General features: G+C 50.5%; 2 protein-coding genes across 2 annotated transcripts; one reads left to right on the top strand and one right to left on the bottom strand.

Moving 5' to 3' along the window:
* Positions 1-25,927: 25,927 nt before the first annotated feature.
* ca6 (carbonic anhydrase VI) lies at positions 25,928-76,622 on the top strand. Its single transcript, XM_072477924.1, has 9 exons — positions 25,928-26,131; positions 26,375-26,557; positions 39,924-40,072; positions 42,873-42,968; positions 57,410-57,476; positions 61,551-61,708; positions 66,145-66,268; positions 66,372-66,464; positions 74,491-76,622. The coding sequence occupies exons 1-9, from the start codon at positions 26,044-26,046 to the stop codon at positions 75,105-75,107; spliced, it is 1,575 nt and encodes a 524-aa protein (XP_072334025.1). The 5' UTR covers positions 25,928-26,043; the 3' UTR covers positions 75,108-76,622.
* A 905-nt stretch (positions 76,623-77,527) lies between these two features.
* Positions 77,528-135,518, bottom strand: slc2a5 (solute carrier family 2 member 5). Its single transcript, XM_072477925.1, is given in 15 exon segments — positions 77,528-78,268; positions 78,751-79,010; positions 81,174-81,301; positions 87,853-87,928; positions 92,336-92,437; positions 92,531-92,641; positions 94,173-94,382; positions 104,392-104,453; positions 104,456-104,491; positions 104,583-104,735; positions 107,523-107,647; positions 109,307-109,467; positions 118,765-118,863; positions 134,608-134,753; positions 135,383-135,518. Coding segments are annotated over 13 exon segments (1,533 nt in total). The 5' UTR covers positions 134,653-134,753; positions 135,383-135,518; the 3' UTR covers positions 77,528-78,268; positions 78,751-78,785.
* Between the last annotated feature and the right edge of the window lie 8,661 nt (positions 135,519-144,179).

Below are 144,179 nucleotides of genomic sequence, written 5' to 3'. Positions count from 1 at the left end.
GTAGGGTGCAGTCAGTCAAGGTGACGGTGCTCCCAAGGTTTTTGTTCCTGTTCCAGTGCCTCCCCATTCTTATCCCGAAGGCCTTCTTTAGGCGGGTCAACAGGAGCATAACGGGGTTTGTGTGGGCGCGAGGGACTCCGAAGGTGAGAAGGGTGTACCTGGAGTGGAGTAGGGATGGGGGGGGGCTGGCGCTGCCCAACCTCTGTGGGTACTACTGGGCCGCCAATGCGGCGATGGTGCGCAAGTGGGTGATGGAGGGGGCGGCATGGAAGAGGCTGGAGATGGCGTCTTGTGAGGGTACGAGTCTGGAGGCGCTGGCAACGGAGCCGCTGCCACTCCCTCCAATGAGGTATACCACGAGCCCGGTGGTGGTGGCTGCCCTCAGAATTTGGGGGCAATGGAGGAGGCACAGGGGGGAAGTGGGGGCCTCGGTGTGGACCCCGATACGGGGGAACCACCGGTTTGTCCCAGGGAGAATAGATGGAGGGTTTTCGGGGTGGCACAGGGCAGGGATAAGAAGGTTGGGGGACCTGTTTGTGGATGGGAAGTTCGCGAGCCTGGGTGAGCTGGAGGAGAAGTACGGGCTCCCCCCGGGAAACGCCTTTAGGTATCTACAGGTAAGGGCGTTTGCCAGGCGGCAAGTGGTGGAATTCCCGCTGCTGCCGCCACGCACGGTACAGGACAGGGTGCTCTCGGGGGTGTGGGTTGGAGAGGAGAAGATCTCGGCAACATGCCAGGTGATGCAGGAGGAGGAGGAGGCCTCGGTGGAGGAGCTGAAAGGTAAGTGGGAGGAGGAGTTGGGGGAGGAGATCGAGGAGGGGATGTGGGCAGATGCCCTAGGGAGGGTGAACTCTTCCTCTTCGTGCGCGAGGCTCAGCCTCATACAGTTTAAGGTGCTGCACAGGGCACACATGACCGGGACAAGGATGAGTCGGTTTTTTGGGGGTGAGGACAGGTGTGTTCGGTGCTCAGGTGCAAACCACACCCATATGTTCTGGGCATGCCCAGCTCTGGAGGAATTTTGGAAGGGCGTAGCGAGGACGGTGTCGAGGGTGGTAGGATCCAGGGTCAAACCGGGCTTGGGGCTCGCAATATTTGGGGTTGCAGAGGAGCCGGGAGTGCAGGAGGCGAAAGAGGCTGGTATTCTGGACTTTGCGTCGCTGGTAGCCCGGCGAATGATTCTTCTTCAGTGGAAGGATGCGAGGCCCCCAAGCGTGGAATCCTGGATCGACGATATGGCGGGGCTTATTAAATTGGAGAGGGTGAAATTTGCCTTAAGGGGATCGGTGCAAGGATTCTTCAGGCGGTGGCAACCATTCTTGGACTTCCTGGCAGAACGGTAGACAATGGTCAGCAGCAGCAACCCGGGGGGGGGGGGGGGGAAGGGGGTTCTATTATATTTTTGTTTGTCTATACTGGGGGATCTGAGGGGGGGTATATATTTGCTATGTTTGCTCTGTGTTTCGGCGGGTGTTAATTTATTATTTATGTATAGGGGGGGGGGGGGGCACTGGGTTGTTTTGTTTTGTATTTAATTCTATTGGGTTCCTTTTACATTTTGTTGTTGATATTTTGTGAAAACATTAATAAAAATTATTTTTAAAAAAAAAGGAAATCTGAAGCACACAGGGACTTAGGAGTCATTGTTGCTTCAAGATTCTCTTAAGGTTAACGTGCAGGTTCAGTCGGCAGTTAGGAAGGCAAATGCAATGTTAGCATTCATGTCAAGAGGGCTAGAATACAAGACCAGGGATGTATTTCTGAGGCTGTATAAGGTTCTGGTCAGACCCCATTTGGAGTATTGTGAGCAGTTTTGGGCCCCGTATCTGAGGAAGGATGTGCTGGCCTTGGAAAGTGTCCAGAGGAGGTTCACGGGAATGATCCTTGGAATGCAGAGCTTGTTGTATGAGGAATAGTTCAGGACTCTGGGTCTGTACTCGTTGGAGTTTAGAAGGATGTGGAGGGGTCTTACTGAAACTTACAGGATTCTGCGAGGCCTGGATAGAGTGGACGTGGAGAGGATGTTTCCACTTGTAGGAAAAACTAGAACCAGAGGACACCATCTCAAACTAAAGAGACGATCCTTTAAAACAGAGATGAGGAGGAATTTCTTCAGCCAGAGAGTGGTGAATCTGTGGAACTCTTTGCTGCAGAAGGCTGTGGAGGCCAAGTCACTGAGTGTCTTTAAGACAGAGATAGATAGGTTCTTGATTAATAAGGGGATCAGGGGTTATGGGGAGAAGGCAGGAGAATGGGGATGAGAAAAATATCAGCCATGATTGAATGACGGAGCAGACTCGATGGGCCGAGTGGCCTAATGCTGATCCTATGTCTTATGGTTATACACCGACACTCTGAAAGAGCACACCACCTAGGCCCACTATCTCCCTCCCCGCCCTATCCCCGTAACCCCCACCTTAACCTTCACATCCCTGGACACTATGGGGCAATTATCGCATGGCCAATCCACCTAACCTGCACATCTTTGGACTGTGGGAGGAAACTCATGCAGACACGGGGAGAAAGTGCAAACTCCACACGGACAGTCACCCAAGGCTGGGATTGAACCTTTGTCCCTGGCGCAGTGAGGCAGCAGTGCTAACCACTGTGCCACCGTGCTGCCTACTTGACCATTCTACTTGGCTATTTTTAAAAAATAAATTCCGACTACCCAATTTTTTTTCCAATTAAGGGGCAATTTAGCGTGGCCACTCCACCTACCCTGCACATCTTTGGGTTGTGGGGGCGAAACCCACGCAGACACGGGGAGAATGTGCAAACTGCACTCGGACAGTGACCCAGGGCCAGGTCTATTTGGACATTTCATCACTCTAATCGATAGAAATTGCACTTTAATTAACTGTCAGTAACAAACTCAGTGGCAGACATTTAGATTTATTTTTTTTAAAACAAGAGAACAAAGTACGCTTGATCACTAAATGCACTGACACTGCTTCCTCTGCATTCTGGAAACTAAAACATATCTAGCACCAGCCACACCTTGTGAGGCTTTATTGCAAAGTGTTGTTTCCGTATTTGTTTATGTTTAATTGTTGAGCAAATTTGGATGGAGAAGCAGCCTTCATTGACTTACATAAACAGCTGCCCAGATGTCAGTCCACGTGCCCATACCTCAGAGGCAGACGGTTGTGGGGGTTCAAGCCCTCCTACAAGGATGCAGATGGATCCAGTGCTGTGTTGTACCGAGGCAGTGTCATGTTCCTGGAGGTGCCCCTTCTTCGTTTGATACATCAGACTGTGAGACAGTTCAGGAAGACCCGGAACAAAGATGCCACTACGACACTACTTGGGGAAGAGCAAGGGAGGGAATTACGTTACAGCTGTGCAGAGCTCCTTTGAGCTCCGTTTATTGAAGCACATAAGATCCTGAGGGGACCTGACAAGGTGGATGCTCAAAAGATGTCCCCCCTTGTGGGAGAGACTAGAACACAGGGACACAGTTTAAAAATAAGGGGGCTCCCATTTAAGATGCTGGCGAGGAGAATTCTTTTCTCTCTGAGGGCTGTCAGTCTTTGGAACACTCGGCCCCAGAGAGCGGAGGAGGAAGGATCACTGAATATTTTTAAGGCAGAGGTAGATATATTCTTGACTAATAAGGAAGTCAAAGGTCATTGGGGGTAGAGGGGATTGTGGATTTGAGGCCACAATCAGATCAACCATGAGCTTATTGGATGGCAGGGCAGGCTCGAGGGGCCGAGTGGCCTACTCCTGTTCCTAGTTCATATGTTCATATTAGACAAATCCGATGTATTATATCCAGTTCCAGGCACTGTACCTCAAGGGGGTGCCACACAGACTCACTAGAAATATACTGCAGCTGAGAAAGTCAAATTATGAGGAAATACTGCATTGACTGGGTTTGCCTTCTTTGTAATATTGAAAATTAAAGAATGACCAAATGTTGGTGTTTAAGCTGATATATAGGAAGGAACTGTTTCCTCAGGTGGGGGGAATCCAGAATAAGGACAGAACATTACCTTAAAATGAGAGCTTTGCCATCTAAGGGTGACATTAGAAAATACTTCTTCACATGAAGGGTAGTAGGAATTTGGCAATCTCTTCCCTAATTGAATGGGAAGAACAGGCTCGAGGTGAAGGGGCTGAATGGCCTTTTCCTGTGGCTATATTCCAAGGAGCTCAGTCCTCAACCAAAACCATCAAACACAGAAACAATGAAAACACTGAGCAGGTCAGGCAGCACCTGTAGGGAAAACAGACCGAGTTGACATTTTGGAATCCAACATTTTAAGTTCTTCCAGTGTTTTTGTTTCAGATTTGCTTGTTGTTGTTATTCTTGCATGGGCATCACTGGCAAGGCCAGAATCTGTTGTTCATCCCAAGTGTCCCTGAGCTGAGTGGCAGCTAAGAGTGAATGTGGAGTCACATGTGGGACAGGCAAGGTAAAGGGCATGAGTGAACCAGATGGGTTTTTACAACAATGGTTTCATGGTCATCATTACACTTTTACATCCAGAGTTTTATTGAATTCAAATTTCCCCATCTGCCGTGGTGGGATTCGATCCTGGGACACCACAGCATTACCCTGGGTCTCTGGGTTATTAGTCCAGTGATGATACCACTTCGCCACCCCCTCCCCCCAGCATCTACACTTTTATTTGTTACTTTTCGGCCATACTGTACAATCAAAAACAGACAACTCATTTTGTCGCTAGGATTATGTGAAATGGGGTATCGCATTTTTCTACAAAGTGGCAAATAACTCATTGAGCATGAAGTGATTTGAGAGGTCAAGCGGATATGATAAATTACTCAATAAAGCAAGTTCTTTCAGATAGATGTGTCCTTTTGAACTGCAGGAGCAACAATCAATATTAGGCCTACTGATTAAAATTATGGATTGTAAATCAAATGAATCAATATCTGATGTAATGCACTACAAACTTCATAGACATGGCCTTATAAAGCTAATAATGCCAAAATGCAGATTGCGTCTCGATTAAAGGCATGGAAATCAACACGGAGGCAATTTAACCCAATTCTTTCTGTTACCGTGGCATTTTATTTGAGTTAAGGGCGCACGGTGCACAGTGGTTAGCACTGCTGCCACACAGCTCCAGGGTCCCAGGTTCGATTCCCAGCTTGGGTCACTGTCTGTGCGGAGTCTGCACGTTCTCCCCGTGTGTGCGTGGGTTTCCTCCGGGTGCTCTGGTTTCCACCCGCCGTCCAAAGGTGTGCAGGTTAGGTGGATTGGCCATGATTAATTCCCCATTAGCGTTCAAAGGCTCGGTCCAGTTACTGGGTTTATGGCGATAGGGTGGAGGCTTGGGCTTAAGTAGGGTGCTCTTTCCAAGAGCCGGTTCAGACTTGATGGGCGAATTGCCTCCCTTCTGTACTGTAAATTCTGTGTAAATCTTGTCATTTGGGGAATTAGTGTATTTAAAAGAATTGCCGATTGCTTTCCCCATACATTCCCGATTCCTTCACGGTCCACTGGATCAAAATCCTGGAATTACTTTCCAAACAGCAGCGGGTGAAACATGTTTTTACAAAACATGGACTGCAGTGGTTTAAGAAGACAGTTCACCGTCACCTTTTCAAGGACAATTTAATGGGCAATAAATGCTGGCTGAGCCAGTGATGCTTGCATCCCATGAACCAATATAATATATATATATGTATATATATATATAAACCAATGGAATATTGGTGTCAAAGCATTGTATATAGGAAACCACAAAAATATTTTTTGATTTAACTTTATTTTTATTAAATAATACCCATCTGCAGTGGTGCAAATTGCTCCCAGCAAGTGAATAATAGAATAGTTTTGATACAGGTAAATATACCTTCCATAGTCTTGAAAAGAACAATGCACCCTTTTAATCTTTCTCTTCCTCCCAAGATCCAAACACCTTCTCTATCTGAGAGGGAGAGTCAGAAAGCTTTTAGAGTCTGTCAAAAGGCACTTTTCAATTAGCCATGGCAGATAATTCATTTCTACAATCTTTCACCGACAACTATGTGGAAATGTGTAACTTTATTTGATGTTTTCTGTGACACTGTGGCTTGATTTAAGAATTCAGATGAAATGTTGGTTGCATCTCCAGCCAATTGCTCTTTGGGAAACAGGCAAATTGTGTTGTTGTGACACATCTTTTGCATCATTTCAAAACTTGAACTCAAAACAATAATCCCTCCCATCCCCAAAATATGCCCATTGATTGATCCCCTCTTCAAATATTACACTTACACCGGAGTCAGGAAAGAATTAATAAAGCCAGAGTGTGTTTTCCTCAGGTATCTTACTGTGCAGTGGCGCTTTGCTTCATTAAGTGAAAATTAATGTTTGCACAAAGCGGCTGGACAATAACAAGCCACAAGGTGCTCTTCACTGAATTAAGCTGTTAAGAGGTAACTGTGAGCCAAGGCGAAAATAATAACATGCTGCTGAATCATTACCAGAATAAGGCATTGGAACATAACTGTTTTTGAAAAAAATGTACAGGGGTTGATTTTGAGCTCGCGTTAGCCGTCAATGCGAATGGCAACTCTGATGAGATCGCGATTTCTGATTTTCCATGCCCCTCACTGTCGGCGTGATGTGAAATCCACCATGGAAGGCCAGGAATCTCACTTTAATACGTTAGAATATCTGTTAAGAACCTCGCTGATGTTGAAAATGAAATGAAATGAAAATCGCTTATTGTCACAAGTAGGCTTCAAATGAAGTTACTGTGAAAAGCCCCTAGTCGCCACATTCCGGCACCTGTTCGGGGAGGCTGTTACGGGAATCGAACCGTGCTGCTGGCCTGCCTTGGTCTGCTTTCAAAGCCAGCGATTTAGCCCTGTGCTAAACAGCCTCTACCTGCGAGTGTGTCTCAAAACACTGAAAGATAACTTGAAACATTAGTCTTAGTGGTGTATTTTTTTTTTGAATATGTGAAGAACAATGTACAACCCAGTGAGGGAACCAGACCAGTCGCTGTGTCGACAATTAATAAAGAATATTTATTAAAGTAAAAGAAAAACAACACATGACAAAAGACTAATATTTACTCTGACATTTAAGTATATGAATAACTAAACACGCCATGCTATCTGAAATTACCTCTTGTCCCCAAAATATACCCATGTACCCTGACCTTACTAAACCCACCCATTTCCCAAGCAACATCCAATAACTCTGTAGGTCAAATCCAATTAATAGTTACCACACAATACAGCTTCGGTGACCAAGTCTGGAATTGTCTCTTCCTGCTTCAGTGAAGGCACAAATCTGCGTCTTTTAGAGGAGAATATCTGCAATCCGCCATGGCTCCAACTGTGAGATGGAACAGGCCTCCATGGCTCAGAACGCAGATGGAACTGGCCTGTTGGATGGAGAACTAGCTTCCCTCCGAAATGAGGGTGCTAGCAGTTACACCGATCGGTCTCTTTGACATTCCCATTTGTGGATTTTGCTGTCTACTCCGCTCAAATTCCTTGCTTTTCAAAGTTATCATTTGTATAGCTGATCTCTGGGAAATTATGTTTCTGATATGGCCATTTGTGTTCAGAAAGAATTCATGCTGCCTAATATTTAAGTTGGAATTGGAGTTTTTAACTTTTTAATAGTTTGCACTTATTGCTTAACAGACTGCACCAATATATAAAGGGGATACAGGTGGCACTGTTTTGTTGTTGGAGAAGTGATTACTGAACACAATAAATTTGAGATCAAGACTTGCCTCCTAGTTCTTATTACAAAGTTACCATTGAGCTTAACAATTCGCATTACAATTTCTCTAGACTCCTGCTAATCTTGTTACTTTTCTGTTATTTCATTTTCATCTCAAGTTCCCTGTTAATGTTGTTAGCTTTCCGCATTCATGACACATCCCCTCTTTTTAAAAATGAAACATTTTAATTTGAAAGATGCTTTCATTACTCAATCATTTCTTAGCTGTTCTACCTTATCAACCATTACAAAGATTTAAGAGCTTGCAGTAACAATAAAACTATACCCCAGAGAATTTACATCCAATATTCCTAAAAATCTATTTTATACTCGTGATCAGTATAAAGTCTGCAATGACTTTTTCTCTCCCAGCAACATGAATTATTTTTAAATGAAACGTTTGTAGCAACAGGCTCTATTGGAATAACCTGGTGTTACGGTCTTGAAGTTTTTCCAGAAACAGAAGGGGGTAATGATCCATACATATAATTGTTTCTGTGAATTACTGGCAATATAAATATCAAAATACCAAGCTTAAAGCCTCATCTTCAATGGTGGAATACTTCTGTTAGTGACTGTTTAATTTCCTTGAAAAATAGCCCACAGGTTTCTCAATACCAAGTTCATCTTCCTGTAGCAACACGGCCCCCGCACCAATTCCAAACTCCCACAGCCAGTTTAAATTGCTTACCGCAGTTTGGTGATGCTAACACTGTTTTTGTGTTAACACAGATTTTAAATATTTGAATGCTGTTTTGCAGTTCTCCATCCAATTAAAATCATAGAGTTCATCATAGAATTTACAGTGCAGAAGGAGGCCATTCGGCCCATCAAGTCTGCACCGGCCCTTGGAAAGAGCACCCCACCCATGCCCACAACTCCACCCCATCCCTGTAATCCAGTAACCCCACCCAATCTTTTTTTGGACACTAAGGGCAATTTAGCATGGCTATTCCACCTAACCTGCACATCTTTGGACTTGTTTTTCTTTAAAAGCTCTGTGAGTGGTGCAACCACACTGCTAAAGTTCAGCATGAAGTTGCGATAGAATCCATTCCTTCCCACAAACCTTACAATCTATTTCTTGTGGTGTGTTTCGGAAAATCTCAAATGGCCTGGAATGTTGCACCTCGTGGGGCCATTGGACCATGTCCCACGATATGGGACATATCGGATATGAAATTTGGGCTTCAGCGAATTCGCTTTTTGCTAGATTCATGACAGGATTGGCTCCTTTAAAGTGGTCAAATAGTTCTTTTAAGTGGCGCAGATTTTCTTCCCAGCTTTGACAGAACACCACAAAATCATTTTTTAAAAATAAATATTTTATTGAGGTATTTATGGATTTTAGAACAACAGAAGAAACAGTGTACATACAAATATAGACATAGTGCAAAAGCCGTCTTCCTCCATCACAGATCCCACTTTTCTAGCCTCCTACTCTACACTAAACTACCCCCCCCCCCCCCCCCCCCCCCCCATCTGCTGACGGTTAATTTTCCCTGAAGAAGTCGACGAACGGTTGCCACCTCCGGACGAACCCTAACAGTGACCCTCTCGAGGCGAACTTAATCTTCTCCAGACAGAGAAAGCTAGCCAGGTCAGATAGCCAGGTCTCCGACTTCGGGGGCTTTGAGTCCCTCCAAGCTAATAGTATCCGTCTCCGGGCTACCAGGGAAACAAAGGCCAGAACGTCTGCCTCTTTCTTCTCCTGGATTCCTTGATCCTCCGACATCCCGGAAATCGCCACCTCTGGACTCGGCGTCACCCTTGTTTTCAACACTTTGGACATGACATCCGCAAACCCCTGCCAGAATCCCCTAAGCTTCGGACATGCCCAGAACATGTGGACATGGTTCGCTGGTCCTCCCGCACACCTTGCGACCTGTCTTCTATCCCAAAGAACCTGCTCTCCGGGCCCCTGTCATGTGAGTCCGGTGAATGACCTTAAATTGTATCAGGCTGAGCCTGGCACATGTTGTGGATGTGTTGACTCGGCTCAACGCATCCGCCCAGAGACCATCCTCTAACTCTCCACCTAACTCCTCTTCCCTTTTGTGCTTCAGCTCCTCGGTCTGTGTTTCCTCTGACCCCATAAGCTCCTTATAAATGGCCCAAACCCTCCCTTCTCCCACCCACACTCTGGAAACTACCCTGTCCTGTAGCCCCCTTGGTGGTAGGAGCGGGAAGGTTAAGACCTGCCTGCGTAGGAAGTCCCGCGCCTGTAGGTACCTAAAGTCATTCCCTCCCGTTAGTTCAAACTTCACCTCCAGTTCCCTCAAGCTGGGAAAGCTCCCCGCCATAAACATATCGCCCATCCTCTCGATCCCTGCTCTCTGCCACCTCCGGAATTCTCCATCTAACCTCCCCGGGCCAAACCAGTGATTATTGCAAATTGGGGATCAGCCCGATGCTCCCTCTGCTTCCACATGTCTCCTCCATTGCCCCCAGACTCTCAGGGCCATGACCACCACAGGGCTGGTGGAATAGCATGCCGGCGGGAATGGCAGAGGCGCCGTTACCAACGTCCCCAAACTAGTGCCCTTACAAGATGCCGCCTCTACTCGCTCACACTGACCCCCCCACCTTGTTGACCCATTTAAAAAAGGACCGAGGAATAAAGATGGGGAGACACTGAAACACAAACAGAAATCTCGGGAGAACCGTCTGTGGTAGTAGAGGTATTACGGTACCTGGTATGCTGGAGCACCATTGGTGGAAACTGTATGCTTTCTATTGGTTAAGATGTATGGTAGCTCCGCCCTGCTAGGCGGGGTATAAGAGCCCGTGCCGCCCCAGCTGGCTTCATTCTGTACCTGAGCTGCTGGGGGAAACATCTAGCTTATTAAAGCCTTCAGTTGGACTACAACCTCCCTTTAGTGGTCATTGATCGTGCATCAATTTAATAAGCTAGTTTTTTAAAAAAAGGATGGAGCTCCGAATCAAGCCGGAGTGTCTGCAACTCAGCCCCCACACGGCGAACTCAGCGGCAATCTTCAAGCACTGGCTGGCGTGCTTTAAAGGGTATCTCGGGACGGCCGAAAACACACCCAAGGGAGAACAGAGAATGCAAGTCCTGCACTCAAGGGTGAGACCGGAGATTTACACCCTCATCGAGGAAGCGGAAGACTTTGATGCAGCAATAGAGCTGCTAAAAGGACATTATAGTCGCCCGGTAAACCAAGTCTACCCCCGGCACCTGGTAGCAACAAGGCACCAAACCCCTGGGGAATCGCTGGAAGAATTCTACCGTGCACTCCTGGTGTTGGGGAGAAACTGCAGCTGCCTGCAAGTTTCGGCAAGCGAACTCACTGAACTCTTGGTCCGGGACGCTTTCGTGGCAGGTATGCTATCCTCACAAATCCGCCAGCGACTGCTAGAAAAAGACACTCTGGGTCTCAAGGAGGCACGGGCCCTTGCAGGCTCCCTGGATGTGGCCTCCTGAAACACCCGCGCTTACGTTCCCGACCGCGCGGCAGCCCCCTGTGCAGCGTGGAACCCCTCCACAGCCGACCCCGAGACATCACCCATCCCCCCACAAGCCTGTGCTGCAAGGCGGTCTGGCAACCCCGGGGGGCCCCGCTGCTACCTTTGCGGGCAGGCCAAGCACCCCCGCCAGCGCTGCCCGGCCCGCGCATCCACCTGCAAGGGATGCGGTAAAAAGGGCCATTTCGAGGGGGTATGCCAAGCCCGTGTGGTTGCCATAGTCCTCCGGCGGCGAATGCGGACCGCCAACACAAACCTCTCCACGGGCCCCGTGTGGCCAGCGGTCGCCGCCATCTTCCTACTCCAGGGCCACGTGCGGCACCCGGGTGCCGCCATCTTGTCCCGTGGACGCCGCGTTAGAGGGATGGGCTCTATTTTGTGCACCCCCAACCATGTGCGACCAATGGGAGCCGCCATCTTGGATGGACCCCCAGGACCCCAGCTTGGCTGACCACAAACTGCCCGAAGAGAACACTCAACTGCTGCGATTAGCCTTGGTGACTCTGGATCAGTCTCGGCCTTGAACACTCTCAACTGCTCCAACGACTGTATTTATCAACGGGCACGAGATGTCCTGCCTAATCGACTCTGGGAGCACGGAGAGCTTCATACACCCTGACACGGTAAGGCGCTGTTCTCTCCTCGTCCACCCTGTTAATCAAAAAATCTCCCTGGCCTCCGGTTCCCACTCAGTGGAGATAAAGGGGTTTTGTGTAGCAAACCTCACAGTCCAGGGAAGGGAGTTCAAAAATTTCCGTCTCTACGTCCTTCCCCACCTCTACGCGGCTACACTCCTAGTTTTAGACTTCCAGTATAACCTCCAAAATCTAACCTTCAAATTTGGCGGTCCTATTCCCCCCCTCACGGTCTGCGGCCTCGCGACCTTTAAGGTCGACCCGTCTTCACTGTTTGCGAATCTCACCCCGGATTGCAAACCCGTCGCCACCAGGAGCAGACGGTACAGTGCCAGGACCGGATCTTTATTAGGTCAGAGGTCCAAAGGCTACTAAGGGAAGGAGTCATTGAAGCCAGTAACAGCCCCTGGAGAGCTCGAGTAGTGGTGGTAAAGACCGGGGAGAAGCATAGGATGGTCATCGACTACAGTCAGACCATCAACAGGTTTATGCAGCTGGACGCGTACCCTCTCCCCCGCATATCCGACCTGGTAAACAGGATCGCGCATTACAAGGTCTTCTCCACGGTGGATCTTAAGTCCGCCTACCACCAGCTCCCCATCCGCACTAGTGACCGCAAATACACTGCCTTTGAGGCAGATGGGCGGCTCTACCACTTCTTAAGGGTTCCCTTCAGTGTCACCAACAGAGTCTCGGCCTTCCAGTGCGAGATGGACCGAATGGTTGACCGGTACAGTTTACGGGCAACATTCCCGTATCTCGATAATGTCGCCATCTGCGGCCACGACCAGCAGGACCACGACATCAACCTCCGAAAATTCCTCCAGACCGCAGAAATCCTTAACCTTACATAGAACAAGGATAAATGCGTGTTTAGCACCAACCGCCTAGCCATCCTCGGCTACGTAGTGCAAAATTGAGATATAGGCCCTGACCCTGAATGCACGCGCCCCCTTATGGAGTTCCCCCTCCCTCACTGTTCCAAGGCCCTGAAGCGCTGCCTAGGGTTTTTCAGTTACTACCCCCAGTGGGTCCCCAACTATGCGGACAAGGCCCGTCCCCTGATCCAATCCACAGCTTTTCCCCTGTCGATAGAGGCCCGCCAGGCCTTCAGCCGCATCAAAGCAGACATTGCAAAGGCCACGATGCACGCCATCGACGAGTCCCTCCCCTTCCAGCTCGAGAGCGACGCGTCTGACGTAGCTCTGGCGGCCACCCTCAGCCAAGTGGGCAGACCCGTGGCCTTCTTCTCACGTACCCTCCATGCTTCCGAAATCCGCCACTCCTCAGTCGAAAAGGAGGCCCAGGCCATAGTAGAAGCTGTGCGATATTGGAGGCATTACCTGGCCGGCAGGAGATTCACTCTCCTCACTGACCAACGGTCGGTTGCTTTCATGTTCGATAATGCACAGCGGGGCAAGATAAAAAACGATAAGATCTTGCGGTGGAGGATCGAACGCTCCACCTACAACTACGAGATCTTGTATCGTCCCGGGAAGTGAAACGAGCCTCCGGACGCCCTGTCCCGCGGCACATGTGCCACCGCACAAGTGGACCGCCTCCGAGCCCTCCACGAGGACCTCTGCCACCCGGGGGTCACTCGCTTTTTCCATTTTATCAAGACCCGCAACCTGCTCTACTCCATCGAGGAGGTCAGGACAGCCACCAGGGACTGCCAAATCTGCGCGGAGTGCAAACCGCACTTCTACCAGCCAGAGAAAGCGCATCTGATAAAGGCTTCCCGTCCCTTTGAACGCCTCAGCATGGACTTCAAAGGCCCCCCTCCCCTCCACCGACCGCAACACGTACTTCCTGAACACGATTGACGAGTACTCCCGGTGCCCAGTCGCCATCCCCTGCCCCGACATGACCGCAACCACCGTCATCAAGGCCCTCCATAGCATCTTTATGCTGTTCGGGTTCCCCGCTTCCATACACAGTGATAGGGGGTCCTCCTTTATGAGCGACGAACTGCGTCAATTCCTGCTCAGCAAGGGCATCGGCTCGAGCAGGACGACCAGTTACAACCCCCGGGGTAACGGACAGGTAGAGAGGGAGAACAGAACGGTCTGGAAGACCGTCCTACTGGCCCTACGGTCCAGGAACCTCCCAGTATCCCGCTGGCAAGAAGTCCTCCCGGATGCCCCCACTCCATCCGGTCACTACTCTGTACCACCACCAACCAGACACCTCACGAACGTCTCCTTGTCTTCCCCAGGAAGTCCTCCTCTGGGATCTCGCTCCCAAACCTGGCTGGCAGCACCCGGACCCATCCTGCTATGAAAACAAGTGCGGGCGCACAAGTCAGACCCGTTGGTCGAGAGGGTCCATCTTCTCCACGCTAACCCCCAGTACACCTACGTGGCGTACCCCGACGTCCGACAAGACACGGTCTCCCTACGGGACTGGCGCCCGCTGGAACTCCACGCACATTCCAGCCACCAGTCCCACCCTCCCCTCCACCAGGGCACCTTACAGGAGGATCGGTCCTTCCGCCGGCCCCGTCTAGGCCCCCCCCACCCACCGACGCACCCCGCAGGCGCTCCCTTCCCAGGTCAACCGTTGTCCCCACCAGCGCCGTCTAGGGTTGTCGAAGCTGCCACAGAGATCGAGGCCACGCCCCTGGAGTCACAGACGCCCGAACCTCCACCGGAGTCACCACCGAAGCTCCAACGATCACAGAGGACGACCAGGGCCCCCAATTGACTGATTGCTTCATTTTAAATTGTAAACTATAAATTTAAATCATCAACTGTAAATAGTTATTAGAATTGTAAATAGTTACAAAACTCTGTACGGAGGTATTACGGTACCTCCATAACTAATTCTACCACATTGCCATGTTTGTAGTATCAGGCCACCACCCCTGCCGGACTCATTTTTAACAGGGGGTGAATGTTGGAGGAGAGAGTTGAAGTGGACAAGAGATATGCGGCGGCCCCTACAAAGGAACAGGGACAATTTGATGGGCTGACAACGGGGAAGGCAGTGGCCCAGTTCAGAAAGGCAAGGGGGTGCAATACGAGTATGGGGAGAAGGTGAGCCAGCTGAGGATGCAGGCTGCGTGCAGGGAAATTTTAAAAGTAAGAACAGAGGGGGAGAGGCAGCATCAGAACCAGGAGAGATAAATGATGCATTCCGTAAATACTACGAGAAGTTATATATGGTGGTGCCAGGTGGAATGGGAGGGGGCCTGGGAAGATTCCCAGATGGCTTAGAGTTCCCGAGGTGGGAGGAAGAGAGAAAGCAAGCATTGGAAGAACTACTGGACCAGAGGGAGGTGATGGATAGTGTTAGGGGAATGAAGTCCGGGGCCTGAGTTCGACAAGGCGTTTGTCACAGAATTGGTTCCGCACTTGTTTGAGACGTTTCATGAAGCTGTGGAGTAGGGACAGTTACCAGAGACATTGACGCAGGCGCTGATTACATTAATCCTGAAAAATGGGAAGGATCCATTGGAGTGTGCACATGACGTGAGCACGGCTGAGCGGGTTCTTTGGAGGGGTGATTGACGTGTGTGAAGAGTGTGGGCGGGGGCTGGCGAACCACTTGCACATGTTCTGGGGAGAGTGAGAAGCTGGCACGGTACTGGGATGCGATGTTTGGGATATTATCTAAAATGATAGGGATGGAGGTCAGGCCAGACCAATGGTGGCGATCTTTAGAGTATCGGAGGTGCCGGTGTTGATGGAGAAAATAAAGGCCGACGTTGTGGCTTTCGTTTCTCTAATTGCTTGGCGGAGGGTTTTGTTAAATCGGAAGGCAAACATGCCACCGGGAGTGGCAGCCTGGTTGGGGGGGTCTGTGTGACGTTCTGAGCGGGATTCTCCAATAATGGGGCTATGTCCCCACGCCAGCGTGAAAAGCGGCACCAACCACTCCAGCGTCAATGGTCCCCGATAATGGGGAATGCTCCCCTTCCTAGGGGGCTAGGTCAGCACCGGAGTGGTCCCCGCAACTCCAGCCGGCGTGGAACGGCCGGCGCGAGTTCGTGCACGTGCGCTGCTGCCGGCGTATTTCCGCGCATGCCCCCGGGCAATATGGCGACGCCCGACAGTGGCCCGACGTGGAGGAACATAGGCCCCCATGGAACCCGCCCGTTCGCCGATGGGTAGGCTCCGATCGTGGTCGGATCCGCCCGCCCCCTCTCCAGGACGGCCCCCGCAGACACACCTTCCACATCCCGTCGTTCGGGACCTGAGTAACCCACGCCGGCGGGACCCGGCGGAACCCGGCGGCCACTCAGCCTGTTGGGCCCCGGAGAATAGCCGCGGGCGGGGGGAGGGCGCTTTCAACGGTCTCAGACTGGCGCGACGGGAATCCCGTGGCTGCCCGAGAATCGACGGGGGTGAATCGGGAAGCCGGGGCGGCAGGGCGGGATTCTTGCGTCCCCCCTGGTGCGGGGTCGGAGAATCCCGGCCTCTATGTTTTGGAAAAGATCAAATTTGAGTTGGGGGGATAGGAGGAGGTATTCGAGGCACGGTGGGCATTGTTCATGACAATATTTGAAGATTTGTTTGTCGCGGGGCGGGGGGGGGGGGGGGGGGGGGAAGGGATAAAACAGGATAAAATTGTACAAACCGCAGGTTGTTGGTTGTGTTGTTGTTATTTGTTACTGTTCTTATTTATACATGTTTGGAATAAAATACATTTAAAAAAAGAAGTCGCCGCCCCCGGATTCTGCAAGGTCCGCGGGGTAGTTAATCATTCCCTGAGACCCGTGCGGGTTATAACAGAGTCCATATGGTTCTTCTTCAGAACTGGAAAGTATTATGGGTATTGGAAGTACGGGGCAGCCATTCCTGTTGACAGTTAATTGGTTAATTTGTTAAATCGACTCCAGTTTACCTGACTGCTTTTCAGATCAGTATGGTTAAATAGCTACAGGCCAACTTTGGTAATGATCTTAAATCAACAGAAAACGTTTCTTTGTCACAACCTACAATAGGCCTTAAAACCAAAAGATGTAGGAGGAGAAGTAGGCCATTCGGCCCGTCAGATCTGCTCCACCATTCACTGAGATTATGACTGATCTGATGTGATAATCCTCGACTCCAATTTCTCACCTTATCCACATAACCTTTGATTCCCTCACCGATTGGAAATCTTTCTAATTAGCCTTGAACATACTTAACGGCCCAGCCTCCACAGCTCTCTGTGGTAAAGAATTCCACAGATTCACTACCCTCTGAGAGAAGTAATTGCTCCTCATCTCTGTCTTAAATGGGCGACTCCTTCACTCTGAGATTCTGCCCTCAGGTCCCAGACTCTCCCCCAAGGGGAAACAACCCCTTAGTATCTACCTCGTCAACACCCTGAAAATCCTGTACCTCTCATTCTTCTAAACATCAATGAGTACAGACCCAACCTACTCAACCTCTCCATACATGGACTTCCTAACATCCCAGCGTTGTCCTATTCCCACCTTCCCCAGGAATTCTGCAGCTTTTTCCTTTGTTCAGGGTGAGTAAATCATAGAATTTACAGTGCAGAAAGAGGCCATTCGGCCCATCGAGTCTGCACCGGCTCTTGGAAAGAGCACCCTACCCAGGGTCAACACCTCCACCCTATCCCCATTACCCAGTAACCCCACCCAACACTAAGGGAAACCTTGGACACTAAGGGCAATTTTGGACACTAAGGGCAATTTATCATGGCCAATCCACCTAACCTGCACATCTTTGGACTGTGGGAGGAAACCGGAGCACCCGGAGGAAACCCACGCACACACGGGGAGGATGTGCAGACTCCGCACAGACAGTGACCCAAGCCGGAATCGAACCTGGGACCCTGGAGCTGTGAAGCAATTGTGCTAACCACAGTGCTACCGTGCGGCCCTGTAGCTTTATCACTCAATTTGGAGAGAGCTTGATACAACAAATTCTCAAATGTCCTTACTTAAAGCTATGAACAGACAGTGAACTCCCCGTCAGTTTTACATGAGGGAAACAAGAATATCATCTGAACGAAGAACAATACAGGACAGGAACAGGCCCTTCAGCCCTCCAAACCTGTACCGGTCATGATACCAACCTTGGCCTAAACCCTCAACACTTCTGTCATGATATTCATGTGAACATCACAGCACATACATACACACATAATGATGGACAGATCAACGGACCAATCAACACACACAACACAACAGCCAATCACGGACAAGAGCATACACAGTACAAAGCAGGGAACACGACACTTCCTGGGCACTCGAGCAGGAGAGAACTCAGGGCACAGACCTCATTGCCAGCCACTCAGAGGTTCACCATGTGCTGTATACCAGAGTTTACTATGTTTATACTTCAATTAAATAAAACTGTGTTGTACCATACGCAACCGTGTTGGTTCGTCTGTGTGTCAGAGTACCCAACACTTCATGATACCAGGAGTGAATTGACACCTACCCACAAATCTGCCATCCTGTGCCACGGACACCGTCAACACACCGCAGCCGCTGCAAGTCGCTGGGAACCTCGGCGTAAATTGGAAGCTAGCATTGGAAGCTAGCAATTGAAAGGGCAGCACGGTAGCCTTGTGGATAGCACAATTGCTTCACAGCTCCAGGGTCCGAGGTTCGATTCCCGGCTTGGGTCACTGTCTGTGCGGAGTCTGCACGTTCTCCCCGTGTGTGCGTGGGTTTCCTCCGGGTGCTCCGGTTTCCTCCCACAGTCCAAAGATGTGCGGGTTAGGTGGATTGGCCATACTAAATTGCCCATAGTGTCCAAAATTGCCCTTAGTGTTGGGTGGGGTTACTGGGTTATGGGGATAGGGTGGCGGTGTTGACCTTGGGTAGGGTGCTCTTTCCAAGAGCCGGTGCAGACTCGATGGGCCGAATGGCCTCCTTCTGCACTGTAAATTCTATGATAATCTATGATAACCTATTCAAGCAGCGCTTCCAGCTCTTCCTGGAAGCCAACAAAAGAGGGGGCGCCTCGGACACCAGAAAGATCGCCCTCCTCCTCACCACCGCAGGGCAGCATGCCATCCATATCTACAACTCCCTGGTGTTCGCGGAAGGCGAGGACAAATCCAAATACGAGACGGTCCTTCTCAAGCTCGACCAACACTTCAACGTCGAGGTCAACGAGAGCTTCGAGAGGTATGTCTTCCAGCAGCACCTGCAAGGTAAGGATGAGCTCTTTCAGTCATTCCTTACGCATCTCCGCATCCTCGCGCAGTCCTGCGGTTACGACACCACCTCAGACTCCATGATTCGGGACCAGATCGTTTTTGGGGTCGCCTCGGGCACCCTAAGCCAGCAGCTTTAAAAAATAAAAGGCCTCACCTTAGCCTCCGCAATCGAAGCCTGTGTCCTGCACGAAAACGCGACTAGCCGCTATGCACAATTTCTGGCGACCGAATCGGCGCGGCGGCGGTCCTACGCGGCCCGATCAGCGAGCCAGGTGCCCCACGAGGCCGAACGGGTCCAGGCGATCGAGTTCCTCCCGGCCCGCGGCCCGGATGACGGCGGCCATTTCGCGCGCTTTTCGGGGCCTCCCGCACTTGTGCGCGCCAAAACCTACGGCAACACTGAGGGACGTGATGCGCAGGCGCGCCCGACGCAAGACTGAACTGCGCATGCGCAGTGGCGCAACGAACGCCATGACGTCATGACGTGTGGCAACTGTGGAGCTGCACATTTTAAGCGGCAATGATCCGCAAGAACCTGACAATGCCTACACTGTGGCAAGGTGGGCCACTACGCTGCTTACTGTCGAGCAGCTCAACCTGTCGATCTTCCACATCTCCGACAACCTCGCAGGGACGTGCGGACCATTCAGCCTCCCCATTACGAATCTTGCCCAGACGACATCCAGACCGGTGACACAGACGACCGAGACGCCTTCCGTGTTGCGGTCATTGATGGGAACCGAGTTAACACGATCAATCCGGGCAATGAATGGTGTGCCACCCTGACAGTCAACCGATCGCCAATAACTTTCCGCCTGGACACTGGCGCCTCCGCCAACCTCATAGCATGGTCAGCCTTCTACGCCATGAAGGTCGGACCACCAATTCGGCCGACCCGGTGCAGGATGGTTGACTACAATGGGAACGTTATCCCGGCTATGGGATCCTGCCAGCTCCAGGTGACACACAACACACACACGGCCACACTCTCATTCGAGATAGTCGGCTCATCGAAGGATTCCCTGCTAGGCGCACAGGCGTGCAAGGCTTTCCACCTCGTGCAACGAGTCCACTCTCTCTCTCCGGACGGAACGTCTGACTTCCCGGATGCAGAGTTTAACGCACAGCTCCAATTGCTCCTCGCCCACAACCATGAGGCATTCGAGGGCATGGGAACACTGTCATACACCTATAGAATTCGGCTCAAACCAGACGCCACCCCGGTCATTCACGCACCTCGCAGGGTCCCTGCGCCACTCAAAGACCGCCTCAAGCAGCAGCTGCAGGATCTCCAGGACCAAGGGGTCCTATCCAGGGTCACGGAGCCCACACTGTGGGTCAGCTCCATGGTGTGTGTCAAGATGCCCTCCGGCGAGCTCCGGATCTGTATTGACCCAAAAGACCTCAATATCAATATCATGAGGGAACATTACCCCATACCCAAACGGGAAGAGATCACGAGTGAAATGGCCCAGGCGAAAATATTTACCAAACTGGATGCCTCTAAAGGCTTTTGGCAGATCCAACTAGATCCGTCCAGCCGAAAGCTGTGAACTTTCAACACCCCTTTCGGCAGGTTCTGCTACAACCGAATGCCATTTGGCATCATCTTGGCATCCGAGGTCTTTCATAGGATCATGGAGCAGATGATGGAGGGCATCAAAGGGGTGCGCGTCTACGTGGATGACGTCATCATCTGGTCCACCACACTACAGGAGCACATCTATCATCTCCAACGCGTCTTTGCACGCATACGTGAAAACGGCCTGCGCCTCAACCGAGCCAAGTGTTCTTTCGGCCAAACCGAGCTGAAGTTCCTGGGGGACCACATTTCCCGGTCAGGGGTCCGTCCGGATGCAGACAAGGTGAGCGCCATCACAGCCATGCCGCAGCCGGCAGACAAGAAAGCAGTGCTACGCTTCCTAGGCATGGTCAACTTCCTGGGGAAGTTCATTCCCAACCTTGCCTCCCACACGACAGCTCTGCGCCACCTCGTCAAAAAGTCCACGGAGTTCCAGTGGCTGCACACGCACCAGCAGGAATGGGAGGAGCTCAAACTCAAGCTCACCACTGCACTGGTACTGGCGTTTCTCGACACGTCTCGTGCCACTAAAATCTCGACTGATGCCAGCCAGTCCGGCATTGGGGCAGTGCTCCTGCAGCGGGATGACACTGCGTCATGGGCCCCGGTCGCCTATGCCTCGCGGGCCATGACCCCCACAGAGCAGCGCTACGCGCAGTTCGAAAAGGAGTGCCTGCGCTTGCTAACCGGTTTAGGCAAGTTCCATGATTATGTGTATGGTGTTCCCCGGTTCACTGTTGAAACTGACCACTGACCCCTGGTCAGCATCATAAACAAGGACCTGAACGAGATGACCCCTCGCCTCCAGCGCATCCTACTTAAACTCAGGAGGTATGACTTCCAACTGGTCTACACCCCAGGGAAGGACCTTATCATTGCGGATGCCCTATCGAGAGCAGTGAGCACGCCGCCAGATTCAGAGGGGTTTGTCTGTCAGTGGGCAGGATCTGGGTCCCCGCCCCCGATGGTCAATATAAATGCTGTTATCAGTGGTGTCCCACTTCAAAAATAATACAAAATGTGAGAATACTCCCTGACTGCCAGGAGATATTGCCAAACATAAGCCACAGAAACCAAAGAACGACAATCATCCTTGCCAGCAGCAAATCCCGCTACCCCTCCCCCCCACCCCTCACATTCCCAGAATCGCTGGCATCAGGGTTCTCCAAATGGGTCTCCCTTTAGACCCCTCCCCTTCTCAGCGGAACCAGTGACCACCCCACAGGTGAGCGACATCCCACTAGGGTGTGCCAAAGATCCCCCTTTCACCCCCCCCCATCACACCCTCATTCATGACCCCCCCCCCCCCCCCCCCCACCCCCCACCCCCCTCCCCACCCGCCCTTCACATTCCCTCTTCTTTCAGGCCCGGCCCCATTCAGGTCTTGCCCAGCACCCTGCCAATGCCGAGCTGGCACTGCCCCTGGCGCAATGGCAATGCCAATCTGGCTCCTGCCAGGTTGGCACTGCCAAGGTGCCAGGGGCATTGTCATGCCATGTTCCTGATCACGCCGGTTGTGGAGACCAGTAGTGATTCCTCCTGTGCTGGCCGGGAGTGGGGGATACCAGGAGCAGGGTGAATCCAGCTTCAAACCATCCCAGCACGTTCAAATGAAGATTATAACCTGGTTGACATTCAGCGAGGTGTCAGTTGCAGCGGACTGGGCACGCACCCTGTTCAGGGGACTAGATTCTCCGCTTTTGGGACTAAGCCCCCACGCCGCCGGGAAAACTGTGGTCTTTTATGCCAAGAAAACTGGCGTCAAAAGGCCACAGATTCCCCGTCTTGCAGGGAGCCGTCGTGGAGCTCGCAGCTCCAGCTGCCGATACGGCCCCCCGCACAGCCGTGTCAGAGGCCGCGCACACGGTGGCGGCTTCCAGCGGCCGTGCCGTGCTCCACGGCGGACTCAGGGCCGGCAAAATAGTGCCCCCAATCGGCCGCTCACCCGACCCGGACCGCCTGCACACATTACCCCCCAGCCCCGAATGAAGCCCCCCCCCCCCCCGCCCGCCGATCGGCCCTCCCCCGACTGTGGCGGCCGATGGATAATCGGCGCAGCGTACTCCATGAGTACGCCGATTTTCAGGGGGAGGGGGAGAATTTTAAAACCGGCGCTGCTCCCGATTTCGGCTCCAAAACGGATTCTCCGCCCCGTCCCGAACGCGATTTCAGCGTCGGGGAGGGAATCCAGCCCAGGGTGCGTCCTGCTATTGGTCTGAGAGAGCGGGACTTGTGCTGCCAATGAATCGCCCCATAACATCCCACCCATAGGGCGCGATTCTCCACTCCCCGCGCCGGTTGGGAGAATCGCCTGGCGCGCCATTTTCCCCCGCGACGCCGATCCAATGCCCTCCCACGATTCACCCAAGCGGCGAGAATGGCCCCGTCGAGTTCTGCGCGGCGCAGGCCGGGGATACCCAAAATGGTGATTCTCCGCTACATCCACTATTCTCCGGCCCAGATGGGCCGAGCGGCCTGCCCAAAATGACGGCTTCCTACCGGCACCATCCACACTTGGTCGCTGCCGGCGGGAACAGCGCGGGAACGCTGGGGTGGCGGCCTGTGGGGGGCGAGGGGGGTTCTTTCACCGGGGTGGGACTTAAAAGGGGCCTGGCCCGCGATCGGTGCCCACCGATCGGCGGGCCAGCCTCTCTGAAGGAGGACCTCCTTTCCTCCGCGCCCCGCAAGATCCATCTGACATCTTCTTGCGGGGCGGCCTCGGGGAGGACGGCAACCACGCATGCGCGGGTGACGCCAGTTACGCGGCGGATGACGCGGCGCCGCTTTTATGCGGCGCCAATGCCCGGCGCGCGCTGGCGACGCTGCTTTCGCGACCCCCCCCCCCCCCACGAGTTTCTCGCGGCCCCGATCCTAGCCCATTTTCGGGCCCTGAATCGGTCGAGATCGGGGCCGTTTTGCGCCGTCGTGAACCTCAACGGCGTTCACGCCGGCGTGGGCACTTAGTCGCGGGAGCGGAGAATCGCGGTTAATGTCTCCCAAAACCCCGCAAACAGGAACCTAAGTGAACGGAAAATTTATATTTAGTGTCAGCATTAATTTGAAACATTTCCTATGAGAGAAAACAACAGAGTACCAATAACTATTCAACTAGACTGAGGTGTGTTGCATTCAAACACCCATTACATTCTGACAGGACATTATTGCCATTTAAAATTATTCACCATTCAAATTCTCCACTAGCACCTAATGCCCTTCATGAAGTTCATTTTCCCCGAGGTGGAATGTTACCCTTACTAATCATTACCTCAACAGACAGTCTGCTTCAGCCCTGGGGCGAATAGTCTTCATACCAGTGAAAACCAGTATTGATTTTGTTTAACAAAGCAGATAAAAGCATGGACAGCAAGAATAGATTGAGTTACAATAGATCACAGCTGTGTTGCTGTAGCTGTTATGCTAAAATGAATGTCCTCTAATCAAACCTGCAGTGTCCTTCCAATGAACCTTTCATACATCAAAACCTAAAGCCAATGATGCAATGACAATGTGAAATGTAAGATCTTCACAAAAGAAAGACTTGCATTTATGTACCGTCTTTCATGACCTCAAGGTGCCTCAAAGCACTTTACATCTAATGAAGTACATCATAGAATCCCTACAGTGCAGAAGGAGGCCATTTGGCCCATTAAGTCCGCACCTAACCTCCGAAAGAGCCCCCTACCCAAACCCACGCCCTATCCCTGTAACCCCACCTATTCATTTTGGACATCACGGGCAATTTAGCATGGCCAATCCACCTAACCTGGACATCTTTGGACTGTGGAAGGAAGCCGGAGCTCCCACAGGAAACCCATGCAGACATGGTGGGAATGAGCAAACTCCGCATAGTCAACCTTATTCGGAATTGAACCTGGGACCCTGGTGCTGTGAGGCAGCAGTGCTAACCACCTTGCGTGCGGAACTTGGCTATCAATTTCTGCTCGGCGATTCTGCGTTGTCGCGCGTCCTGAAGGCCGCCTTGGAGAACACTTACCCGGAGATCAGAGGCTGAATGCCCTTGACTGCTGAAGTGTTCCCCGACTGGAAGGGAACATTCCTGCCTGAAGATTTTTGCGCGATGTCCGTTCATCCGTTGTCGCAGCTAAGTTCCGCATGCATGAGTACGGCCTCAACCAGGACCTTGGATTCATGTCGTACTGCATTCACCCCCCACCATCTGGCCTGGGCTTCCGAAATCCTACCAACTGCCCTGGCTTGAGACAATTCACACCTCTTTAACCTGCGATTATTCCTCTCTCTGGACCTGTAAAGACTTAATTTCCTGCAAAGACTCGCATTCAGAGTATCATTTTGCATCATTGACTTTGTCTATATATGTGTTTCTGGAACCCAGCTCTTCACTCACCTGATGAAGGAGCTGTGCTCCGAAAGCTAGTGATTCCAAACAAACCTGTTGGACTTTAACCTGATATTCTGCAGTTAGAGGTGCCTTGTTGCCCAAATCCAAAAACCCCTTTGGCAGAATCCGCTGAATTTTTGCCTTTCTTTTAAAGCTGCCCCTCATTCCCCCTCACCCTCTCCCCCACCCCACTGTGGGTGATGCAAAATGTGAGGTCAAATCAGCAGCTGTGCATCTCGGGCTAGACCATCAAAGAAGGTAATTGGAGCTCCATTATCTACCAGACAAAGTGGGAATTCCAAACTTCCATTTAAAAGAAACAGACCTTCGATGGTCCTTTTGCCACTAGGAAATCTCCAGGGGAGCCAACTCAGACAGCAGCCAAATGAAATGGAAACATGAAGGGCGCTATTCTCCCCGCCGCACGCCGGGTGGGAGAACCGCCGGGGCGCCGCGCGAATCGCGCCACGCCGCCCCGACCCCCGCACGCGATTCTCCCATCCCCGGAAACCAGCAGCGCGCGATTCGCACCGGGCATGTACGGAGAACCAGCGAGCAGCGATTTTCCGGCCGGCTGGGACGAGCGGCCGCTACGACACAAAAGGTTCCCGCCGGCGCCGTCCACCCCTGGTCGCTGCCGGTGGGAACTCTGCGGGAACACTGGGGGGGGCGGCCTGTGGGGGGGGGGGGCTCCTTCACCGGGGTGGCCTCCGATGGGGTCTGGCCCGCGATTGGGGCCCACCGATCGGCGGGCCGGCCTCTCCCCCCGCCTACCTCCTTCTGTGCGCGGCCCCAGAATGCGACGGCGTTCACGACGGCGCGAATGCTTGGCCTCAATATCGGAGAATCGCCCCCGAAATCTAATCTGTGATTGGTTAATTTATAACATATTTATTTTCCTTTAATGCTGCTGTGGTGAGTGACCCAGTTTGGAAGTGCAGATTTAACGTTCGTGATTGCTGCTTGCACATCTCACACAAGCAGGACAAATGCAGAACTTGTAATTTCAACAAATGATTTGCCACACCAGACAACACATGGTGGAGCATCGATATTGCACTCTGCTCCATTTCGGACTGGTGACCTCCCTACTGTCACAGTCTGTGTGCCGGATTGCGATAGACTGGCTTGAGATCATCACTGTTCCACTAGCATGGATTGGAAAACATTTGCTTTGGGAATGCGAATCCTGTTTTGCACGCAGTCAGGTATTGCTAACAAAGAGCATTGGACCTATCAAGGTAAACAAGATGTTCGCCGTATCTACGATATAATTTCGCACAAACTTTAGCTCCGTGAATGTTGTCCGCTTTTTTTCATCGAGAGTACATGCATTAGAAGGAGGAATGATAACTTGCTTAAATATGAAACTGCAAAAAAACTCGTATGAGTGCAAAAAATTAGGAGTGCAAGTGGGAAATTTGAGAACGAATGGTTTTAATGTGCTTGCTGAGGTTTTGTGTCCTCTCCCTATTGTTTGCTAGAAGGAGACTTGAATGAAGTTCACTGGAGTTTGAAATATCCAGCCTGCTCTGGCTCACACCAATCTCCTATCGATATTCAGAGCAAAAAAGTGAAGTTTAATGCGACTCTACCCCATATAGAGTTACGTGGATACGACGGACCACATGAAGGGCCGTTCCTAATGATCAATAATGGCCATTCAGGTGGAGTACTCTTTTATGCTACGTTTTAACAATAAAATTACTCTTTGTTTAATTTTAAAAAAATCTACAATACTAGTAGGGGCAAGGGGTCAAATTTGGAAGATGTGGGGAGCGATTCTCCCAAATGGAGCCCAAGTGTTCGCGCTGTCGTGAATGCCGTCGCGTTTCACAACGGCGCGAAACGGCCACGGGGACGACCGATTCTGGTCCCCACAGGGGGCCAGCATGGCACTGGAGTGGATCAAGCCGCTCCAGCCTCCCTTCCCGGCGCCAAATGGGCGTCACGCCAACCCGCGCATGCGCAGTTGGGCCGTACCAACCTGCGCAGGCCCGGGGTTTTCTTACGCGCGCCGGCCCCGACTCAACATGGCGTCGATGTTCAGGGGCCGGCCGCGCAGGAAAGTAGGCCTGCGGGGGGAGGGGGGGGGGGGGGGGGGGAGGCCGGGCAGCCGATCGGCGGGCCCCGATCGCGGGCCAGATCCCATCGGAGGCCCCCCACAGGCCGCTCCCCCACCCTTCGCGCAGAGTTCCCGCCGGCAGCGAGCAGGGGTGAACGGCGGTGGCGGGACTCTGTCGTATCCGCGCGGCCGCTCGGCCCATCTGGGCTGGGCCGCCGATTCCAGCGGCCCACGGCCGGCGCCGTGTCAAACGCGCCGGCGCAAATGGCTCCGATTCTCTGCACCTCGGAGAATCGCGCACCGGCGTTGGGGCGGGTTGTGGCGATTCTCCGGCCTGGCGCGGGGCTCGGAGAATCGCCCCCGTGGTAGATCAAAGTGTAGAAATAAGGTAAAAGAAAACGGTATTATTACGGGGAATGAACAACAGACCGTGACAGGGAGGGATAGGGAGTACAAATCCAACAGTAAATCAGCAGATGTGACTAGAGGTTATAGCAAGAATAACATTCTCAAACTAAACGCTCTGTATCTGAATGCACAAAGTATTCAAAACAAAACTGAGAGCGCACATTGAAATAAGTCAGTACGATTTGATAGCCAGTAGAGAGACAGCAGAAACATGGATTGGGACCTGAATATCAATACGTACAGGACAGTTAGGAAGTGAGGAATAGGTGGAGGGTTCCTCTGTTAGTTAATGAAGGCATTAGCACAGTAGAGAGGGGTAACCTAAGTTCAGGAAACCAAGATGTGGAAACGGTTTGGGTAGTGAGGAGTAATGACAAAAGCAAGAAGCCACTTTTGGGAGCCGTGTACAGGCTCCCTAATAGGAACCTCATAATAGGGTGCAGCATAAAGGAAGAAATAATTGGAGCTTGTCAGTAAGGCAGGCCAATAATAGATATTAATTGGGCAGCTCGGTGGCGCAGTGGTTAGCTGCCTCACGGCGCCGAGGTCCCAGGTTCAATCCCGGCTCTGGGTCACTGTCCGTGTGGAGTTTGCACATTCTGCCCGTGTCTGCGTGGGTTTTGCCCGCACAACCCAAAGATGTGCAGGGTAGGTGGATTGGCCACGCTAAATTGCCCCTTAATTGGAAAAAATGAATTGGGTACTCTAAATTTATTTATTTTTTAAATAAAAAAAAAAAGATTTTAATTTACATATAGACTGGAAAATTCAGAAGGGCAAAGGTATCCGAGATGAAGGGGTCAGAGAATGTTTTCGGGATAGTTTCTTAGAAGAGTGTGTTCTGGAGCCAACCAGGCTATGTTAGGCCTGGCATTGTGCATCGAGATTGGATTAATCAATGATCTCATAGTGAAGCGCCTCTAGATAACAGCGGACATAATACGATGGAATTTCACATTCGGTTTCAGGGTCTGAGACCATGGCCGGTGATTTCTGGCGTTCCCTGCTGGCCGGATCTTCCAGCCCCACCAGAGTTGACATCCGCCGCAGATTCCCTGGCAAAGTGCCGTAGACTTTGGCGGAACCGGAAGATCCCGCCTGTGGCCAACGATGAGCCGCCTCTGCTGTGGGAAAACCCACTGCGGCTGGATAATATATGTTTCTAAACTTAAATAAAGAAGATTATGAGGGCATGAAAAGCATAGCTGGTGAAAGTGAATTGGCAAATTAGGCTAAGGGATTGGTCAATAGAGATGCAGTGGCAAACATTTACGGCGACATTTCAGAGTCCACAGAACAGATACATTTCACGGAGCAAGGAAAAAGTCTAAGGAATGGACACGTTGTTTGTGATTAACTAGAACGACTAAAGATAGTATCAAACTTAAAGGAAAAGCGTATCATTGTGCAGAGTCAGCTGGAAGCTCAGAAGATTGGACAGAATACAAGGAACAAGGGCAGCAGGGTGGCGCAGTGGTTAGCACTGCTGCCTCACGGCGCCAAGGTCCCAGGTTCGATCCCGGCTCTGGGCCACTGTCTGTGTGGCTTTGTGGTCCCTAGATGACATTCTATGTCAGGCCCCATTACCATTTACTAACCCCTGATCTGGCAGCTGGTGCCTTACTCAAAGGAGCTTTTCTGATATTAACACAGCACTTTACATCCCATTAACTCTGATGTGCTTCCGAGAATGCATACCTGTTCTGTCTGAGCTTATTTGTGTTGGATGTTGTTTTTTCTATTGCATATTATGGATTGCATGCTTTTCCTGAAGCTCATACAAGCAGGTGGCAGCACTCGGCTATTACACTGTAAGGTCTCCTCAATGAGGGTCTTCTCACTGTGGTGATATACATCACTGTAAGTACACAAAGGGCTAATGTACATACACTACACCAAGCTAGACACTAGAGGGAACACCAGAGACATGACACACAGACAGTCAATCAATAGGTCAGTAAGATAGGACACAACCAATGGGCAGTTACGATACACACAGGAGGGCATTACACCAACCCATATAAAAGGACACAGCACACATGCTCAGTCTCTTTCCAGTGGAGACACTCAGTGAGTACAGACACAGGGTTGATTGAACATCACACCCACCACGTGGATTGTAGCAGACTGGTTAGTCAGTCTGAGTAGCTATAGCAGGATTAACAGTAGTGTCAAATCCAAGTAGGAGAATTGTTAATAGTTTAATAAACGTGTTGAAGCTATCTCCAAGTCTGAACCTTCCTTTGTCAGAGTGCACATCGAGGAAGCAGCTTATGCTACGTCAAGAGCGTAACAAAACACTCACAGCCATCGTTATTCTGTACATGAGCGCCAGAGAGCTGAGCAGTTAATTAAGTGTTTACAGATCCAGAGATAGGGGGTTACCTATCTAAGCATTGTCTTGCATCTTTGAATTTGTCTATATATATGTTTCTGGAATCTACCTCTTCATTCACCTGAGGAAGGAGCAGAGCTCCGAAAGCTAGTGTTTGAAACAAGCCTGTTGGACTTTAACCTGGTGTTGTAAGACTCCTTACTATGATATTACTGTACAGATTTGCCAGAATGGGGATGAGGAACATAGGAAATAGGAGAAGCCAGTTGGCTCCTTGAGCCTGCTCTGCCGTTCAACCTGATCATGATTGATCTTTGAAGGGCAGCATGGTGGTACAGTGGCTAGCACTGCTGCGTCGTGGTGCTGAGAACCCGGTTCAATCCCGAGTCCAGGTCACTGTCCGTGTGGAGTTTGCACACTCTCCCCGTGTTTGCGTGGGTATCACCCCTACAACATAAAGGTGTGTAGGGCAGGTGAATTGGCCACGCTGAATTGCCCCTTAATTGGAAAAATTAAAAATGAATGATTGATCTTCTACCCTAACACACTATCCCTATTTCCCTTGATGTCATTGCTATCTGGAACTCTATCTATTTTTGTCCTGAACATACTAAATTACTGAGCTTCCACTGCTGCCTGGGGTAGAGAATTCATCACCTTCTGAATGAAGATATTCCTCCGCATCTTAGTGTCCTATCTCAGATTCTGAAATGGTACTACTGGCTCTAGACACTGGCAGAAGGTACCCTTGGTTCTAGTCGTTGGCAGAAGGTACCCCTGGTTCTAAACACTGGCAGAAGGTACCCTTGGTTCTAAATGCTGACAGATGGTACCCCTGGTTCTAGACACTGGCAGAAGGCAGCCCTCGTTCTCGATGCTGGCAGAAGGTACCCCTGATTCTAGCTGCTGGCAGAAGGTACCCCTGATTCTAGCTGCTGGCAGAAGGTAACCCTGGTTCTAGATGCTGGCAGGAGGTACCCCTGGTTCTAGATGCTGTCAGAAGGTACCCCTGGTTCTAGACGCTGGCAGAAGGTCCCTCTAGTTCTAGATGCTTGCAGAAGGTACCCCTGGTTTTAAATGCTGGCATAAGCTTCCATCCTGCATCAACATAATTGAGCTCGAAGAATTTTTTATTTTTCGATGAGATCACCTCTCGTCGTTTGAAACTCTGTGGAGATGGAACTCACTTTGATGGTATTGAGAAACTAATGGGTGTGATCGAGTGGTCACGTTGCGCCTGAAAATCAGCGTTTCCATTGTGGGCGGGATCACTTTTTGGCAAATCTGCATATTAGAACTCTAATATGCAGATTTGCCTCGCTTTAATATGCAATATCCCGAGGCACCTGAGGAGTTGGGATCTAGCCGCTTCGTCTCGGAGACCTCAGGCGACGCCATTCAGTACTGGTCTCCACAAATGGGGACCAGTGGGGGTCTCCCAGGGGATCAGAAGCCCCCGGGTGCTTGCCTTCTGGGCAGGGTGGCATCCTGACATTGCTGGTGCCACCTGGGTACCCTGACACTGGTGCCCTGGCAGTGCTGGTCTGGCATCATGGAAGGACCACCTGGGTGCTAGGTTGGCACTGCCAGGGCACCAGGTTGGCACTGCCAATGTGCCACGCTGCCATTTTTGGCACAGTGGCGATCAGGCCAAGGGTGCCCTGCACGGGTGTTGGGGGTGTGTTGGTGGGCCTGGGAAACCCCTCATAATGAGTTGGGGCTGGGTGGGGGGGGGGGGGGGGGTGCAGGGGTCACATTGGGGGCTCCAGAGATCGGAGCTCCTCAGTATAGAAAACGAGGCTATGTGCGACCTCGGCCGCGTGTTCCTAGCTGAGGCCCTATATCTAATCGGGGACGCGTTATATAGTGTGTTTCTCAGCGCTTAAACAGGATTACCATGGGACTTTGTTCCAATTTAGTTAAATTGCACCCAATGTTTCTGCTCCCATTCTGATCCAGCAGAGGGCAGCAGAGCAGAGCAGCTGATTGGCTGTTGCAGGGAAATTTTGCATCAGTGCATTGCGGTCACCGTATCTTGAAAAAAAAAGACAATCACTGTAAGGATCCCAGCCGAGTAAAGATCAAGAGGGAGACCGAGGGCAGGTAGAAGTAGAAAGAAGTTGAACCGTGATGTCACAGCCTGTAGGTAAGTGATTGGCTGGTGACTGGTAAGTCGTTTTTCTTTTCCCTGAGGTGTTATCGTGCGGGGCGCAGTGGTTGCTGAGTGAGTGCTTGCTGAGAAGGGGAGTAAATTTTTTTTTAAACTTACTGTTGGGAGTTTCCAGCTGAATCCGGTCGGAGTGAGGACAGAGTGACTGCTGGGTAAGTAGTAAAGATTTAAATTGTTTGCACAGACCCATAACAGTTGATTGCTGTTCTCGTGTGGGGCGCAGTGGTTGCTGGTTAAGTGTTTTATTTTTACCTGTATTTAAGTTGGGCATTTTCTGAACCCTAGACACTACACTTGTAATGTCCCCCACCCTTCCATCTCCTTTAACCTAAGGGGTAGAGTGAATAACAGGTAAGCTCTTTCTTTCTTTTTCTTTTTTTATCTAGAGGGGATGGCAGGGAAGGCAGTGCAATGTTCCTCCTGCAGAATGTGTAAAGTGAGGGACGCCGTCAGTGTCCCTGCTGATTTCAATTGTGGGACGTGCACCCATCTCCAGCTCCTCAGAAACCGCGTTAGGGAACTGGAGCTGGAGCTGGAGCTGGATGAACTTCGGATCATTCGGGAGGCAGATGTGGTCATAGATAGTAGCTTCAGGGATGTAGTTACTCTGAAGAATCAAGATAGATGGGTGCCGGCGAGAGGGGCTGGGAGGAAGCAGTCAGTGCAGGGATCCCCTGTGGTCGTTCCCTTCAGTAACAAGTATACTGTTTTGGATACTGTTGAGGGGGACGACCTACCAGGGGTTAGCCACGGTGAACGGATCTCCAGCACTAAGTCCGTCCCTGTGGTTCAGAAGGGAAGGGGGGAGAGCAGGAGAGCAATAGTTATTGGGGGTCGATAGTTAGAGGGACAGACAGACGGTTCTGTGACAGCGAAAGAGACTCACGGATGGTATGTTGCCTCCCGGGTGCCAGGGTCCGAGACTTCTCGGACCATGTTTTCAGAATCCTTAAAGGGGAGGGGGAGCAGTCACAAGTCGTGGTACACATCGGTACCAACGACATAGGTAAGAGAAGGGACGGGGATTTAAAACAGGAATTTAGAGAGCTAGGGTGGAAGCTGAGAGCCAGGACAAACCAAGTTGTCATCTCTGGTTTGTTGCCGGTGCCACGTGCTAGTGAGGTGAGGAACAGGGAGAAAGTGCAGATAAACACGTGGCTGCAGGGATGGTGTAGGAGGGAGGGTTTCAGGTACGTGGATAATTGGAGCACATTCTGGGGAAGGTGGGACCTGTACAGACAGGACGGTTTGCACCTGAACCAGAGGGGCACCAATATCCTGGGAGGGAAATTTGCTACGGCTCTTCGGGGGTGGTTTAAACTAATTTGTCAGGGGGCTGGGGAAACAAGCTGTAGTCCAGAAGCCAGTGTCGAGAGTAGTGAGGTACTGAGGAGGGTATCAAGGTCGCAGGAGTGTACTGGCAGACAGAAAGGTGGGTTGAAGTGTGTCTACTTCAATGCAAGGGGCATCCGGAATAAGGTAGGTGAACTTAGAGCGTGGATTGGTATTTGGGACTACGATGTTGTGGCCATTACGGAGACACGGTTAGAACAGGGACAGGAATGGTTGTTGGACGTTCCGGGGTATAGACGTTTCAGTAAGAGTAGGGAAGCTGGTAAAAGAGGTGGAGGAGCAGCAGTGTTAATCAAGGATAGTTTAACGGCTGCAGAAAGGCAGTTTGAAGGGGATCTGCCTACTGAGGTAATATGGGCCGAAGTTAGAAATAGGAAAGGAGCAGTCACATTGTTAGGAGTTTTCTATAGGCCCCAAAATAGTAATAGAGATGTGGAGGAAGAAATTGCAAAACAGATTATGGATAAGTGTGGAGGTCAGAGGGTAGTTATCATGGGTGACTTTAACTTTCCAAATATTGATTGGAACCTCTATAGGTCGAACTGTTCGGATGGGGCAGTTTTTGTACAGTGTGTGCAGGAGGGTTTCCTGACACAATATGTGTATAGGCCGACAAGAGGGGGGGCCACATTGGATTTGGTACTGGGTAATGAACAGGGCCAAGTGTTAGATTTGTTTGTGGGAGAGCACTTTGGAGATAGTGACCACAATTCGGTGTCTTTCACTAATGCAATGGAGAGGGATAGGGCCATACGGCAGGGCAACGTTTATAATTGGGGGAGGGGTAATTATGATGCGATTAGGCAAGAATTAGGGAGCATAAGATGGGAACAGAAACTGTCAGGGAAAGGCACAAATCAAAAGTGGAGCTTGTTCAAGGAACAAATACTGCATGCCCTTGATAGGCATGTCCCTGTCAGGCATGGAGGAAATGGCCGTGTGAGGGAACCATGGTTCACAAAAGAGGTTGAATGTCTTGTCAAGAGGAAAAAGGAAGAGTATGTAAGAATGAGAAAACAAGGTTCAGTAGGGTCGCTAGAGGGTTACACGGTAGCAAGGAATGAGCTGAAAAAAGGGCTTAGGAGAGCTAGGAGGGGGCATGAGAAGTCCTTGGCGGGTCGGATCAAGGAAAACCCCAAGGTTTTTTACTCTTATGTGAGAAATAAAAGAATGACCAAGGTGAGGGTAGGGCTGGTGAAGGACAGTAGTGGGAACTTGTGCATGGAGTCAGAAGAAATAGGAGAGGCGTTGAATGAATACTTTTCTTCAGTGTTCACAAAGGAGAGGGGCCATGTTTTTGAGGATGAGAGTGTGATTCAGGCGGGTAGGCTGGAGGAAGTAGATGTTCTGAGGAAGAATGTATTAGCAATTTTGAAAAACCTGAGGGTCGACAAGTCCCCTGGGCCAGATGGGATATACCCAAGGATTCTTTGGGAGGCAAGGGATGAGATTGCAGAGCCTTTGGCTTTGATCTTTGGATCCTCGCTGTCCACGGGGATAGTACCAGAGGACTGGAGAGTGGCAAATGTTGTTCCTCTGTTCAAGAAAGGGAATAGGAATGACCTTGGTAATTATAGGCCAGTTAGTCTTACTTCGGTGGTCGGGAAGATAATGGAAAAGGTCCTGAAGGATCGGATTTATGACCATTTGGAAAGATGCAGATTAATCCGGGATAGTCAACACGGATTCGTGAAGGGTAGGTCTTGCCTCACAAATTTGATTGAATTCTTTGAGGAGGTAACTAAGTGTGTAGATGAAGGTAGAGCAGTTGATGTCGTATACACGGATTTTAGCAAGGCGTTTGATAAGGTTCCCCATGGTTGGCTCACGGAGACAGTAAGGAGGTGTGGGATAGAGGGAAATTTGGCCAATTGAATAAGTAACTGGCTATCACATAGAAGATAGAGGGTGGTGGTGGATGGAAAATTTTCAGACTGGAGACCAGTTACCAGCGGTGTACCACAGGGATCAGTGCTGGGTCCTCTGCTATTTGTGATTTTTATCAATGACTTGGAGGAGGGGGCTGAAGGGTGGGTCAGTAAATTTGCTGATGACACCAAGATTGGTGGAGTAATGGATGAGGTGGAGGGCTGTTATATTGTTTGAAGTCCTGCGCTGTCTACAAGAGACATTGATAGGATACAGAGCTGGGCCGAAAAATGGCAGATGGAGTTTAACCCTGATAAGTGCGAGATGATTCATTTTGGTAGAAAAAATTTGAATGCGGATTACAGGGTCAACAGCAGAGTTCTGAGGAATGTGGAGGAACAGAGAGATCTTGGGGTTCATGTCCACAGAGCTCTGAAGGTTGCCACTCAAGTGGATAGAGCCGTGAAGAAGGCCTATAGTGTGTTAGCGTTTATTAACAGGGGGCTTGAGTTTAAGAGCCGTGGGGTTATGCTGCAACTATACATGACCCTGGTGAGACCACATTTAGAGTATTGTGTGCAGTTCTGGTCACCTCATTATCGGAAGGATGTGGAAGCATTGGAAAGGGTGCAAAGAAGGTTTACCAGGATGCTGCCTGGTTTATAGGATAGGTCTCATGAGGAAAGGTTGAGGGAGCTAGGTCTTTTCTCTTTGGAGCGGAGGAGGATGAGAGGCGACTTAATAGAGGTTTATAAGATAATGAGGGGGATAGATAGAGTGGACATTCAGAGACTATTTTCTCGGGTGGATGTAGCTGTAACAGGGGGGCATAACTATAAGGTTCAGGGTGGGAGATATAGCAGGGATGTCCGAGTTAGGTTCTTTACTCAGAGAGTGGTTAGGGTGTGGAATGGACTGCCTGCTGTGATAGTGGAGTCGGACACTTTAGGAACTTTCAAGCGGTTATTGGATAGGCACATGGAGCACACCAGAATGACAGGGAGTGGGATAGCTTGATCTTGGTTTCGGACAAAGCTCGGCACAACATCGAGGGCCAAAGGGCCTGTTCTGTGCTGTACTGTTCTATGTTCTATGTTCTATTCCAGGGCACTATAATGCCCATCATCTGTCTTAACTGTGATTCCTTAAATTAGCATAGTTTGTGTGAGCTTATGTTTCAAATTTTACACAGACAATGTTACACAGCAATATGGACTTAGAGGCTGCACAAAGCAGCAATTAGTTTTTTTATTGATCCATTGCCTCTTTGTTACATTATATCGAGTGAACAGTCCAATGCGGTTGGTCCAATTAGGAACACGAGGAAGGGCTATTACGCAGGAAGAATAATAGGACAGCAACTTACATTTATAAAATACCGTTGATGTAATAAAACATCCTTGGGTGCTTCACAAGAGCATTATAAAACAAAGTTAGACAAAATACAATCAGAATGAATAACAGTGGCTGGGAATGTCTGCCGGTGGGGAGGAAAGCTGGTAGGGGGGGGGGGGGGGAGGGGGGGGGGGGGTAGAGAATCCAACGGGAGCCCTCAAGCGGCTTTTACACCGGCAGGATTTCCCATTATAATTGTCTGCGCCCCCACTCCCGCCAATGACATAATGGGGTTCCCGGTATGAAAGGTCAGGAACTCCAGTACCAGACATTTACATCTAATTAGCAGACTTCCTCGTTCTATTATCCCCCCCACATTAGATAACCTATAACCTCCGCCCCCCCCCCCCCCCGCCAATGACATCACATCGGTTGGGGTTGGAGGGGGGGGGTACCCGACAGATGTGCTGTTAGGTAATTTGGAAATTTTGAGTTCTCCCTCTGTGTACCCGAACAGGCGCCGGAATGTGGCGACTAGGGGATTTTCACAGTAACTTCATTGCAGTGTTAATGTAAGCCTACTTGTGACAATAAAGATTACTTTATTTTACTTTACCATGGCACTGACCCCCTGGCAGTGCCCCCACAGTGTGACGTCTTGGTACCCGCCTCCTGAATATTTTTTAACCGAGCGTCGAAACGGGAAAAGCGGGCAATGGAGCCGGTGGGGGGGCACAACGCTTTCCCCACCTGAGTTGATACTTGGTTAGAAGATGATAAAATTCCGTCCGGTATCACAATTACCTTCATTGTTTCAAACAAAGAACCTGAATTCCCGACTCATTGACAGAATGAGGCAGGGTGAAGCATTGCAGAATTTCTTTAGGCAGCGCAGGACTTCAAACAATATACCCCACTGTGTCAAATCAATGATTTGTAGATTACTCACAGCTTGACGAAAAGATTCAGGTAGGGCCAAGGCAAAGTACCATTTTCTCAATCTTTCTGTTAATGCACGTTTGGGAGTCAATAATAAGGAGTATTTATTGAGCACTTAGTGGACTGGAGAGGAAGGTCACAAATTGTTGTCACTGATAGCGAAGCATGTTAAAAAAAAAAAGCATGTCCCTGTGCATTCAGCTCCTGTAAGTGAATCACGCATTGCTGTGCACAGACGAGAAAGAGCCTAATAACCTACCCTTGACAGTCAATGGTATCGTTATCGCTGAATCCCCACCATCAATCTTCTCAGAGGTTCAGCATTTACCAGAAAATCAACTGCACCAGTCACATGAATGCAGCTACTAGAGCAGGTCAGAGGATGGGTATTCTGTGGTGGGTGACGTAACTCCTGAACCCTGAAGCCCACAAGGCACATCGGGAGCGTGATGGAATACTTCCCCCTGGTTTGGTTGCAGTTGCAACAACACTTAGTCAACACAATACTATTCAAGACAAAATAGTCTACTTGATTGGAATCGCATCCATTAACCCAAACATCCACTCCCTCCAGCCTTAGTGTACGGTACTTGCGGTGTATACTAACCAGGGCTGGCACGGGCACGAACAATGGTTAGCACTGCTGCCTCACACCATGAGGGACCCGGGACTGTCTGTGTGACGTTTGCACGTTCTCCCCGTGTGTGCGCGAGTTTCCTCCGGGTGCTCGGGTTTCCTCCCACAGTCCAAAGATGTGCAGGTTAGGTGGATTGGCTGTGCTAAATTGCCCCTTAGTGTCCAAAGATGTGTAGGTTTGGTGATGTTAGGACTGTGTAGGGTGCTCAGTAGGGTGCTCTTTCTGAGGGTTGGTGCAGACTCGATGGGCCAAACGGTCCCCTTCTGCACTGCAGGAATTCCGTGCCACAGGATGCACTGCAACAGTAACTGGCCAAGATCAACTGTCTCCAGGTATCCCTGCAAGCTACACACCGTACAGATTTGGATATATATTTCCATTCTTCCATCATCACTGGTTAAATTCCTAGAACTTCCTCCCTATTAGCACCTTCACCACATGTACCGCCAGAAGAAAATTCATCACTTATTTCTCAAGAATAACTAAGTTGGACTAAATTGGCCATAGCTTTCACAGAGCTAGCACAGGGGCGATAGGCTGAGTGGCCTTTCAGTGCAATAAAATTCAGTGAGCCTGCAATGGGGATGGGCAGTAAATCAATACAGCAAACATATAATTCCATGAAGTGTATTGAAGTAATGTCCAGAAATGTCAACATCCTCAGAATCAGTAATATAAAAAGAAGAACTGATGAGGGTGACTGTGTGGGGTTTGCACGTCCTCCCCGTGTCTCCATGGGTTTCCTCCGGGTGCTCCGGTTTCCTCCCGCAGTCCAAAGATGTGCATGTTAGGTGGGGTTAAGAAATTACAGGGATAGGATGGGTGCTCTTTCAGAGGGTCGGTGCAAACTTGATGGGTCAAATGACCTCTTTCTGCTCTGTAGGGCTTCTATGATTCTATGAGGAAGATTCACTCCCTGGCCTTGGATGAATAAGCTGACCTCAGTCTTGCTAGAGTGCTGCAATTAGAACATAGAATTTACAGTACAGAAGGAGGCCATTTGGCCCATCGAGTCTGCACCGACCCTTGGAAAGACTGCCCCACTTAAGCCCACACCCCCACCTTATCCCCGTAATCCCTCCTATCCATTTATGGACACTACGGGCAATTTATCATGGCCAATCCACCTGACCTGCACATCTTTGGACTGTGGGAGGAAACCCACGCAGACACGAGGAAATGTGCAGACTCCGCACAGATAGTGACCCAAGCCGGGAATCGAACCTGGGACCCTGGAGCTGTGAAGCCACAGTGCTAACCATTGTGCTACCGTGCTGCCCAGTGTCCTTAGCATTGCTTTGGAATTAATCAGCTCGGGTTCTTACACCTGATTGCTCTCCAGTAACCCCTCTGATAAATGGTTCTGTAAACATTGGATGAAAGCAGGGTGGGTTTTGACTGTGATATCTCTCCATCCACAGGGATAACTTGCACTGCCACTTCCCCGCTCTGCTCCCCAATTGGAACCTTCTGCCCTCTCCACCCTATTTTGTGGAACCCGCCCCCAAATCTCTTGCTGCTTTTTTTCATATGCAATGCTTTTTCAATCTGCTCTTGATCCTCCTCCCGAACTCATTGCCTGACATCTGGTTCCTCTCTGTCTCGAGCCATCAAACATGATTTTTGTCAAAGGCACCATATAAATAATTGCCATCATTGAAGGCACACTATTTGCGAAGGTAGTTCTGTGGTGACTTTGTTAGACATTTTAAATTAATTCAGAATATTCATGAAGATACTAATTCGCTGTCAGTGACTGGGCTCAATACGCTTCGTGGAAATATATGTTTGCGTGACAAAGAATTATCTGTTAGTCTGTCGAGATGGTTCTGGATTTTGGAATTGTGTGCTGCTATGTGTTACATACATGTAAGGAAGATTCACTTTTTAAACCAGTAACCTTGCGCATTTCATTCTCATAGTTGCGATAAATTTGCCACCCTCCATGTTTATCAGCAAAGGACTGTTACATCGTCATACAGCGGTTCAGATGCATTTCCACTGGGGTGGCCTTGACCTGGAGAGCAGTGGCTCAGAGCACACAATTGATGGCATACGATATGTGGCAGAGGTACAGTGAATGCCTTTAGCTTATGTCCACCTTTCCTACATTGCAACGGTACTACTCTTTGGGAGTACTTCATTGGCGGTAGAGTGTTTCAGGCCCCCTTGAGGTTGTGAATGGTGCTGAATAAATGCAAATCTTTCTTCTGCTTTTAGAATAATAATAATCGCTTATTGCCACAAGTAGTCTTCAATGAAGTTACTGTGAAAAGCCCCTAGTCGCCACATTCCGGCACCTGTTCGGGGAGGCCGGTACGGGAATTGAACCCGCGCTGCTGGCGTTGTTCTGCATTCCACGCCAGCTATTTAGCCCACTGTGCTAAACCAGTCCCAGGTTCACCGGGAATGTGCAGTTGAAACAAACGCCTTGCAATTTCACGAGTACTCTTCCTGTCAGCCAATCACTCAATAACATTGACAGTATAATCTGGTTATTATATAATTGTATAATTCAAAAACACAAACTCGTTAATATATAAACTGTTGAATAATACATATAATACAAACTGATTTTAAGTTTGCCAATTGAAACCTGTTTTGTCCTTACCATAAAAGGGATGGTACTTTTCCTGTCTACAACCTCAACAAAATGATGGAGCTAAGTGGTCTAGTGAGCTATTATATTGTCCGTTCATTACTGCACCCACCTTTGAACCTAAGCCATGCTTCAGGATGAAATTCTTTCTGTTCCATTCGAAGAGCACCAAGTGAGAGTTTGACCAGACCCCCTAGTTTTTATGGGCACGGGACTATCCACAAGTTGGCACTTGGAGAGAGCTCATTGAGAGAAGCCAGGAGATGGCTATTGTGGGAATTGGGACAATGTCATAATGGTTGGATGGTGGGAACTGTTACGAAGTTGGGCTTGTGGACTTTGAATGTGCAATTCCTTCTGTTGGCGATGTAATTGACACAACAGCGTCCACATGTCCGTCCTTTCCTGGTCAAAGCCACTGGAAAGGCATGAAGGACAGGAACCTGGGTTGAAATCTTCCTCTCTCTAGCCCAGGTGCCTTTATCCGGAATCTCCTTTGCTGGAGTGACTTAGTGCTAAACTTTGCCCACTTGGCTTTCAGGGAGCATAATGCACGCACTGTAAGTTCAATATAATGGAGTGCCTTTGAAATAAATGACTCATGTCATTTGATTAAATGCCTCAGCCTTGACATTTGATCAGCATACTATTGCATCACATTGTCCTACCAAAACTCCTTTTTATATACCCACTAATCAATAATCATTCTGAAACGTTGACTGCTCGCACTGCCTAATAAAAGATTTTATCTTAGTGATTATGCCAGGGAGTTTGAGTAGAAACTTGAACCATAAAATCAGTTTGGAAAACTAGTCCAATTCTGACCAAAGTTACAGTCCAATTGTAATTGCGTTGAAGTGGAGCCCCAAAGTTTTTTTTTAACCGTGTTACCCATATCACAACCAATGCTAAATCCTTTTCACTCATCATCGCTACATTGGGTCCCGGTCCAGCAATGTCTCGATTTTAAAATTCTGTGCTCAGTTCCTCCATGGGCTTACCCTTCCCCGTCTCTGTAATCTCCTCTAGCCTAACAACCCTCCCACAACTCTGCATTCCGGTGGGCCCCGATCACAGGCCAGGCCCCATCGGAGGCCCCCTCCCCCCGGTGAAGGATCGCTTTTCCCCGCCCCACAGGCCGCCCCCCCCCCCCCCTCCCCCCCGGCCCTTCGCGCAGAGTTCCTGCCGGCAGCGACCAGGGCCTCTGCTTTTCCCGTGCGGCCGCTCGGCCCATCAGGGCCGGAGAATTGCCAGCCCCGCCGATTCCAGCGGCCCGCAGTCGGCGCGGCGCCAAACCCGCCGGCGCAAATGCCGCTGATTCTCTGCACCTCGGAGAATCGCGCGCCGGCGTCGGGGCGCGGTTGCGGCGATTCTCCGGCCTGGCGCGGGGCTGGGAGAATTCCGCCCTTAGTGTCAACATAATGATTTGCACTCCGAATCGCTCCACTCGTTTCCCGAAGGCTACACTGTGCAGTTGTGTGGTATAATACCACGGACAACGCTACTTCTACTGGATCTCATCTCCTTGACTATTCCTCATGTGTGAATGTCAGGAATTTAAGCATTGCAGTGGCAGCAGGTGGAAAACGGTATGATGCCTTCATAGCGAGGGGATTCGAGGACAGGAGCAGGGATGTCTTGCTGCAATTATACAGGGACTTGGTGGGGCCACCCCTGGAATATTGTGTGCAGTTTTGGTCTCCTTATCTGAGGAAGAATGTTCTTGCTCGAGAAGGAATGCAGCGAAGGTTTACCAGGATGATTCCTGGTCTGGCAGCAGGGACGTATGAGGAGAGGTTGAGTCGGTTAGGAATTCGTTACCACAGCCTGTTTTCAAGAAGCAATTAGATATAGAACTTGGGGCGAAGGGATCAAAGGATTTGGGAGGGAAGGCAGAAACAGGCTATTGAGTTGGATGATCAGCCATGATCATAATGAATGGCGGGACAGGCCCAGAGGGCTGAATGGCCTCTGCCTGCTCCTATTTTCTATGTTTCTATTACCTAACCAACCCTGTACTCACCCAGTGTTCACATCCATTTCTAGTCCGGGCTTAGAATAGGCCGCCTGGCTCCCCCATGTGTCTTCGGGTCAGCATAGACCTCGATGGAAGTTATGAGTCATTATGACAGAAGAGGAGGCCATTCAGCCAATCAAGTCGATACTGGCTAATGACTCAGTACCAGCTTCATGTAGTATGGTTCACACTCTGCCACCAGTAGGTTTTGTACAACAATGGACTGACACAATTGTTTCATATTTTGTTTTTCAGCTGCATATCGTTCATTATAATTCTGACAAGTACAGCAACTTCTCGGAAGCCTCTGATAAAGCAGATGGATTGGCTGTGCTTGCATTTTTTTATGAGGTACGGTTCAAGGTTTCTGTGAACGAGACTTTGCAGAGATACAAACCCTACACTGGTAAGGCAATGAAAGTTAGGCGCTGACATTTTAGTACAGGCATAGCAACAGGCATAACCAGATGATCACCATTTAGGTCCCCGTCATGATAAGGTGCCTCAGTTTGGTAAATGGAAAGTGCTATGTATTTGCATTAATTCTTATTAGCTCCAGTTAAGCAGGGGCTGTGTAGCACAGGGCTAAATCGCTGGCTTTGAAAGCAAACCAAGGCAAGCCAGCAGCATGGTTCGATTCCCGTAACAGGCGCCTGAATGTGGCGACTAGGGGGTTTTCACAGTAACTTCATTTGAAGCCTACTTGTGACAATAAGCGATTGTCATTTCATTCCTTGTATTAATGTATTCACCAGAAGTGACTAAACAGAGAGAGAAGAACAGCCACGCTAGAGATAACGCACTGTAATTAAAGCTCCGGGGAGAGATTCTCCGTTCCTGAGACTAAGTTTTGATGTCGGTGCAATTTGTGGACTTCTACGGCAGCAAAATTGGCGATGTACGTGGACCAATGCACCGACTGTTCAGGGGCTAGCACTGGCACCACGTGGAACATGATCGATTCCAATGAAAAATGTGTCGGATTCGCTGGGGTCGGGATTGTCACTCGAAAGGCTGACAAGCTGTAGCTGTATATTAGCTGCCCGCTCCCTAACACGCTCATCTCAGCCAACAAGACGGCACTGGTTGCGCGCCCATCCTGTTGATGGGTCAGCTGGGGCCAGAGGGTTCCTAAGGGGTTGGCCCTCACTGGGCATGATCCAGACATGGACCAGTCACAATGGCACTTGTGAGGGGGGGTTCTCTCAGGCCATTAGAGGCCCCCAGGTAGTCGGGGACAGGGCAGGGTGGCACCCTGGCACTCCCTCGGGCACCTCTGCACCTCAGCGCTGCCAGGATGTCAGTCTGCCTGTCCCAGGGTGGCCACGTGCCAGGCTGGCACTGCCAGCGATCAGACCCGGGGCGGGCCTTACCAGGTCGAGGGGGGTGTTCCCGGGGTCCCTCCCGATGTTGGGGATGGGGCAGGGGAGGGTCAGAAACAGGAGGGGGCTGAAAAGGGGGCGGGGGAAAAGATTGGGGTAGCCAGACTAAACAAAATGGCTTCCTGATTTGCGAGGCGCCTTTCCTGCTGAGCCCGGGAACAGGAAATGATTCAAGTACGGCCTCGCTGGAGAGAAACTCACCAAGGCCAAAACAAACGGCAAAGTGCCGGTAAATAGCGGGGTGCTCATTGGTACTGCAGCTGCCTAGAAATACCCCGCTAAACGCGCCGAAAAGTGGACATAGATTTATTTCCGTTGAACCATGCCCGCTGTCTTTGCCAGGAATAACAGCAACCGTACTCCTTAAATTCACTCTTTCAGGGACATATCTTTTTAAAAAACACAAATTCTTCTAGAATGTTTTTAGTCCTCGAAGATTAATCATTTGCTGTGATTAAAGTATTTATGACATGTTTAGAATCTTATCAGTGACACTGACTGAGGGTGCGACTTGGGTCGCGACTGGGTAAAGACAAAGGAGATTTGTCTGGCAATATCTAAATTCTACTCGTCATGATTTGGCACCTCATCACAGTGAAATACCTTGATGTGCCTCAGGTTTGGAAGTGCACTGGGCAGCCAGGGCTACCATGCCGCACCAACAACTTCCAAAAACAGCCAAGCTGTTTTTTTTGCCTGGTATTGGTTGAGAAAAGAACATGGAATCACTTTGTGAAGATGCATCTCACTATTGGAAGATGTCAAAGGATGGAAAAATGCGGCTTCCTTCTCGTTCTCTCGCTGGAGAGTCACTACTCAGTGTGTGTGGAACATTGTCCTGCGTGTGGAAGAGAGTGGAGTCAAATCAAACCAACGGTGTATTTCAGAACGGAATTAATGATGATAAAAGGGAAACAGCTGTAAGAAAACATATAAATTAGAGTGTTAGAAAGCTAGCACTATGAAGGTAATATTGCCATACACTACATGTTGCTTACAGTAGTAAGAATCATATTAATTCATGGATATTACTTTTGAAGTGCGCGGGGACATTAGAAAGAGCTGTAATTAATTACAAAAGAGGTTGGTATTATAATTTACATATCTACATTTAAAAACAGCTCAAAGTGCTTCATGGCATAAGATAAAGATATGGTGGGCGGGATTCTCCGTAGTCCGACGGCAAAATCGGGATTGGCGATTGGGCAGAGAATGGCTCCCGACGCAGGATTTGGGGCAAGCGGCAGTTTGACGCTGGTTCGCGATGCTCCGACCCCGCCAAATCAACACCATTGGGACACACGCCGTGCGCAGTCGCAAGGCCGTTGGCGTATCATCAGCCGGCCCACCCGATGGGCCGAGTTCCCGACGGCACGGGCTACGTGTGGTCTCAGCAGTCGCGAACCTGACGTGCCGGCTGCGGCCGGTGTCCAGCGTTGCCACACTCGGCCGGGATCTCTGCCGCTGGCTGGGGAGCTTCTGCTGGGGGCTGGGGGGAGTGGTGGGGGCAGGCCGGGGGGGTGGGCTGTGGGGTCGGGGTGGGCGGGGTAAGGTTCCAGAATGGCTGGAGCCATGTTTTCCAGCGCACCCGTGCAGCTCGTCAGCCCTGCGCATGCGCTGCCCGGGACCCGGCGATTCTGCGGCCATTTTCCACGCGATCCGCAAGTGTTCCACGCTGCACCGGTGCTAGCCCATCACTGGCACTGGAATAGGTTTGCGCAGATTTTCCCGTCGTGAATTCTCCGTTGGCGCCAGCACTAGCCTCAGGAACGGAGAGTTCCGCCCGGTATATGTGTTATTGTAAATCACAGTTAAATGATGATCGGGTCAGAATGTACCATGTGAGCCCCAATTCCAAACTAAGGCTGACACGGTGAATGAGAATTGCACCGCACCACTATCCGGCTGACCATTTCTGGAGCTTGAGGATCATAAGACCATAAGACATAGGAGCAGAATTAAGCCTCTCGGCCCATCGAGTCTGCTCCGCCATTCAATCATGGCTGATAGTTTTCTCATCCCCATTCTCCTGCCTTCTCCCCATAACCCCTGATCCCCTTTATTAATCAAGAACCTATCTATCTCTGTCTTAAAGACGCTCAGTGACTTGGCCTCCACAGCCTTCTGCGGCAAAGAGTTTCACAGATTCACCACCCTCTGGCTGAAGAAATTCCTCCTCATCTCTGTTTTAAAGGATTTGATTTGATTTGATTTGATTTATTATTGCCACGTGTATTAATATACAGTGAAAATTATTGTTTCTTGCATGCTGCACAAAAAATGCATATCGGACATAGAAAGAAAAAAAGAAGAAAATCTCTTATTGTCACAAGTAGACTTCAATTAAGTTACTGTGAAAAGCCCCTAGTCGCCACATTCCAGCACCTGTTCGGGGAGTCTGGTATGGGAATTGAACCGCGCTGCTGGCCTGCCTTGGTCTACTTTCAAAGCCAGCGATATAGCCCTGTGCTAAACAGCCCCCTAAGACATAGCGAAGGAAGGAGAGACTGCAGAATATAATGTTACAGTTATAGCAAGGTGTAGAGAAAAGATCAACTTAATACGAGGTAGGTCCATTCAAAAGTCTGATGGCAGTAGGGAACAAGCTGTTCTTGAGTCGGTTTGGTACGTGACCTCAAACTTTGGTAACTTTTTCCTGACGGAAGAAGGTGGAAGAGAGTATGTCCGGGGTGCGTGGGATCCTTAATCATGCTGCTGCCTTTCCGAGGCAGCGGGAATTATAGATAGAGTCAATGGATGGGAGGCTAGTTTGCGTGATGGACTGGGCTACATTTAAGACCTTTTATAGTTTCCTGTGGTCTTGGGCAGAGCAGGCTCCATACCAAGCTGTGATACAACCAGAAAGAATGCTTTCTGTGGTGCATCTGTAGAAGTTGGTAGGGGTCGTAGCTGACATGCCAAATTTCCTTAGTCTTCTGGGAAAGTAGAGTCTTTGGTGGGCTTTCTTAACTATAGTGTCGGCATGGGGGGACCAGGACAGGCTGTTGGTGATCTGTACACCTAAAAACTTGAAGCTCTCGACCCTTTCTACTTCGTTCCCAGTGATGTAGACAGGGGCATGTTCTCCACTACGCTTCCTGAAGTCGATGACAATCTCCTTCGTTTTGTTGACATTGAGGGAGAAATTATTGTTGATTTCTCTTTAGCCTGAGATTGTGTCCTCTGCTTCCAGTTTTTCCTACAAGTTGAAACATCCTCTCCACGTCCACTCTATCCAGGCCTCGCGGTATCCTGTAAGTTTCAATAAGATCCCCCCCCCTCACCCTTCTAAACTCCAACGAGTACAGATCCAGAGTCCCCAACAGTTCCTCATACGACAAGCTCTTCATTCCAGGGATCATTCTTGTGAACCTCCTCTGGACCCTTTCCAAGGCCAGCACATCCTTCCTTAGATACGGGGCCCAAAACTGCTCACAATATTCCAAACGGGGTCTGACCAGATCCTTATACAGCCTCAAAAGTACATCCCTGGTCTTGTATTCTAGCCCTCTTGACATGAATGCTAACATTGCATTTGCCTTATTAACTGCCGACTGAACCTGCACATTAACCTTAAGAGAATCGTGAACAAGGACTCCCAAGTCCCTTTATGCTTCTGATTTCCTAAGCATTTCCCCATTTAGAAAATAGTCTCTGCCTAAATTCCTCCTTCCAAAGTGCATAACAGGAGTGTAAGGGAGCGAAATGTTTATTGACGAGAAACAAAAACTCTTTGTACACTGGTCCCAGAAGGGACACCCCGTGCGGCCAGCCCACACGCGACCTGGTGTTTTCATGTCGTGATTAGCTCCCCCGCTGATGAGGGAGCACCGCCACTCAAGCTCGTATTCCACGAGACCCCCGGGAAGCCTAACCGGCGGAGGGGGGCAGGTTGATTATTCCCTATTCAGAGGACAAGCTGCAAAGAGGGGGAACCAAGGACGTTGTGGAGGAGGAGCAATGCATGTGAGGGGCCCAGGGAAACACTCAAAACACATCCAGACTGGGATGAGTGTGGGATGAGAGCTGGCCCATTTATCACCAATTGAATTTTGTGGCGATGCACGTGTTCTTTCTGCATTTTGTGTCGTTCAAGGCCCAAGGCTGCATGTGTGCAATTTAGAAGATACATCGAGTGGGGTCAGTGACCCCTGCGCTGAATTTCAATCATGGCACTTTGGTCCCTATTGCATTCTGTGTTCATATTCTGAATTGGCAAAATCAGCCTGTTAATTAAATACATCTTAATCTGAATTAGCAGCAAATTAACTCGAAGCACCATCTGAATGAAGCAAGAGGAATATGTTTGGCTTAGTGAGCTTTGTGTCTTGCAACTGGAGTGGATCTATCACGGAACAATAAAAACCCATGGCCGGCAGAAAGGATTGAAAAGGAAGCTGTTATTGATTCATTACCACTGCTAGAGCTGTCAATGAGACATATGTTTTCACTATTTCGCTTTTAAGGAGACTTACAATCTGCCCATATCAATTACAGCAGAACATTCATTATCCAAAGAGCTCCTCGTCTCGATAGATAATAAAAACTGGCAGATAATCAGGAGTGCCCAGATCTTCTTTCATCAGGAATTGTAAGCAAACCTCCTCCAAAGAGGACAATCTGATTGCGCTGCCTGTATCCTATCTTGCACCAAGTCCTGTTCACCCACCAGGGTGGCACGGTAGCACAGTGGTTTGCACTGTTGTTTCACAGCTCCAGGGCCCCAGGTTCGATTCCCGGCTGGGTCACTGTCCGTGTGGAGTCTATACATTCTCCCTGTTTCCTCCCACAGTCCAAAGATGTGCAGGTTAGGTGGATTGGTCATGCTAATTTGCCCTTAGCGTCTGCCCTCCCTTGGTAACCTCCTCTAGCCTTGCAACCCTCTTGAGAATACTGGATTCCTCCAAGTCTGTCACCTTTGCTGTCACTTGCTAGGTTTTCAGCTGCGGAGATCCTTAGTGATGCGATTCCGCCTCTCTACTTCTATCCCTCTCTCTTTAAGACGTGTTTTAAATCCTTCTTCTTTAACCAAGCTTTTGATCAGCTGTCTCAATGTCTCTTTATCTGGCCTGCTTCCAAATTCCTTTCGGTAATGTTCATGGAATAGTTTATTAGACAGGAGGCGCTATATATATGCAAGCTGTTCTTTTCAGGGAATCATAGACTCAAAGAATCCCTACAGTGCAGAAGAAGGCCATTCAGCCCATTGAATCTGCACCAACCCTCCAAAAGAGAATCCTACCTCAGCCCACGCCCCCGCTCTATCCCAGTAACTCCACCTAACATTTGGACACGAAGGGGCAAGTTATCACGGCCAATCCACCAACCTGCACATCTTTGGACTGGGGGAGGAAACCGGAGCACCCGGAGGAAACCCACATAGACATGGGGAGAATGTGCAAACTCCATGATGCACTATCAATTACGACGAGACGAGAGTAGAGAGTAATCAAAGCTTTATTAAGCAGAGATGTGTGGCCTCCTGCAGCTGCTGCCGAAATGGCTGCAGCTCGGTGAGCACACACATTTATACTCCACCTACTGGGCGGAGCCAGCAGGCAGGGATCTACCCCTGTACCTGTAGTAGAGGAGCCTTACCGTATTACCTCTTATATACGTATTATACAAACAGTGGTGACTACCGCGCTCCACACAGACAGTCACCCGAGGGCGGAATCAAACCCAGTCCCTGGCGCTGTGAGGCAGCAGTACTAACCACTGTGCCACCTTTTATTTACATTTAAAAATAAATGTTTCTTTTTATAAACATTTATATTTATAAATTTAAATTTATAAACTTAAAAGTTTATAAGTTTATTTAAAAACTTATATTTAAATATAAATTAAGTTTAATATTTAAAAGTTACTTGCACTGGTAGCCTCGTGCAAATAACCAAGAATGGAGCCAATGGGAGAACAGGTGATCAAGTTTCAGTGTATAAACATTCTGGAATCACATGACATAGACCAAACTCCAAGAATGAGTAAGCAGGTTGCTGACTTAGTGAAGAAACGGTTCAAATGAATCTGGAATCAATGAGGCGCTAATAGATTATTCATTACATCACTGGGACACATCCAGACATCTCCTTAAATACCCTTCCAACTCTTTGGGCGTCATTCTCCGACCCCCCGCCGGGTCGGAGAATGGCCGTTGGCCGCCGTGAATCCCGCCCCCGCCGAAGCCTCCGAAGGGAGAAAAGTCGGCGGGGCGTTAATGGCGCCGCTGCCGCGGAGAATGTCACGGGTCTGCGCAAGGCAGCCGATTTTCGGCCTGCCGATATTCTCCCTTCCGGATGGGCCGAAGTCCCGTCGACGTGATGACCGTTCCCGTCGACGTGAATCAAACCTCCTTTTCATCGGCGTGACCCGGTGCTCCAGGCTCACGCCGACCAGCGAGGAGGTGAGTGACGGCCTGGGGGGTTGGCTCTGGGCAGGAAATGGCGTGGCCGCAGACTGATTGCGTGAGGAGAGGTGTGTCTCGGCTTGTGTGTGTGTGTGAGCGGCGGGGGGGGGGGGGTGGTTAGAGTAGGCTGGGCTCCGGGGGAGTGCCGGGAGGGGGTCCGTGCTGGGGTGGAGGTTGGGTGTTGGGGGGGGTCCGTGCCGGGGTGGAGGTTGGGGGTTGGGGGGGTCCGTGCCGGGGTGGAGGTTGGGGGGGGGGTCAGTGCTGGGGTGGAGGTTGGAGTTTGGGGGGGGTCCGTGCCGGGGTGGAGGTTGGAGGGGGGGTCCGTGCTGGGGTGGAGGTTGGGGGTTGGGGGGGTCCGTGCCGGGGTGGAGGTTGGAGGTTGGGGGGGGTCCGTGCTGGGGTGGAGGTTGGGGAGGGGGTCCGTGCCGGGGTGGAGGTTGGGGGTTGGGGGGGGTCCGTGCCGGGGTGGAGGTTGGGGGTTGGGGGGGGTCCGTGCCGGGGTGGAGGTTGGGGGGGGGTCCGTGCCGGGGTGGAGGTTGGGGGGGGTCCGTGCTGGGGTGGAGGTTGGGGAGGGGGTACGTGCCGGGGTGGAGGTTGGGGGTTGGGGGGGTCCGTGCCGGGGTGGAGGTTGGGGAGGGGGTCCGTGCCGGGGTGGAGGTTGGGGGTTGGGGGGGTCCGTGCTGGGGTGGAGGTTGGGGAGGGGGTCCGTGCCGGGGTGGAGGTTGGGTGTTGGGGGGGGTCCGTGCCGGGGTGGAGGTTGGGGGGGGGGTCCGTGCCGGGGTGGAGGTTGGGGGGGGGGGGTCCGTGCTGGGGTGGAGGTTGGGGAGGGTGTCCGTGCCGGGGTGGAGGTTGGGGGTTGGGAGGGGTCCGTGCCGGGGTGGGGGATGGGGGAGGGGTCCATGCCGGGGTGGAGGTTGGGGGGGGGGTCCGTGCCGGGGTGGAGGTTGGGGGGGGGGGGTCCGTGCCGGGGTGGGTGATGGGAGGGCAAATGAGTTGGTCCACCTGGCCAGGTGCCAGCCTCCAACAGTTGGACCCATGCGGTCCATGCCACCTGGCTGGGGGGAGGAGGGGATATGGGCAATGATGACATGTCGTCGTTCCCCTCCCCCCCACCAGGCCGTCATGTTTTCAGACCATCCAGCGATGTTGACCGCCGTGGTGGCAGCCGCTCATGTCTATGTTGCCCTGGATGAGGAGGAGGAGGAGGAGGAGGAGGAGGAGGAGCGTGCCAGATAGGCGGCGCAGGCTGCCGCAGAGGGGCAGGCGGCAGCCACACAGGCTGGAGGGACACCTGACCGACAGGACGAGGAGGGGGAGGAGGACGTCGCAGCCCCACGGCAACGGAGGCACCCGAGGGCGCCCCATGTGTACCGGCCCCGGCAGTCATACCAGGACCTCACGGACCGGGAATGCAGGAGGAGACTCCGGATGAGCCGGGAAACCGTGGCACACATCTGCCACCTGCTGGCACACCTGTCACCGCGTGGCACTGGCGGGGGACACCCTCTCCCCGTGTCCGTCAAGGTTACGGTGGCCCTGAACCTTTATGCAACGGGGTCATTCCAGGCACCGAGTGGGGACCTGTCCGGCATATCGCAGACATCGGTGCATCGGTGCATCCGGGCAGTGACAGATGCCCTTTATGCCATGGCGCACCGCTACATCCGCTTCCCCGTGGACCGGGCCAGCCAAGATGCCCGGGCCGTGGGCTTCTCTGCCGTGGCCGGGTTCCCCATGGTCCAGGGCGCGATCGATGGGATGCACGTCGCCGTGCGGCGACCTGCAGATAACAGGGCCGTGTTCACTAATAGGAAGGGGACCTATTCGATGAAGGTACAGGTGGTCTGCGACCACCGCATGATGATCCTGCACGTCTGCGCCCGTCACCCAGGCAGTGTACACGACTCATTCGTGTTGTCGCGGTCATCCATCCCCGGCATGTACGAGGGACGCCATCCCCGGCATGTACGAGGGACGCCATCCCCGGCTGAGGGGCTGGTTGCTGGGCGACAGGGGCTACCCATTGCGATCGTGGCTGATGACGCCTATACGGAGGCCACGCAATGAGGCGGAGAACCGCTACAATGATGCCCATGTAGCGACAAGGGGAGTGATCGAGAGGTGCTTTGGCGTGCTGAAGATGCGTTTCAGGTGCCTGGACCTCTCTGGGGGCGCCCTCCAGTATCGGTCAGATAGGGTCGGCCACATCATTGTGGTGTGCTGCGTCCTGCACAACATAGCCCAGCAGAGGGGCGATGTGCCGCAGGCAGAGGAGGGCGGAGTGGAGGAGCAGCAGGAAGAGGCGCAGTCCTCCCCAGATGAGGGGGATGGGGGCAATGGTCAGGGCAGACGGGGTAGACACAGGCGGGTGGCTGTCCACCGTTACCGGCTGGCCCAGCGGGCACGGGACAGACTGATAGACGCCCGCTTCACTGACTAGATGGGCGTGGGAATCGGGTAGTATGGCCACAGACCGCACACCATGGCAACAGCCGACCACCCACACCCCACACCCATCCACCCACCCAGCACCCTCACCCCCCTCCCCAACGCCACACACCCCACCCGCATGCACACCACCCCCCCCCCCCCAATTGCCGATCCACCGGCGGCACAACGGGCCGGGCTCACCCAGTTGCGGGTGGACGCGTGTCTATCGCAGGCCATGGAGGATGATGACAACCCGCCCTCCGATGAGCTCCTGGCTCTACATCGTTGGACTATGTCTGACCCATGGCCACAGTACCACCATCCACCCGGACCATCCCTGCATGCGGCTGTGACACTGCAGCGCACGGTCCCGTCCTCTGCCCGGGGGTGTTGATGGCGGCCCAGGGGGAAGGGGGCAGACTCACCTGGGGCTGAGGTAAGACCACCCCTCACACACACACTTGCGCTCAACGTACATGACACCCCCGCACGCTTTGGACAGAGCACAAAGGCAGCTTCTGTAGGTGTAACATTGACTTTAATAACCAAAGGAGTTCATGCACGTGCCCTAGCCCCTAAAACTCATCTGTGCCCTGCACCCGTGCCAACTTACTCAGTGTCTAATTGTTTGGCCTTACGGGCCCTTTGACTACGTCTACGTGGTTCCCCAGACGGTACAGCAGAACTGGAGGTGGACTCCTGTGATTCCTGCCCTCTGACACTGGATCCCTTTGGCGGCCGTTTCCTGGGGCGTCCTGGCCTAGATGGGCCAGGCTGCGGCCCGGGCGACTGGGATGGCGAGCTGCCAGCCTGTCCTGCCCGTGGCCCACCCGATGCACCTGGGACGGAAGGGTGGGAGTCCGAGGTGTCGCGGTGTACCGGGACCTCCCCTACAGAGGGAGCCGGGACGGACCACACCACCTCCTCCTCCCTCGGGGTGCCCGATGGCCCCCAGGCCTCTACATGGGTGGGGGATGCGAACGGACTGGCCATCCGACGCGCCCCCGACATCTGGCGCTGCCAGTCCTGGAGGCCCGTGCTGGTATCGACAGGGGTCTGCAGGTTTGCAGCCATGGAGCCCAGGGGGTTGTCAAACCCTGTCTGTGACAGTGCGACGCCGGCTCGCACATGGCCACTGGCGCCGATGCCCTCAGCGATGGCCTGCAGAGACTGGGCCATGGCCTGCAGAGACTGGGCCATGGCCTGCAGAGACTGGGCTATGGCCTGCTGAGACTGGGCCATGGCCTGCTGAGACTGGGCTATGGCGTTGAGCGCCTCTGCCATCTGGCGCTGGCACTGGCTCATGGCCTCCTGTGAGAGGGCAGCCATTTCCTGGGCCACAGACGCCGCCTGCACGGAAGGCCCCAGGCCTCGCAAACCGTTCCCCATGTCTGACACCGTCGCACCCATTGCCTCCACCGCGGACGCCACCCGTGCGGTGTCAGCCTGGGTGGCACGCATGACCGGGACCACTCCCAGCTCCTGGACGCGGGTGGGCTCCTCCACCTGCGACCGCAGCCGCCGCAAGCCACCCGTCACCCTATTCGCTCGTCTCCGTGTCGGTGGTTGCATCGGATCTATGTGTGGGTGTGGTAACTGCAGGAACCCGGAATCCATCTGGGCGGCAGATGTTCGCTTGGCCTGGGCCGCCCTCCGACCGTCCGGTGCCTCTGCTGCTCCTACCTCCACCTGCTGTACCGGGACGGCTGTGTTGTGCGCACCAGTGAGTGTACCAGACGCCTCATCACTAAAGTGCCCAACCATGGTGAGTGTTTCTGCGATGGTGGAGGGTGTTGGTGACAGCAGTGGCGTTGTGTCGTGCTCTTCGTCCCACTCTGACTCCATGGCACTTTGGGATGGGGGTTCGTCTCCACCCATCCACTCTGAGTCACTGTCCGGTATTTCGTCTTCCCGGGTAGGGGTGTCCTGGGTAGTGCTGTCCCGGGTAGTGCTGTCCCGGGTAGGGGTGTCCTGGGTAGTGGTGTCCCGGGTAGTGGTGTCCCGGGTAGTGCTGTCCCGGGTAGGGGTGTCCTGGGTAGTGGTGTCCCGGGTAGGGGTGTCCTGGGTAGTGGTGTCCCGGGTAGGGGTGTCCTGGATAGTGGTGTCCTGGGTAGTGGTGTCCTGGCTCGGATGTGACGGGGGCCTGTGGCTGCCCCCCTCATCGCTGGGTGGTCGCTCCCGCACGTGACGGGGGTGTCGTCTCCCTGTTGCTCCAGGTCTCTCCGTCTCCCATGGTGTGCGAGGGGCATCCTGCGGGCGTCGCATGCTGGAGGGTCCGGGTCTCTCCGTCTCCCGTGGTCTCCGAGGGGCATCCTGCGGGCGTCGCATGCTGGAGGGTCCGGGTCTCTGCGTCTCTCGTGGTCTCCGAGGGGCATCCTGCGGGCGTCACATGATGGAGGGTCCGGGTCTCTCCATCTCCCGTGGTCTCCGAGGGGCATCCTGCGGGCGTCGCATGCTGGAGGGTGCGGGTCTCTCCGTCTCCTGTGGTCTCCGAAGGGCATCCTGCGGGCGGTGTGCATCTGCGGGGATGGGTGCCTGGACGTTTGGTCCTGCGATACACAATGAAGCATGCATGGTTAGACATCAGGCAGTGATCAGGTGATACGGGGGAGGGGGATATAGGGGAGGGGGGATATGGGGACGGGCTGTTGGTGGCTCACTTGCTCGTGGGCCCCCGACCTCTGCATCAGCAACCTCCCGGTCCTCAGGTCCGCCAGCCAGTTCCAGGGCCCTTTCCTCGTATACGGTCAGTGGCCTCTCATCAGCGGGCCCTCCACCAGTCCTCACATGCTCCCTATTGTTGTGCGCGCGCTTCTCCTGTGGGGGGGGGGGGTGGTGGTGGCAGGGGTAAAAGGCAACAGTGTTAGGCAGGTATATGAATGCACGCCATCGGTTGCGCGTGCATTGCAGAGGTTAAGGTTAGGGCTGGATTCACTTGGGGATATGGGGGATATGGGGGAGGGGGGGATCTGGGGGAGGGGGGATATGGGGGATATGGGGGAGGGGGGATATGGGGGAGGGGGGATATGGGGGGGGATATGGGGGAGGGGGGATATGGGGGGATATGGGGGAGGGGGATATGGGAGAGGGGGATATGGGGGATATGGGGGAGGGGGGATATGGGGGAGGGGGGATATGGGGGAGGGGGGATATGGGGGAGGGGGATATGGGGGAGGGGGGATATGGGGGATATGGGGAGGGGGGATATGGGGGAGGGGGGATATGGGGGAGGGGGATATGGGGGAGGGGGGATATGGGGGAGGGGGGATATGGGGGGATATGGGGGAGGGGGGATATGGGGGAGGGGGATATGGGGGAGGGGGGATATGGGGAGGGGGGATATGGGGGTATATGGGGGAGGGGGATATGGGGGAGGGGGGATATGGGGGAGGGGGGATATGGGGGAGGGGGGATATGGGGGAGGGGGGATATGAGGGAGGGGGGGATATGGGGGAGGGGGATATGGGGGAGGGGGGATATGGGGGAGGGGGGATATGGGGAGGGGGGATATGGGGAGGGGGGATATGGGGGAGGGGGGATATGGGGGGATATGGTGGAAGGGGATATGGGGGAGGGGGGATATGGGGGAGGGGGGGTATGGGGGAGGAGGGATATGGGGGAGGGGGATATGGGGGAGGGGGGATATGGGGGAGGGGGATATGGGGAGGGGGGATATGGGGGAGGGGGGATATGGGGGAGGGGGGATATGGGGGAGGGGGGATATGGGGGAGGCTCACCCTGCCTGCTCTGACGAGGTCGTTCACCTTCTTGTGGCACTGGGTGCCTGTCCGTGGTGTCAGGGCCACAGCGGTGACGGCCTCTGCCACCTCCCTCCACAGACGCCGGCTGTGGCGTGGGGCAACTCTGCGGCCGTGCCCGGGATACAGGGCGTCCCTCCTCTGCTCCACTGTGTCCAGGAGCGCCTCCACATCCCGTGACTCGAACCTCGGGGCTGAGCGACGGCCAGCCATCCAGTCGGGTGTTGCGGTCGGGTGTTCCGGTCGGGTGGGGGGGAGCTGCGCGGCCTTATGAGCCGTCACGCCGTGCAGCGCGTATGACGCTGCACGGCGTGAACCACTGCGCAAGCGCGGATCCCGTTACGTCGCTGCTAGCCCATTTCGGGCCGGAGACTAACGGCCCATTTTTATGACGTGACACAAGTGGGATTTGCGCCGTTCTTTGCGCCGATCGGCGGACTTTCCGCCGATAACGGAGAATTTCGCCCTTTGTCTTCAAACTTGCTCCCACTCCCCACCCCCTGCTCCAATCTTAGTGTAAAGATGTTGTTCATCACCCTATAAAGTTCTTTAGATGTCAGAATGTAACGAGTGCTATAGAAATGCAAAAGGTTGTTGTTGAAACATAAACATAGGGCTGGATATACCGTTTTTGAGACGAGATGTGGAGGAACTGTGGTGTTTTACATCCAAAAAAATCGGCGGCGACCCCTCAACGACCCTGCGACCGATGAGGGGCTAGCAGTGAATCCCACCCATGAAGTACAGTCAACAGTCTATTGTGGAGCTGCGTCTTTGTGATTCTCTGACAAGGTTTTCTTTTTGGTCTTTTCCCAGAGTGGACACTTTGAAAACACATACTACAGCGACTTTATATCCAGCCTAAGCAAAATCAGATATGCAGGTAATAATAATATTTATTAGTCTCACAAGTAGTCTTTTTTTAAATTTTCCCCCTCCGCTCACTTCTCCCTCTAAGCCGTCTACCGCCACTCGACTCTCTCCACGGCTACTCGTCACAAGTAGTCTTACATTAACACTGCAGGGACGTTACTGTTAAAAGCCCCTAGTCGCCACATTCCGGCGCCTGTTCGGGTACATAGAGGGAGAATTCAGAATCTCCAATTCACCTAACAAGCACGTCTTTCAGGAATTAGGGCTGGTTTAGCTCACTGGGCTAAATCGCTGGCTTTTAAAGCAGACCAAAGCAGGCCAGCAGCATGGTTCAATTCCTGTACCAGCCTCCCTGAACAGGTGCTGGAATGTGGCGACTAGGGGCTTTTCACAGTAACTTCATTTGAAGCCTACTTGTGACAATAAGTGATTTTGATTTCAATTGTGGGAGGAAAATGGAGCACCCGGAGGAAACCCACGCAGACACAGGGAGAACGTGCAGACTCCGCACAGACAGTGACCCAAGTCGGGAACCTTTAGTGACTTTGTTTTTAATTCTGGAGGCTCACACTAGAGGTTGGAACCGGTTCTGGGGGAGGTGGGACCAGTACAAACCGTACAGTCTGCACCTGGGCAGGACTGGAACCGATGTCCTAGGGGGGGGGGGGGGGGGGTGTTTGCTAGAGCTGTTGGGGAGGGTTTAAACTAATGTGGCAGGGGGATAGGAACTGATGCAGGAAGTTGGAAGGTAGAAAACAGGGACAGAAACAAAAGGCAGTAAGGGGGAAAGTGTAAGGCAGAGAAGCCATAGTCAAAAATCAAAAAGGGCGACAGTACAAGGTACAGTGACTGAGGGGAGCTCAGTGAATAGGATCAGTAATACTAAAAGGAATAAAACGGGAAGTAAAAGCAACGCGACAGGTTGTTACATGAAGATATGGGTTCAATGACAAGGAAAATTAGGAGAAAAGTTAAGAGGAAATATAACTTAGGAGAGGTTACTGATCGAGGTGTTAAGATTCAAAACAAAGGTAAAAAAGCCAACATTAGTGTACTTTACCTGAATGCTCGTAGTATTCGGAATAAGGTAAATGAGTTGATGGTGCAAATCATCGTGAATGACTATGATTTAGTGGCCATTACTGAAACATGGTTAAAGGATGGTCACGACTGGGAGTTGAATATCCGAGGGTATCAAACTATTTGGAAGGACAGAGTGGATGGTAAGGGAGGTGGTGTAGCTCTGTTATTTAAGGATGACATCCGAGCAATAGTAAGGGATGATATCGGTGGTATGGAGGATGAGGTTGAATCCATTTGGGTGGAAATCAGGAATAGTAAGGCGAAAAAGTCACTGATAGGAGTAGTCTATAGGCCACCAAATAGTAACATTAAGGTGGGGCAGGCAATAAACAAAGAAATAACGGATGCATGTAAAAATAGTACAGCAGTTATCATGGGGGATTTTAATCTACATGTCGATTGGTTTAACCATGTCGGTCAAGGCAGCCTTGAGGAGGAGTTTATAGAATGTATCCGTGATAGGTTCCTAGAACAGTATGTAATGGAACCTACGAGGGAACAAGAGGTCCTAGATCTGGTCCTGTGTAATGAGACAGGATTGATTCATGACCTCATAGTTAGGGATCCTCTCGGAAGGAGCGATCACAATATGGTGGAATTTAAAATACAGATGGAGGGTGAGAAGGTAAAATCAAGCACTAGTGTTTTGTGCTTAAACAAAGGAGATTACAATGGGATGAGAGAAGAACTAGCTAAGGTAGACTGGGAGCAAAGACTTTATAGTGAAACAGTTGAGGAACAGTGGAGAACCTTCCAAGTGATTTTTCACAGTGCTCAGCAAAGGTTTATACCAACAAAAAGGAAGGACGGTAAAAAGAGGGAAAATCGACCGTGGATATCTAAGGAAATAAGGGAGAGTATCAAATTGAAGGAAAAAACATACAAAGTAGCAAAGATCAGTGGGAGACTAGAGGACTGGGAAATCTTTAGGGGGCAACAGAAAGCTACTAAAAAAGCTATAAAGAAGAGTAAGATAGATTATGAGAGTAAACTTGCTCAGAATATAAAAACAGATAGTAAAAACTTCTACAAATATATAAAACAAAAAAGAGTGGCTAAGGTAAATATTGGTTCTTTAGAGGATGAGAAGGGAGATTTAATAATGGGAGATGAGGAAATGGCTGAGGAACTGAACAGGTTTTCTGGGTCGGTCTTCACAGTGGAAGACACAAATAACATGCCAGTGACTTATGGAAATGAGGCTATGACAGGTGAGGACCTTGAGAGGATTGTTATCACTAAGGAGGTAGTGATGGGCAAGATAATGGGGCTAAAGGTGGACAAGTCTCCTGGCCCTGATGGAATGCATCCCAGAGTGCTAAAAGAGATGGCTAGGGAAATTGCAAATGCACTAATGATAATTTACCAAAATTCACTAGACTCTGGGGTGGTCCCGGTGGATTGGAAATTAGCAAACGTGACTCCACTGTTTAAAAAAGGAGGTAGGCAGAAAGCGGGAAATTATAGGCCAGTGAGCTTAACTTCGGTAGTAGGGAAGATGCTGGAATCTATCATCAAGGAAGAAATAGCGAGGCATCTGGGTGGAAATTGTCCCATTGGGCAGACGCAGCATGGGTTCATAAAGGGCAGGTCGTGCCTAACTAATTTAGTGGAATTCTTTGAGGCCATTACCAGTGCGGTAGATAACGGGGAGCCAATGGATGTGGTATATCTGGATTTCCAGAAAGCCTTTGACAAGGTGCCACACAAAAGGTTGCTGCATAAGATAAAGATGCATGGCATTAAGGGGAAAGTAGTAGCATGGATAGAGGATTGGTTAATTAATAGAAAGCAAAGAGTGGGGATTAATGGGTGTTTCTTTGGTTGGCAATCAGTAGCTAGTGGTGTCCCTCAGGGATCAGTGTTGGGCCCACATTTGTTCACAAATTACATAGATGATTTGGAGTTGGGGACCAAGGGCAATGTGTTCAAGTTTGCAGACGACACTAAGATGAGTGGTAAAGCAAAAAGTGCAGAGGATACTGGAAGTCTGCAGAGGGATTTGGATAGGCTAAGTGAATGGACTAGGGTCTGGCAGATGGAATACAATGTTGACAAATGTGAGGTTATCCATTTTGGTAAGAATAACAGCAAAAGGGATTATTATTTAAATGATAAAATATTAAAACATGCTGCTGTGCAGAGACCTGGGTGTGCTAGTGCATGAGTCGCAAAAAGTTGGTTTACAGGTGCAACGGGTGATTAAGAAGGCAAATGGAATTTTGTCCTTCATTGCTAGAGGGATGGAGTTTAAGACTAGGAAGGTTATGCTGCAATTGTATAAAGTGTTAGTGAGGCCACACCTGGAGTATTGTGTTCAGTTTTGGTCTCCTTACTTGAGAAAGGACGTACTGGCACTGGAGGGTGTGCAGAGGAGATTCACTAGGTTAATCCCAGAGCTGAAGGGGTTGGATTACGAGGAGAGGTTGAGTAGACTGGGACTGTACTCGTTGGAATTTAGAAGGATGAGGGGGTATCTTATAGAAACATATAAGATTATGAAGGGAATAGATAGGATAGATGCGGGCAGGTTGTTTCCACTGGTGGGTGAAAGCAGAACTAGGGGGCATAGCCTCAAAATAAGGGGAAGTAGATTTTGGACTGAGTTTAGGAGGAACTTCTTCACCCAAAGTGTTGTGAATCTATGGAATTCCTTGTCCAGTGAAGCAGTAGAGGCTCCTTCATTAAATGTTTTTAAGATAAAGATAGATAGTTTTTTTAAGAATACAGGGATTAAGGGTTATGGTGTTCGGGCCGGAAAGTGGAGCTGAGTCCACAAACGATCAGCCATGATCTCACTGAATGGTGGAGCAGGCTCGAGGGGCCAGATGGCCGACTCCTGCTTCTAGTTCTTATGTTCTTATGTTGTGAAATAGTTTGGTTTGGGAGGCAGCTGGTCACCAGGTAATGTCATATTAACGGATATTTCTAAGGTCTTTTTTCATTTCTGTTGACTTTCTGTATGTCCTGCGATGCTGTACATTTCTCTGTTCCATTCCAGGGCAATTTACTGAAATACAGCCAATGGACATCAGCACCATGCTGCCCGATGACCTTTCCGACTTCTATAGGTACAGAGGATCATTGACAACTCCGCCATGTTTTGAGACGATAACTTGGACAATCTTTGACACACCAATTATGCTCTCGTCCAATCAGGTAAAGTTGATGCCAATTATTAAGAAATAAAGATTGCATTTGGATTAGCCTCATCCTGTGAATAAGAAAATGGGTACATGTGATGGGATTCTCCGAAACGGCGGCTAAGTGTTGATGCTGGCGTAAACACTGGAGGGCTCCATGCCGGCATCAACAGGCCATTGGCCCAGCGATTCACTTACCTGAAGGGGGCCAGCAGCTCCGGCTGCCAATACGGATAGGCAAAGGTAAAGTCTCCATAGTCCCGGATGACCATAGGCTGCTTTCCCCTTTGAGGGGGGAGAGCTGACTGGTGGCGATTTAACCGGAGGGTCACCACACCTCAGGCAAGGGGCAAGGTTGAGAAGGCGGGCATGAATAACCTCAGCCAGTACGCGAATACCCAAAATGGGTACACCATACCAATGTGATCAGAACTGACAGAGGAACGGGCAGGTCACCCCCAAACTGCGAATAATCAACCCACTAGAGCCCTGTACAATAAACAGTTAGCTTTTCCTTTTAACAAAACAGGTTATACTTGCCGAGAAGTGCTTATTGTTCTCCCAATGTAAGAACATAAGAAATGGGTGTGTGGTAGTCACCACTGATTGTATAGTAGTTGTAATAACGGTTTAGTAGATGGATTACGGTAAGGCCCCTGTACTAGGGAAACAGGGGTAAATCCCTGCCTGCTGGCTCCGCCTAGTAGGCGGAGTATAAATGTGTGTGCACACCGAGCTGCTACCATTCTGGGAGCAGCTGCAGGAGGCCACATCTCTGCTTAATAAAGCCTCGATTATTCTCTACTCTCGTCTCGTAGTAATTGATAGTGCATCAGGGAGCAGGAGTGGACCGTTCAGCCTGCTCCACTAGTCAATATGATCGTCTAATTCAACTCAACTCCACTTACTTGCCCACCCACCATATCCTCGACTCCATGGGAGACCGTCAATCTGTCTACCTCAACCTTGAAAATATATTCAATGATGGAACATCCTCAAGTCTCTGAGTTGGAAGATTCACAACCCTCTGAGCAAAGAAATTCCTCCTAATGATGGACCCCTTATCCGGAGACTTTGTCCCTGTGTCCTAGATTTTCTATCCAGGGAAAGCAACCTGGCAATGTGGACCCGGTGAGCCCTCTTGATCGGAACAGCTGAGGGCAGTGGGATTCGAAAGGAAAAAGCAGTAAGGTACTCACTTTCGATTGCTTTGCAGGGAGCCCTGTCTGATGTTTAAGGGGTTTGGACCGTGGGTCAAGGCAGGATCAGGCTGTACCAGGTATAAAGAGCCTGCTGATTTTTTACTGAGATTACGACACATGTAGAATGGGGGAGTTACTGCTCACTGTTAACACCTAGTTTTAAGCCAGGCCTTTCAGTACGGGCGTGGGGGGACGGGACGGACATTGAAGGATGAGAGAAAAGACAAGTGACTTGTATTTATATAGTACCACTCGTGATTGAAAGAGGTACTTTGTTTTATTTCTTATGCATTCTTGAGACTTTCTAGAATTGGGCAGGCAGTTGATGTTTTTAAAAATTTGTTCTATGCATGTTACTGGCTGAGACAGCATTGATTTCTCTTTGGAAATGAGAGGCCATTTCAGAGAGGCCGCTATAGAGTCAACCACATTGATGTGTGTCAGGAATGGCATGTAGGCCAGACCAGGTAAAGACAGCAGATATCCTTCCCTAAAGGACATTATCATAATAATCTTTATTATTGTCACGAGTAGGCTTACATTCGCGCGGCAATGAAGTTACTGTGAAAATCCCCTAGTCGCCACATTCCGCCGCCTGTTCGGGTACACTGAAGGAGAATTCAGAATGTCCAATTCACATAACAAGCACGACTTGTGGGAGGAAAGTGTGTTCCTCACCCTGTTCTACACCAGTGACAGACAAGATGTAAGTTTGTAACACTGACCATACCGTGGTGGGGACGGTAGTGAGGAAGCACTTCTGCTTCTGTGATTATGTTGAGGGGTGAGCGGCAGGACGTTCTTGCTATGTGGTGAGGCTGGCTTGAGCAGGCGAGGGTTTGGTTCTCAACTGAGGGCGGCACAGTGGCACAGTGCTTAGCACTGCTGCGTCTCAGCGCCAGGGTCCCGGGTTCGATTCCCCGCTGGGTCACTGTCTGTGCGGAGTCTGCACGTTCTCCCCGTGTCTGCGTGGGTTTCCTCCGGTTTCCTCACACAGTCCAAAAATGTGTAGGTTAGGTGGGGTTACAGGTTTTCAACGATAGGGCGGAGGAGTGGGCCTAGGCTCTTTCGGAGGCTCGGTGCAGACTCGATGGGCCAAATGTCCTCCTTCTGCACTGTAGGGATTTGATGGAGTTTATGGAAAATCGGGCGGGATTCCCTAATCCCAGGGCAGAGTGTCCACGCCGTCGTGTTTTACGATGGCGTGAACAGGCCGACCCAATGACTAATTCTGGCCAGCAAAAGGGGCCAGCACGGCACTGGAGCGGTTCACGCACGCATGAGCAGTGGCTCCCTTCAACGCGCCGGCCCCGACACAACATGGCGCAGGGCGACAGGGGCCGGCGCGGAGGAAAAGAGGCCCCCAGCCAGAGAGGCCGGCCCGCCGATCGGTGGGCCCCGATCGCGGACCAGGCCACATCGGAGGCCCCCCCCACCCCTCCGAGGTCGGTCTCCCCCTCCCCCCCGCACAGGCTGCCCCCGACCCTTCCACGCTGAGGTCCCGCCGGCTGAGAGCAGGTTAGAACGGTGCCGGCGGGACTCGGCGTTTTTACGACGGCCGCTCGGTCCATCCCGGCGCTGTGCCAACCACGCCGGCATCGGGGCGGCGTGGCGCGATTCGCGCCGGTCGTGGGGATTCTCCGGCGCGGCCCCAGAATCCCACCCTTGATGCGACTATGGTCGAAGAACTTGCCAAATCTCACCCAAGCAAGGGCTGGCTTAGCTCAGTGGGCTGGACAGCTGGTTTTGATGCAGACCATGGCCAGCAGCGCGGGTTCAATTCCCGTACCAGCTTACCCGAACAGTCGCCGGAATGTGGTAACTAGGGTCTTTGTACAATAACTTCACACTTGTGACAATAAAAGCTCAGGGGCAGCACGGTGGTACAGTGGGTTAGCACTGCTGCCTCACGGCGCCGAGGTCCCAGGTTCGATCCCGGCTCTGGGTCACTGTCCGTATCTGCGTGGGTTTTGCCCCCACAACCCAAAAATGTGCAGATTAGGTGGATTGGCCACGCTAAATTGCCCCTTAATTGGAAAAAATGAATTGGGTAATCTAAATTAAAAAAAAGAAAAATCTCACCCCAGCCCGGGTCTAGTTTCCTAAAACCGAAACATAATTATCCTCAAGCAGCATTGGGACAACGCAGAACGCCAATTTTTACTGGGGCACGGCAGACTTTTCAAGATTGTTTTGAGCATGTGCAGTATCTCTGCGGTCCTGCTGGTGGTGCTGTTGAGCCACTGGAATTCTTGGCTGCAGTGTCAGCAAGACCACATTTGTCCTTGGCACTTGTGCTGAAGAAAGAAAAGTCTTGATACAGCACCTTTCCTGAGCAGCAGACATCTCAAACAGCTTTACAGTCAATGAAGTGTTTTTGAGGTATTATTACTGCTGTCGTGTAGGAAACGGGGGAACCAATTTGCACACAGCACAAACAGTAACGTGGTAATGCTGTTATTTTTGCGATCGAGTGGTTAATATTGGCCAGGACACCGGGGGAGAACTCGCCAGCTCTTTCTCGAAATAGCGCCATGGGATCTTTTACATGCACAGTGGTTAGCACGGTAGCACACTGGTTAACACTGTTGTTTCACAGCTCCAGGGTCCCAGGTTCGATTCCCTGCTTGGCTCACTGTCTGTGCGGAGTCTACACGTTCTCCCCGTGTCTGCGTGGGTTTCCTCCGGATGCTCCGGTTTCCTCCCACAAGTCCTGAAAGACGTGCTTGTTAGTTAATTTGGACATTCTGAATTCTCCCTCTGTGTACCCGAACAGGCGCCGGAGTGTGGCGACGAGGGGGTTTTCACAGTAACTTCATTGCGGTGTTAATGTAAGCCTACTTGTGACAATAAAGATTATTATTATAAAAGAAGGAATTTCTTCTCTTAGAGGGCAGTAAATCTGTGGAATTCTTTACCACAGGGAGCTGTACAGGCTGGGCCGTTAAGTATGTTCGGGGTGAGACAGACAGATTTTTCATCAGCAAGGGAATCGAGGGGACAAGGTGGGAAAGTGGGGATTAGATCAGATCAGCCACCATCTCGTTGAATGGTGATGGGCTGAATGGCCTACTTCTGCTCCTACGTCTTCTGACCTTATGGTCCTGAGGAGACTGTGGTGGGCTGTGTTCTCGAATTGCTGCAATGCATGTGTGGTGAAGGAGCTCCGTGGAGCGAGGTGTCGAGCTCAGTATGAGTAAGGCAGCCCTGGAAAAAAATGATTTTAATTTTCCTTGATACCTTTCTGCAGATTCGGGTGCTGGAAACCTCTGTACTGGACTGGGAGAACAAGACTTTGAGGAATGATTACCGACACACACAGCCAGTCAATGACAGAGTCGTGGAAGCGTCTTTTCAACCAGTTCTGTTCAAAGGTGCAAGAATCGATTTTTTATTTTTTATAAAAAAAACATTTTCAACTGTGTACCTCAAACAGACAAAGCGATTTTTAAAATCACATTGATTTTCTTTTCTCAGGTTCTTGCCATCTTGAAACAATTCATACAAAGTTGGACAAAATTGAAGGAATTTTGAACAATTTTGAAGCGAATTTGGAATCAAGACAAGCAGGTGAAGCACATCGTGTAATTTTCTATTACCTTTAGGGTCCGGGATAACTGGCAGACAAAGAAATGCCGCAAAACGGATTTTAGATCTGAACTGCTTAAAATAAACGGCTACCCTTGCTCCATTTTAATAATGTCATCGTAATTATAGGTTGTTAGATGTATTGGAGAGACAGACCCTCAACGTCTCTTTTTCTCATTCGATTGTGGAATGTGGGTGTCAATGGAAAGCCAACAATTACTGCCCATCCCTAATTGCCCTTGAGAAGGTTGTGGTGGTGAGGGAACCAACACGATGGAGAAACATAGCTGACCTCGGCTTCACCAATCTAGGTAGGAGTGATCACCCCACAGTCTGTATGGGGATAAAATACCTTCACGTTGAGGATACCCCTCCATGCTAAATGGGATAGACTGGGAACAGATCGAGCAACTCCAGACTGGGCATCCATGAGGCTCTGTGGGCCATCAGCAGCAGCAGAATTGTACTCGACCACAATCTGCAAACTCATGGCCTGGCATATCCCCCACTCTCCCATTACCGCCAATCAGTGGATCAATGAAGAGTGCGGGGGGGCATGCCAGGAGCAACACCAGGCATACTGAAAAATGAGGTATCAATGTGGCGAAGCTACAGCACAGGACTACTTGTGTGCCAGGCAACATAAGTGGTCCCACAACCAACAGATCACACCTAAGTTCTGCAGTCCTGCCACATTCTATCGTGAATGGTGGTGGCCAATTAAGCAGCTAACTGGAGGAGGAAGCTCCACAAATATCCTCATCCTCAAAGATGGAGGAGTCTAGCACATGAGCACAAAGGAGAAGGCTGAGGTATTTGCAACATCTTCTGCAGTAAGTGCCGAGTGGATGATCCATCTCGATCTCCTCCCGAGGTCCTCAGTATCACAGCTGTCAGTCTTCAGCTAATTTGATTCACTTCACGTGATATCAAGAAACAGCTGTAGGCCCTGGATACTGCAAAGACTAGGGTCCGTAATAACATTCCAGAAATAGTCCTAAAGAATTATGCTCCTGAACTTGCCGTGTCCCTAGCCAAGCTGTTCCAGTACAGCTACAACACTGGCATCTACCCGGCAATGTGGAAAGTTGTCCAGGTGTGTCCTGTACACAAGAAGCAGGACAAATCCAACCTGGCCAATTACCACTCCATTAGTCCACTCTCAATCATCAGCAAAGTGATGGAAGGAGTCATCAACAGTGCTATTGAGCGGCACTTTGCAATAACCTGCTCACGGACGCTCAGTTTGGGTTCTGCCAGGGTCACTCAGCTCCTGACCTCATTACAGCCTTGGGGCAAAGATGGACAAAAGAGCTGAAGTTCAAAGGTGAGGTTGGAGGGAGCATTAGTTTGAGTGTGGGATCAAAGAGTCATAGCTAACTGGAGTCAGTGGGAATCGGGGGGGGGGGGGGGGGGGGGGCGGGGGACGACTCTCTGCTGGTTAGTGTCATATCTAACAGAAAGGAAGATGGTTGTGATTGTTGGCTGTCGATCATCTCAGTCCCAGGACATCACGACAGGAGTTCCTCAGGGTAGTGTCCTAGGCCCAACCGTGTTCAGTTACTTTATGGATGACCCTTCCATCACAAGGTCAGAAGTGCGGATGTTCACTGATGACTGCACAATGTTCAGCACCATTCGTGACTCCACAGATACTGACACCGTTCAGATCCATCTCCAAATATAGCAAAGACCTGAACAATATCCAGGCTCGGGCTGATAAGTGGCAAGTTACATTTGTGCCACACAAGTGCCAGACAATGGCCATCTCCTACAAGAGAGAATCTAACCACCGCCCCTTGACATTCAATGACATTCCCATCGCTGAATTGACCACTATTAACATCTTGAGGATTACAATTGACCAGAAACTGAACTGGACCAACCTTATAATTACTGTGGCTACAAGAGCGGGTCAGCGGGTAACTCACCTCCTGACTCCCCAAAGCCTGTCCACCATCTACGAGGCACAAGTCAGGAGTGTTGTGGAATACTCTCCACTCGCCTGGATGAGTGCAGCTCCAACACCACTCGAGGAGCTCGACACCATCGAGAACAAAATGGCCCGCTTGCTTGACACCCCATCCACCAATCTAAACATTCACTCCCTCCACCACTGACGCACAGTGGCAGCCCATGTGCACCATCTGCAAGATGCACAGAAGCAACTCACCAATGCCCCTTTGGTACTCCTTCAGCAGCACCTTCCAGCTTGCGACATCTACCACCTAGGAGACAAGGGCAGCAGGCACAAGGGAACCCCACCAACTGCAGGTTGCTCTCCAAGCTACATGCCATCCTGACTTTCACAGTAACTTCACTGCAGTGCTAATGTAAGCCTACCTGTGACAATAAAGATTATTATTTTTAAAATATATTGCCGTTCCTTCACTGTAGCTGGGTCAAAATCCTGGAATTTCTTCCCTAACAGCACAGTGGATGTACCTACACCTCAGGGACTGCAGCTGTTTAAGAATGTGGCTCACCACCATTTTCTCAAGGGCAGTTAGGATTGGGCAATAAATACCGATCTAGCCAGTGATGCCTGCATCCTGCGAATAATGTAAAATACCTGCCTTGGTCCTGTACCTCCTCACGTTCTTGCCGAACAAAAGTCTACCTGAGGCTGTCGTGAAGTTTTCAATTAACTTGGCCTGGAAAGCTTTTCTGGGAGTGAATACAGATTCCCAATGCCTTCAGTGTGAAGAAATGTCTCCTAACGTTATCCCTGAACAGCTTCGCTGTAATTTTAAGATGCTGCTTTGGGATTTCACACCCTATTTCAGGACTCCCTCACCAGAAGAAGATTGATCTCGAGCTCCTCTATCGCCTCCTTTAATCATCTCAAACATCGCAATTGGGTCAAACGTTAATCTTCCATGTTCAAGGGAATTCAAGCCTAATTTGTGAGATCTGTTCTCATAATTTAACCCTTTTATTTCTGGTCCAGAAAATAATCACAAAATTAATTTGAAGGCTGAAGGGCATTTGGCTGCGAGAAACTAGAGTTCTCTGTGTTAGGATGAGATCTGTTGTGTCTTTTGTCCAAAATTATGTAATGCTCCACTAGCCAGTGACGGAGGACGGGATTCAATGGCAGTCCCCCCCCTCTCCCCAACTCCAATGGGGGCATTTAATTAGTCAGGAAGGGTACTGCTGCCTTCCTACTTCCAACTCGATTAGGTCAGTGGCAGGAGGCCTGTGCATAAACCTTCCTGCCCTGCCGCCAATTGAATCCTTTATCTGGACCACTCAAGGGCCTCCCTCACTGTGGTGAATGGATTCACCTATTGCATACATGATACTGTAACCTATGACCTATGACCTGGAAGTGGTAATACGAGCTGCTTCCAGGTACTGTACTGTAACCCCGGTGGGCTCCGCCTCTGGCTCCGCCCTCACCGGGGCTATATATAGACCGGCCGCCTGTGGGCATTCATCTGTACAACCGACTCTGGCTGGGCAAGTTCATGACTAATAAAGCCTAACGCTCGCTCGCTCTCTCTGCCTCTCGGTGAATTGAAGGTATATCACTCACCTTGCCTCCAAGAGTGACTCAACGTGCAGGGATCAGAACAAGCTCAAACTGACCTATGCAGCGTTACTTATCAACTCCCGGGGGAGGTGCTCCCCTCATTCAAAGGCCCTCAATGCTTGATTGAGGAATGCAGCATCGGAAAGACGGGCTGGGGGAGGGCGCTGTTGACAGCCAATCCCCTGCCCTTGTTGCTGACCCCCACCCCCCGCCCCCCCCGTGTAAGTAACTTGATTTACAATGCTTTAAAATGTCTGCTCCATGCTTCTAGTCCCAGCTTCCAGCTCCTTCAACACCTTATTTACTTTTCCAAATTCACACCCAGGCTTAACCAATCAAGCACAATGTCGAACATTTGCTCCCTTTGGGACTAAACTCTGCTTCCCTAAAATTGGAAAGGGAAGAGAGGCTTGCCAAGAACAGCTGGAGATTGGAACGAAAAGCTAAACATTCTGGGTTCACACACAGCACATCTGTGCACATCCGAAAGATTAAGATGTGTTAACATTTGACAAAACATTAACCTGCCTTTGAAATGTGGGTTGATTCGCTGCGCTATTCTGCGACGCTGTCAAAGCTAGCAGAAGCATCAGGATTTCAACAGTTGCAGTACCAATAATCTGTCACTAGGTGTTAGCGTAATACCATTTAGAGTTTAGATTTAATGCAGACAATTTGGTTGTTAACCATTACTACGCAAACCCTTAAACATTCGACTTGGGGTTGAGATATATAGAAGGACCAAGGCTGGACACCATCAGCATCGAAGAGTTGGATCAATGAAAATAAACTGAGAAAGAATGATTCACCAAATTGGTTGTTAAATGCTTGATGATTGAAAGGATCAGCCTAAGACTGAGGAAGCTAAAAGGAAATTAAGAGTTGAATACGGTGGGGACATGGTGGTCTAGTATCTAATATCTGTCGACAAGCACCCTAGAGCGGTGTTTTCAGACTTCTTACACCGGGACCAACCTTTGCCAACCGGCCGACCCTTGGGACCCATGTCGACCGGATTTTGTGATACACGCCATGTTCGTTTACCTTTAATGATGCAAAAAGGGAGCTTGCTTGGCCCTCACGATCTCACCCCAATCAGGTTCACAGCAGGAGAGGACAATGCACATATCAGGTGCTGACTTCAGCTGGTTCCTTTGTGCCATCTTCATCTTTATGAAAAAGGAAAATCCAACTTTGCACATGTAGGTCGTCGTGAAGGGCAATGGCAACAAAATGCTTGTTTTACTCAGTGCTGGATACGCCTGAGAGATGCCATTCTAGAATGCTGACAGCCTCATGTGCTTTTGGATTATTTTTACATGTGGTATCACAGGTCAGATACAGCAGTGTAGTCTTTTAATTTGCAGTCAGCTGTAAATTAATAAGACTCTGGGGTTTCAACCTCAAAAGGAATTTTTCGCCCACCACATCTCTTTCAAACCTTTATATTGCCTTGTTCCTGAATTAAGTTTTTTCTTTGTAGGCTGTTAACTAGAGGCCCTGGACCTCTGTACAGAGCTTCAACTAGCACTGCTCTGTTCAGCACTGGACTCTCCTGAGCAGCTCTCTCCAGCAGATTCTGTTGTGAGATCCTGCCCAATAGGTAAACTGGCCGTCTCTTACTTTTAAGAAAACCATTCAACTTCACAGTTCACTTGCCTTGCTTGTCAGCAGCTGGGAAATGGAAGCAACATTGCTCCGTGATTTGGTGCCAAAGCAGGTACCTAGAGGGCACTTGATGTCGAGTGTGCACGCAGGACGCATGCCTGCTCTCTGCTGCTGCTTCTGGCCGGAAGACTCCACACAACCCCATTTATCTGCATTTGAAAGGCAGCAGCCATTCTCAATGGAAAAACTGCTAGCGGCCATTGGATGCGTCTCCTGCGATCGGAACCACCGCAGGAACGGCGCTACCGATCGCTCCACGGCCCTCCCAACACCTGTCCATGACCCACCCGCAGGTCACAACCTGCACTTTGAAAAACCCTTGTCTACGATGTTTTGCCTGGCCCGCCTGCCTCACTGCCAGGTTGGGGAGGGGGGGCGAGGGGGGGGGGGGGGGGGGGGGGGGGGGGGGGGGGGGGGGGGGGGGAGGCGGCATTATCACCTTTGGCGGGACTGGAAATCCCACCCGGGGAAGGGCTGTAAAACCCCGACCCTAGAACCTGCCCCACCAAGTTACCACCCAGGGGGTGAAGATAAAAATCTACACCGGTGTGTTCGAAGTTTTAGAGGCGCAGAAGAAGAATTAATTAGGGAAACACTAACCGTTATGGAGTCAAAAAAATAAAAAGAATTGAGAAGAAGAGGGTGAAGGCTCGAGCGGAGAGAACGATAACCCATTGTTAGTTCAGGAATGTGTCTAAACTACTGAAAGAGCCTTTCTGATGTGGGAGCAGTGATTTGCGAATTTTGGGGTAAAAGATGAAGATGAGTTTAGAATTTGTATTTGAGGTTAGGGGGAAAATAATGAGGCCAGAAATGATGGTCGATTTGACTAAAAGCGCAGCCATCAATATCAATGCTGTAGATGTAGATCAGACTATTGACAGACGCAAATTAAAATTGCCTGCTCAGACACAGGAACTGCAAAGGCACGAAGACCATTCATAATTCAGCAGTAAAATCAAATCAAAATGCTGCTCAATCCGGAGATCCGGGATCAAAGCAGAAAGTGCTGGGAATGTTCAGCAGGTTGGGCAGCACCTGTGGAGAGAGGAGAGTGAATGTCTCGGGTCCTATATGACGCATGTTCGGAACTCCATTGCCTCTTCTTGGGAACTACGAAGATGAGTCATTTTGGACGCAATGTTTTTTTAAAAATATTTTTTTATTCTCCTTTTTCACATTTTCTCCCAAATTTACACCAATTTACACCCACCAACAATAAACAATAATCAGCAACAAATATGGAAATCCCCATATCAATAACAACGATCCCATCCTCCCACCAAACCCCAAACATTAGCCCGCATGTTCACACAAACAAATGACAAAAAGGAATTAGGGATCACCCATAGTCGCCATTAACACACACAGAGCCCCCCCCCCCAACCCTCCCACCCACACGCCCCCAACTAATGTTCGATGTTATCCAGCTCTTGAAAGTGCATAATGAATAACGCCCATGAATTGTAGAACCCCTCCATCCTTCCCCTCAGTTCAAACTTAACCTTCTCAAGAGTCAAGAATTCCAGCAGGTCCCCCCGCCACGCCAGGGCACAGGGTGGAGAGGCTGCTCTCCATCCCATCAGGATCCGCCTTCGGGCGATCAACGAGGCGAAGGCTGCAACATCTGCCTCCGCGCCCATTTCCAGCCCCAGCTGGTCCGACACACCGAGTATGGCCTATTTTGGACACAATGTTAACTCTGTTTCTCTCTCCACAGATGCTGCCTGACCTGCTGAGTTTCCCCAGCACTTTTTGTTTGTAATTCATATTTCAACATTAAACTGGTGGGTTTACTCGAAGGGAGAAAGCAGGGGCGGGATTCTCCCCTACCCAGCGGGGCGGGGGGTCCCAGCGTGATGGAGTGGCGGGAACCACTCCAGAGTTGGGCCACCCCAAAGGTGCGGAAGTCTCCTTGCATTCCAGTCCAAACGAAGTCTCCGCACCTTTAGGGGCCAAGCCCTCACCTTGAGGGGCTAGGCGCACGCCGGAGTGGTTTCCGCTCCGCCGGCTGGCGTGGAAGACCTTTGGCGCCATGCCAGACAGGGCCAAAAGGACTTCGCCGGCCTGCGTAAGTCCACGCATGCGCGGGAGCGTCAGCGGCTGCTGACGTCATCCCCGCGCATGCGCAGGGGAGGGGGTCTCTTCCTCCTCCGCCATGGTGAAGACCATGGCGAAGGCGGAAGAAAAAGAGTGTCCCCACGGCACAGGCCTGACCGCGGATCGGTGGGCCCCGATAGCGGGCCAGGCCACGGTGGGGGCACCCCCCAGGGCCAGATCGCCCTGCACCCCCCCCAGGACCCCGGAGCCCGCCCGCGCCGCCTGCTCCCGCCGGTAAGGTAGGTTTAATCCACGCCGGCGGGAGAGGGTTGACAGCGGCGGGACTTCGGCCCATCGCGGGCCGGAGGATCGTTGGGGGTGGGCCCGCTGACCGACGCGGCACGATTCCCGCATCCGCCGAATATCTGGTGGCGGAGAATTCGGGACACGGCGGGGGCGGGATTCACGCCAGCCCCCGGCGATTCTCCGACGGGGGGGGTCAGAGACTCCCGCCCCAGAAGTCAAAGGAGCACAGTTGGGAGCGTTTTACTTAAGTTTTTAATGATAATAATCTTTACTGTCACAAGTAGGCTTACATTAACACTGCAGTGAAGTTACTGTGAAGTTAAGTTCTGCATTGGAGTTAATTGACTTGATATTGACACAGAGCATCTTGTGGTGGAGAATAAATCAGAGAATGAAGGGTATTTTGCAAGCTGGAGTAAGCAAACGGCTAATGATTTTTTTTTGCAATTGATTTCAAAGGCAGCGAGGTGTCTTCGCACCCCACGTTCCACTTCTCCGAGGAAAGCCTTGCGAGCTACGTCAAGATCCAAACTCTGGGCAGCATGGGTCTCAGTTCCTTTACCCTCTGCATGTGGCTCAGGACCAGAGATTTCCAGCCAAGGATTCTGCTGTCCTACGCAACACGGGATAGTGACAATGAACTCGTTATCTCCGTGGGTCTCGACTGGGGGCTGTGGATTGGAGGGCACTTTGCAAACGTGCCTTTGCATTCCAGTCCAAACGAATGGGTGCACTTGTGCGTGACGTGGACATCTCAATCGGGCGCTGCAGTAATGTGGAATAATGGGCTGTCTGGAAGGGTGAATTATATTCAGAAGGGGTATGTTCTTAAACCAGGTGGAACCCTGCTGCTGGGCAAAGATCAAGATGGTATCGAGGGCATGTTATCTGATGCTTTTATTGGCGACATTACCACTGTTAACATCTGGGATTATATTCTCAGCCCCTCGGAAATTCGAAATTTAATGGAATGCAGATACGGATGGAAGAGGGGAAATATTGTAGGTTGGGGGAAAAGTTCTGCCACATTGTTCGGTGGGGTGAAACTTGAAGAAGACAACAGTTGTTTAGGGTAATTTATTTCAAGTGAATTTTCGGCCATGCACTAACTGGGGGAGGCTAGTGAAATGATTTTTTTAATGTGTTTATTTTGAAAAGTGTCATATTAAACAAAATCATCCAAAACAGTGAACCAAAAATAGAAGAACGAGGCAAACAAACAAACACATGTATTAACTTTCTAAAAATAAATTTAGAGTATCCAATTCGTTTTTTCCAATTAAGGGGCAATTTAGCGTGGCCAATCCACGCTCATCTTTTTGGGTTGTGGGGGGTGAGACCCACGCAGACACGGGGAGAATGTGCTAACTCCAAACGGACATGTGACCCAGGGTCGGGATTGAACCCGGGTCCTCGGCGGTGTGAGGCAGCAGTGCTAACCAATGCGCCAACTTGCCGCCCCTCACATGTATTAAATTTAACCCTGAGAAAAAACTAAACTAAATCCCCTAAAAACTGACGGTGACTAACTCCTTAAAAAAGGAAATTAATGGCTGCCATCTTAGGTAGAACCCACCTTCCGACCCCCTAATGGGGTTAGAGAAATGTTAACCAATAAACCCTTCATGACATCTTCACAGCAAACTTTGAGGTAGTGTTTCGGGCGCACACCTAGTTGGGTGTATGACACGGAAATGTTCCTGCATCCCCAATATTGGGCCTTGAGCTTCAGTTCCCATTAGTCAGCAAGGTACAAAGAGTCAGCTGGTGAACGTTAATGAGGATTGGAAAGCCGCCAGTGTCATTGGTAAGCGGAGGCTGGGATGGGGAGAGGCAATCGCACAGTGGGCTGAGCGAGGCGATAAGAAGTCCAGGGAAGGGGCGGAGGAATTAAAACCGTAGAACCCCTACAGTGCAGAAGGAGGCCATTCGGCCCATCGAGTCTGCACCAACCCTCTGAAAAAGCACGCTACTTAGGCCCACTCCCCCGCCCTATCCCTGTAACCCCACCTTACCTGCACATTCCCGGACACTAAGGGACAATTTTATCATGGCCAATCCACTTAACCTGCACATGTTTGGACTGGTGAATTGGTGGACTGTGCCGGACTAAACTGAATTGGTGGTGATAAAGGAGGAAAGGGGAGCAGGAGCCCCCATTCTATAAATGGTGGGATTGGGAGATGCAGTTGCTATCTTCCAGTTGTTTGTAACAATCAGAGTACAGACCATAATCATCTATCCCACACTTGCAAAACCCAAAACACAACATCCAGATGTGATTCCATGATTGGGAGCACTTGCTGAACAATCCTGAATGTACTGGTAACTACATTGAGCAACTGATACAAAACAATGAGATGAGCTTATAATATGGCTCATTTACGCTTGTTGAAGTAACACCCATTCATACACAGGAGCCCATTCTTTGCAAACAGAAGCAATATGTTCAGGCCCTGATTACCCAGGAATTTGGAGACTCTATAGTTCCCTTTGCTTGTCCATAGTAAGGCTTTGGCCAATCAGAGTCGACTTGTCAACCAATCAGCATCCTTGTCTCCTGTTGTATCAATAAACACGCTCATTTGAAATTTGCCATTCTTTCATTTGTCTGGATGAGTGCAAGATAAAAAACTTCGGCAACATGCCGCTCTTTTCAGCAATGCTAAAGTTTTGTACAATCCAACGACTGTGAGTTTAGAAGTATGAGATGTGACCCGGTTGAAACTCAAAAGACCCTGAGGGGGCTTGACAGGGTAGAAACTGAGAGGAATTTTCTTGTCATGGGGGCACAGTTTAAAAATAAGGGGTGGAATTCTCCGTTCCTGCGGCTACGTGGCAACACCGGCGTGAGACCCGTGGTGTTTCACGACTGGCAAATCAACGCGAAACCCTCACCGATTCCGGTACTGGTGAAGGGTTAGCACCGTCAGCGCGTGAAACTCCCGCGGATCACGCCGAAAACGGCCAGAGAATGGCTGAGCCCCTGGCCGCGGGTGCGCATGGCTGACGACCTGCACCGGGCGCGGCGTAAAACACTGCGCCAACCATGCCCATTAACCTAACCGGCATAACCTGACCCCACAGCCCACCCCCTAGCCACCCCCTGGCCACCTCCCACCAATCCCCCCAATCCTAGCAGACGCACTGTCCCGGCCAGTGGCACGGATCACGACACAGTCCGCAGCCAGCACGTCAGCTCAAACCACACGTGTCCCGCGCCGTCGAGAACTCGGCCCATCAGGGCTGGAGCATCGTGGGTGGGCTGGCCGATGACCTCACAATGACGCCATTTTGGAGAGGCGGAGAATGGTGGACCAGCGTCAAACTGGCACCAGCCCCGATTTTGCCGTTGGAGCCCATTCTCCCACCGATCATGATTTTGGCGTCGGGCCATGGACAATCCCGCCCAAGGGGTTCGCTGTTTCGGGGACCCAGCCCATCAGGGATGGAGCACAGGAAGCATTAGGTATGAAAAAAAGGTAGGAAATCATAATAAAAAAATAGTTCATTTTTTATCATCCTGGTATAACATTTTGCAAGCTTAAAGATATTATTCGATTTCATGATTTTAAATCAAATTCTGAAGCTTTCCTGATTTTTAAAGAAACAATACAAGTGTTGAACAATATAAAGTGGTTGGAAATGCCAGTGAATTAATTTAAACAGCAGCTTTTAAACTGTTCAAAATAATGATACGAAGTTTAACCACATGTCTGATGGACATTAAAATGCTTACATTACAAGGTGCTCTTGATCTTTTTCTACCAAGTCTCACCAGGGGTTGCATATAAACTACTTATTCCCCATGGAAAGTGACCTGGACCCTCAACCCGAGCAAAATAAAAAATAATAATAACGGCTTGAAATATTACAGCTTCAGTACATCAGTGACAGCCAAGTTTCTACATTTTAGAGACCTGCCGATTTATGAAATTATTGCAGAAATTGAAACTATTGGAGAATTTCAACCAATGCCTTGGTCAGACCCTGGTTTATATACTGTCATTTCTTTGGCAGCTGCGTTTAGTCAACAACAACAACAACTTGGGCTATGTAACGCCTTTAACATAGCAAAGTATCCCAAGGTGCATTTGCCAGTCACCTGTTTCTTGCTCGCGTGATGGAACGATTGTTCAAAATCTTTGCCATCAATTCGTTATGAGAATGTATCACAGTCAGCATCGTATTTCGTTTTTCGTATCGTCGACAAATCACCCAACAACAGAGGTCCAGTCTGAAAGAAACAAATCAGTTGAAATGTCGTGGGACTGATCACACCGTACATTTACATTTCGTGCCTTTAACGTATTCCAACATCCCTGAGGCAGAATGTAGGAGCATAGCCCGACGATAATTGACACTGCGCCAAAGAAGCAAACATTAGGGCAGATGACCGCAAGCTCGGTCAAAGAGGTAGGTTTTAAAGGACATTGTTCAGGAGGGAGGAGAGGTGGAGAGATTTAGGAGGGAGGTTTACTGATTCACCTGCCTGTTATAATAACAAGGGGGTGATAGGTGGTTAGGCAGGAGCGTGGGGTTGAAGTTACAAGCAGATCAGCCATGATCTTGTGGAATGGCAGAGCACGCTTGAGGGGCCGAGTGGCCTTCCCTGCTTCTAATTCATGTTTGTTTGTATCGATTTGTTTGTAATGGATTCGCACTTTTGGCAGACAAAGGAAGTTAACAGAGCTAATGTGCTTGTTACTAATACTGCACCTCCCAGTTTAAACTCCAAGGGCATCACGGATGAGTTAGAGTTTTGTGCTCTGTGCTGCTTTGCATTCTCCTGCTTCCCTCTCACTCAGTCTCAGGTGCTCCAGTTCCAGTTTGACTTCAGCCTTGTTCCTCTTCGCCAGCATTCGCGTGATTTCTAGGAACGTTTTGCTTTTCGTTTCGGGAATGACGAAGAAGATGTAAACAAAGGTTGCGAGGCAGATACCACCGAAGATGATGAAACTATATTCACCGAGTCCTTTCTGAAAGAATAATTCTTTTGCAAGTCAAACATGTGACGATGATCAGTATCTACTTACTTCCCAACTTTCATTCCCAACCATTAATAATCTCGCTGAATGCAATGAACAGACTGTGCCATCGGCCGCACATTCCAACTCCGCGACCTCTACCACCTAGATCGACGAGGGGAGCAGATGCAATGGAACATCACCACCTGAAAGTTCCCTTCCCAAGCCACAACCAACCTGATTTGGAACTATGTCGATGGGCCAACATCCTAGAACTCCCTACCTAACAGGACTGTGGGTGTACCAGCACCAGATTGACTGCAGCAGTTCAGGAAAGCAGCTCACAAACACCTTCTCAAGGGCAAATAGACATGGGAAATAAATTCTGGCCTATCCTTGCAATCCTGTATTCTCATGAACGTATAATAAATAAATAGATGTCCATTTATAATGATCACGCAGGACAACTCATTGCAGACATACATTGCAACAAAGTCCTGACTGAGTAGGTTTTTTTTTGGGGAAAAAAAGCATAATTAGGGCAGCACGGTGGCGCAGTGGGTTCGCACTGCTGCCTCACGGCGCCAAGGTCCCAGGTTCGATCCCGGCCCCAGGTCACTGTCCGTGTGGAGTTTGCACATTCTCCCCGTGCCTGCGTGGGTTTCGCCCCCACAACCCAAAGATGTGCAGGGTAGGTGGATTGGCCGCGCTAAATTGCCCCTTAATTGGAAAAAATTGAATTGGGCAATCTACATTTATTTTTAAAAAGCATAATTAACATTTTAGTGAACCCTGCCCTCATTAAAATACATTTACATAAAATCGCATGGAATAGGAAGTGGTTATAGATGGCAGCAACTAAATATGGTCCAGCTAAAAATGTAACTTTGCCAGAATGCAATTGGACAAATCGGCATTATGTCTTACGACCAAAGGAAATCTTCCCCCAAGTTCCCATAACATTAAATGCATGAAAAGACTGAGAGGGAGAGACTAGTTAACCAATGAGGGTGTGGGCCATTAGCTTAGTGATAACTCCCAACTCTGAATGGGAAAGGTAATGGTTTGAGCCCCACTCCAAACAGGCAAGCAAGCGGAGGCTGGAGTATGGTTTGACAATACTGAGTGAGCATCAAAGGAACAGTCGCCTCTGGACAAAATGGCCGCAAGCTCAGTGGTTGCATTGCCAACTCCGAGTCAGGGTCTGAGTCCCTCACCACACAGTCTGGGTCAGTGGAGGCCAGAACATCACCTCGGAATACTGGGTCCACAGAGAGATTGGCACAGATATCCCTCCTATGGTAAAGGGTAAGTGTGGCTCTAGACTAGGATACAGTCCACTGGCGGGGACAATGGCTAACATTGTGCAGTGAGGCATCATGGTAAAAGAGGCTAACAGATTTGTGTGGGAGTAAACTGCAACTCAGCAGGATGAATTTTGTGGGAACAGACAGGACAACTTGTAGCTAGACAACACTTTGTTTTGAAACAGCGAAAACAAGGCTCGCCTAGGACGAATGAGACCCATGTGCTACAGGATTGTTTATACGAATAAACTATAAACTAACAACTTAAACCTTATAAAAGCAGGGATTTTTGAGATTTCAGCAGTGATAACCCTGGGATCAACATTTGGAACGTTTGGAGTTTGGAAACTCACAGCGTATACTCTCCAGAGCGAGCTTGGCCGAGTTCTCTCGGGTAGTATTTTGAGTTCAAGTTGTGAGTCTTGAAACTTATGTAACTGTTAAGGGGCTGGTTAGCGGTGACATACTTAAGTGTGTCTAACTGCGCACTTAAATATGCAAATTTAGGTCCTGCCCATTGTGGGCGGGATCCAGATCGCGACGTCTCGCGAGATCCCATTAGATCATGCGAGGCGTGGCGAGCTGGGTGCAATGCGGCCGTTAGATCGCGCCCTATATTTCTAACCCATTCTGACACAATTCAACCAAGTACAGTATCGACTTACTCCAAAACTCACAGGAGCAACTTTTAGAATATCAGGATGACTTTCTCTCCCACCTACATCAGCAGTCCTTCTAGCTTTCCCAAGTATGATTTAGCATTGCATGATATAGTCTGGCTCAAGCTTCCTAAATTCATAGCACAGACTGCAAATGATTGGGCTTAACTCTTAAAAGCAGAATAAGAGAGGTTTAAATGACATCCTACCTCAAGAAATGGGAAAACAAGACCCACGGTGAAGTTGGACAGCCAATGAACAGATCCTGCCACCATGAAGGCAGCTGGCCTGGAAGACTGACGAAACATTTCTGTTGTAATCACGTATGGAATGGGGCCTTGTATTGAGAAAAAAAAAGAGCTCAGTTAGTTACAATATCAGGCTGTCAGAAAAGATCTTTTAAAATTAATCTCATCTCCATCTCATCGTGTTTATCTATGTTTGAATATGCTTTCTTCAACCTCATCGCCACACGGTCCATTCTCCGGCTGATGCTGTACCTCTGATCAGCGAGAGAAAATGGGTAGAGGTTGCCCTAACATCTTCCCTTCCTCCTTGTGGCAAATGGTCATGTTTTAGTTTTGTGCCTCTGGCACGCAGCTAAGCTTCACTCAAGAACCCACATTGTGTAGAATCATGGATGTAAACTCTAGTTCTGATTTTTTAAAAAACTAATTGGACATGGGCGTAAAGGAGTATTGTATTATCATCCAATTTTTCCATGTTTAGTCAATGTTTTTTCTTCTCGTTAAAACTAATTTCCGGTCCTGTGACTGATCCTCCACATTCTATTTAAAAGAAGAAAAGGCTACGGGGCGGGATTCTCCGATCGCTGACGGCGAAACCGCGTTTGGCGATCGGCCGGTGAATCAAAGTTCGCGCCGAAATCGGGGAATGCGCCGCTTTCACGATTCTCCACCCCCTCCCAAGGGTACTCTAGGAGTACGCCGCATCGGCGGCCTCAGGACGTAGCCAGGCGCCCGCCCCGCCCTCGACTGGCCAAAGTCCCGACAGTGTGGATCTAACCTGGTCCAGCCGGTCGGGATACCCGGGTGGTGGCTGCGGACTCAGCCCGCGGCTGCCCTGGTCGGGGTCGGGCCGATCGCAGGCCACTGGGGAATATAGCTGGCCTTATAGGCGGCCGGGGAATGTTTGTGGCGGGCGTTGAGGGTCGGGCGCGCGGCCGATCGGGGGGTTTCATTTTTGAGTCCAGCTCCACGGTCCGAGTCGGCCATGGAGCACGGCGTGGCCGCTGGAGGCCACTGCCGTGCGCATGCGCGGCCTCTGACCCAGAAGTGCGGGGATCCGTATCTGCAGCAAAAGCTGCTGGATCTACACCGGGTCTCTGCTAGCCCCCTGCAGGGCTAGGAATTTGTGTCCCTTTCATGACAGTTTTTCTGGTGTGCAACTCCACCGGTTTGACGCTGGCATGGGGACATAGTCCCAATAATGGAGAGTCCAGCCGATGGTACTGGGGGACTTTATAATTGTTCTGAGGTGTCATGCAACCTACCTCTTTAGCAGAGGAAGCAAGTCAATAGCCAGAGTACTACTGCTCTCGACTTTTGAGTAGGCCCCAATTACAAATCTTTTTTTTTAAATGTAGCGTATCCAATTCTTATTTTACCAATTAAGGGGCAATTTAGTGTGGTCAATTCACTTACCCTGCACATCTTCTTGGGTTATGGGGGTGAGACCCACTCAGACACGGGGAGAATGCACAAACTCCACACAGACAATCACCCGAGGCGGAAATTGAACCCGGGTCTTTGGCGCTGCGAGGCAGCAGTGTTAACCACTGTGCCACCGTGCTGCCCTTCACTTCATGGCACAGCAAGCAAAGCAACAACACTGCCCTTGGATTATCACATATTCCCTGATAGGCAGGGGTGGGAGCAGGAAACAGCTGGAGTGCCGAGGGAAACAAAATAAATAAATTACCCTCTGAAATGTGCATAGAAAAGACTTGAAGAATGTTCTGGCTCCGGATTGCTTCCAGGAGTGAATCCATTGATGGTTAATGAGTAATGCTTTGGCCCCCTTATTAGTGAGAGGTGTTGAAGACTCAAGTTCCTTTCAGTCTGCATTTGAAGCTGCTCAGCAGGTTTCCAGCTCCTCCCCCAGGATTTATCCATGATGTGTGCACCCTCCTGACTGATGCCATCAATCACATGAACCACTGAGACCTCAACATAATCTTTATATCTATGTACCAACTTTAGCTTTCCCAAAATACTTTGCAGTCAATTTGTAAATAGGACTGTGCAGACAGTTTGATGTTCACTAGATAAATAGAATGGAGGTTATCTTTCGTGACGTTTTATTTCATCCATCGACAATGGGACCTCCATTTCACCCTATGTGGCATCCAACTGTTCCTTTAATAATTTCCATTTCCCACATGACGGGGGCCCGGATGAGCAGATTCTTCGGGCTGGAGGACAAGTGTGCTCGATGCGCCGGAGGGCCGGCTAACCATGTACACATGTTCTGGTCGTGCCCTAAACTCAGGGGGTATTGGCAGGGATTCGCAGCTGTCATGTTCCGGGTGTTGAAAACTGGGGCGGTAATGAGCCCGGAGGTGCAATCTTTGGGGTTTCGGAGGACCCGGGAGTCCAGGAAGAGAGAGAGGCCGGCATTCTGGCCTTTGCTTCCCTGGTAGCCCGGCGCCGAATACTGTTAGCATGGAAGGACTCAAAGCCCCCGAGGGCTGAGGTATGGCTATCGGACATGGCGAGCTTTCTTGGCCTAGAGAAAGTCAAGTTCACCTTGAGAGTTTCGCTACTAGGGTTCGTCCGAAGGTGGCAGCCATTTATTGACTTCTTTGCAGAGGAGTAAGCGTCAGCGGGGGGCGGGGGTGTGTGCTAGGGTAGAGTAGAGTAGGGGGATATTGAGGCAGGTCTGTGCGTGAACAGAGCCGTGGTTTGCTCTATGTTTAATTTGTGTCGTGACTTCTTTTTTTGTACTGTACAATGTCACTTTTTCTATATGCCTAAAATACCTCAATAAAATTGTATAATTTCCATTTCCCTACCCTCTGAACAGGTTCTCTCCATGTGTTGATCACTCATTGACCTGCTGTGAGAGAGGCCTTTAGTTAATGCCATTGGGTCTTTGATGTTCACCTAGAAAAGCAGAGATGGCCTCTGTTTACTGCTCTACCTCAAAGGTGGCCTCTCCAACATCCCACTTTGGAATTCTCAGCCTAAATTAGGTTGGCAAGTGTTGCTGAGGCTTCTGCGATGATAGGTAGACTATCATCTGTATATAATATGAGTAGATTATCATCCCCTTTATGTGTATTCTAAGTTTTACTGTTGTAGTTCTAGCATCCCGACCAGCAGGTGGTGTAAGTATGCAGGCACGTGACCCGGATGCATCATGTGTTCCAGAATAAGGGGTTAGTAAGGAGTTGATAGCAGTCGCCTATTAAAGTAGCTTTGTAAAGTGTAAGTTAGTGTTAGACTATTATTTCCATCTGGATTAATCTTCGACATTATAGTAATCCTTTACAGTAGAGTTGGTAATAAATATTTTTGTTGTAAAACAAGACCAATGTTCTTTTGTTAACACTACCACATCGATTCAACATCAGCATAATCAAAGAACATTACAGCTTACAATTCTGGCTCTCTGACTCAGAAGTGAAAGTGCTATCTCTTGGGTAGTGACTTTTAAAGGCAGAATTGAAGACGAGGAGAGAACATTGGGGGCTAGATGGTTCAAGTTGAAGAAAAGACCAATACAGACTTAAAAACCTCGAACCATAGAGAAATTTATAGCTCAGACCATGGTGTCCATGCTGATGTAAAAAGAGCTACTCACTCTAATCCCACCTTCTGACTCTAGGTCCGTAGCACTGTAAGTTACTACACATCAAATGCACGGTTTGTTATTCATCGCTCTTTCAGTCAAATGACCTATTCACTATTGTGCCATTCTACAATTCCACCTGTAATTCTTCTACCTTTAGCATACAGCTTTCTACGCTGGCTAGACCACATGCAGACTGGGTGAGTGCTTTATTGAAAACCTCCATTCAGTCCACAAGTATGTCCCTGAGCTTCCTGTCACCTGCCAGTTTAATTCTCTCCCCAGTCCCACTCTGACCTCAATCTCCAAAGTTGTTCCGATGAAACTCATAACAAAATAAAGTAACTGCACCTCATCCTTACACTTGGCATTTTTTAGCCCTCCGGCATTCATATTTAGTTTAGAGTTTCAATGGACTGACCTCATTAACACTACACCCTGTCTGCTTCATCCGATGCCAGTGCTTATGTAGTTACATTGTATATGTTGTGTTGCCCTATTATGTATTTTCTTTTATTCCCTTTTCTTCTCATGTACTTAATAATCTGTTAAGCTGCTCGCAGAAAAATACTTTTCACTGTACCTCAGTACACGTGACAATAAACAAATCCAATCCAATCCAATAATTGCTCAAATTTAATTTTGGACATTTTGCAACTATTTACACCTTCTCTGAGTCCATCTTTTGTCCATATTTTCCCATTATTTCCCCCCACCTAAGCACGTGCACAGTCAGTCCTTTTGTCATTTCATCTCCAATACACTTCATTGAACCACCTAATATGTAGCCCATTGCCTTTGCTGCTGTCTTCGCAGGTGCCATCTGACCCTCTGTGATCTTATTCAAGTGTTTTCTTTTTCCATTTCTATGATTCATTGTTTGGCCATGGCTCTGTTTTCCTCCCGCAGATTCCAATGTTCCTCTCACATGGAATCAGTAACGCTTTATAAAGGGGATTTCAGATGTGAACAATGTGATACCATATTTGGGTAATGCGTCAACCACAAACTGCACAAGTGAGAAGCTCATGTTCAGTCAGGTCCATGAGTTATAAATACTACTCACCAGCCTTGAGGGTTCTATTTACAGAGTGTGATTGCGAAGCAATATAAATGCTTCCATTATAAGATGCGCAGGACAAATGCATTTTTTAAGCTTTAGTGTGGGGATCGAATTTAGCAGTTGTCCAACACAATTCTACAGTGTGGCACCATTCTCTTGCCTCTGGACTGGAAGGATATATATGCATTCAGGTCTCACACTAGAATTTAAGGACACATTAGGCAGATTTTATTGGCTGTAGCAGTGGCCCTTCCTGCTGGCTGTAAGGTTGGAGGCAACCACAACACAGCCATTTCCAGGATCCCAGATGGAACTCAATAGCAATCAGGAAGTTAACTCCTTGCCGCCACTACTGCGCACCCTTTAAGAGTGGTGATCCTGTCTCCATGATGTGCCGGTCAATTAGAGGGCTGGACGCCCTTCTGCTACAGCAGCACCACAGGGTGGGGGTGTCCACTGCTAGGACGGCAGCAGGTCCCCGGTCCGGAGTGCTCCAGGACCACACCAAGAGCTACGCAGAGCTGGGGGAATGGAAGGCAGTTGAGTGGGACGGACTCGCCAAAGCCAGCCAGGTGGATTCTAGAGGTGAAGTCAATGTGGAGTTCGGTGTTACAGCGAATGTGGCCCTTGCCACGGGTGAGGGGCACAGGGTGCTCAATCAGGAGGGCCCAGTACACAACTCATTGGCACACTGCCAAAGCATACATGGTGTTCTCCCCAATTGGCATTTGGTCACCCCTCCACTGACAAAATACAGAAGCAGGGGGTTAAGGCCCTTAAGTATTCATTAATTGGCCACTTATGGGTCTATATTGGCTAGGGCCGGGAAGTCCAATTCCGACCTTCCTCTCCCCTGATTTAATCACGGGGGATTAGTGAAGCGGATGGGTCTCCCCACGCTGTGCCCTCCCACATAATTATACTGCGCTCCGCATCTCCCAGCCCACTCCCGAGGAGGGTGGGCAATAAAGTCCGCCCAATAAATGCAGTACTGAGTGAATGCCACGTTGTTGGAGATGCTAGCACTGAAAATCTGCAATCGTGTCCTCCCATTGTAATGGTGGCTGGCCGGTACCTGTACACATTGACCTAGCGGTAAGCTGGACAACCGGCCTTGCCACTGGGGCTCCCGCTAGCTGGGTGTAAAGTTAAGAAGTTGACAATGAAGGGGAGCCACTGTGGAAGAGAACCAGAGGAGCGATTTGGGTCCTTAAATGTTGTCCCTCTGTTGGTAACGCTCCAGGCCACAGCTCACTTTGCAACCAGTTGGGCAAGGAAAGTGGCCATTTTGATTTTGGTGGATTCCACTTCTTCGACCTGGAAGGGCCGCACCTCTGCCCCCGACAGGGTTACAGAACGCTGAGGCAGGGTGTGAGCAGAACTGATGGAAATTCTGCTCCATTCTGTCATCACCCCAACCCCATCTCGTTCTCTGATCTAAAATGCAGGAGAACTTTGGAAGGACCTGCTTACTCTTCATCCTGTTCCCCCTCCCTCCAACCCCACCCAGAAAACTGCAGCACATCTTAAAAATTGGAGGGGGGGGGGGGGGGCGGCAGGACAGTGACTCCGCCCAGGTCCAAATCTTATTCCCCCTGGGGACCTGGCCAACATTCCACCCTCTCTCAAAAACAGGTGAGGTGATTATTTATTGGCTGTTTGTAGGAATTTCAGAATGGAGTCTAGTTAGCCACCGAGGCCGCAATTCTTTTTAAATGACCAGGGGAATGTTCTGGGGTGTGAGTTTAGATAAATTGACATTCTTTTAATGGCAGTGCAGTGACGGGTTCCTCTATGAAAATCGGTGTCATATCACTTTTGGGGTCGCTGTTGCTCCATGCACGGCGGCAGTATGGCCTAATTTACTTGTAAAATCCAATTTAAATTCAACCACACCAAATCAAGTTCAACATGATGGCTTGTGAAACGCAGCCTAAGTACAACACTTCCTAATGAAAAGGAGAATGAGAAATACTAAACAAAGTAAATAAATGAATAGTTATTGCACTTACTGGGCCCGATTGCATGTCCAATAACATAAATGATTATGCAGGTTATGCATAGATAAGGCATCCAGTCAACTTTATCCTGAGGGGGAAAAAACAGCCTTTTAATGAGTTTTAATCTCTTTCTTCACTTTAATTCATTCGAATTGCATCACTTTGCCACCAAATAGGTTCATCGAACAAACAATCATTAAATGGCGGGTGGACTGATGAAGGATTAAATTTAGGCCCTCTCAGGCAGGGTTTTAAAATAATCCTGTGCACTGTTTTGGAAAGAGCCTTTTCATCAGGGAGGGAAATCTAAATGATTGAAGAAACAGTTGGATGCTACAGAGGGTGAAATGGAGGCCCCATTTTCGAAGTGGAGTCATTTCCAATGTTCCGGTCAACCTTTACCCCTCAATCATCACAAAAACAGATCATTGTCCCATCGCTGTCTTTGGGAGCTTGCTGTGCGTGAATTGGCTGTGGCATTTGCCCCAATGCAACAGTGACTGTATTTTGAAACTACTTAACTGGGTGTAGAGTGGCCTGGGACATCCTGAGGATGGGAAAGGCCCCATATAAATGCAAACCTGACTTTATTTCTTTTCCACAGCAATGACGCTAGAGATGTGGGGTATCAGTGAGGTGGCCCAAATGCTATTCCCAGGCTGTGTACCATTCACACTGGGAGGCATATTTCACGAACTCAATCAGGAATTCTCCCATTGTAAGATCAAGTGGTAGGGGGAATGAAGGGGCTGGGACCCTTTCAGACAACAGGTACTGGGAGGGGGAGGGGGGGGGGGGTGTTGGGAGGGGGGGGGGGGGGGGTCACTACATTTAAATACCCCATTCCAAAATTGAGATAAGCTGTTTTTCCCTTCATATTATCAGTCTTGCTCTATGGCCTACATATGACTTGAAGGGAACAGTTGCTCAAGGCTGCATTTTAGCTGGCCACAACATAAATGTTTATGGTGCAAGGGTGTGGGGGGGGGCACAATAAATAGGGTGGCTGCTCCACCACCTTCCCACGCAACCCCAAGCTCACCCCCATTATATGGGGGGGGGGGGGGGGCAGGCACTGAGATCGGCAGCCCACCTGCCATATTTTAATAGGTAACCAAGGGTCAATTAGACTTGTTAACGCTGATGGGGGCACAGAATTGTTACGTCGCAGAAGGAGGCTATTTGGCTCATTCTCCAATGAGCACCAGTTCTCCAAACTTGGGCCATTCCCCTGCCTTTTCCCCTGAACCTCTGCATATTGTTTCTATTCAAATAATCACCCAAATGCCCTCTGGTATGCCTCGATTGAACCTGTCTCTACCGCAGCCAAGGCCGGGTATTCCCAACCTGAACCATTCATTGTGTGAAAAAGTATTTTTCTCACATCACTCTTGTTTGTTTTGCAAATCACTTTAAATCTTTGCCCTCACTTTCTTGAACCTTCTCCGAGTGGGAACAATGCTTCTGGCCATGTTTGGCGTGGACAGTCGGGGGGAGCAGACAGACTGATTTTTTCATAATCTCTCAAAGGGCAAGGAGGAAGAGGGAGTGGGTTCTGTCGTCCAGATCTGCACTTGCCAATCTGGGGGGGCAGGCCCTCTAAGATACAGCCGTACTGTAAGGCATTTTGTTATGTCTTGTATTTCTGTTTGTAAGGACAAGGTAACCTAGTTGTGATGTGGACCAGCACGTGGGGCTCAGAAAGTGGGAGCAGCCGCGATTGAAGAGGAGAATGGGGCGAAGGGAGGAGAATTTTCACCAAAGACATTGGGTGGAATTCTCTATCCCAGAGTCGAAGTGCACTCACCAACGACGACTCAGGACTGGTCCCCACTGGTGTTAGGAATGCTCCCGACATGCAGTTCCATGGCACTTGGAAAATGTTTTTTGGGGAAATTGGGTTTTCCGTACCATTCTATGGGATGCCCAGATCCGCACGGCAACTGAGAGGGGCGAGACCGAGGGATGGATTCTCCATTGTCCGACGCCGGCGCATGGGTTGCCGATCAGGCCGAGAATAGAGCGTTGAAGGAAAAACGGGTTTGGTTACGAGCGTCAAACCCTCTGCGATGCTCCGATCTCTCACCTGTGGCCTTCCCACAGCGTGCTACCCCCCCCCCCCATGTCGTCAGGAAGATGCAAATCATCGATTTCACTACTCCACCCCCCCCCCCCCCCCCCAACCACCCCTCCCGTGCTGTCTGATGGGGAGGCTGGGGGCTGGGTCAATGGGGGGTCAGGTCACGCTCAGGCGTGAGGAGATGACCTGTTATTCCCATGGTGGTGGGGGCTGGGGCGCCCAGTGAGGGCGAGATTCAGATCACGACGTCTCACGGGATCCCGTTTGATCTCGCGAGGCGTTCTGAGCGTCACAAATCTCACGAGAGGCCGCTCAAGATTTAACGGCCTTGTGGTATCACCGAAGGGGCCATGCGACCGTGCCCACCATGGTCTCGAAAGTTCCTTCAAAATACCCAGAAAAGTCTCTTCCTGCCTCCCCCATTTTCTGTCGCTTGCCACAGAAGGCACGAGTAATAAAAGGGTACGGGCAACCCCCCCAGTGGGAAATTCACCGGGTGGGCTTTGGTGCAAGTTTGCCCGAGTGTGACACAATGGACCCCCAAGTGAGTCAAGGGGGTCAGTGCCAACCACACCCCACCCCTACCCACTGAGAGGATCTTTTCATGGCATTGTCTGTCTTCCACCAGCCCTATCACTATTGTGCCTTGTCCTTCAGTGGATGTAGGAGTCTTGGCCTGATATTCGGGCCTCTTCTGGCTCCTTTGTCAATTTAACCACTTCAACAGCATTCCAGCCAACTCGGAGAGTGGGTGGAGGAGGGGGTGGAAATCTGTCTCAGAATGGGGCGATTATCGTAAAGCAGCTACCAATTGATTTTTGTAACAGTGAAAGGTGAGAGCCTGTAATACTGATGCATTTATTTCTTTAAGAGGAATGAGTGAGCAATGCCACAGGAAAGCAACAAAACTATGTATAAAACTCATGTTATAAATAAATGAGTGGAATATGTTCATACAATATGAATGATCGCTCTCATGGCGTGAGATGAATTATGAATAAGCCAATTGTACTTTATTCGAGCACTTGTGGCTACTGAGCAAACATCGAGAGCACACGACAACTGGAATAAGAGAATGATTGAAAGGGGATTTCAGGCACATGTGTTTCAGGTCCCATTATTTGCAATAGTAAATGAGGTGGCCTTCACAGCCGGCTGACAAATCAAACACTGAAAAATAAAATAGAACACAGAAGCAGTGACATAAAATCAAAAAAGTGTTTTGAATGACAGCACGGCCAGAATTTCATGTTGCCCGGCTGGGCGCGTGCCAACACAGAATTGAGAGAAGGCATTGAAAAATGAAAATCGCTTATTGTCACAAGTAGGCTTCAATGAAGTTACTGTGAAAAGCCACTAGTCGCCACATTCCGGCACCTGTTCGGGGAGGCTGGTACGGGAATTGAACCGTGCTGCTGGCCTGTCTTGGTCTGCTTTAAAAGCCAGCGATTTAGCCCCCAGTGTGCTAAACCAGCCCCAGAACATGCATTGGGTGCATGTTCTGACGCCATCGCGCACTGGTGCACTATTTTGGGTGGCGGGCACGTGCAAGAGTCGGAAGCGCGCCTGCCGACCATTAGACAGGTAATGTGCCTCATTAAGGAGCCACGGCACACAATTGGATGGGGCCCTGTTGGCGGGCGGGCTGACTGGCAAGGTGACCTTTACGTTTTAACCTCGATCCGGGGCAGGATGAACTGTCCGGGCTGCAATCAAATTGAAAAGGTTCCTGGGGGACCAAGTTTTGTGTTTGAATGTGCTGGCTAGACGGCTCTTTGCACAGTTTTCCCATCGCAATGTATTTTTTTTACAGTCTTGCAACAGCCCGGCAGTAGCTGTCCCCCCCTGAGGGGGCAGACCTAAAACGCCACCCCGCACCCTCCCTTTTGCCAATGCATCGTATTTATCGTATGTTCAATGTTTTTTCATGTCAGGAACGATCTGTCTGGACTGTACGCAGAACAATACTTTTCACTGTACCTCGGTACACGTGACAATAAATCCAAATCTAAATCCTCCCTGGCAGTGCTCAGCCTTTCCCAGTCCCGTTAATCGGCCAGAGTGAAATCTCCTTCGAAGGCAGACGGTGGCCGGAACTGCGTTTTGCACCTGCTTCGTGTGCCCGACGGATGAAAAATCAAAGCCCACGAGATGTCGGGGAACAAGCGCATCACTTTCGCATGAAATACCTTTGTTCATCATTTTAGCGGCTGTTAGCCCATAAAAATAAACGGCTGCCTTGGCCAACACGAAAGAATCGCACCTGCAGTAACCGCTGGTCTGCTCTTATTGCGCAGAGTAACTTCAAGGTCATTGGCTCCCGTGAGACATGTCAACAGCTACCTGTTGTCCTGCACGCTTGCTGCGGGGAATGTGCGTGAAGGTGTTTCACAGAGGAAGTGGCGTTCTACAAACCTGAAGGTTTAGACTCATCGTTAAAACTGCACATGAAATGCAGCAAATCGCAAACCCAACCAGGAGAAGTATCCTTCGTCCAACAGCTTCTACTATAGAAACCTACAGAACACAAAGTGACAGCTTTGAGCTCAGCGCCTTGAGTCATATCCAACTCTAAAAATGTCTGGTAAAGACAACCTTATCCAGACTTACTGCTGCTATGGTCATGAACACATTGACTGCTCCTGTCCCAACAGTGACGTACTGAATGTCATTTTCCTTCACCCCTGCTGATCGATATATGCTGTCGGCATAATAATATATCTGCAAACAGCAATCGTCACAGTGAATGAAGAGCAATTGCTAACGCAGGTTTTTCAGTCTTGTTAGAAGATTGGCTGCTGCTATTCTTCCTGTCATTCTGAGTTACCGATACAGAATTTAGATTCAAGATCTGCATGCATCCTCGAGAACGCGGCAGATTTTAAAGACACCTTTGCAAGGTCGGATGGAGGTGGAGCCCAGCCAGAGTCGCTGGAGTTTATGCCTCCCACCCTCAGCTAAGGAGACGTCCCTCTGGCCGGGAATTTCGCCGGCAAGCTGAAACGGGGGGGGGGGGGGGGGGGGCCTGGTTAGAAGCATTCACTCAGAGGGATTTTCCCCGGAGCGGCCAATTAATGGTCCAAATCCGGGCTCACTGTCCAATTAAGGATGGGTGGTGGACTCTTGAAAATGAGGGACCAATCCTGAGGCCTTAATCAAACTTATCTAACCGGCATTAATTTAACACCACCCACTAACCTGAAAAGACACCATTTAACACAGGATTAACAAATGGAGGCCTGATTTTGGATTGAAAGCAGCAGCAGTTAAGTGAGGGAGAGGTCATTTCAAAATGGAGGCACCCATTCTCGTTTGATTTTAAAATTTAAAATAAAAAATGTCTTCACTATCTGTAGGATTGACCTTTGCAAATCTCTGCTGCCCGCCTCGTTCGCACGTAATCCTTGTGCTCACTGACGTACGTTGGCTCCTCATCCAGCAAGTTGAAATTCTCAATCTTGTTTTCAGGTCCCTCGAGGCTTTGTCCCTCCCAATCTCTGTAACCTCCGCCAGGCTTAAAACCCTTTGAGATATCTTTTCCCCTTCAATCTTGGCCTCCTGCGCAACCCCGATTTTAATCATAGAATTTACAGTGCAGAAGGAGGCCATTCGGCCCATCGAGCCTGCACCGGCACCTGGAAAGAGCACCCTCCCCAAGGTCAACACCTCCACCCTATCCCCATAACCCAGTAACCCCACCCAACACTAAGGGCACTTTTGGACACTAAGGGCAATTTATCACGACCAATCCACCCAACCTGCACATCTTTGGACTGTGGGAGGAAACCGGAGCACCTGGAGGAAACCCACACACACACGGGGAGGATGTGCAGACTCCGCACAGACAGTGGCCCACAGGAATCGAACCTGGGACCCTGGAGCTGTGAAGCAATTGTGCTATCCACAATGCTACCGTGCTGCCCACATTGGCATAGGCAGCTGTGCCTTCAACTACTAGGCCCAAGGCTCTGGAACTCCCTCCCGAAGCCTCTTTCCCTCTCCCCTTTTCTTCCGTTAAGATGCTTCTTAAAGCCTATCACTTGAACCAAACATTTGTTCCTCTGTGCGACACTCTTCCTCATGTGACTCAGTATCAATTTTCATTTGTTAATGCTCCTGTGAAGCATTTTGGATAGTTCCACAGCTTCAATGGGGCGAAATAAATGCAAGTTGGTGTTGTGGTTACAAAAATGCAAACTCTTTCTTTTCATCCACTTCCTGCATCCATAAGCACTTTGGTTTCAATACTTACTGCATTGACTCCAGAAAGCTGCTGACCCATATTCAGAACAATGATGGATAACAGTTGCCATCTCAGTGACCTGAATGAGAAGAGATGCATCACTGACACGTGGCCTTCTGCCTTCTCTGACTCATCCTCCAAGCGCATTTCTTCTATTTCGTCATCCACGTCATCCCAGCCTCTTATCCGCCTTAAAGCTTGAACACAAATACATTTGAGCTCCACTATTTGTCATAACATTGCACTTTAACTATGTCAAGCTCGGAGTATACTGTTCAATTCTGGTCGCCACACTACCAGAAGGATGTGGAGGCTTTAGAGAGGGTGCAGAAGAGATTTACCAGGCAGGACGTTGCCTGGTATGGAGGGCATTAGCTATGAGGAGCGGTTGAATAAACTCGGTTTGTTCTCACTGGAACGACGGAGGTTGAGGGGCGACCTGATAGAGGTCTACAAAATTATGAGGGGTATAGACAGAGTGGATAGTCAGAGGCTTTTTCCCAGGGTAGAGGGGTCAATTACTAGGGGGCATAGGTTTAAGGTGTGAGGGGCAAGGTTTAGAGGAGATGTACGGGGCACGTTTTTTTACACAGAGGGTAGTGGGTGCCTGGAACTCACTGCCGGAGGAGGTGGTGGAAGCAGGGACGATAGTGACGTTTAAGGGGCATCTTGCAAATACATGAATAGGATGGGAATAGAGGGATACGGTCCCCGGAAGTGTAGAAGATTTTAATTTAGACGGGCAGCATGGTCGGCACAGGCTTGGCGGGCCGGAGGGCCTGTTCCTGTGCTGTACTTTTCTTTGTTCTTTGTTCTCGACGTTCACCCCAAGGGTGAGCTGGAATTGTTTGGGTCTGGAGTGGAGCTTGCCTCAGACAGGAGGCAGGAACATTAATCTGGGAGTAGTCGATGCCCGAGCAGGGGAGGGGTCGAAGAGGAATTTCCCCAAATTCTTCACACTAATTGTTCCGTGCTTTTTCCCGGCTCTGTTTTGGAATGATGCTGGGGATCTGGACGTTTATGTATTATTTGTTTATTTAAATTTTTTTTATTTATTTTAAATTTAGAGTACCCAATTATTTTTTCTCTAATTAAGGGGCAATTTAGCGTGGCCAATCCACCTAACCTGCACATCTTTGGGTTGTGGGGGTGAAACCCACGCAGACATGGGGAGAATGTGCAAACTCCACACGGACAGTGACCCAGGGCCGGGATTCGAACCCGGGACCTCAGCGCCGTAGTCCCAGTGCTAACCACTGTGCCACATGCCTCCTATGTTTATGTATTATGATGCACAAAGAATCCCTGTTTGTGCAAGGAAGGCTGGTTTGACAGAAGGGGTCTTTTCCTCTAAAGCTCTGGAAAATATTCCACAACTCTGTCAGCATCTGTGGAGAGAGAAACAGTGTGAAGGGGCGCGATTCAGCCATCGCGTTTTGCTCGAATGCAGAGCCGGCCGCAAAGGGTGAATCCCGCGAGAGGCCCAAATCAAGCCCCGCGCCGAGCACAGGGCCGATCGCGAGGCACCCGTCTCGCTCCGCCTGGCACAGTCTAGACCTTACCCTCACCAGGCCAGCTCCAGATCAGCATTAGGCCCATTTAAATACCCGGAACCACTTTCACACCAAGCCTGGGAATCAACAGCCGTGCCTGTGAGACCTCGAGCGGGCGGCGTTTAGCATTGGACCAGGCATGATGGTGCCTCGGGGTGGGGGGGTAGAGGGGGGGGGGATTCGCAGGCCATTAGAGACCCCTGGGAGGTTGGGGACAGGGTAGGTTGGCACCCTGCCACTCTCGCTGACACCCGGGAACCTTGGCAGAGCCATCCAGACAACCTGACAGTGCCACCCTGACAAGGTGCCTGGGTGCCAGGTTGGCAGTGCCAGGGTTGGGGCCCATTAGAGGAGGGGTGAGGGGGGTTGGCGTTCCAGGGGCCAGGAGAAGGTTGGGGGTGGCGGGGGTTGAAGGGGGTATGCCTAGAAAGTTGAAGGGAGGTTGGGGGCAGAGATTGGGGCAGCCGGTCAAAATGGCGCCCTGAACTGCAAGGAGCCAGGCCAGCTGGCGATCTGAGCTTGCCAGTGCAGAAAATCCATTCAAATGTGGCCTAGGCGAGGAGAAAGTCTCCAAGGCCCAAAGAACCAGCAAGGTATCGGCGGATGGAGGGGTCACTCTCGCTGCAGCCACCAAGGAACACCCCGCCAGACGCGCGGAAAAGCGGACTTTGCTTCATTTCTGCTGAAACGCAGCCAACATTTCGAGTCCAAAATAACTCTTGGGGCTTTGAAAACTACCCTGTCCCGTCCCCCAGTACAACCCGATGTGATTGAGCCCAAAGGAGGAAATCAGCTGGAAAGCTCAACATAATTTTAAATGCAAGTTGAAAGTGACACTGATTGAATGTTTACATTGTTGGTAGCGTTATGTCTTTGTTCCGCTCTGCCTCAGGGGGAGCAAGGTGCACAAGGTTCGGATTTTGCAGCTCTGATTCATTGGTCAGATAGTATCAAAGAGTAAAGTTCGATATTTTTAATGATGCCCTGTTTGCCAGTTACAATTGTCCAACACTCTCAGTCTCACAGCTGTCCAATAGGATCAGGGGCGAAATTCTCCGTTATCGGCGCAAAGTCCGCCGATCGGCGCCAAAAACGGCGCAAATCCGACCTTCAGCACGCCGCCCCAAACGTCGCAAAGTCTCCGGCCCGGAATGGGCTAGCAGCGACGTGACGGGATCCGCGCTTGCTCACGTGGTTCACGCCGTGCAGCGTCATACACGCCGCACGGCGTGACGGCTCATCAGGCCGCGCAGCTCCCCCCCACCCGACCGGAACACCCGACCGGAACACCCGACCGGATGGCCGCCCGCCGCTCAGCCCCGAGGTTCCAGTGACACGATGTGGAGGCGCTCCTGGACGCAGTGGAGCAGAGGAGGGAGGCCCTGTATCCCGGACACGGCCGCAGAGTTGCCCCACGCCACAGCCGGCGTCTGTGGAGGGAGGTGGCAGAGGCCGTCACCGCTGTGGCCCTGACACCACGGACAGGCACCCAGCGCCATAAGAAGGTGAACAACCTCGTCAGAGCAGGCAGGGTGAGCCTCCCCCCCTGCCCGACCCCCCCCCCCCCCCCCCCCAACAGGAGAAACGCGCACACAACACCAGGGAGCATGTGAGGACTGGAGGAGGACTCGCTGATGGGAGGCCACTGACTGAACACAAGGAAAGGGCCCTGGAACTGGCTGGCGGACCTGAGGACCGGGAGGTTGCTGATGCAGAGGTCGGGGGCCCACCAGCAAGTGAGCCGCCCACAGCCCGTCCCCATATCCCCCCCTCCCCCATATCACCTGATCACTGCCTGCGTGTCTAATCATGCATGCTTCATTGTGTATCGCAGGAGCAAACGTCGAGGCACCCATCTCCGCAGATGCAGACCGCCCGCAGGATGCCCCTCTGAGGCCACGGGAGACGGAGAGACCCGGACCCTCCGGCATGCGACGCCCGCAGGATGTCCCTTGGGGACCACTGGAGACGGAGAGACCCGGACCCTCCGGCATGCGACGCCCGCAGGATGTCCCTTGGAGACCACTGGAGACGGAGAGACCTGGAGCAACAGGGAGACGACACCCCCGTCACGTGCGGGTGCGACGATGCAGGCGTGTGCCACCCAGCGACGAGCGCGGCAGCCACAGGCCCCCGTCACAGCCGAGCCAGGACACCACTACCCAGGACACCACTACCCAGGACACCCCTACCCAGGACACCACTACCCAGGACACCCCTACCCAGGACACCACTACCCAGGACACCCCTACCCAGAACACCCCTACCCGGGACAGCACTGCCCAGGAAAACGAAATACCGGACAGTGACACAGATTGGATGGGTGGAGACGAGCCGCCACCCCAAAGTGCCATGGACTCAGAGTGGGACGAAGAGCACGACACAACGCCACTGCTGTCACCAACACCCTCCACCATCGCAGAAAAACCCACCTCGGTTGGGCACTTTAGTGATGAGGCGCCTGGTACACTGACTGGTGCGCACAACACAGCCGTCCCGGTACAGCAGGCGGAGGTAGGAGCAGCAGAGGGGCCGGGCGGTCGGAGGGCAGCCCAGCCCAAGCGAACATCTGCCGCCCAGATGGATCCCGTGTTCCTGGAGTTACCACACCCACACATAGATCCGATGCAACCACTGACACGGAGACGAGCGAAGAGGGTGACGGCCGGCTTGCGGCGGCTGCAGTCGCAGGTGGAGGAGTCCACCCGCGTCCAGGAGCTGGGAGTGGTGCCGGTCATGCGTGCCACCCAGGCTGACACCGCACGGGTGGCGTCCGCGGTGGAGGCAATGGGTGCGACGGTGTCAGACATGGGGAACGGTTTGCGAGGCCTGGGGCTTTCCGTGCAGGCGGCGTCTGTGGCCCAGGACATGGCTGCCCTCTCACAGGAGGCCATGAGCCAGCACCAGCGGCAGATGGCAGAGGCGCTCAACACCATGGCCCAGTCTCAACAGTCCATAGCCCAGTCTCAGCAGGCCATGGCCCAGTCTCAGCAGGTCATGGCCTAGTCTCTGCAGGTCATCGCTGAGGGCATCGGCGCCATTGCCCATGTGCGAGCCGGCGTCGCACAGTCACAGACAGGGATTGCCAACTCCCTGAGCTCCATGGCTGCAAACCTGCAGACCCCTGTCGATACCAGCACGGGCCTCCAGGACTGGCAGCGCCAGATGTCGGGGGGGCGTCGGATGGCCAGTCCGTTCGTAACCCCCACCCATGTAGAGGCCTGGGGGCCATCGGGCACCCCGACGGAGGGGGAGGTGCTGTGGTCCGTCCCGGGTCCCCCTGTAGGGGAGGTCCCGGAACACCACGACACCTCGGACTCCCCCCCTTCCGTCCCAGGTGCATCGGGTGGGCAACGGGCAGGACAGGCTGGCAGCTCGCCATCCCAGTCGCCCGGGCCGCAGCCTGGCCCATCTAGGCCAGGACGCCCCAGGAAACATCCGCCAAAGGGATCCAGTGTCAGAGGGCAGGAATCACAGGAGCCCACCTCCAGTTCTGCTGTACCGTCTGGGGAACCACGTAGACGTAGTCAAAGGCCCGTAAGGCCAAACAATTAGAAACTGAGTAAGTTGGCACGGGTGCAGGGCACAGATGAGTTTTAGGGGCTAGGGCACGTGCATGAACTCCGTTCGTTAGTAAAGTCAAGTTACACCTACAGAAGCTGCCTTTGTGCTCTGTCCAAAGCGTGCGAGGGTGTCATGTACGTTGAGCGCAAGTGTGTGTGTGAGGGGTGGTCTTACCTCAGCCCCAGGTGAGTCTGTCCCTTTCCCCCTGGGCCGCCATCAACATCCCCCCGGGCAGAGGACGGGACCGTGCGCTGCAGTCTCACAGCCGCATGCAGGGATGGTCCGGGTGGATGGTGGTACTGTGGCCATGGGTCAGACATAGTCCAACGATGTGGAGCCAGGAGCTCATCGCAGGGCGGGTTGTCATCATCCTCCATGGCCTGCAATAGACACGCGTCCACCGGCAACTGTGTGAGCCCGGCCGTTGTGCCGCAGGTGGATCGGCAATGGGGGGGTGGTGTGCATGCGGGTGGGGTGGGTGGGGTTGGGGAGGGGGGTGTGGGTGGTCGGCTGTTGCCATGGTGTGCGGTCTGTGGCCATACTTCCCGATTCCCACGCCCATCTAGTCAGTAAAGCGGGCTGCTATCGGCCTGTCCCGTGCCCGCTGGGCCAGCCGGTAACGGTGGACAGCCACCCGCCTGTGTCTACCCCGTCTGCCCTGACCATTGCCCCCATCCCCCTCATCTGGGGAGGACTGCGCCTCTTCCTGCTGCTCCTCCACTCCGCCCTCCTCTGCCTGCGGCACACGCCCCTCTGCTGGGCTATATTGTGCAGGACGCAGCACACCACAATGATGCGGCCGACCCTATCTGACCGATACTGGAGGGCGCCCCCAGAGAGGTCCAGGCACCTGAAACGCATCTTCAGCACGCCAAAGCGCCTCTCTATCACTCCCCTTGTCGCTACATGGGCATCATTGTAGCGGTTCTCCGCCTCATTGCGTGGCCTCCGTACAGGCGTCATCAGCCATGATCGCAATGTGTAGCCCCTGTCGCCCAGCAACCAGCCCCTCAGCCGGGGATGGCGTCCCTCGTACATGCCGGTGAGGTATGACCGTGACAACACGTATGAGTCGTGTACACTGCCCGGGTAACGGGCGCAGACGTGCAGGATCATCATGCGGTGGTCGCAGACCACCTGTATGTTCATCGAATAGGTCCCCTTCCTATTAGTGAACACGGTCCTGTTATCTGCAGGTGGCCGCACGGCGACGTGCATCCCATCAATCGCGCCCTGGACCATGGGGAACCCGGCCACGGCAGAGAAGCCCACGGCCCGGGCATCTTGGCTGGCCCGGTCCACAGGGAAGCGGATGTAGCGGTGCGCCATGGCATATCGGACATCTGTCACTGCCCAGATGCACCGATGCACCGATGTCTGCGATATGCCGGACAGGTCCCCACTCGGTGCCTGGAATGACCCCGTTGCATAAAAGTTCAGGGCCACCGTAACCTTGACGGACACGGGGAGAGGGTGTCCCCCGCCAGTGCCACGCGGTGACAGGTGTGCCAGCAGGTGGCAGATGTGTGCCACGGTTTCCCGGCTCATCCGGAGTCTCCTCCTGCATTCCCGGTCCGTGAGGTCCTGGTATGACTGCCGGGGCCGGTACACACGGGGCGCCCTCAGGTGCCTCCGTTGCCGTGGGGCCGCGACGTCCTCCTCCCCCTCCTCGTCCTGTCGGTCAGGCCGCCTGCCCCTCTGCGGCAGCCTGCGCCGCCTCTCTGGCACGCACCTCCTCCTCATCCAGGGCAACGTAGACATTAGCAGCTGTCGACACAGCGGCCAACATCGCTGGCTGATCGGAAAACATGACGGCCTGGTTTGGGGGGGGGGGGGGGGGGGGGGAACGACGACATGTCATCATTGCCCATACCCCCTCCTCCCCCCAGCCAGGTGGCATGGACCGCATGGGTCCAACTGTTGGAGGCTGGCACCTGGCCAGGTGGACCAACTCACTTGCCCTTGCAGCCCCCCCTCCCCGGCACGGACCCCCCCATCCTCCTCCCCGGCACGGACCCCCCCCATCCTCCCTCCCCGGCACGGACCCCTACATCCTCCCTCCCCGGCTCAGACCCTGTCCCCCCATCCTCCCTCCGTGGCACGGATCCCCCCATCCTCCCTCCCCGGCACGGACCCCCCCATCCTCCCTCCCCGGCACGGACCCCGTCCCCCCAACCTCCCTCCCCAGCACGGACGCCCCCATCCTCCCTCCCCGGCACGGACCCCCCCAAAATCCCTCCCCGGCACGGACCCCCCCATCCTCCCTCCCCGGCACGGACCCCGTCCCCCCATCCTCCCTCCCCGGCACGGACCCCCCCATCCTCTCTCCCCGGCACGGACCCTGTCCCCACATCCCCCTCCCCGGCACGGACCCCCCCATCCTCCCTCCCCGGCACGGACCCCGCCCCCCCATCCTCCCTCCCCGGCACAGACCCCCCCATCCTCCCTCCCAGGCACAGACCCCCCCAAAATCCCTCCCCGGCACGGACCCCCCCATCCTCCCTCCCCGGCACGGACCCCGTCCCCCCATCCTCCCTCCCCGGCACGGACCCCCCCATCCTCCCTCCCCGGCACGGACCCCGTCCCCCATCCCCCTCCCCGGCACGGACACCCCCCTCCCCCGTCCCCCTCCCCGGCACGGACCCCCCCATCCACCCTCCCCGGCACGGACCCCGTCCCCCCATTCCCCTCCCCGGCACGGACACCCCCCTCCCCCGTCCCCCTACCCGGCACGGACCCCCCCATCCTCCCTCCCCGGCACAGACCCCGTCCCCCCATCCTCCCTCCCCGGCACGGACCCCCCCCCCCATCCTCCCTCCCCGGCACGGACCCCCCATCCTCCCTCCCCGGCACGGACCCCTCCCCCATCCTCCCTCCCCGGCACGGACCCCCCATCCTCCCTCCCCGGCACGGACCCCGTCCCCCCATCCCCCCATCCCCCTCCCCGGCACGCACCCCCCCATCCTCCCTCCCCGGCACGGACCCCGTCCCCCCATCCCCCTCCCCGGCACGGACACCTCCCTCCCCGTCCCCCTCCCCAGCATGGACCCCCCCATCCTCCCTCCCTGGCACGGACCCCGTCCCCCCATTCTCCCTCCCCGGCACGGACCCCCCCATCCTCCCTCCCCGGCACGGACCCCGTCCCCCCATCCCCCTCCCCGGCACGGACCCCCCCATCCTCCCTCCCCGGCACGCAACCCCCCTCCCGGCACTCCCCCGGAGCCCAGCCCACTCTAGCCAACCCCCGCCCTGCCGCACACACACACACAAAACCCTACACACACCTCTCCCCCACACATTCAGACTGCGGCCACGCCGTCGCCTGTCCAGCGGCCAACCCCCCAGGCCGTCACCCACCTCCACGCTGGTCGGCGTCAACCTTGAGCACTGGTTGACGCCGATTAAAAGGTGGTTTGATTTACGCTGACGTGACCCGTCATCACGTCGACGGGACTTCGGCCCATCCGGACGGGAGAATATCGGCAGGCCCAAAATCGATTGCCTTGCGCACACCCGTGCCATTCTCCGAGGTCTGCGGTGCCATTGACACCCCGCCGACTTTTCTCCCTTCGGAGACTTCGGCGGGCGGCGGGGGCGGAATTCACGGCGGCCAACGGCCATTCTCCGACCCGCTGGGGGGTCGGAGAATGACGCCCCAGAAGTGATTCAGGTTAGAATTCCTTTTCACTTCTAGACTTAACTATTCTAAAGTATTTCTGGCCAGTGTCCCACCTTCCATCCTCCATACACCTTATACTCAATCAGACACCTGCTTCCCATATTATAATAATAATAATCTTTATTGTCATAAGTAGGTTTACATTAAAACTGCAATGAAGTTACTGTGAAAATCCCCTAGTCGCCACATTCTGGCGCCTGTTCGGGTTCACAGAGGGGAAATTCAGACTGTCCAATTCACCTAACGAGCACGTCTTTCAGGACTTGTGGGAGGAAACCGGAGGACCCGGAGGAAACCCACGCAGACACAAGGAGAACGTGCAGACTCCGCACAGACAGTGACCCAAGCCGGGAATCGAACCTGGGACCCTGGTGCTGTGAAGCAACAGTGCACCAAGTTCTGTTCAGCCGTGATCCCTGTCCTCCCTGACTTACATTATCTCAATTTTTAAAATTCTCATCCCTGTTTTCAAATCCCTGCATGGCCTCGCCCATCCCTACCTCTGTGATCTCCTCCATCCCTACACACCATCCAGGATATCTGTGCTCCTCCCATTCAGGCCTGTTGTGCACCACTATTTTAATTGATCCCCCATTAGTGGTTGTGCCGTTGGTTGGCTGGGCCACAAGTTCTGGAATTTCCTCCCTAATCCTCTCCATCTTCCTCTCCGCCCATTTAAGATGCTCCTTAAAACCTATGGGCGGAATTTTCCAACGCTCCCTGCCGCTGGGATCGTCCAGACCAGCCGAAATTCGATGGACTTTTGGCAGGGCCGTCGAATCCCCCACGATGGGTCCCACCACAGGGGGGCCAGAAAATCCTGGCCTATCTCTTTGACTCAGCTTTTGATCACCTGCCCTAACTTCGCCTTTGCGTGGACTTGTGTCAAATTCTGTTTGTTGTCACTCCTGAGAAGTGCCTTTGTTGGTTGACTATGCTAATGGTGCTACATAAACACAAGTTGTTGTTGAGTGAAGAACACCATTGTCATGTGAGTTGTGAACCGCACTTTGCTAACCAGGAGACAGTTCGCCACTTGCGCGCTTATATACTCAGGGCTTTTTTCGCTGATCGCCATTATTCATGTTGGTGTGCAACTGGGATCATCTGCTTCACAGTAACATTAAAAAGAAGTTACAGTGTGTTTGTACGGTGACCAGGACATATTCAGACCTCCTGTCGAGTGCTATTTAAACTAGGTCTCACACGGCCCTGGCGTTTCCTGCACACAGGCGAGTGGTTAAGTGGTTCCGAGGTGGCCTATACAGGGAAGCCTGACACCACCTAGCTGATTAATGCACCAGATGGCCGACCAGTTTTGACTCTAGAGTTGTGCTGCCCCCACCACATCAATCCAAACCATTTCACAGCCCGGCCCCCAAAACCCACGGCACCTGGGCCTTACTTACCTGCTTTTGCTCCAATTCATTGCCTTTTTGATCAACATATACCGCGGGCTTTCAGGGCAAAAAGGCAACAGGATGAGCTCCACAATGCAGGGACCCCAGTCAGCCCCAAAAGCAACGGCCAACCTAAAAAAGGAGAAAGAGAAACGATAAAGACCTTCGCCTCTTTGTCGGTAATTCATTGTGCTGAAGGTGATTATAACCACGAGGGGATTACCTCGTTCATTGGCGAGAATGCTTCTCAGTCCAAATACCTGGGCGATCAGGATCCCGATGGTAATGAAGAGCTGGGGCATCACACCAATGGCTCCTCGGAGGTTCTTAGGTGAAAGTTCACCCAAGTACATGGGGACCACATTGGAGCAGAGACCTAGACGGAAGCGCAGGAACAATCATCGATTTGCACTAAGTGTAGTTTTAACAAGCTACCAAAGTTTGGCAGCAATCACATCGCTTTCCTGGTTTGTGGAGGAACACATTGACATCAGCAAATGCTCGGAGAATATCTGCAGCTGGATCTTTACAAATCCACTTTCCTTCTGGTAAAAGAGAACCTCGAAATGTGCAAATATCCACAGAATGGGTTAAGGCATTACGGCAGCTCACTTTGAAGTCCTTCAGCTGGGGAAACAGTTTGAATTCGGTGCTGAGGTCAACAATCCTTCAATGGCTTCAGCTGGCTTTTAAAAATTCACGGGGTGTGGGCATCGCTGCCCATCCCGAATTGCCCTTGAACTGAGTGGCATTTTTTGGTCATTCCAGGGGGCAGGTAAAAACCAACCACGTTGATGTGGGTCTGGAGTCACCTGTAGGCCAGACCAGGTAAGGGCGGCAGATTTCCTTCCCTAAAGGACATTGGTGAACCAGATGAATTTTACGACAATCGACAATGGTCATCATTAGACTTTTAATTCCAGAATTTTTAAAATTGCACTTTAATTCCACTGCCAGGGTGAGATTTGAACTCAGTTCCCAGGTTTGGCCTGGGTTTCTGATGCAGTGATGGTACCACCACCCCACCCCAGTGTGACTGCAGTGTGAATGTCTGTGGTGTCAGCAGAAATGGATCTCTCAAGGCAGGACTTCAGTGTGTGGGTGATGTTCGGACCTGGGTGGCTAGGGTCACAATTCAAGCTCTTCCTCACGTTTCCCTTGTGGAGCAAATGGCTACATCTTCCCTGACCCACCCTCAAGCCATTCGATGTTGTCCAGATTGGCTTTGGAAGGTCAGTTAGCAGATTGCATTTGGTGATGTTTACGGTCAACCAGCCACCAGAGTACAGAAAGCAGGTATGTTAACTGAAGGTAAATTAAGATTGTTTATATCGTGGAACCGACTTCACCAAATACTATTGAAATGCGTGCAGGAATGCTGTGTTCCCGATCTGACCAACACTTAGAAAATAAGTTGCTCTGCCTTGGACACTGCCTTGTTTTATCCTCAATGTTTACAGCATGACTTTGGAAAAGAGAAAGTGATCAATGAAATGCTAGTTCTATAAACGTGTCCCTTGTGCCAAACACCAATACCTCCCTCACTACCTGCCCCTGGATGCTAGTTATGGTGCAAGTAATTACCCAGCACTTGTGAGTTTAAATGCTGTGAAATTGAATTCCACAAAGCTTATCATTTGTGTCAGCTGCTGTATTGATGCAAAAAGCCAACTGGTTCACAAATACTCTGTGGGCAGTGGGTAGTGGTCACATATTCACACAGTGAGGATAGGGGGGTGGGGAGGGGAGAGACACATCCTCCAGTGTGTGTGGAGACCCATGTGATCCAGTGTGTGCATGGATAAACATGTGATCCAGTATGTGTGTGGAGACACATGAAATGAAAATCGCTTATTGTCACAAGTGGGCTTCAAATGAAGTTACTGTGAAAAGCCCCTAGTCGCCACATTCCGGCGCCTGTTCGGGGAGGCTGGTACGGGACATGCCATCCAGTATGTTGGGGGTGACACATATTCACCCAGTATAGCAAGGAAAGATGTTTTGCGTGATTGCTGAGCAGCACAGCATCAGAGATAAACTAAATTCTATACTTCAGTGATTCCCATCCCTTTTCCTGGTATGATCCCATGTTAATGTCTCAGACTACTTGTGATCCCAGGGTGGAAATTAGGGAGCTACCAGGGTTGTTGTGGGGGGGGGGGGGGGGGGGGGGGGGGTACTGTTAACTGTTGAGTGGGTTTTGGGAGGACGTTTAGCTCTTTGGGGGCTTGGGGGGGGGGGGGGGGCTGGTAGTGGTGGATATGAGCTTTAGTTCTTGACGGGGGGGGTTGTAGGAACAGGGATTGATCTTTGCGACTGGGGGGAGTTGATGAACCAAGGATTGGGGTGGGTTGATGAAAAGGCAGGTTTTATACAAAAAAACGAACACCACCTTTTTCTAGACTTTGTTTGAAGCAGCAATGGGGCCTCAGAGATCGACCCTCTAGATCACAACCACAAACAAAAAGAAACCCCCACAAGGATTTAAAGGAACCTCAGAGCTGCCAGAAACCAATCCAAGCTCCATTATCAACCAATTCCTGAGCTCACAACCGCAAAGTCTTGCCTTGTGACCCCGCTGGAGGGGTCAGGACCCCTATTTTGGCTGGCCCTGCTGTAGTTATACTGTTCAAATCTATGCTGACACATGTCACGCTTCGCGGAACTAACGTCACAAAATTACAGCCATGGCAAAACCTATTAAAATCTAATTGATCTCAAGCATGAAATATATTAGTGTGTTGTTGGACTGATTGAAAACAAACTAAACAAACTGCCTCAATGTGACATAGAACATACAGTGCAGAAGGAGGCCATTTGGCCCATCGAGTCTGCACCGACCCACTTAAGCTCTCACTTTCACCTTATCCCCGTAACCCAGTAACCCCTCCGAACCTTTTTGGACACTAAGGGCAATTGTATCATAGCCAATCCACCTCACCTGCACATCGTTGGGACCGTGGGAGGAAACCGGAGCACCACGGAGGAAACCCACGCAGACACGGGGAGAACGTGCAGACGCCGCACAGGCAGTGACCCAAGCCGGGAATCGCACCTGTGACCCTGGAGCTGTGAAGCCACAGTGCTAACCACTGTGCTACCATGCTGCCCACGTGAGAGTGACTGACCAAGGCCTTATTCCACTTTGGGTGACTTCACATACCTGCGCATATCCCAATAATGATTCTCGCCAAAATTATTATTTCGAAAGATCCCGATGCTTTGCTTGTTCCCATCAGTATTGCTGGCACAATGGAAAATATATTGTTCAACAACAAGGTGCCCTTTCTGAAGAATATTAGGAAAATAATTGTATTAAGATTTGAAGTGCTGCTGTGATGTGTAAACCACCGTAATCATGCCAAGTATAAAGTTCAAAAACATGCCATAGCTCAGCTTAATATTACTTCCCACTCGCGGTTGATAACCATTGACCTTCCTGGTGTAATGTCCCACAGTCATCGTACAGCCCCACCCCATCTCCCTCCATCCCATACAGATGAATGTCCATGTTCCCCTACCTTCCCGAGGAGCCCATCTTTGTGTCAAGAGACAGGCACACCCTCTATCCTACTAACTCCCTGAATCCGGTTTCACTCCCATATCACCTCCAGCAACCCTTCACCCATTATTGCAGGACCCTTACCCTCCAACCCTATCAGCTCCCACTGCTCCCTCTAACCCTCACCATCCCTTCTTATCACTAATTTCCTCAGTAAGTCCCTGAGGACTCATCAGTTGACATCACAGACCTCTCCCTCTGAACCCCATTCTACTCTTCCCCCCCCCCCTCACATTCCACTCATCCCCCACCCAGCCCACACTCCACCACGGCCCTGCCACCCACCCGCTCCAAAAGCCACCGTACCCATTCCACTACTCCTGCAGCATCTCTCTTTCCCCGACCACTACCCAACCTCCACCATCCCTCTCTAAACCGCCACGGGCTCTTCATTTCTCTCCTCCCTGCCTAATCCCCCACCCGCACAGGCCACCACCGCCCAATAGTCCCTCAGGCCCCCCCCCCCACCTGCAGCACGAAGGCCCAAGCGGCAGGTGCTCCCCCCTACCCCCAGTGCATGGGCTGTTCCAGGGCTCATGGCCACTGACGGCCTCTGTCTTCCGATCTCTGCCCCAGGCCTACTTCCCGGTGAGTCCCAACATGTCCACACCACCACGCTGGTGATCCGGACCGGCAGGATATCCTGTCAGCGACACATTGATAATCGGACATGGGGGGTGGGGGGGAATTCCGGTTGTGGCTTCATCTGCATCCCCGGCGGAAAACGTTTACTCAGCTCCCGGTGGATTGTTGTTTCCCCCCCCCCCCCCACCCCCACCCCTCCTCTTCTCCCCCCCTCCCCCAGGACTGCCAATAGATATGCCACTGTTGGGATTGGAATATCCCAGTCCAGGCGTTGGGAGCCTGGAGTCATTTCTTATCCCAAGGATAACAAAGTCATTAAAAGGATGTCATCTGTAATTTTCCCTCAGATCTGGAGTTTGATTCTTACTCTGGAACAATTACACAGAATAGCGCATCTTCCTCCAAAAAACATTTCCTGATACTTGACGGTTGATTAACTTCTCAAAACCGTCGTGATTATTTTGGAACTGTTAACCTGTTAACTGACACAATTGCATTAACTATCAGCGAAGTTAGGGTCATTTAATGGAATTCAAGCATAGAGCTGAATTCACTAATGCCCCCATGGTGCCAACAGAGAGGTGCTCTTGGACAGGGCACCGGTTAGATATTGGGTTCGACCACTTAACTTGCAACAGTGATGGGAAGTACCGCAAAGCTATGACATTGTTTAGGGCACACATGATAGGGACTGCTCTGGCTTTACTCATGTGATTCATGGTGCCTCCCGAAACTGTCTTGTAAACACTCTGGGACATCCCATACTCCACGTTTGATCTGCTGACCCTTTAGCTGCTTACCTGCCCAGTTTATTTACCAGCGGAGCGACCAAAAGCGACCCAAAAAACCCTCCGAGTGGATACATGGAGACGGTGAGAGACCACAATGCTGTTTGGAAGCTGCTGTCCATGTAGCTCCCATATCGATCAAAGTAAGACTGGTTGTAAAATTGCTGCATGTACTGTAAGGCATAAAACATTCGTCAAAGTACCAACAACATTCAGAACATTCAACTTTACAATTGGAGGGCTAACATGTCACTGTTAGTTACCCTGGGTTGCCATGGAAATGCCCCACTGAGGGATTTTGTTTTGGCTTGAAGAGGAATTGGAGGCTTCATTTTTATCAAGAAATGTCTGACAAACCATTCCCTGGGCTGGATTCTCTGATTTGAAGACTAAGTGTTGACGCTGGCGCAAAAGCTGCATCGATCCTCTGTCTGGTGGGGACGAGCAGGCACACAGTGTAAAGCCCCCGGCCTTAGCTGCGGATATGGCCAGAGAATAGCCGGGTTGGTTGCCGCGCATGCGCACGGCGGCGGCATGCAACGTGGCGCTGGACGCGTGTGGACCCGGCCTGCCAAATAAGCGAATGACTAGGGAAAGAGTAGGGCCAGTCAAGGACAGGGATGGGAAATTGTGTGTGGAGTCTGAAGAGATAGGCGAGATACTAAATGAATATTTTTCGTCAGTATTCACTCAGGAAAAAGATAATGTTGTGGAGGAGAATGCTGAGCCCCAGGCTAATAGAATAGATGGCATTGAGGCACGTAGGGAAGAGGTGTTGGCAATTCTGGACAGGCTGAAAATAGATAAGTCCCCGGGACCTGATGGGATTTATCCTAGGATTCTCTGGGAGGCCAGGGAAGAGATTGCTGGACCTTTGGCTTTGATTTTTATGTCATCATTGGCTACAGGAATAGTGCCAGAGGACTGGAGGACAGCAAATGTGGTCCCTTTGTTCAAAAAGGGGAGCAGAGACAACCCCGGCAACTATAGACCGGTGAGCCTCACGTCTGTAGTGGGTAAAGTCTTGGAGGGGATTATAAGAGACAAGATTTATAATCATCTAGATAGGAATAATATGATCAGGGATAGTCAGCATGGCTTTGTGAAGGGTAGGTCATGCCTCACAAACCTTATTGAGTTCTTTGAGAAGGTGACTGAACAGGTAGACGAGGGTAGAGCAGTTGATGTGGTGTATATGAATTTCAGCAAAGCGTTTGATAAGGTTCCCCACGGTAGGCTATTGCAAAAAATACGGAGGCTGGGGATTGAGGGTGATTTAGAGATGTGGATCAGAAATTGGCTAGCTGAAAGAAGACAGAGGGTGGTGGTTGATGGGAAATGTTCAGAATGGAGTACAGTCACAAGTGGAGTACCACAAGGATCTGTTCTGGGGCCGTTGCTGTTTGTCATTTTTATCAATGACCTAGAGGAAGGCGCAGAAGGGTGGGTGAGTAAATTTGCAGACGATACTAAAGTCGGTGGTGTTGTCGATAGTGTGGAAGGATGTAGCAGGTTACAGAGGGATATAGATAAGCTGCAGAGCTGGGCTGAGAGGTGGCAAATGGAGTTTAATGTAGAGAAGTGTGAGGTGATTCACTTTGGAAGGAATAACAGGAATGCGGAATATTTGGCTAATGGTAAAGTTCTTGAAAGTGTGGATGAGCAGAGGGATCTAGGTGTCCATGTACATAGATCCCTGAAAGTTGCCACCCAGGTTGATAGGGTTGTGAAGAAGGCCTATGGAGTGTTGGCCTTTATTGGTAGAGGGATTGAGTTCCGGAGTCGGGAGGTCATGTTGCAGCTGTACAGAACTCTGGTACGGCCGCATTTGGAGTATTGCGTACAGTTCTGGTCACCGCATTATAGGAAGGACGTGGAGGCTTTGGAACGGGTGCAGAGGAGATTTACCAGGATGTTGCCTGGTATGGAGGGAAAATCTTATGAGGAAAGGCTGATGGACTTGAGGTTGTTTTCGTTGGAGAGAAGAAGGTTAAGAGGAGACTTAATAGAGGCATACAAAATGATCAGGGGGTTGGATAGGGTGGACAGTGAGAGCCTTCTCCCGCGGATGGATATGGCTGGCACGAGGGGACATAACTTTAAACTGAGGGGTAATAGATATAGGACAGAGGTCAGAGGTAGGTTCTTTACGCAAAGAGTAGTGAGGCCGTGGAATGCCCTACCTGCTACAGTAGTGAACTCGCCAACATTGAGGGCATTTAAAAGTTTATTGGATAAACATATGGATGATAATGGCATAGTGTAGGTTAGATGGCTTTTGTTTCGGTGCAACATCGTGGGCCGAAGGGCCTGTACTGCGCTGTATTGTTCTATGTTCTATGTTCTATAATGCCCTCCTTTGGCCAGGTTCGCCACCCCCCCGGGCCACCCCCACCAGTGCCCCCAGCACCAGCCAAAGCCCCTCCTGCCCACAGAACGGCCCCCCCCCCACACAAACTCAGTCCGCAGCCGCCATGCCGGGTTCACGAAAATAAATAGCACACACGCCCCACGCTGTCGGGAACTCAGCCCATCGAGGGCGAAGGATCAGGGGAGGGCCTCAGGTCACGTCCTGTTATGGAGGGGGCGGAGCATCATAAAAGCGGCACCGCCCCCGATTTCGCCGCAAACAGGGATTCTCCGGCCAATTGCCGAACGTGATTTCGGTGTCGGAGACCGGAGAATCCCGCCCCCTATGTTTGAGTGCGGCATAAAGTTAAAGAGTGCGTCAACCAAATAGCATTTCGGTAATCATGACGAGAAGCCGTTGCAGCTTACAGATCAGGAAAGAAAATAACTAGCATCAGAAAGTCCCATTCACATCTTCAGGGCTTCTCTGAATGCTTCGCAGTCAGTAAATGACTTTGGAAGTGCTGAGACTACGAGCAACCGATTCTTACACAGCGGCGTTCCACATACAGGAATGAGCTAACTGACCTATACTAATTTTTTTAATGGCAAATGCTAAGGGGTGAATATTGACTGGGACAGTGGGCAAACTCTCTGTTCCTCTACGAATAATGTCATTGTTTAGCATTTACCTCAACAGGCAAATACTTTTGCTGCAACAACCGTAATCACGCCCCCCCACCCCCATCTAATAATTGAGAATTCCATCAGCAGTTCACTGAGGTGTTAATGAAGATTATTTGCTCAAATCCGAGAGCATGGTTTCAATCCACACTGACAAGCAAGTGTGTAGTCTCTATATTAGTCACAGGATGTCATTCTGTTTAAGGTTCCTGTCATCACTAAACAGTGGTTAGCACTGTTACTTCACAGCGCCAGGGACCCGGGGTCGATTCCCAGCTTGAGTCACTGTCTGTGCAGAGTCTGCATGTTCTAGAACATACAGTGCAAAAGGAGGCCATTCGTCCCATCGCGTCTGCACCGGCCCACTTAAGCCCACACTTCCATCCTATCCCCGTAACCCAATAACCCCTCCCAACCTTTTTGGACACTAAGGGCAATTTATCACGGCCAATCCACCTAACCTGCACGTCTTTGGACTGTGGGAGGAAGCCGGAGCACCCGGAGGAAACCCACGCAGACACGGGGAGGATGTGCAGACTCCGCACAGACAGTGACCCAGCGGGGAATCGAACCGGGAACCCTGGCGCCGTGAAGCCACAGTGCTAGCCACTTGTGCTACCGTGCTGCCCAGTGTGTTCTCCACGTGCCTGCGTGGGTTTGGGTGCTCCGGGTTGCTCCCACAATCCAAAGATGTGCGGGTTAGGTCGATTGGTCACGCTAAATTGCCCCTTAGTCACCAAAGGTGAGGTGGGATTGCTGGGTTGCAGGGATGGGGTGGAGGTTTGGGTTTAGGTAGGGTGCTCTTTCCAAGGGCCGGTGTAGACCCGATGGGCCGAAAGGCCTCCTTCTGTACTGTAAATTCTGCGGGGTCCAAAAAAGGTCAGGCGGGGTTACGGGGATAGGGTGGAGGTGTTGACTTAGGTGGGGTGCTCTTTCTAAGGGCCCATGCAGATTCGATGGGCCAAATGGCCTTCTTCTGCACTGTAAATTCTATGACTATGATTATAGTTGACCATTCCCTCTCTCAACATCTCTTCCAGAACTAATTCACCTTTAAACAAAAGCTGAATATCAGCTTTTAGAACTTATTTGATTTATAAAATTTTAGTTGTCGTTACCCTTTGTTATAATGATGTAGCGTTACCAAAATATTAATTTCACAAAAAGTGCATTGCAATTCAAATAGATTACCTTAACAAGAGATTGTTTTACGACCTGGAAGTCTTATTATGCAGTTCAATGATTTCTATGATATTGTTTGCAATAACACAGCAAGAGAATAGGTAATTTGGAAAATGAAGGACAGTATATTTTGCAGTTCATTTATTTTACATATTCTTGAGTGAATTGAATCTTTTCCACTGGGTTATATTGAGGCACACATTTGGGATTTCAGTGTTGCTGTCAGACTGAAGCAGAAGTAGCGAATGATACCAGCTGGTGGATATGCAATTGGGTCACAGAAGCTCCGTAACGTTTAATTTACCCTTTAACTCTCCCAGTTTGTAATTATATAATGCATCCATTAGTGGGATTAATCCATATGACTTTATGGCAACATTTAGAACAATTTATTTACCCAGTAAATTTTGCCTTTCTTCAAAATAACAAAACATTGAGACAGGAGAAGGATGCACTGGAAAATGATGCATCTATTAGAAAGGAAAGCACTAAAGGTTTAATCAACGATATTGCAGCTATCAAGAAAGATTTAGCCTCATTAAAGGCAGAAGAAGAATTGGAGTTTCTATGGAGTGCATTCCTCCAGTGTGTTTTAATCTGTACCCCTGGGGCAGCACGGTGGCGCAGTGGTTAGCACTGCTGCCTCACGCAGCCAAGGTCCCAGTTTTGATCCCGGCTCCGGGTCACTGTGTGGAGTTTGCACATTCTCCCCGTGTTTGCGTGGCTCTCACCCCCACAACCCAAAGATGTGCAGGGTAGGTGGATTGGCCACGCTAAATTGTCCCTCAATTGGAAAAAATCAATTGGATACTCTAAAAGAAAAAATTAATCTATACCCCTAGCTTTCAAATATTTGATGTAAACTCCCAGTTACCTTACCAATCCCGGTATTATGTTACACAAGAACATACTTGGGAACCCAACAAACTCTCGGCTGCTTTGATATCTTCGAATTATATGGGGGGAGGTGAATTATACAGTTATTGACAGATTGTGCTGATCACATTTACATTGGTATAAACTCTTCACTCAAAACACTTTGTTTCGTTTTGATGTAGAAAGACATTTCAAAGTCCTTCACAGTGGAAGGGAAGGAAAGAATTAAATGTGAATCATTGTGGGAGAATTGAGAGCGACGATTAGAAGCTCGGTTGAACGTTTTGATAAGATTTTTAAAGATGGGAAGGTGAATCTGCTTACGGAGGGGTTTTTAAGAGAGCACGACTGAGATAGTTGAAGGTCCTGCCACCAATGATGGGGGGGGGAAGGGGGAAATATGGAAGACGAGGGGGCGTGTGAAACAGGTATCCAAGAGATTCCCAAAACAAAGTGGGGTGAGGCAATGGAGTTTGGGCATTTTAAATGTGATATTATGGACGATAGCAAATCGATGTAGGTTAGTGAGAATATGAATGCAATAGGTGGATGAAACCTAGAGAGAATCAGGATGTAGACAATAGATTTTTGGATGAATTGGAATTTATAGGGATTGGCCGTTTGAAGGACAGGATGTTATGAAAGGACTTGACCAGAATTATTCACCCTCCAGCTCAAAACTCCCAGTGCGTGATACCCCGTTGGCTGACACCGAAATCGCGAAACGCGATTGGGCGGAGAATAGGTTGCGACACTAAAATCGCAACAGGCGCTGTTTTGACTCCAAATCGCTATTCTCCGTCACCTCGATAGCGGTGTCAATGCGGTCCGGGACGCACGTACAGTAGACACCGTTTGCATGTCATTATCGGGCCCGACCCGGTATTCTCCGGAGCCACCGCGATTCTCCGCCTCCGATGGGCCGAGCTCCCGACGGCCCGGGTCACTGGTGCTTTTAAAAATGGTGAAACCGGCATCGTGGCTGCTGAGGGACAGAGAGGGGGTATGGAAAGTCTCCAACATCGCCATCATTTTCTGACAGTTGTGCCGTTGGCCGGGGGCTTCTGTCAGGGCCGGGGGGAGTAGCGGGGGGTGGCCAGGTGGTGGGCTGTGGGGTCAGGGTGGACGGGCACAAAACATCATTGCCGCAGCCGGCAAGGCAGCCATGCAGCTGCACACACGGCTAACAGCCCACTGTGAACTTAGGGCCACGGGTCGTATAGGTGTTCCCCCCCCAGGCCACCCCCCCTAGGTGCCCTCTGGCCCAGCCGGCCCATCAGCTGTATGGGCGCGCTCCAGCACAACCAGTGCCATCTTGTTGGCTGGGATGAGTGCGTGTGGGGAGGGTAATGAGTATGTGCGGCTGCAGCTTGTCAACCTCCCGAGTGTCAATCACGGACCCGGTGAATCCTGCACCGTTTTTCATGGGAATCGACTGTGTTCCATGTGGCTCTGGTGCTAGCCCCTCCACAGTCGCTTGAATCCAGGTTCAGCGCCAGTGTTGCTGTCATAAAAGTCCAAGAATTCTGCATCGGCATCAACACTTAGTCTCAGAAATGTAGAATCCCACCCCCTATATCTGGGCGGAGAGAATGTAACTAGGTACACTGAATGGAAATGTGTCCTCCAACATTTGTGTCATCTTCTGCATCCTTGGACAGCAGATTGCATGTTGGTTTTTAGTGTGCAGTATTATCGCGGTGGTGTGTGTATTGGGTAGCGGGGTCGCGGACTGCTGTGTGCATTCTGATTGGACCACTCAGCAAAAATCAGGGAGTCTGTCTAGCAATACTTCAGTGATTCTTGAGGTCGGCAGATTAAAGTGCCCACCTTTGCCGTGTTGGGTTGGAGACTGATGACACCAGAGATAGCCCCAACTCAGTCAGCGCAGGAGATCAAATCCTTTGGCCGGGATTTTACGGCTGTTCCCTCTGGCGGGATGTTCTGGTCCCTCCTGTGGCGACGCTCTGCCACAAGTCCTCTGGCAGCAGAGGGTGGGAACAATGGCAAACTCCATTGACAGCGGTGGGACCAATGGTGGGCCGCCTCTGCTGCCACAGAACACGCCGGGGGGGGGGAGGATCCCGACCTTTCAATCTGGAGGTGACAAATCCATGGATAAGCAGTAAAAAAGGTGGCAAGAAATGAAAATCGCTTATTGTCACAAGTAAGCTTCAAATGAAGTTACTGTGAAAAGCCCCTAGTCTCCACATTCCGATGCCTGTTCGGGGGGGGGGGCTGGTACGGGAATTGAACCGTGCTGCTGGCCTGCCTTGGTCTGCTTTCAAAGCCAGCGATGTAGCCCTGTGCTAAACCAACCCCCCAGTCTTTTAACATCAGACATTCTGATTATAATCAAACTGTGGGCCAAAAATACGATTTAAAGAAACTTTCATAAAAAGGGTACAACTGTTTAAACAGAACGTGAACAGTTTTAAAGGCAGAGGTAGATAGATTCTTAATGAGCAAGAGGGTGAAAGGTTATTGGGGGAAGGTGAGGATGTGGAGTTTAGGTTACAATTAGATCAGTTCAGCCTGAAGAAGCCAAGTCCATGCACGATGAAGCCATAGAATTCCTGCAGTGCAGAAGGAGGCCATTTGGCCCATCGAGTCTGCACCAACCCTCTGAAAGAGCTCTCTACCCAGGTTCACTCCCCCTGCCCACCCCACCCAATCCCCCGAATAGAACCTGCACACCTTTTGGACACTAAGGGGCAATTTAGCATGGCCAATCCACCTAACCTGCACATCTTTGGACTGTGGGAGGAAACCGGAGCACCCGGAGGAAACCCACGCACACAAGGGGAGAAAGCGCGAATCCCACACAGACAGTCACCCGAGGCCGGAATTGAAACCAGGACCCTGGTGCTGAGAGACAGCCGTGCTAACCTTTGTGCTACCACGTCGCTTGTCCTACTCCTGCTCGTAATTCGGGAATGGGGTGGTGAAGTGGTATTGTCACTGGACTAGTAACCCAGAGACCCAGGGTACTGCTCTGGGGACCCAGATTTGAACCCCAGAAGAGATGGCAAAATTTGAGTTTGAAAAAAAAAAAATGGGCCGGGATTCTCCGAGCCCGCGCCGGGTCGGAGAATCACCGGGGACACGGGAAATTCCCGCCACGCTGCTCCGATGCCGGGACGCGATTCTCCGCCGACCGGAGAATCGGCGCCAATCGCGCCTGTGCGGTCAACGCGGCGCCGGTCGGGGGCCGCTGAAAGAGGTCCCCGCAGCGATTCTCCACGGTCGACCAGCCGAATTCCTGACAAGTTCCGGCAAGTCCCTGGTACCACCCGGCGGGAGCTCAGACCGGCGGCCGCGGTGGCCGTCCTGGTGGGGAGGGGGGGGATCAGACCCCGGGGGGGGCCTCCATGGCGTCCAGGCCCGTGATCAGGTGCTACCGATCGGCGGGCGCCCGCGATCTGGAGAGGGCCTATCTCCTTCCGTGTGTGCCCGCTGTAGGGCTCCGCCATGTTGCACGGCGCCGGCGCAGAGACGGCCACCACACGCATGCGCCGGCACGGGGACAGCCGTCGCGCGCATGCACGGATCCGCGCCGGCAGTGCAGGGCCGTGTATCGGCGCTGGCACAATGCGCAGCACTCCAGCGCCATGCTGAGGGCCGCTGAATCGCTAGGCCAGGAGGCCCGTTGGCGCCGGCGTGCACCACTCTGGTATTTACGGCGGCGTCAACACTTGGCCAGGATTTCGGAGAATCCCGGCCTCGGAATTAAAAGTCTAATGAATTTTTAAAAAAAATTTTTACTGTACCCAAATCATTTTTCCCAATTAAGGGGCAATTCAGCGCGGCCAATCCACCTACCCTGCGCATCTTTGGGTTGTGGGGGCGAAACCCACGCAAACACGGGGAGAATGTGTAATCTCCACACGGACAGTGACCCAGAGCCGGGATCGAACCTGGGACCTCGGCGCTGTGAGGCAGCAGGGCTTACCCACTCCGCCAACGTGCTGCCCTCAAAAGTCTAACAATGACCATGAAACCATTGTCGATTGTTGTAAAAACCCACCTGGTTCACTAATGCCCTTTAGGGAAGGAAATCTGCCGTCCTTACCCGGTCTGGCCTACATGCGGCGCACATGTGACTCCAGACCCACGCCAATGTGGTTGACTCCTAACTGACCCCTGAACTGGCTGAGGAAACCATTGAGTCCGAGGGCACTTACTGGTCCTGAGGGCAGAGAGGCACTTAGGAAATAAATGATGAGTCAAAAAAGAATAAGCAATAAAGATAAAAAGGACTGCATGCACTGTTACAGTGACCGGGTGCCAAGATAGGCGGAACGCCTGAATGCTGCCAAGTTTTACTTGCACACTGAAGACCAATAAGTAATAATGAACGGACAATATCAGTAACTTACCACAGCCGGGGAGTTAACGACAGCAACATTGTAGCCGTATTGGAAGGACGACCCGAAAGTAGACACGAGAGTAGTCAAAACTAGCACATTGGTCAAATGCTGGGGACAAGTAAGATCATCGCATCAAATCATCCAATTAATAAACTCAATTCATTAAAAAGCTTGACAAATTGAAAATTAAAATGGATTAGCCATGGTTTTAAAAAAAGAACATTCTTTTTTTATTTAATAAAAAAAGTATTTTTATTAAGGTTTTGCAGAATTTTTCATAATAAAACCGTAGTAACAATAATAACAAAACAAACTAGAGTGGACATTAACATAGTGCAAAAAGAGAATATACAATAACAATTAAATAGACATCACCCCACGTGACTCAGTCTTCCCACACCATCCCAATGAAGCACTCACCACCCCCACCACCGCCCCCCTACGGATTGCTGCTGCTGCTGACATTTTAATTTTCCCCGAGAAAGTCGACGAACGGCTGCCACCTCCGAGAGAACCCCAGCGTAGACCCTCTCAAGGCAAACTTTCTCGAGGCTGAGAAACCCAGCCATGTCGTTAACCCAAGTCTCCATACTCGGGGGCTTCGAGTCCCTCCGCGTTAATAAAATCCGTCTCCGGGCTACTAGAGAGGCAAAGGCCAAGATGTCGGCCGCTTTCGCCCCCTGAACTCCCGGGTCTTCTGACAGAACAAACATTCTTAATGGTTTGACTTTCGACCAGGTTGATGATCAGTTGTATTTCACACGCTTGTACACACAAACATGCACAAATACACAAACACACGTGCACACGCGCAGGCAAGTGCGCAAGCCTGCACGCACACACGAGCCAGCTAGCAATCCAGAGTAGGAACGTCGGAGGATTATTTTCTCCCTTCCCTGCCCCAGAGATGCTGAGGCCAATTGTGATTCCTTAATCAAATATCCTGTTCCATGTTTCAAGGAGGTGTTTGGGGGGGTTGTTGTCGGTGTCCCGATCAATAATTTGCGGGAAACCAGGGGGGGGGGGGGGGGGGTGGTGGTAATGTCACTGTACTAGCAATCCAAAGGCCCTGGGGACAAGGGCTCAAAGCCAATTACGGCAGCGGGTGGTATTTAAATTCAACAAATAAATCTGGAATGTAAAGCTAGCCTCAGTAATGGTCATCAGGAAGCCATCACCGATTGTTGTAAAAGCCCATCTGGTACACTAATGCCCCCTTACGGAAGGAAATCTGCCTTCCTTACCCGGCCTGGCCTACCTGTGACTCCAGATCCACAGCAATGCGGTTGACCCTGAATTGCCCGAGCAAGCCACTCCGTTCAAGTGCAATTAGCGATGGGCAACAAATGCTGGCCATGCCCAGCAATACCCACATCCCGTGAAAGAATAAATAAAATCCATCATCACTAAAACAGGCTCTTCCCTATAGAGGAGACAAGGAACACCCAGGAATGTCTGCAAATCAGGAAATAGAAGCGAGGGAGAAACTCAGGAAAATTATGATCACCTGGGAAGTGGTACTGAGAAAATTGTTGGAGCTGCGGTATAACAAATTCCTAGGTCATGATGGGCTTCATCCTAGCGCCTTAAAGATTTTTGGCGGGAGCAGTGTCCAGGGGCCTGTCAGGAAGGTAAGAATAACTTTAAAAACTTACCTTTCCAGCTGCAGGAAGTCGGCTGTGGGGATTTCTGGGAAGATTTGTTAGTACCTGTATATACGTTGGGTAGTTGCTAAACCCGAGACACTACACTTGTAGTGTCCCCCACCCTTCCACCTCCTCTAACCTAAGGGGTTGAGTGATTATCAGGTAAGCTCTTCCTTTCTTTTTCTTGTTTTATCTAGAGGGGATGGCAGGGAAGGCAGTGCAATGTTCCTCCTGCAGAATGTTTGAGGTGAGGGACGCCGCCAGTGTCCCTGCTGATTTCACATGTGGGAAGTGCACCCATCTCCAGCTCCTCAGAAACCGCGTTAGGGAACTGGAGCTGGAGCTGGATGAACTTCGGGAGGCAGAGGTGGTTATAGATAGTAGCTTCAGGGATGTAGTAACTCCGAAGAATAAAGATAGATGGGTGACGGTGAGAGGGGCTGGGAGGAAGCAGTCAGTACAGGGATCCCCTGTGCTCGTTCCCCTTAGTAACAAGTATACCGCTTTGGATACTGTTGGGGGGGGAGACTTACCAGGGGTAAGCCATAGGGTACAGGTCTCTGGCACAGAGTCTGTCCCTGTTGCTCAGAAGGGAAGGGAGGAGAGGAGTAGAGCATTAGTCATTGGAGACTCCATTGTTAGGGGGATAGATAGGAGATTCTGTGGGAACGAGAGAGGCTCGCGGTTGGTGTGTTGCCTCCCAGGTGCCAGGGTCCGCGATGTCTCGGATCGTGTTTTCGGGATCCTTAAGAGAAAGGGGGAGCAGTCCCAAGTCGTGGTCCACATAGGTACCAATGACATAGGTAGGAAAAGGGATAGGGATGTAAGGCAGGAATTCAGGGAGCGAGGGTGGAAACTTAGATCAATGACAAACAGAGTTATAATCCCTGGGTTGTTACCCGTGCCACGTCCTAGCGAGACAAGGAATAGGGAGAGAGAGCAGTTGAACACGTGGCTACAGGGATGGTGCAGGAGGGAGGGTTTCAGATTCCTGGATAATTGGGGCTCATTCTGGGGTAGGTGGGACCTCTACAAACGGGATGGTCTACACCTGGACCAGATGGGTACCAATATCCTGGGGGGGATATTACCTAATGCTCTTCGGGAGGGTTTAAATTAGATCAGCAGGGGATTGGGAACCTGAATTGTAGCTCCAGTATACAGGAGGTTGAGAGTAGTGAGGTCATGAGTAAGGTTTCAAAGTTGCAGAAGTGTACCGGCAGGCAGGAAGGTGGTTTAAAGTGTGTCTTCTTCAATGCCAGGAGCATCCGGAATAAGGTGGGTGAACTTGCGGCATGGGTTGGTACCTGGGATTTCGATGTTGTGGCCATTTCGGAGACATGGATAGAGCAGGGACAGGAATGGTTGTTGCAGGTGCCGGGGTTTAGATATTTTAGTAAGCTCAGGGAAGGTGATAAAAGAGGGGGAGGGGTTGCATTGTTAGTCAAGGACAGTATTACGGTGGTAGAAAGAACGTTTGATGAGGACTCATCTACTGAGGCAGCACGGTAGCATGGTGATTAGCACAATTGCTTCACAGCTCCAGGGTCTCAGGTTCGATTCCCGGCTTGGGTCACTGTCTGTGTGGAATCTGCACGTCCTCCCCATGTGTGCATGGGTTTCCTCCGGGTGCTCCGGTTTCCTCCCACAGTCCAAAGATGTGCAGGTTAGGTGGATTGGCCCTGATAAATTGCCCTTAGTGTTGGGTGGGGTTACTGGGTTATGGGGATAGGGTGGAGGTGTTGACCTTGGGTAGGGTGCTCTTTCCAAGAGCCGGTGCAGACTCGATGGGCTGAATGGCCTCCTTCTGCACTGTAAATTCTATGAATTCTATGAGGCAGTATGGGCTGAGGTTAGAAACAGGAAAGGTGAGGTCACCCTGTTAGGGGTTTTCTGTAGGCCTCCGAAAAGTTCCAGAGATGTAGAGGAAAGGATTGCAAAGATGATTCTGGATAGGAGCGAAAGTAACAGGGTAGTTGTTATGGGGGACTTTAACTTTCCAAATATTGGCTGGAAACGCTACCGTTCGAGTACTTTTGATGGGTCCGTTTTTGCCTAATGAGTGCAGGAGGGTTTCCTGACGCAGTATGCAGATAGGCCAACGAGAGGCGAGGCCATATTGGATTTGGTACTGGGTAATGAACCAGGACAGGTGTTAGATTTGGAGGTGGGTGAGCACTTTGGTGATAGTGACCACAATTCGATTACGTTTACTTTAGTGATGGAAAGGGATAGGTATATACCGCAGGGCAAGAGTTATATCTGGGGGAAAGACAATTATGATGCAAGACTTAGGATGCATTGGATGGAGAGGAAAACTGCAGGGGATGGGCACAATGGAAATATGGAGCTTGTTCAAGGAACAGCTACTGCGTGTCCTTGATAAGTATGTACCTGTCAGGCAGGGAGGAAGTGGTTGAGGGAGGGAACCGTGGTTTACTAAAGCAGTTGAAACACTTGTCAAGAGGAAGAAGGAGGCTTATATAAAGATGAGATGTGAAGGTTCAGTTAGGGCGCTCGAGAGTTACAAGTTAGCTAGGAAGGACCTAAAGAGAGAGCTAAGAAGAGCCAGAAGGGGACATGAGAAGTCTTTGGCAGGTAGGATCAAGGATAACCCTAAAGCTTTCTATAGATATGTCAGGAATAAAAGAATGACTAGGGTAAGAGTAGGGCCAGTCAAGGACAGTAGTGGGAAGTTGTGTGTAGAGTCCGAGGAGATAGGAGAGGTGCTAAATGAATATTTTTCGTCAGTATTCACACAGGAAAAGGACAATGTTGTTGAGGAGAATACTGAGATACAGGCTACTAGACTAGAAGAGCTTGAGGTTCATAAGGAGGTGGTGTTAGCAATTCTGGAAAGTGTGAAAATAGATAAGTCCCCTGGGCCAGATGGGATTTATCCTAGGATTCTCTGGGAAGCTAGGGAGGAGATTGCTGAGCCTTTGGCTTTGATCTTTAAGTCATCTTTGTCTACAGGAATAGTGCCAGAAGACTGGAGGATAGCAAATGTTGTCCCCCTGTTCAAGAAGGGGAGTAGAGACAACCCCGGTAACTATAGACCAGTGAGCCTTACTCCTGTTGTGGGCAAAGTCTTAGAAAGGTTTAGAAGAGATAGGATGTATAATCATCTGGAAAGGAATAATTTGATTAGAGATAGTCAACACGGTTTTGTGAAGGGTAGGTCGTGCCTCACAAACCTTATTGAGTTCTTTGAGAAGGTGACCAAACAGGTGGATGAGGGTAAAGCAGTTGATGTGGTGTATATGGATTTCAGTAAAGCGTTTGATAAGGTTCCCCACGGTAGGCTATTGCAGAAAATACGGAAGCATGGGATTCAGGGTGATTTAGCAGTTTGGATCAGAAATTGGCTAGCTGGAAGAAGACAAAGGGTGGTGGTTGATGGGAAATGTTCAGACTGGAGTCCAGTTACTAGTGGTGTACCACAAGGATCTGTTTTGGGGCCACTGCTGTTTGTCATTTTTATAAATGACCTGGAGGAGGGCGTAGAAGGATGGGTGAGTAAATTTGCAGATGACACTAAAGTCGGTGGAGTTGTGGACAGTGCGGAAGGATGTTACAGGTTACAGAGGGACATTGATATGCTGCAGAGCTGGGCTGAGAGGTGGAAAATGGAGTTTAATGCAGAAAAGTGTGAGGTGATTCATTTTGGAAGGAATAACAGGAAGGCAGAGTACTGGGCTAATGGTAAGATTCTTGGTAGTGTGGATGAGCAGAGAGATCTCGGTGTCCATGTACATAGATCCCCGAAAGTTGCCACCCAGGTTGAGAGGGTTGTTAAGAAGGCGTACGGTGTGTTAGCTTTTATTGGTAGAGGGATTGAGTTTCGGAGCCATGAGGTCATGTTGCAGCTGTACAAAACTCTGGTGCGGCCGCATTTGGAGTATTGCGTGCAATTCTGGTCGCCGCATTGGAAAGGGTGCAGAGGAGATTTACCAGAATGTTGCGTGGTATAGAGGGAAGATCTTATGAGGGAAGGCTGAGGGACTTGAGGCCATTTTTGTTAGAGAAAAGAAGGTTAAGAGGTGACTTAATTGAGGCATACAAGATGATCAGAGGATTAGATAGGGTGGACAGTGACAGCCTTTTTCCTCGGATGGTGATGTCTAGCACGAGGGGACATAGCTTTAAATTGAGGGGAGATAGATATAAGGCAGATGTCAGAGGTAGGTTCTTTACTCAGAGAGTAGTAAGGGTGTGGAATGCCCTGCCTGCAACAGTAGTGGACTCGCCAACACTAAGGGCATTCAAATGGTCATTGGATAGACATATGGACGATAAGGGAATAGTATAGATGGACTTTAGAGTGGTTTCACAGGTCGGCGCAACATCGAGGGCCGAAGGGCCTGTACTGCACTGTAATGTTCTATGTTCTATGTTCTAAAAGAAGTGGCATTGGTTTTAATTTTCCACAATTTCTTAAATTTGGGGACGGATCCAATTGATTGGAAATAGCGAATGTAACTCCTTTATTCAAAAAGGAATGGGGGACAGAAAGCAGAAAACTACAGACCAGTTAGCTTAACATACGCCATGGAATAAAATGTTAGGATCTATTATTAAAGATGTTATTGGCAGGGAACTTAGAAACATTCAAGGTGGGGCGGCACGGTGGCGCAGTGGGTTAGTACTGCAGCCTCACGGCGCCGAGGTCCCAGGTTCGATCCCGGCTCTGGGTCACTGTCCATGTGGAGTTTGCACATTCTCCCCGTATCTGCGTGGGTTTTGTCCCCACAACCCAAAGGTGTGCAGGCTAGGTGGATTGGCCACACTAAATTGCCCCTTAATTGAAAAAAATGAGTTGGGTATTCTAAATTTATAGAAAAAAAGAAGCATTCAGGGCAATCAGGAAGAGTCAATATGGTTTTGTGAAAGAGAAATTATTGTTAGTTAGGTTATTGGAAGGGCGGAACTGTGGCACAGTGGTTAGCACTGCTGCCTCACAGCTCCAGGGACCCAGGTTCAATTCTGGCCTCAGGAGTTTGCACTTTCTCCCCGCATCTGCGTGGGTTTCCTCCGGGTGCTCCGGTTTCCTCCCACAGTCCAAAGTTGCGCAGGTTAGGTGGATTGATCATGTTAAATTGCCCCTCAGGTGGGGTTACTGGGTTACGGGGATAGGGTGGAGGCATGGGCTTAAATAGGGCGCTCTTTCCAAGGGCCGGTGCAGACTCGATGGACTGAATGGCCTCCTGCTGTACTGTAAATTCTATAATTCTATGAGTCTCTGGAACTCTCTTCCTCAAAGGGTGGTGGAAGAAAAATCTTTGAATATTTTCAAGCTGGATCTCGATAGCTTCTTGATAAGCAAGTGGATGGAAGGTTATTGGGGAGGTTACAGTCAGATTGGCTATGATTTTATTGAATGGCAGTGCAGGCTCGAAGGGCGCCAAGGGCCGAGTGGGCTACTCCTGCCCCTAATTCATATGTTCACCTGTTATCTGATAATTTCTCTCAATACTGTTAGTGAGACTTTGCTGAGTGAAACCTGTCATCCACCAACCTGTGAAGACAAACCGCAGCCCAACAGCGACCTGGAACGCTCGACCGCGCAGACCCACCTACCGACACAGGATCCGCAAGCAGGGCAACAAATCCTCCATCCACACACTGACCAGAGTGAATGACCTCATTGGACACAACTATTCCCTGAACACTGCATACTCTCACCGTCTCCCAGGCTCGAAAAGAAGCAGTCACTCCAGGAAGCGTGGAAAACGTGCAGGACTGCAGGTGAGAGTAAAACAACGCGGCCCCAAAGCCCCTCTGCCTAGCTTACTCCGAGCTAATGTCCAATCTCTAGAAAACAAACTAGACGAACTTAAAGCCAGACTCACTTTGCGAAGAGAACTAAGGGACTGCTGTGTGCTCTGCTTCATCGAGACACGGCTCACTCCTGCTTCACCGGACTGTGCCCTACAACCAGAGGGCTTCTCAATCCACCGAATGGACCGTACGGCGGCCTCAGGCAAGGCAAGGGGAGGTGGGGTCTGCCTCCTAATCAACATCTCCTGGTGCCTAGATGTAGCAACACTGGCGAGTTTCTGCTCCCCGGACCTAGAATACCTGACGCTAAAATGCTGCCCCTACTACCTTCCGCGGGAGTTCAGCTCCGTTATCCTTTTTTTAAAAATAAATATTTTATTGAAAATTTTTGGTCAACCAACACAGTACATTGTGCATCCTTTACACAATATTATAACAACACAAATAACAATGACCTATTTTATAAACAAAAAATGAATAAATAATAAATAACAAAAATGAAAACTAACCCTAATTGGCAACTGCCTTATCACAAGTAACACTCTCCAAAAATATAATTTAACAGTCCAATATATAATTATCTGTCGCAACGACCTATACATATTATACAGTATATATTAACAACCCTGAGAGTCCTTCTGGTTCCTCCTCCTCCTCCCCCCCCCCCCACCCCCCCCCCCCCCCCACCTCCCCACCCCACCCCCGATTCTGGGCTGCTGCTGCTGCCTTCTTTTTTCCATTCCATCTATCTTTCTGCGAGGTATTCGACGAACGGTTGCCACCGCCTGGTGAACCCTTGAGCCGACCCCCTTAGAACAAACTTAATCCGCTCTAGCTTTATAAACCCTGCCATGTCATTTATCCAGGTCTCCACCCCCGGGGGCTTGGCTTCTTTCCACATTAGCAATATCCTGCGCCGGGCTACTAGGGACGCAAAGGCCAAAACATCGGCCTCTCTCGCCTCCTGCACTCCCGGCTCTTGTGCAACCCCAAATATAGCCAACCCCCAGCTTGGTTCGACCCGGACCCCCACTACTTTTGAAAGCACCTTTGTCACCCCCATCCAAAACCCCTGTAGTGCCGGGCATGACCAAAACATATGGGTATGATTCGCTGGGCTTCTCGAGCACCTCGCACACCTATCCCCCACCCCAAAAGATTTACTGAGCCGTGCTCCAGCCATATGCGCCCTGTGTAATACCTTAAACTGAATCAGGCTTAGCCTGGCACACGAGGACGACGGGTTTACCCTGCTTAGGGCATCTGCCCACAGCCCCTCCTCGATCTCCTCCCCCAGCTCTTCTTCCCATTTCCCTTTTAGTTCATCTACCATAGTCTCCCCTTCGTCCCTCATTTCCCTATATATATCTGACACCTTACCATCCCCCATCCATGTCTTTGAGATCACTCTGTCCTGCACCTCTTGTGTCGGGAGCTGCGGGAATTCCCTCACCTGTTGCCTCGCAAAAGCCCTCAGTTGCATATACCTGAATGCATTCCCTTGGGGCAACCCATATTTCTCGGTCAGCGCTCCCAGACTCGCGAACTTCCCATCCACAAACAGATCTTTCAGTTGCGTTATTCCTGCTCTTTGCCACATTCCATATCCCCCATCCATTCCCCCCGGGGCAAACCTATGGTTGTTTCTTATCGGGGACCCCCCCAAGGCTCCAGTGTTTCCCCTATGCCGTCTCCACTGTCCCCAAATCTTCAGTGTAGCCACCACCACCGGGCTTGTGGTGTAGTTCCTCGGTGAGAACGGCAATGGGGCTGTCACCATAGCCTGTAGGCTAGTCCCCCTACAGGACGCCCTCTCTAATCTCTTCCACGCCGCTCCCTCCTCCTCTCCCATCCACTTACTCACCATTGAAATATTAGCGGCCCAATAATACTCACTTAGGCTCGGTAGTGCCAGCACCCCCCTATCCCTGCTACGCTGTAAGAATCCCTTCCACACTCTCGGGGTCTTCCCGGCCCACACAAAACCCATGATGCTCTTTTCAATCCTTTTAAAAAAAGCCTTCGTGATCACCACCGGCGGGCACTGAAACACAAAGAGGAATCTCGGGAGGACCACCATCTTAACCGCCTGCACCCTCCCTGCCAGTGACAGGGATACCATATCCCATCTCTTGAAATCCTCCTCCATTTGTTCCACCAACCGCGTTAAATTTAACCTATGCAATGTGCCCCAATTCTTGGCTATCTGGATCCCCAGGTAACGAAAGTCCCTTGTTACCTTCCTCAATGGTAGGTCCTCTATTTCTCTACTCTGCTCCCCTGGATGCACCACAAACAACTCACTTTTCCCCATGTTCAATTTATACCCTGAAAAATCCCCAAACTCCCCAAGTATCCGCATTATTTCTGGCATCCCCTCCGCCGGGTCTGCCACGTATAGTAGCAAATCGTCCGCATACAAAGATACCCGGTGTTCTTCTCCTCCTCTAAGTACTCCCCTCCACTTCTTGGAACCCCTCAACGCTATCGCCAGGGGCTCAATCGCCAGTGCAAACAATAATGGGGACAGAGGGCATCACTGCCTTGTCCCTCTATGGAGCCGAAAATATGCAGATCCCCGTCCATTCGTGACCACGCTCGCCATCGGGGCCCTATACAACAGCTGCACCCATCTAACATACCCCTCTCCAAAACCAAATCTCCTCAACACCTCCCACAAATAATCCCACTCCACTCTATCAAATGCTTTCTCGGCATCCATCGCCACTACTATCTCCGTTTCCCCCTCTGGTGGGGCCATCATCATTACCCCTAACAGCCTCCGTATATTCGTGTTCAGCTGTCTCCCCTTCACAAACCCAGTTTGGTCCTCGTGGACCACCCCCGGGACACATTCCTCTATTCTCATTGCCATTACCTTGGCCAGGATCTTGGCATCTACATTTAGGAGGGAAATAGGTCTATAGGACCCGCATTGTAGCGGGTCCTTTTCCTTCTTTAAGAGACGCGATATCGTTGCTTCAGACATAGTCGGGGGCAGTTGTCCCCTTTCCTTTGCCTCATTAAAGGTCCTCGTCAATACCGCGGCGAGCAAGTCCACATATTTTCTATAGAATTCGACTGGGAATCCATCCGGTCCCGGGGCCTTTCCCGCCTGCATGCTCCTAATTCCTTTCACCACTTCTTCTACCTCGATCTGTGCTCCCAGTCCCACCCTTTCCTGCTCTTCCACCTTGGGAAATTCCAGCCGATCCAAGAAGCCCATCATTCTCTCCCTCCCATCCGGGGGTTGAGCTTCATATAATTTTTTATAAAATGTCTTGAACACTCCATTCACTCTCTCCGCTCCCCGCTCCCCGCTCCATCTCTCCTTCCTCATCCCTCACTCCCCCTATTTCCCTCGCTGCTCCCCTTTTCCTCAATTGGTGTGCCAGCAACCTGCTCGCCTTCTCCCCATATTCGTACTGTACACCCTGTGCCTTCCTCCATTGTGCCTCTGCAGTGCCCGTAGTCAGAAAGTCAAATTCTACATGTAGCCTTTGCCTTTCCCTGTACAGTCCCTCCTCTGGTGCACCGCATATTGTCTGCCCACCCTCAAAAGTTCTTGCAGCAACCGCTCCCGTTCCTTACTCTCCTGCTTCCCTTTATGTGCCCTTATTGATATCAGCTCCCCTCTAACCACCGCCTTCAGCGCCTCCCAGACCACTCCCACCTGGACCTCCCCATTATCATTGAGTTCCAAGTACTTTTCAATGCACCCCCTCACCCTTAGACACACCCCCTCATCTGCCATTAGTCCCATGTCCATTCTCCAGCGTGGGCGCCCTCCTGTTTCCTCCCCTATCTCCAAGTCTACCCAGAGTGGAGCGTGATCTGACATGGCTATCGCCGTATACTCCGTTCCCCTCACCTTCGGGATCAACGCCCTTCCCAGCACAAAAAAGTCTATTTGCGAGTAGACTTTATGGACATAGGAGAAAAACGAGAACTCCTTACTCCTAGGTCTGCTAAATCTCCATGGGTCTACACCTCCCATCTGCTCCATAAAATCTTTAAGTACCTTGGCTGCTGCCGGCCTCCTTCCAGTCCTGGACTTCGACCTATCCAGCCCTGGTTCCAACACCGTATTAAAATCTCCCCCCATTATCAGCTTTCCTATCTCTAGGTCCGGAATGCGTCTTAGCATCCGCCTCATAAAATTGGCATCATCCCAGTTCGGGGCATATACGTTTACCAAAACCACCGTCTCCCCCTGTAGTTTGCCACTCACCATCACGTATCTGCCCCCGTTATCCGCCACTATAGTCTTTGCCTCGAACATTACCCGCTTCCCCACTAATATAGCCACCCCCCTGTTTTTCGCATCTAGCCCCGAATGGAACACCTGCCCCACCCATCCTTTGCGTAGCCTAACCTGGTCTATCAGTTTCAGGTGCGTTTCCTGTAACATAACCACATCTGCCTTAAGTTTCTTAAGGTGTGCGAGTACCCGTGCCCTCTTTATCGGCCCGTTCAGCCCTCTCACGTTCCACGTGATCAGCCGGGTTGGGGGGCTTCCTACCCCCCCCCTTGTCGATTAGCCATCCCCTTTTTCCAGCTCCTCACCCGGTTCCCACGCAGCTGTATCTCCCCCAGGCGGTGCCCCCCCGCCCATCCCCTCCCATACCAGCTCCCCCCTCTCCCCAGCAGCAGCAACCCAGTAATTCCCCCCCCCACCCCCCCCCCCCCCCGCTAGATCCCCCGCTAGCGTAATTACTCCCCCATGTTGCTCCCAGAAGTCAGCAAACTCTGGCCGACCTCGGCTTCCCCCCGTGACCTCGGCTCGCACCGTGCGACGCCCCCTCCTTCCTGCTTCTCTATTCCCGCCATGATTATCATAGCGCGGGAACCAAGCCCGCGCTTCTCCCTTGGCCCCGCCCCCAATGGCCAACGCCCCATCTCCTCCACCTCCCCTCCTCCCCCCATCACCACCTGTGGAAGAGAGAAAAGTTACCACATCGCAGGATTAGTACATAAAACTCCTCTTTCCCCCCTTTTTAACCCCCCTCTTCGCCCCCCACATTCGCCCCACCACTTTGTTCAAATGTTCTTTTTAATAACCTGCTCATTCCAGTTTTTCTTCCACAATAAAAGTCCACGCTTCATCCGCCGTCTCAAAGTAGTGGTGCCTCCCTCGATATGTGACCCACAGTCTTGCCGGTTGCAGCATTCCAAATTTTATCTTCTTTTTATGAAGCACCGCCTTGGCCCGATTAAAGCTCGCCCTCCTTCTCGCCACCTCCGCACTCCAGTCTTGATAAACGCGGATCACCGCGTTCTCCCATTTACTGCTCCGAGTTTTCTTTGCCCATCTAAGGACCATTTCTCTATCCTTAAAACGGAGGAATCTCACCGCTATGGCTCTGGGAATTTCTCCTGCTCTCGGTCCTCGCGCCATCACTCGGTATGCTCCCTCCACCTCCAACGGACCCGCCGGGGCCTCCGCTCCCATTAACGAGTGCAGCATCGTGCTCACATATGCCCCGACGTCCGCTCCCTCCGCACCTTCAGGAAGACCAAGAATCCTCAGGTTGTTCCTCCTTGCGTTGTTCTCCAGTGCCTCCAACCTTTCCACACATTGTTTCTGATGTGCCTCATGCGTCTCCGTCTTCACCACCAGGCCCTGTATATCGTCCTCATTCTCGGCTGCCTTTGCCTTCACGACCCGAAGCTCCCGCTCCTGGGTCTTTTGTTCCTCCTTTAGCCCTTCGATCGCCTGTAGTATCGGGGCCAACAGCTCTTTCTTCATTTCCTTTTTGAGCTCTTCCACACAGCATTTCAAGAACTCTTGTTGTTCAGGGCCCCATGTTAAACTGCCACCTTCCGACGCCATCTTGGTTTTTGCTTGCCTTCCTTGCCGCTGTTCTAAAGGATCCACTGCAATCCGGCCACTTTCTCCTCCTTTTTCCATCCGTATCCAGGGGGGATTCCCTTCTGGTTTACCGCACAGTGTTTTTAGCCGTCAAAATTGCCGTTGGGGCTCCTATCAAGAGCCCAAAAGTCCGTTTCACCGGGAGCTGCCGAAACGTGCGACTCAGCTGGTCATCGCCGCACCCGGAAGTCCCAGCTCCGTTATCCTGACGGCAGTTTGCATCCCACCCCATGAGAACGTGAAAATCGCACTGGACGAAATATTGACCACCACAAAAAGCCTTGAAACGAAACATCCCGAGGCATTGTTCATTGTAGCTGGGGACTTCAATCGGGCCAAGCTCAAGAGCATACTACCAAGTTACCACCAACACGTCACCTGTTCCACCAGAGGCCCAAACATCCTGGACCACTGCTACACAAATATCAAACATGCTTACCGCTCTATCGCCCGCCCACACCTGGAACTACTTTCTCAGAAGACTAAGGAAATTTGGCATGTCAGCTACGACCCTCACTAACTTCTACAGATGCACCACAGAAAGCATTCTTTCTGGTTGTATCACAGCTTGGTATGGAGCCTGCTCTGCCCAAGACTGCAGGAAACTACAAAAGGTCGTGAATGTAGCCCAGTCCATCACGCAAACCAGCCTCCCATCCATTGGCTCGATCTATAATTCCCGCTGCCTCAGAAAGGCAGCCAGCATAATTAAGGACCCCACGCACCCCGGACATACTCTCTTCCACCTTCTTCCGTCAGGAAAAAGTTAACAAAGTTTGAGGTCACGTACCAACCGACTCAAGAACAGCTTCTTCCCTGCTGCCATCAGACTTTTGAATGGACCTACCTCGTATTAAGTTGATCTTTTCTCTACACCTTGCTATAACTGTAACATTATATTCTGCAGTCTCTCCTTCCTTCCCTATGTAAGGTATGCATTGTTCGTACAGCATGCAAGAAACAATACTTTTCACTGTATACTAATACATATGACAATAATAAATCAAATCAAAGTCTGCCGTCTTTTTTCGCAATCCAACGACACATCAGAAATGCTTCTTCAGCTATGATGCACTTTAGAACACCCTGAGGATGTGAGCACAGTTTCTTTCTTTCTGCGATGGGGTAACCCACCACAAAGCAATGGCAGGATTTTCACTGCGGGATTCAGGGACGTTGCTGTCACCCTCCAAATCGGGATCAGAAGCTCACACTTTGTGTCGATGTGATGGTCCCCAAACAATCAGATTTTTCCACCGAGATGCCTCCTCCAAGCAGCTATACTGTCCCTCAGCTCCTCTGGGGTTAACAGGATGATTCCAGCCGCCCTCTGACAATAGGCAATAATAGGCCCTTAACAAGGTCAATTGGCTACTCCCTGCTTGCGGCCAGGTCAGCACCCCCCAATCTGACTCTGGAAAAATGGTCCAGAGGTAGCTTGGAGCTGAGAAATGTGCCTGCTGCTGTCTCACTCTCACTAAACATTCACCTCCAGGTATTTATCCTGAGATGTCCAGGCCTAAATAGGTTCCTTTACACCAAGGTATATTAACACACTAAAACATTAGGGGTGTTTTCCATTTTGTTTGAAACAATCTAAGAGATTCTTACTTCTGCACGGTTGTGTCTCTATCAGTTTCTGATTCTGATGAAAGGTCAGCAGACTGAAACATGGGGCTTGATTTTCAATCTGGGGTTCAGGAGTTTGACACCCAGATGCTTTCTGGGTCCCCAGCCCTTGCCATGTCTGTGCGGCTCATGCGGTGCTCAATTAGCGACGCCAAGCGCTGTGAGGCGACGGGAACTGCTTGCAGAGCATGATCCTCAAAGACAGACGTCAGCCATATTGGGGCCTGTTGGTGGCTTGAGGAGGAGAGGGGGCAGGACTTCAGAGACCCAGCAGATGCATGGCGTGGGGAACTGACCAAGCAGTCAACTGAGAGGTACAAACATTCGATCTGAGACTAAAATACTGACTGTCAAAATCTTTTCCTCGCAAAAAAACATCATTTGATGGCGTGCTGCATTGGACCAGTCAGTCGTGCACTAAGGTGCACCAGAGTTTGTTGATCAGCGATGTGTAAATTGCTTGACGGCCCTCACCAGCCCATTAATAAGTGCCTCAGGGAGAATATTGGGCCTTTAATCGGAGACGAGCAGGTTTCCAATTCCCCCTCCACCATTGCCCTCGTTTTGGAAATACCCTTGTGTTCTGCGGGCATCATGACGCTAACATGGTGTTGTTGGGAAAGCTATTACAAAGCCCGCCTGCACCCAGAACACATCCCCACGGGCAATTAACTCTCTCTCTCTCTCTCTACAGACTTTGTCTGACCTGCTGAGTATTTCCAACATTTCCCCTTTTTCAATTTGGATCTGCAGCGTCCACATTGTTTTGCTATTTGAGATACAAGACATTCCGGGCCGGTGATACTGATTAGAAAGGCTCACAGATAAAGTATAGCGAAAGTGCCAGGCCTCAGCTAAGCAACAGTGCATTATGTGTAAAACTGAGAGCACAGAGAAAAATGAGCAATAAAGACTGAAACTCACTGCTTTTCTTTTGGTAGGCTGCTGAAAATCCTCCGGTTCTTCCATAATTTCTCGATTTTGTTAGCAACTTAAAAATGCTGATCTGAAACGTCTTGAATGTTGAGACCTTGGACTTTGGACACCTTATCAGGAAGAAGCACTATTACCTGTTGAGATGTATAATTGGTTGCAATGCAGTCATTAGGTGGACACTATGGGCTAATTCAATTATTTCATGATTAAGAACAAATATATTCACAGGGGGGAAAAAAAAACCTTTGCTGGCCAAAACTGTTTACACCTTGCACAAAGATAAACGTGCACCCTAAACTTTGAAACCTTCACAATACCACACAGCCAGTAAAATAAGTGATGCAAGAACACTTTGAAAAATATTTTTTTTAAATTGCATTTATATGGTGCTTTTTGAGACACAGTCACTATTGTTATCGCAGCCAATTTTGAACAAAGCAAGAGAATGTCATGAATGATTGGTTAATTTGCTTTTGGAGGTGTTGTTGAGGGATGGACAAGGCTCAGGGCACCAGGAGAACTTGTCTCCAAATGGTCCCACAAGATCTTTTGTGTCCAATTGGACAGACAGACCGAGTTTCTAATATCTAATCTGAAAGATGACACCCCCAACAATGCAGCACTCCACCAGCGCTGCACCAAAGTGCCAGATTAGATTATGAGCACATGTCCTGCAGTTTGATTGGAAGCCACAGCCTTCGAGATAAAACGTTGACACCTGAACAGTATTTCCATGACTTTAAAAAGTATTTATGGTCCATACCTTTCCCGTGGTTACATGGTATCTTCCGCTCCTTACACAGTGTCTGAAACATGGACAAAGGGGTTCACTGTTATCCCCACATTGACCTGGTTAAAACGGCTTTGTAACATCGTGGAGACTTAGCAATCCATTACCTGATGTAAACTGTTTACTGACTGGGTCCTAGTTATTCATCTACCACTGTACAAATGTTTACATAGAATAACATCAAACTTTAACTTTTGAATAAACTCACTGATCCACTGGAGGAGTGAATGTTTAATTTACTTCTAAACGTTTGAGATAAGCATCAGATTCAACATATTCTTTCCAGCGTCTTTCCAGGCATAGAGCACGATTCACCCAAAACATTTCTAAGGGCACAATCTATCCAATGGGGACAGATTTGCTTAGGGCGTGCGATTTGCATGGAGCATAGAGAAACATCCCCCACTATCTAATGCCCATCCGATAGATTGGGGGCCACAGTGAGGAACGCGTGGCCGAGACTGCACTTAACCCCGTTCCCTGTACTGAGGCGCTCTGCTCACCGGAACTCCTTATACGTGCCAGGTTGGCACTGCCAGGATGTCTGGATGCCAGAGGGATTGCCATGGTATTACCCTGCCCTATCCCCGACCAGTTGGGAGGCTCCAATAGCCTCCGAGACCCCGAGTAGCCATCACGTCTGGTCTCCGCTTTTGGAGACCAGTACTAATCGGCACCCAGTTGAGGCCTCATCGGTGCGGCCGGTGACTACTAGGCGCCAAGTGAATGCAGCCTCAAATCGCCATGCATATTTAAATAAGCTATATCATTACCTGGATCATGCCCAGCGAGGGCGAGATCCAAATTGGGTCTCTCCCTCGATTCGCCAGATGATGCGGTGGTAGGATCGCGCCCATAGTTTCTCTTTGAATCTCTTTGATTGCACTCCAGCAGGCAAGATTGGCAATTGGTGGGGTTCGAAGGAGCATTTGATTTCGATCACGACATTATTGCAAATGTTCCTGATGAAATAAAGGGCTTAAATAAATATTTATCCACCTCATTCCTTTTTACAAATTCTCTCTTGCACCTCACAAAATGTTCCTTAATAACAATAATAATAATCTTTATTATTGTCACAAGTAGGCTTACATTAACACTGCAATGAAGTTACTGTGAAAAGCCCCTTGTTGCCACATTCCAGCGCCTGTTCGGGTACACAGAGGGAGAATTCAGAACGTCCAATTCACCTAACAGCACGTCTTTCGGGACTTGCGGGAGGAAACCGGAGCACCCGGAGGAAACCCACGCAGACACGGGGGAGAACGTGCAGACTCGGCACAGACAGTGACCCAAGCCGGGAATCAAACCTGGGACCCTGGCGCTGTGAAGCAACAGTGCGAACCACCGTGCCTCCCTTAGTGGAGCACCATAGAATGTCAGTACTGAAGCAAGTTGTACTTCCGCCCGAGGATTATTTCCTCGCAGTGACTGTATCTCTGGAATTACAGGCAGGTGTTTTGTAATTTTCCACCTGAGGGATACAAAATGGGTTCTGAAATACAAACTGTGCCCTGGAAATTCCTGAAGACTACATGGCCTGTGGAGGTGCGGTGGAACACCTGCCCACTCTTGCCCAAGCCCAGATCCCTTCACGTTCGCACTCACCGGGGACATCTTCCACTGATATTTCCCTGTTCTTCACTTGAATGCTGACGTTAAGGTGTTTCTGTAAAGTAATGGAATGGATTATCCAGCATTCCCACACTCTCAGCAGGAAGAAATGCTGATAGACAGCGTGTGCTAAGAACGTTTTTTTTCCCATCCATTTAGTCAAATTTAATTTTAATGACTATTAATCTCTGGGCTGGGCACTCACAATATCCTGTCACATGCTCCTTGTGAGTGCTGCTGTGTTTGTTTCGGGTTATTGTGTTATTGATTTTGCCATAAGGGCCCTAGTGTTTAACTGGCCTCAAGGGACAAAGGAGCATGTAGTTTCACTTTCCCCATGACACAACAATCCCAGCATTATTAGAGGAAGCACTGCTGTTCCTTTAGCCTTGCTCCAAGCCTTGCCCTTGTGTTATGTGTTCATTTGGTGTTTCAGTGATGAGATTTTGAGACTTGTATTCTTGGACATGAACCATTTATTGGCCATACTTAACTATGTATAGATCACAGTTACTGCCATGCATGGTGGTGCTGCCATACAGGCAGGTTCATTTTACAGCGTTCTTCGTGTCTATTATCATGTGACTCTATACATCATACCGTGGGTGGCTCTATTCTCCAGTTCCATGTTAACTCTTACTTTGCCAAGTGCATTTAGATTACAATGGCACGCAGGCACATGCAACATCATACAACACACCTGCGATCACTCCAGCACCACCAGCCTCCTTCCGAGATAGGATGGTGGAGGGGAACATGGAGCAATGGTTTTCCTTTAATGTTGCCACTTTTGTTCTTGGCATTACGGGTCACAGTGGGAGATTGGGTGGGCTGATTGTCCAGGGAACAAGTGTGCTGCTAGAGTTACTTTGGTAGGAATAATTAAAATCACCATGTAGAACACTTGATGAATGGGCCAATGTGATATTGATCCAGCAATAATAATAATAACAATAATAATCACTTATTGTCACAAGTAGGCTTCAATGAAGTTACTGTGAAAAGCCCCTAGTCGCCACATTCCGGCACCTGTTCGGGGAGGCCGGTACAGGAATTGAACCCGCGCTGCTGGCCTTGTTCTGGATTACAAGCCAGCTCTTTAGCCCACTGTACAAAACCAGCCCCTCAAGGTCCCAGGCACAATTTCTGGCCTGTGCTGAATAGAGTGGTGGTTAGAGTGTCAGAGGTTAGAGTAGAGTAGAGTGTGCTACAGTTAGGCCTTAGGGCCTTGAGGTGACAAAGGAATCCCTGTTTCAAATCCAGCGTCCACTTATCAGATAAGGGCAGACTGGGCTTAGCTGTATTCTCACATGAGCCCAATAAGGAATGAGTTTCCATGGGGAGAGTGGGGATTGACATTATTCTAGGGTTTCCAGGGCTCTTCTGTTAAGGGTACAGTGGGTGAGCAACAAATACTTCAGTGAACATGTACCCCCATCACTGACTCGCCCAGAGGTGGGGTGGCTTGGGTAGATACCGAAGGATAAGGTAGCTATTCCTCTGAATCTCAGCCAGAGTCACAGTTACCTTCGGGAGCAGGAGTGTTAGAGAATGGTTAATGCCCTGGGTGGCACGCTGGTGCAGCGGTAAGCACTGCTGCCTCACAGCGCCAGGGTCCCTGGTTCAATTCCAGCCTTGGGTGATTTTCTGTGTGTAGTTTGCACGTTCTCCCTGTGCCTGTGTGGGTTTCCTCTGGGTGTTCCGATTTCCTCCCACAGTCCAAAGATATACAGGTTAGGTGGATTGGCAATGCTAAATTGTCCCTTACTGTTTAAAGGTTAGGTGGGGTTACTGGGATAAGGGGATAAGGCGGAGGAGTGGGCCTTGGTAGGGTGCTCTTTCAGAGGGCAGACTCGATGGGCCAAATCGCCTCCTTTGCACTGTGGGTATTCTGTGATAGTCCCCACAATTCCCCCGATGTGAATGGCTCGTGAGCAAGGCGCAAACATGGAAAGGTTTGAGTTGAGAAAATCTACCTGCTATGTTTTGAAATTTACTTTCCACCACTTTCTATTTGTGACCTTTGGGCTGAGCGAGAGGAGACGGAGTTAGAATAACAGGAAATGATTCTGAAATGGACTGTTTAGCAAAACAATTTGGTGCTATAAAAATATAGGTGGAAAATGAGAGCAGCCTGCACTTATTAGGGATAATGAAGGCCTGGATTTTGCTGCCTAAACCCTCCTGGGCCCGACCCCACTCTCTAACCCTTTACTAGCCTTAAAACCCACGTCGACCAGGGTTTCGACGATCTGTCCTAATACCTGCCTTATGTGGCTTGGTGCCAAATTTTGCTTCATAGATGCTCCGGTGAACCAAAGGTTGAAAGTTGTTGTTGTGATAGCACGGAACCTGTTCACTGTATAGTAATTATTGGATCATTGAACAACTACACCAATCACTGACTGGCATATCTGTGAGCTATTCTTGGGCTAAACGGTGTAGCAGCGGTAAAGTAGCACCTCCTTTTTCTCTGACTGTACATTGCACTTTCAATATGGATTCGCAGCTCTCAAAAATAAACACTGCTCGAAGGGTGAAGGAACATTCACTATGTGATCATAGTGCAGCAATAATCAGTCAAACCAAACCTCATAATGCTGGGAGAAAAATGCTTGCATTGCAATTTCATTACAAAAGACTGATTAAACTTTCGTTGGTCAATAATTACCTCTGTGGATTCCATAGCTGAGAAAATGATAGCTTTATTTATACTTTTAACTCTTAACTGGCCAGCCAGATAATCTAAAGGCTCTCCTGTTGCTCCCTGCATGATACATTTTCCTCATTGGGGGAGAATGACACGATATAAAGGATGAACTCCAGACATTGTAGCTGAACACTGCTTCTATGCTGCAATATCTATTTATTTATTCGTTCATGGCAAGACTAGCATTTGTTGCCCAACCCTAATTGTCCTTGGGAAGGTGGTGTTGAGCTACCTCCTTGAGCCGCTGCAGCCCGTGTGGTGTAGGCACACCCACTGTGCCGTTAGAGAGGGATTTCCAGACTTTGGCCCAGTGACTGTGAAGGAACGGCGATATGTATTTCCAAGTCAAGATGGTGTGTGGCTTGGAGAGGAACTTGCAGGCGGTGGGGTTCCCGTGTGTCTGCTGCCCTTGTGGCAGAGATTGTGGGCTTGGAAGTGCTGTTGAAGGTGAGTTGCTGCAGTGCATCTTGTAGATGGTACACACGGCTGCCACTGGGCATTGGTGTTGGAGGGAGCGGATGTTGGAGGTGGTGGGTGGGATGCCAATCAAGCAGGGCTGCTTTGTCCTGGATGGTGTTGAGTTTCTCGAATGTTGCTGGGAATCATCCAAAAATGTGGAGCATTCCATCACACTCCTAACTTGTGGCTTGTAGATGATGGTGGTAATGTAGTGCGATATAGTTAGAAATGTAGAAGCATTGAAGAGGGCTGTTTGGCCCATCAAATTCATGCAGGCTGGTTGAAAGAAAAGCTGTTCTTAGACGGAGTCACACTCCCCTCTTTGTTTATTCGCCCATAGCCCTGTAACATTCCTCACCCTCGAGCGTCCGTCCGACTCCCTTTTAAAATTAATCATGGAATCAACTTTCACTGCCTTTTTCAGTAGATTGTTCCAGATACCATCAACTTCACCGGAACAATTCACTTGGTTGTGCACCACTGACACATTAAGGTCCGGAATGTCCCGGATTCAGTCCCTAGTCTGTGGCCGGTAAACTAATCACAACTGGGACGGCAATGGGAAAGCAAGGAATTAGGCAGGCAAATGGAATTTTGGCCTTCATTGCACGGGCAATGGAGTTTAAATGTGGGGAAGATTTGCTTTAACTGTACAGGGTGTTGGGGAGACTACACCTGGAGTGCTGTGTACAGTTTTGGGGCTGGGTTCTCCTCCCCCCCCCCCCCCCCCCACCCCACCGCATGAACGCCACGGGTGAGCTGCGTACAGGGGAAAAATCTATTGACCTCAGGCGGGATTCTCCGGTCACCGGGCGGATGCGGCGACCGTGGATCCTGGGTCCAAGAATATTTTTAAGGATAACGAAATGCTTCTCGAGGAGTCAATGATTATCAGGGGAGTTGGGGTATAGGGAGTCGGGGCCATGATCAGATCATCCATCATCTTATTGAATGGGGGAGCTTGGCTTGACAAGCAAATTGCCTACTCCTGTTCTCAATTCATAAGTTTATATGTACGTTTGTAAAGCCGTTCTGTCTGTTTTGGGTCCTGGCCCTCAGACCACTCTATGTGGACACATTGGAAGACATTGTGCAAACAACTCTGAAATAACTATCCCAACATCAACTGGGAAATGAACAATATTATAAGGGGAACTGAGGGAGAAAATTTAATGCAGTGTGTCCAGGAAATGTTTTTCAACCAATTTCGTGGCAAACCTAATGAGAGGAGATACAATTCTAGACCTAGTCTGGGGGAATGTAGAAGAGCAAGTGTATGAAGTGACAGTTGCCGATCATATCGGGGATAGTGATCACAATTCAGTTAGATTCAGCATTACCATGGGAAAGGACATAGATAAAGCAGGAGTAAAAATGTTGTACTGGGGGAAGGCAAATTTTGTAGAAATGTGAAGGGTCTTGGCTGAGGTGGACTGGCCAGCACTGCTGGAGGATAAATCAGTGGAAAACCAGTGGGAAGTGTCATGTGAGGGTACCTTTAAGACATGGATGTTTAAGCAATGTACCTTTAAGAAAACAGTGATGTCATAGAGTGGGTGGAGCTCAACTCAGTTCAGCCATTTTGCAGTTTTGGTTTTGCAGTTTGAAAAGTGCCTGGCTGTTTTGCTGTGAGCTGATTAAAAGGAGAAAGCCAGTTTGAGACAGCAGCTTGAGAAGTTCTGGTTTGCTGTGAGTTGTTTGCAGGAAGAAAGCAAGGTGCTGGAGCTGAAGTCACGCAAGCTAATATATCTCTGCCATTCAACAGAAAAAATATATATCCTTTAACCTGATGTGATACTGTTTAAAGGTGTTAAGTCTCTTGGAAGTTTGAAGGAACATTTTAAGGAGTTATTTACTGTTGCAATATTTTCTGAGTTACCTTTGAAGTAAGGGGTGTTAAGAGATCCAATGTTTATTTAAGATGTTAAGTTGAGTTCATGGAATAAACAGTGTTTTGTGTTTAAAAACCCACGTGTCCATAATTGTAATCCCACACCTAGGGAAAAAAGCCTTGTGCTAGGAAAAGCAACAAATACATTAAAGGGGGAGGTTGGTTGAACTCCATGATACGTTTTGGGGTTCTGAAAACGTCTCGCCCATAAGAGAAGCACTGAAAGGAGAGATCCTAAATGTACAAAGTAGACATTTTTCTGGAGGTGAGAAGAGTGGTACTGCCAAATCTAGACCCTCCTGGTTGTCTGGAGGAATACAGGGGAAAATCAAACAGAAAAAGAAAGCGTACGATAGCCATAAAGAACTAAGCACTGCAGATAGTCTAGACGAGCGTAGAAGGAGCAGGGACAAAGTCAAAAAGGAAATAAGGAAATCAAGGAGAGAGCATGAAAAAAGATTAGCAAGTAAAGTTAAAGAAAACGCAAAGATGTTTTACCAATATATTAATCGTTTAATGGTTAGTTAAGGAAAAAGCGGAAATGGATGATGCAGATATCGTCATAAAGAAAGAGGAAGTAAGTGAAGGATTGAAATCCTTTGCCGTTTATAAGTCGCCAGGAACAGATGGATTGTTTCCGAGGCTACTGAAGGAGGTCAGGGAGGATATAGTAGATGCTGAGGGTGATTTTCCAATCCTCAGTAGACTCAGGGGAGGTACCAGAGGACTGGGGAAATGCAAACATGGTTCCATTGTTTAAAAAGGGATTGAAGGAAATGTCAAACAATTATAGACCAGTTAGTCTTATGTTGGTGGTGGGTGAATTAGTAGAAGCAATCCTGAGAGCTAGGATTAACTGTCATATAGAAAGACATGGACTAGTCAGGGATAGTCAGCATGGATTTGTTAAAGGAAGGTCTTGCCTCACAAATTTTATCGAGTTCTTTGAGGAAGTGAAAAGAAGTGTTGATGAAGATAGTGCAGTGGATGTGGTGTACATGGATTTTAGCAAAGTCTCACATGGCAGATTGGTCAAGAAAGTAAAAGCCCATGCGATACAGGGCAATGTGGCAAACTGGATATAAAGTTCCTTCGAAACAGGAAACAAAGGGTAATGGTCGATGACTCCCACTGCAATTGGAAAGTTGATTCAAATGGTGTTCCACAGGGCTCCTTACTGTTTGTGTTATATATTAACGATTATGATGTGAACGTGGGGACCATGATTGGGAAATTTGCAGAGGACACAAATATTGGCCAAGAGGATAACTATAATCTTCAAAACAATATCGATGGATTGGTGGAGTGGGCGATAATGTAGCAGATGGAATTTAACATCTGATGGAATTAAGTGTGAGGTCATGCATTTAGGAAGGTCAAACAGGAGTACACAGCAAATGGGAATATACAAGGCAGGGTAGGTGAAGTGAGGGATCTTGGCCTGCAGGTACACAGGTCCCTAAAGGTAGCAGTTCAAATAGACAATGTTGTTAAGATAGTGTTTGGAATCCTTCATTGGCAGAAGTATAGAATATAAAAGTGTTGCTCTGTTTACTTGCTATAAATATGGCGGTTAATAAGGTCGCCTTTCTTAATCCTAATTATGAGGATACTTTCAGAGTCGCCAGGTATCTCTTGATACTGTCACAAGGTTCAACCCGAATACCGATCAAGGAGCCAATACATCAGTTAGTTAGTTCAAAGTCAATGGTATTTATTTACACACAGTATGATTTACTCATGCACAATAGCACTACAAGGTAAACTATCTCTATCGCTAACACCTATACTTAACTTCGGGTGCCCACTTAGGTCAGAGGAACAATGGCCGTTGTTCGGATCTGAGACTGTTGGGTTTGAAGAGGTAACAGGAGTACAGCTAAGGTCGTCCGTCTGGTCGCACGCGTTGACCTTGAACTTACTTGCTTCTGGTGATGCTGGTGGAAGGGCCTCTCCTCTTGAGAGCCGAATCCAAGAGAGCGAACCTTTGGCGGGGGTTCCTTCTTATACTTGGAGGGGCTTCGCGCGGGCCTTAAACTTGGTCCCAATTAATTGGGCAGCTTCTTGACCATTGTCATTGATCTAAACCAATAAAG

The sequence above is a fragment of the Scyliorhinus torazame genome, chromosome 16, assembly GCF_047496885.1.
Source record: "Scyliorhinus torazame isolate Kashiwa2021f chromosome 16, sScyTor2.1, whole genome shotgun sequence".
Classification (NCBI taxonomy): domain Eukaryota; kingdom Metazoa; phylum Chordata; class Chondrichthyes; order Carcharhiniformes; family Scyliorhinidae; genus Scyliorhinus; species Scyliorhinus torazame.
This window is presented reverse-complemented; position numbering and strand designations above follow the sequence as displayed.

Excerpts from the sequence above, each read along its gene's own strand:
- ca6 (XM_072477924.1), top strand. The coding sequence starts at position 26,044 with ATGGATTGGAAAACATTTGCTTTGGGAATGCGAATCCTGTTTTGCACG. Across the intron at positions 26,558-39,923 it reads GATCAATAATGGCCATTCAG|TTGCGATAAATTTGCCACCC; the intron begins GTGGAGTACTCT and ends TCATTCTCATAG. Across the intron at positions 61,709-66,144 it reads TTATGCTCTCGTCCAATCAG|ATTCGGGTGCTGGAAACCTC; the intron begins GTAAAGTTGATG and ends ACCTTTCTGCAG.